We start from the raw sequence: 128,896 nt of genomic DNA, 5'->3' as shown, positions 1-128,896 counted from the left end.
TTTAATTAAGCGACCATAAGAATTTATTGCAACCCTTAAACGTTTAACTGCCCTTCATAAACAATTAAGTTTTTTTTTTAATTATTATTATTATTATAAAGGCACAATTTAAAATTCTACCTTTCCAGTAAGCACTTTAATGCTTCATTCTGTTTCTTTCTTTTTTTGAATGTTTTTATTGTTGGTTAATCAGCTCTGGGGAAGTGCAGTTTATCTAATCTTAAATGTCATTATTCTAGCAGACAAAATGTAATTAAAAAGAAAGAAAAACACCACACCCCTTACCCTATCAGCCAGCATATCAAAGCAACATGTTCACTGATAATGGTGTCCGGGTGTAATTTGGCTCTTATGAGCAATATTAGGAAAACCTTGCTGACACGAGACACACTTTAAATCTTGGCCACTAAGTGTTATGTATGTCTGCAGCTCAGGAGGTCTGCCATGGGGAACACCTGGTCCACACACAAATTGCCACAGAGGAACTGGGAAGTCAAACAGCCCCCCCTCATAAAGGTTCAAATAAACTGCCCCTTCCCCCTCCAAACCACTCTACAGGTGGAAGGGACTGACCTGGGAGTGATGGAGGAATGTGCAGGGACACTCTGCCTTTTACACGTTAAGCACATGAGGAAATGGTTTCTTTACATCACACCACTGAGCCCATGAGACTACAAGGGCTACAGCAGAACGTGCTGGAAGAAACTGTGATACGAACTATTATATATGTATTTCAAAATATAAAAAAATAAGGTTATCATGCACAATGGACACTTCTCACCAGCAAAAACTAGCCATTCTTGTTTCTTTATTTTCTTTTATTTAACTTTCTAATCCTGCCTCTCGCACCACATGCCACCCTGTCCTTCCTGTGCCCAAGTTACTGCACAATACCACCTGACACCTTTTTTAGGTTGTGTTCAAGGCTCTGCTGTTTCTCAGAAAGGGTGTCCGCACTGCCCTCTGCCCTCTCCCCTCTCCCCTGTGACTTTTTAGGACTGCCAAAAAGTGTTGTATGGGACAAGCAATGTATCATAATGAAATTTCATAATTAACTGACATCTAAATGTAATTTTATGAATATATTATTCACAGAGGCAGGTGCAGGTGATTCTGTATGTAAAGACTTAAAGTTACAGGTTGTTATAAAAGAGAATAATAACTTGTATATGTGCATTTCACAGCTTGGGTCATGTGTGTTAACATAAAGGAGCTGAACAACAAAGTGATAAAGTTTCAGAATAAATGGAAAACTGAGAAAGAAGACATAATAAACACTTGATTTATTTGCTCTGATCTTTTATTAAATCCAAATGTGAATCTTTTTCTTTAGAAAAACTTGAATCTGAAACAGACATTTCAGATCTAAAAAAACTGTTAATTGTTAACTTGATATTTTCAAACTGTCTACTTGTATAGAGAGATGCAGGAGCTCTATGTATGTGTTGAACAGGTGAGCTGAGTGACACAGGCAATCAGTCCAGGGTAGACATTTTCAAGATGGTATTTACACTTTTATTAACCTCAGTACAGCGTATTGCAGCAAAGCATGAAATGTCTTTTCAGTATCATCTTGTGTCTGTGCGTGTGAGAGAGAGGCAATACATTAGCTGACATTTTGGGGTAGAATTTAAGCTTTCTCATCCCAGATGAGGTAAGGGTCCATGTCCTTAATGTGCAAGACAAATTAAGCTCTTGTGGGTTTAAGTAATGTCTGTGAAAACAAAACAAAAGCAAAGCAATAAATATGTATATGCATTTGTTTATCCACGCACCTCTCTAGTAATCAGCAACTTCTGTTTCTGTTTCAGTCACATATTCCACAACACATTTCACCTTAAAAGTTCATTTATGCCCAATAATTAAACCCCACAACTGACATACCGTTTTGCATTTTCCGTGTATAACTGTTTACAGATCATCTAATGTCCCACTGTTTTTCACCCCCCTATTGAATCTTCTTTGATACTACTACTACCTGTGTGAAACCGCAGCCCCCCCACGTCGACCACATCTGAAAAGATCTACGGTTCCCTCTAGCGGACAGTATGGCACACTGCAACATCACGATTATTACCATTTTAATTCAGTAGTGAATGCCCAAGGTGGTAATATTTTCAGAGTCCATCTCTTGGCTCATTAATTTGTCTAATTAACCCTAAAAGAGCCAGCGGGGTTTATTTTAAACCAAAAGGGTTAAAACATTTCAGAACTTTTAGGACTTTGTCAAGCAACTAGTTAACAACAAAAAAACACAATTTGCTATGATTTTTGTTAGGGTGGAGGACTGAAAAAATTATCTCTCTTGTGTGTCCATTTTGATCACTAGGAAAAAAACAATACCAGATACCAAAACATTACAATTTAAGCTCTAACTTTTGAATGCTCTGTGCTATCATCTAGGTTCCAATTGCATATGAAAGAGGGGATTCTTATCTTGGTTTATGAACATCAACTGGACACTAAATATGTATTTATACACTACATGTCCAAGAGTAATTGGACACCTCTTCTGATTAGTAGATTCGGCTCTTTCAGCCACAGACATTGCTGGTAGGTGTATAAAATCAAACACACAACCTCATAGGCAAATGCCAGAAGGGCCAGACCATTTTTTAGTTTGGTGAGCTGGTAGATTCCCAGGTGGACTTCCCCTGCAGGACCTCCTCCCCCCCGGACTGCACTTCATCAGCACAGTCCCCCCCACAGGGTCCAGGTCACTTTTCTTTTGTCCCAGTCCATCCCTGCACAACCATGCACTCTCTTTACACAAACACTGGTAGTAGAATGGGCCGTACTGAATTGCTCATGGGATGCCACCTTTCCAACAAGTCAGTTCATCTAAAGCTGCCCCAGTCATCTGTAAGTGCTGTTATTGTGAAATGGAAATGTCTAGGAGCAACAACAGCTCAGCCATGAAGTGGAAGGCCACAAGAGCTCACAGAACAGGACCTGCTGACAACGTGCTCTGAAGTCTGGGTAACTAATTTTGATGAGAAGAAAACATGACTTCAAACAGGCTACGCTGTGTTTGTCTACCCTTCTGGGGGGACGGGACAGTAAGGTGTGAATATGGTTTATGGATCTCAGTCAGGTATACGAAATCTGATGTGTAAGGAATCCACGTGACCATAGTAAATCAATACGATTTTAAATTAAATAATATTAAAAAACAGGTAACGGAGATATGGAGGATCCCCAGACTCAGTGAAGGTTCTGAGCCCAGAGCAAACCTAGGTGGAGACTTCATTTATAGGTTGAGACTTTGAAAGTGATCAAAGAAAAAAAGTATGCAAAACTAACAGATTATATTGAATAATCAACAATATAGCTAATGTAACCTTGTGGACGACTCACAGAAACAACAGGACGGCAGGGAAATCAAATGTTTTGAGAAGTGAGTGTCTGCTACAGACTTCTCAAGAAAATACATACAGGCCCTGTATGAGCCAAAATGAAGTCATTTGGGTAAGTTCAGTATAGTTGCTGATCAAAACAAGAAATTCTTACAATGGTGTGTGAGCCTGAAGGGGTGTTTATGAATGGATTCAGATGTAGTTTTAGAGAGGGTACCTAGAATACTCCACCCCTGTGATTGAAGCAGACGGAGCAGTTGGGGACGACAACCGATAATCGACTTGAGTACTGACCATACTCAGAGCTAAATAAATACGAAACACCAACCAATACACCTGTGTCAGCATTTTTAAGACTTTTCAAATTCACCTATCTGTATTACATTTCCGACTGTCAGGCCACTGTCCCCTCTGCACCCCTGAACTGCCTCAAAAAGTTAAAAAATAATCCAGCACTGCATGTGTGAGCTATTGCACAGTTTAACCCCCCCATCATCTGCCCATGACCCTCTCCCACTCAAACACATCCTCTTTCCAAAATCATTGAAGGACTTTGATCATATTTGGCTGCTGTCTCTTATTTTGGGCTCGTTCAGGATTAAGTTCAAGCGGTTGGAGATTTATAGATTTGGACGAGAGGGTTTTATCTGAGTGTGTTTTGGTGTCATGACGATAAAGAAGGAATCATATTTTTTTAATTACAAGCTACTACAAGGCAGACATGGAACAATTGAATAGTAAGACAACACACACACCATCCCAAGTGCAGAAACGTTTGGTCACCTTTGGTCCCTGTTATGTCGCCTGCACGGCTCCTATCCCCTGCTCGACAATCATTCACTTCATATTTGCTCTTTAATTCCACTATCAAAGTAATCGATGCACACGCAGAGAACAGCAGGGACACATTGCGTCAGCCAAGAGAGAGAGAGCAATTCTGCTGATTTCTGAAGAGTTTAATGACACCAAGATAAACTTACAACATTTCGTAAAAAGCTAAGAAACAAGAATATAGGGACCGCTTGAAGAAACAAAGACAATAACCCTGCTCAAACAGGTAAATCCACACGTAAACCGTCACTCCCCCATTTCAATAATGACAATAATAATAATGCAATACTGAACAATACTGAAACTACCCAAGTTGTTACAAATTGTTAATGCTGGCATTGCTTTAGGAGTTTGTTTTAAGGCTTTTTATTGGCAAAGAAAACATCTTTTCCACCTGCTGAGGAGATAGGGAAGGCGATATAAAGAAAACCAGTGAAGTACAAGACTAATAAGCCCTTCATTCCTTGTGTAATGTTGTTGTTGTTGTGTGTGTGTGTGTGTTCAGGTTTAAAATAAGGCCTTGTGTATTTACTAATCCCACTCCTGGCTAAGATTCCTGTCTATCCTGAAAAAGATCCAGTTGTATGTTCGTTTCTACTGCCTGAGAATCTGTCTTTTCTGCTGTTTTAATTGATTGCAGACCCTGGCACTGGCCTATCTGCGCCAGATTTGCAATTATTACATCTGTCTTCAGCAGCATGTGGAGTTCGTGCAGAAGATATTCTTAGGAATCGACCAGACTGCCATTCTCCTTTCTTTCTGTGCTCTTATGCCATGTCGTTGCCGTCAGTACTGACTCTGAAAACAGCAACATTGCCACACTATACCGTAAACCAAAAGGCTCTCTTCCCAACATTGGTATCTCAAAGAATGTAGGATTATCCACAAAGGGTTTTGGGTGCTGCAAAACATGTTGTATTCTATCCAAAAGTAACCTTTTTTATACTTGCCAAATTAATATATATATATATATCTGACCTTGGCCCTCAACTACCGCTGTCTCAACCTCACTGCACCAAGTTACCTTCAGACCCTCGTCTCTCCATACATCCCCTCCAGACCACTGCGCTCTTCCAATGCCAGAAGACTAACTCTGCCTCCTCTCCACTCTCCTTCCTCCAGAGCCGCTACTTCTCATCCCCGGCCCCTAAATGGTGAAACGACCTTCTCACCGAAGTCAAAACAGCAGAGTCCTTGACCTCCTTACAGCGCTTAATAAAGACACATCTTTTCAGACAGTACTTGTAATATTAGTCCTTTTAATCCCCGTTAGATAGCACTTCACAGCATTTTATCATGCTTCTTGCGTTACTAATATTATTAGCACTTTTGAAGTTGTAAAATGTATTATATTTTGAATTGCTAAATTTGAATTTATAATGTTTGATGCCTTGTACTTAACTGTATTCTTACACTTTGTATGGCACTTATGTTGTAAGTCGGCCTGGAAAAGGGCATCTGCCAAGAAAGTAAAATAATAATAATATAAAAGTTGCTTTTTAAAATATTATTTATAACATTTATGTATTACTTAACTTTTTGACATTTTTAGTATTGAAAACAATGTAGACAACCTCTATATGAGCCCCTCATAACTCTGAAAGTATACCTCAGTCTTAAAATATAAACCACAGAGGACATTCAGTTCCTTTTCTTTAATATTTCCTGCACATAGTGAGAGTGGAGCCAAAATACAACAAGTCCTGTGTTTTTCAAATGCCCCCCTAATTTTCCACCCCTCTAAACAGTCCTCAGAAATCTTCCAGGTCCCCCACAGCAGTTCAGTGCCTGTAGTTTAAGAATATGCATGCGTCTTCTGCAAAAAACGAGAGGTCAAACTACAAGATACTGGCATGTTTGTCCTGTAGTTGTATAAGCTCTCTGTGGAGGCTGGTGCTCTTAATATAACAGGAGACCCTATTCGTGTTCTACACAAGGGGTAAGATGATAAAACGATAAAACTCCCGTTTGGCCAACGTATGGCCAAGGATCGATCGATAAACAGAACTTGCTTAAGGTCAGAAAACATATCTGGGCAGGGGATTAAAATGATACTGCTTAATAAATGGTGGAAAATGTGTCACAAAGGGCAATGGATTGTGTTAGAACATATTCCAGAAGGGAAATAAATAAGATGCAGCTGCATTTTCATGAAAGGCTGTTTACAAAAAGAAAACATAAGCCTCACCAAAACGAAGCACTGCTGAACGAAGAAAGGTATTTCCATCGATTCTAAACGCAGACTCCTGGAGTTCTGGGGAGGAAATTAATAAGCTGAAGGGAATGACAGACCCCAAAGTCACTCTTGGCTGCCCTTGACATACTCGCAATTGTAGAAGAATGATCTAAACACGGTGTATCATTGGTGCCGGGTTTCAGCCCGGGTTAGTCATGTTTGACAGCTGTGCTTTACCGTTTGACCTCCTGGCCCCGTTTATTTCTTCCTTGGTTTCTTTTTATCTTGAGAGCAGGAGAAACAGGAATCAGATGTTACCTTTGCCAAACACAAGTATCTGGACTAAAAAAAAAAAAGATTATCATTGTCGTTCTTGCTCATGTGCACGAGACACAGCAGCAGCAGTTTGTGTTGTCTGGACTTTCTTTCTGTGCGTGTTTGTTTATTAGAAGCTATCATGCTACTGCTGTCGTGTAGAAGTTTATGTATGTGTTCTACCAGGCCCTACCTGGACTGAGATGTTGAGGAAACAAAGTGTTACAATTTATCCACCGATGTCGAAATCATGACGATAATATCAAACTGTCTTTACAGGCAGAACTACTATTTATATTGTAACAACTTACGAGAATTCTGCGATTATACAAGTTTTTATTTTATTTTATGCATGTGGTATAATTAAAAGCAAGCCATTAATTGCTTACCACCAGAGACACGTCTAAAACTACTCCCCAGGTTTCCATTAGATTTTCAATGCTTCCAGATATAATGTTGGCTGTGGCCACTCTTTCACATAGCCATTCTGCCAGAAAGCATGTTATAGTTGGGTTTTTTGATTTGGATTTCAATCAATGGGTTTTTGTTGTTGTTTTGGCACAAGTGGTTTCTTTGAGTACCCTAGGCCAAGAAAATGTGAAAAAAGTGTGACTATTGCAACACAGCCCTGTTCTTGAGAGGTAAGACCCAAGGAATAGTGGGTTTTGTGGCAAAAAGCTTTGAATGTTTTTATCCAGATTAGCAATATCCTTCAGGCAAGCACAGAACACCCCACATTGCATATCAGGACTGTGGTCAGTAACTATAGCCCACATTCACGCTAGTTCTGCTCCAGTGGTTGTTAATTTTAATTGCGATAGATTTTGCTTCCTCTCTCAAGAGTATGTGATTGTCACAGTGTGCCAAATTGAACTGAAGGTATATAAAAGAGAGAGAATATGTTCAATTGTATGTATGGAGGGATTTAATGACTACACCACACACTGCTTTTTATAAAAAGGTCAATGTCCCCGATTGTGTAAAGGTTTAATATTGCCTGGAGTTAGGGGGGTATTTCAAGTTAATTTGGAATTTGGAGTACAACATCGATTGCTTCCTTCCATCCAAACAGTTTTTCCACCCTGGCCCTACAGTCTCCTTGCATATACTTGCATTCGATCCAAGCAATCAGTTCAATTATCTAATAATTTGCTTAATTAGACCTTAACAAGACTTTTTCGGGAATGAAAAAATAAAGTTAAAAATAAAGTTACCAAAATGAGCAACTCATTAAGCAATCTGTAAATTGTATTACAGTTTCATCTAAATGAGTTGCAGCAGAAACATGAGCAAACGCAGGATCCCAAGGATGAAACTGTCCTGTGTTAAGCCACAACAGATTTCACAATGAAGCACAACACCCAGTGGGTATTTCGTCAGTCCTCTATGTTCCTTATCCTGGCAAAAGAACACAGATCACTTCTCTCCGTCTCCAGCATAATAACATAAGGATGTTCGCTTTCCTCTTGCACTGAATTATAATCGTTTTCTTCTCAGAAAAGTTCTGGTAATTGCAAATCTGTTATTCTTAATGTACTGCCAGGATCCTCTTACCTGTACAGATACGACTGCACCGTAATTCCAGATACTTATGTCTCTCCCAAATAAATCTCTGCAGCAAAGTGTCATATTTCCCTCTGTAGAAAAGTAAACTGTGAAGTCTCAAGTACCAAATTTGTATTGAAAAGGGATATGTTATTCTTTGTTTGTTTTGCATCAAGGAGTGCTCCTGTTACACACAGATTGTGCTTTATCTCCTGAAAACAAGCTCAAACTACTTGAATTTAGTGTCAAAAGATTAATAATTGTATGCTTTTTGTCATTCAGATGTTTTAATCAGAAACAGCAATTTCAGACATACTCAAGTCCGCTTTCTGAAGATAGGAAGTCAAGTTTGCCTATTCTTCCCTTGGAAGCCACATGTCAACCGATGTTCTCACAGGTGCCGCAGATACGTCTTTTCCATTGACAGATCGCTGTTACAAAACGTCCAGATTGTAAATATTTAAGGTAGAAACATGTGTGCAGCCTTGAAGGGTCAGAATCACTAAGGTGAGTGATTGCACTATTACTGCAAGGAGTCACACTGAATCCCTCCCCTCCCCAGACCGCCAGGGTTGGATACTACTAGGTTTTCACAAGGGAAAGGTTTGAATTCTTAAAAAGAATTTGCCAGGACTGTGCAGCTATTCAGTCACGCAGTGCATTTTTTTTCTCACCTTTCTCATCAGCCAGATAAGTTCCTGAGTATTTGCTCCAGCTGTCCTCTGCTCATCCCAGTGGACAGCTCTGAGGCTCAACTGGCAACTCAGGCCTCTCTCACCACTATTTCTCATTACAAATCAATCAGAGTCAGGTGCCCCAATTTTTCTTTTCAGTTTATTAGTTGCTTAACCTTTTGCTTAACCTCTTAATGTTGCTGGTGCCATAATGTAAAAAAGAATGCTTGAGGTGGATTGTATGGGTGCCATGATCCTTTCTTGCTGGAAACTAAACAAATCAATAAGATATTGCAGAATACTCAAGGTCTAATTTGTCAGATTCATAAATCAATGCTGTTTTTATGCTGTAATATTGAATATCATTCCTCACATCAACTCAGTTCTGAGGGAAATCCTTTAAAAATGTACGGTAAAGTGATCTGCAGCAATTCAATTAATTTTTACAACTGCACTGACTGTTCCTCGAGGTCCGGGATGATCAGTGTGACATCAGGGCTGCCTGGTACTGACACTGCCAACCACTGAATGCCAACTCGCATTGTGTAGCCAGCGTAGATGACACACTGGAAAGGATTCCAGGCGCTGGGGTGTGGGAGACAACAAAAATCACATAGAGCCGTTCTAGAATGACTTATAATGACTTAATCCTAATGTAAATCTGATCAGTAAAGCACATTTTAAAGGTGGACATTTTGGGTAAACTGAGTAATAATTGATGGTCAGTTTTTAACATTTGAGACTGAAGTTAATTTAGGCTACACTCATAAGAATTTCTGAACAGCTGCATCAGAAATTGATTTTAATCTTTCTGAACACACATTGAAGTAAAGTGATCTATTCCAAGAGTCTGATTTTATAATGCTACTATTGTATTATTCAAAAGATATGTCACACAATTGTGGGATTTTATTTAATTCAGTCAAGCCAGTGGTGAAATGCTGTCTTTCTTCTTTGCTTTGAATTTAATTCATGGAAATTAGGGTCATACAATTTCCAAACAAAATGGATATTTTTGTGTCTCGTTTTGATTTACATTGGCACCTGTCCCCGAGCTTCTGTTTTAAAGGCTTTATGTAACGTTCCAGAATCCAGGAGTCAAGGCAACTTTATTTATTTGTGCCAGAGCAAAGAGAGAGAGAAGGAGAGAGATATATAAATGGGGAGAAGCAGCATTCTGCTCCACTGCCTGTGTGCATAGCGTATTTCCTGTCTGCTTGTCCATCTGCCCCTCCTCAGCTACAGCCACGATGAACACAGTGGGTGTGGTGCTGGTCCTGTCTCTGTCTCTCTGTGCCCGAGCTGCAGGTCTGCACCTGACCGCTGGGGTCCCAAATGTGCGCCACCTGCCCTGCGACTCCACGGACGCAGAGGAAGCTGCCCAGGTGGCCGTCGACCACATCAACACCCAGCACCACCATGGATACAAATACACCCTGAACCAGATAGATGATATCAAAGTGCTTAACAGAGTGAGTACCACCATGAGGAAAGCCCAGTGCATCCTACACTGGCCAGCTGGTCGGTCTGAGGGCATCCTATGCCTTGGGGTTTCTCTAGCAGTGCTCGCCGGCTTGGCATTGTCTGCAGCACTTGTTCTGTGTAAATTCACTTCAGATTCCAAGCCTAACCTTAACCTTAGAGGGGCTTATATAATCTTCTGATATAATTAGTGAATACTACTACATTGTTATAAGTTTGTTTCAATATGCCTCATAGTTTTTGGAGCTCATTTTTTTTAATTAATAATAATAAAAGATATATTATTATAATAGTCATGACTCCCACTCACTGTAGTGCCCATGTGCTGTAGTGCATGCCCGGAAACAGAACAGTGCAAAATATGACACTTCCTGTTAAGTACTGAAAGAATCTTCAACTTTCTTTGCTAATTCACCTCTTTTGTTATGTTATGTTGTTGTTGTTATAAAAAAATAGAGCAATATTGGTTGCAAAACAATAAGGAGTAGATCGGGAAAGCATGATCAATTGATCAACTGAAAATCTTTTCTGTTTTCTGATTTTTTAAACATTTTTTGTTGTTTTAAAACCTATTGGAAACAAAAACCAAAGAAACAAAACAACAACAACAACAACAAATGAACAGTACCTGTTACAACATTGACTGTTCATATAATTTATATCTTTTATTTTTCGCTCACTCAGCTTTCCCCACTAATTTCTCAATTTCTTCTTCAGTTGCCTTTTGGAGAAACCTACATTTTGGAAGTGGACTTACTGGAGACGAAATGCCACGTTTTGGACCCAACGCCAGCAGAGAACTGCACTGTCCGATCCTTACCTGAAACGGTCAGACCTTGGCATTTTACTGTTGTTAGAGATGGGTTAGCTAGAAGTGAGAAGAAAACTAATTTATCTAGAGAGGTGACATTTCATACAAGTTTACTGGTAGAAATGGTTTAATCAAAGTTACCAGTCTTTAGGTTTTGGGAAACAGAATTGTGCACCCAGCAGCTAAGCGAATATCAGAGCAACAGTCTGTCTATGTCAGTGCCATTCCTGAGCGCGAGAGCTTCAGCTGAGCTGTTAAAGGTGTTAAAGGTGTCAGTGTTACAGTGAACTCCACTGCTGTGCAGACTAAGGGAGACCATGATTTCAAAAGCCGTCACTTCAAAAGCATTTCTTTTTGCAGGCAATACCAGTTATATATATATATATATATATATATATAAGGCTTCCTGGCTCTTTAATGTGAAATGTGGTTTATGAATTCAAATGGTTTGTGCAGTTTCTAACATTAAAATAAGAAAAGCATGGCAAAAGACCTGAAACATTATAAGTCATGGATCCTTCCTTTGACTTTTTTTCTTTCTAGAAAGTTGAGGGAGACTGTGATGTGGCCTTAACGAAAGTTGATGGAGTGTTTACCGTGTCATCCTTCAGATGTAAAACCAGTCCAGGTCCGTATTTTACAGAAAAGCCACTTCCTGAATAGAATGCATGTGCACCAGATACCTCAGTGACTGGCCGTGTTATTGTGCTCAGACTCGGCAGAAGACGTGGCAAAGATTTGTGTCGGCTGCCCGCACCTGATCCCTCTCAACGACAGCGTCGGTCAGCAGGCCATCACCAAGTCGCTCCACAAGTTTAACGTAGAGTTGCCCGAGCCGGAAGAGTTCGCACTACTGGAGGTGTCAAGGGTGGCGGGACAGGTACACTGCACCCATGTATTATATATATAATCCCCCCCCCCCCATTCACCATATGTAAAATAAATACTGTAGCGATCAGGGATTGTGTAAGTGGAGGGACTGCAGTGTGTGTGTTAAGAGGTGGGATGGTGCAGTTCGTGTTTGTTATTATTGTTAGTTAGCGGGGAGTCAACCCCACGCAGGAACAGGATGCGCTCGGTAATTTTGGGAGCCAGTCATGGGGTGCAATGGCATAAATAGTAGTGTCCCCAGTGAGTGAGAAGTAGATAAGAAATAGGGTAGAGACCATACTTTGTCTGAAAGCTGTTTGTTCTAAGAAATATACTTGTTGCAGGAAACATAACTCTCTCTTGCTATTCGTTTTTTTGGTCTGGTGAAACCTAAAATGCTACAATAGATACATTTTAACTAAATTTGAAATGCATTTTTAATGAGGATATATATTTATATAGTTTTTCCAAATAATATATTCATATACAGTATTCTTTTTAATTACTTTGTATCTTTCATTGAGAAAAAATGCTGTTGAGACTCATATTATTGAAACAAATGTTCCAGTTCTCCACTTTGATACCCACGTACTTTGTCGAGTACGCCATTGTGGAGACGAACTGCACCAGCCTCGCTGCCGAGGATCACCATGACCACTGCGTCCCCCTGGCTCCGTCTGAGGCTGTGAGTACAAACCACACTACACAGCTCCGCATCACCCTTAACCATCACACACGGGCAACAATGCCAGGGCGCCATCTACTGGACACATGCTGACAGGCATTGCTATTTGTGTTTCAGGAAAGGAAAGACATTTTATCCTCAGATGTCATTATTATTTTATGAGGATACAGAAATAACTGAAGAATAGGTATTATAACCGGTAATTGTAAAAACAGACAGGATTTCATTGATCCATGACATTCAAAGGACTTATATCACAAAACACGCTTAATTACAGGCCCCTCGCAACACAAAATATTATGTTATACATATACATACACACATGGTACATTTTTAACCCAGCCTTCCTTAAAACCTTTGGGGTTTAATCAACAGCCTGACCTGAGACTGTAAACTTACTTCTAATTCCTGCAGTGCTCCTTTTTCAGTTGTGTAATCAAAAAAGCCACAACAAAGTAATGCAGTGCTTTACCTGGCCCCTCTAAATCCATCCTGTTTCTCTGTTTCCAGCGCCACGGCTTCTGCAAGGCCAGCCTGCGCCCAGGGGATCATTTGGATAATGTAACCGTGGACTGTGACATCTTTCCTGCACAGGTATCCAGTTCTCTTGCAGGATTACACAAACACAAAAACAAAACAAATACACCAATACATCAGATGTGGTGGAAATGTGTCAGCCAGACAGGATCAGCTGGATTACTGTTGAAAAATGAATCCACCTCTATGGTTTAAGCAGCTATTATCATTTCATTATTTCCGCTGGAAATACATGAGCTATAATTTCTTTCCAATAATTTTTTTTTTTTAAGAAAATTGAAAATGATTAAATATCTTAGTCAATTCCTGTAACTATACTGTATGTTAAATACAAATACTTTAATTAAGGCTACAATATTCTATAAATGTTTGCAGCCTTTAGTTTTCATCTGTTTGCCAGCCACCAAAAGTCCGGAATAACTATAAATACATTATAAAAGCAGCATTAAATTCGAGTCCAGTGCCGGACAATAATAATTAGCAGCCGCTGCATGTTTCTCAGCATTTAAACCCCAGACCTTAACATAATCATCCAAACCAACTGCACTAAGAACACTGACCATATTCTATTACATGCATCACTAAAGATACAAGCCCCTAAAAGTAAAAATCACACAAAAAACATCAACAAAAGGGAAAACAAAAACAAAGAATGCATTCTAGTTGCATTTTCTAGTTGGTAAAACCACTACACTTTGCAATCCAGAAACAATCTCTCCCGGCCTGGCGCGCACACACACAAGACAGCTGTCATTTCTATCAGATTCAGCCCCACCCCTTCCCTCCTGTGTTCCAGGGCCCGGCGCTCCCGATTATGGCAAATGACACCGAGCCCGCTCATCCCCACACTGTGCACTATCATATCCGGGGTAGCGCTGGGCACCACCATCACCCAGCCCACCATGACTTCAAAACCCACGGCCTGGGCTTTCTGCACGACCCCGCCACCACGGCCCTGCTCTCCTCCGAGTCTGCAGAGGCTGTGCCGCCAGTGAAAGTGAAGAGACAGGTGATGGACCAAGTGGTGGAGTCGCCGTCAAATGCTCCCTCTGCTCCCTCCGAGGCGCCGGCAGTTGTTGATGCTGGAGTTGGAGTCTCCTTGGCACCTCCTGTGGTTGCCTTACCATTCCGCCTCTGCCCCGGGCAGATTCGGCATTTCTAAAGGGTGACTTCTCTTAACACCCCCATACCCAATATTTTTGGTCATAGTTCTTTTGTTCTTGTTTTTCTCCATGTGATTAGTGCATCATCAGGGTCATTAGATGTATTTATGAGACAATCCATGCTCAGCACTGAAAGGCAGAAGGAAAAAAATGAGAGATGGTGGTAAGCCTTTAATCAGGATTTCCCTCCAAGCTATGTCTGTTGGCATTCATAGTGCTTAACAGAGATAAATAAAGACAAATTTAGTGTCTCTGCAATTTTAGTCTATTCTGTTTTTGTGTTAATAGCATACATCATGTAGACCACATTACATACTTTACATTTCAAGAGAGATAATCCCTACTATAAATATTGAGGGAAAACATTTCAAAGATGTGAAGAATTGAACAAAAGGGAGAACATAACAGAGCACAGAGAGACTTGTTTGGCAATTATTATCCTGTACCAGGCAAACTATATACATAGGTCTTTGTTAACAGGAAAGGTCTCCTTCCTGTGACTCTCTGAAAATATAACCACATTGAAGTCACTGTAGCACAAACACACGCTATCATCTACAAAAGTAAGATTAAACAACAAACACACAAAAAGCAACGGACCCTCAGAGTTAGATCCCAAAGGTAATGATTTATGCTATTTATAGCATACTAGGGAGACAAAACATGAAGAAATAAGATCCCCTAATCTAAAGAAATCATAGATTAAACAACAAACACACGCACAAAAAATACCACAGACCCTCAGAGTTAGATCCCAAAGGTAATGATTTACACTATTTACAGCATACAAGGGAGACATGAGGACAACAGCCCCCCACCCAGTCAAGGCCTGACCTTCTATTCTCATGCTGTTGACAGAATAATGAATGTGTGTCTGGGGTTGATTTGCTTTGGCAGCAGTGTGAACTCTGACTTGCGTTCATGCCTGTGTACTTAATTCTGACAGGCAGGAGGATTTTTTCTTCTTCCCTGTTGAGACCCAGAGAGTTGTGTCAGCAAAGACAGTTCTTTGCCTGTCGTCTCGGTTCCCTGTCCAGCCTAGAGCAGGTCTGCGGCATCCACCATGAAGAAGTCTGTGCTCCTGGCTGCACTGCTCCAGACAATCAACGCTACGCTATTTATCCCTCTGCCCCCCTTACCACCCCTACCCCCCGTGTTCCACCCACCTCTGCCAAGACCGTGAGAATACGGGTTGGCAGTGTATGCTTTGCAAAAGAACAATTATTAATCCCAATCACCAATAATAATAAGGAAAATAATCAAACCACACAAAAAGGGAAATGAAAAGAACAAATTTCAAAATATCAAAATATCTGTGATAATGAAATAATACGTGCACACATCTAAAATAAACAAGTGAAAAAAATAACCCATAATAGATAAATTAATGTACACTCCCCCAACTGAACCGATGGTCATAGCCGTACATCTCTCTGTATTTTACAATGAGCCACCGCTCTCTCTATAGTGCTGGGCTCTGTTGGGACCTGCACACTCCCTCAACTATTGGGGCCACAGGCAGTTCAACTGGCTCTGGTTCCTCTATCCCAGTTTCTTCCCCACCACCTGCCTCTAGGTCCGGAGGAAGAGGAGCAGGTCCAGGCAAAGGTCCAGGCAAAGTAAGGGGAGCACGCAGGGGAAAGGCCCACCATGCCGGCTCTGGGGGCATGGCTTCCCTCGGCCCTATACTGTGATTAGCCATTGGAGGAACGTTTCCCTCATCCACCTCCCCCCAGGCCCGGGAATACCTTAGATGACGCTGATGAATCGTGTGTACAGGACCCTCCCTAGCCTCCAGGCGAAGCTGGTTCACCGGGCCCCCGCCCCACAAACATGACACCACCACAAAAGGGTCATTAACCCAGTGCGGAGCTATCTTGCCCTGGGCCCTGCTTCGGAATTTATGAATAAAACCCCTATCTCCTGGCAAAAAGGGGGTACTCACCGCTCCCTGGTTGCGGCAGCACCCATCCTGCTCTTGCTGCTGTCCAGCTTTCTTAGCCGCACTCAGATATGCAGTGCTTAACTGCCGATGATGGCCGGCTACCCACCCCTCCAATGTTTGCGGATCCATAGATGGTAATGCCCCCATTGCCCCATTCGCTTTTCTATTTAATGTTTGTTATGTAAGAGCAGGACCACTACCTACCAATCGCAGGGCAATGGGGCCTGCAGAAGGTTGAATCAGACCCTGCTCTCCCTGCTGGGGGCCTTGGGGGAGGCCTGACCGGCTCCCCGAGTTGATCTTTGCCAACAATAATGTAGTCCACGAGGCGACCAGCTATTCGCCTTTCTATTTAATGTTTGGTTGGCTTCGTCCAGCGGGGCTCAACACAGGGTAGATATCTCCCGTCTTCTACCCGGATGCTTCTATTAGCCGCCCTTTGCTCCTGGACTTCTGTAGGTTTCGGCTGACCCAGTTCTTCCTTCAATAGGTGGCCCAATTGTTGCACCTGCTGCCTGAGGTTCTCTCACAGTTCAGCCTTTAGCGCGGCCCTCCACTCATTCAGACTTAAGGGAGGCTTCTGCTCTGCAGCGGCAGAGGCCCCGGCTTGAGCTGCCACCTCTTCTGTCGCACTTCTTTCTTCACCTGATTGAACGTCATCCCTGACTAGTAGAAATGGTTTAATAAAAGTTACCAGTCTTTAGGTTTTGGGAATCCGAATTGTGCACCCAGCCACTATCAATTGCTTACTTAGAGCCCCTCTGGGGTCCTAGAGCCAGACCTATTTTCTTTACATGGAGGAAGGTAGCCTGGTCTGATGAATCACGAGTTCAAGGTGTTGACTTGGTCTCCAAATTCCCCAGATCTCAATCCAATCGAGCATCTGTGGGATGTGCTGGACAAACAAGTCCAATCCATGGAGGCCCCACCTCGCAATTTACAGGACTTAAAGGATCTGCTGCTAACGTCTTGGTGCCAGATACCATAGCACACCTTCAGAGGTCTAGTGGAGTCCATGCCTCGATGGGTCAGGGCAGTTTTGGTGGCAAAAGGGGGACCTACACAATATTAGGCAGGTGGTCATAATGTTATGGCTGATCAGTGTATTTGTTTCCAGTAGTTGAGGCAGGGAAGGGTCCAAGAACATCAATGTGAAGATGGTCCACTGGTGCTCCTGCCTGGTACAGCTGAAGAGGAGCTCTTCTTGTTGGACTGGCAGCCTTGCATGCTCTGCATTGTCGGCACTTTTTTATAAAGAGGCGGACATCCCCTTCAAATCCCATTCCAATGGTAACGCTGTACAGTACAGTACAGTTTCTTACCCTTTCCAAGATGGCTGGACTGTGGAGGATCATGGCAGGACTGCATGACCTCTTTCTGTAGTGACTCAGGCACAAGCAGTCATAGAGTTTATTCTTGTGGCACCTTCCCAGCGGTAGTACAACATCCCCCAATGTCGTTCCACCTGAGACCAACACAGCCAGTACTTTCTAACTGGTGGGCTTTCAAGGGAGACTTGTTTTTGTGCTGATAACATTGCAGCATCTTTCCATTTGTGTGACACAGGGAGGTTGGGGTCCTCTTTTCCCTCACTAGCTCCTGGATGCTGAACTGCTGAATCCAATTGCTTGTTAGCACTTCAAAATCTATATGTGGCTCCCTGATCCCATTCTGGCCCTGTGTAGTTGCATTGCTTTAATTTGCAGCAGAATGACTGCTGGGCTGGGGGTCTGTGTTTGTGCCTGTCCCAGTCCATCTTACAGCCGGCCCACTGATAATGTAATTTCTGGCAGTGCGTACATCCTCCACATGGTAGAGTACAGGGATCCGTTCCTGTTTGGTAGCAATCACAGGAAGAGACTTGATCCTTCCATGAGAGTGCATCAGCATTTGCATGTCGGACTCCAGATCTGTTCTCAATTAATCTACCGATTAATCGACTAATGCATTGATTAACCGATCAAATATTTTAATCGACTGACAGCCCTAATATATAATATATATATTATATATACAGTATATAACTGCACCAGCCTCGCTGCCAAGGATCACCACAACCACTGTGTCCCACTGCGTCTTAGGCTGCGAGTACAAACCACACTACACAGCTCCGCATCACCCCAAACCACACGGGCAACAACGCCAGGGCGTCATCTACTGGACACATGCTGACAGGCATTGCTATTTGTGTTTTATGAAAGGGAAGACATTTTATCCTCAGACATCATTATTATTTAATGAGGACACAGAAATAAGTGGATTTAGTCTTGATTTCATGACATTTAAAAGACTTGCATGCCAACCACATGTCACATAATAAACTTAATTACAGGCCACCCCCAACAAAAAATTGTATGGTACACAATACACACACGGTATTTGTCTCTTTTCCTGTTAACAAACAGAAGCAAAACACACAGAAGCAAAATACCACAGACCTTCAGAGTTAGATCCCAAAGGTAATGATTTACGCTATTTACAGCACACTAGGGAGACATGAGGACAAGGCACACATGCACCCATCAAACTCTACAGTGTCGCTGATGGCAAACATGACTTTCCACACCGCTAGTCAGTAATGCAAAATGCAGCTACCTTGGACTGTCAGGACTGAAACAGCCCTCCCACCTAGTCAAGACCTGACCATCTATCCTAATGCTGTTGACAGAAAAGTGAATGTGTGTGTGTGTGGGGGGTGGGGTTGATTTGCTTTGGCAGCAGTGTGAACTCTGACTTGCGTTCATGCCTGTGTACTTAATTCTGACAGGCAGAGGGTTTTTTCCTTCTTCCCTGGTGAGACCCAGAGAGTTCTTTGCCTGTCGTCTCGGTTCCCTGTCCAGCCTAGAGCAGGTCTGCGGCATCCACCATGAAGAAGTCTGTGCTCCTGGCTGCACTGCTCCAGACAATCAACGCTACGCTATTTATCCCTCTGCCCCCCTTACCACCCCTACCCCCCGTGTTCCACCGACCTCTGCCAAGACCTTCCACCATAGCCTGCGATTCGCCCGAGGTGGAGGAAGCTGCTCGGGCAGCACTGGAGCTCATCAACGCCGAGCACCACCACGGGTACAAATATGCACTCAATACAATCAGAGACAACAGTGTGCTCAGAGAGGTGGGTAGAGTGGGCTTCTTAACAGGAGACTAACAAAGTATTAAATTAATTAACTAAGACACGTGCTTGTGTGGGGTCTGGGACAGGTCTCTGGAAACTTCAAGACTGCTACTTTTTTGGCGTTTGTGTTCAGTAAATAGCAGTCCTGTTGCCAACTCCCTTGCAGATTCCTCCTGGAGAATCCCATTATAAATTGTTCCTGGAATTACTGGAGACCCGGTGCCATGTAGTGAATCCCACACCAGCAGAGAAATGTGATGTCAGGCTTTTAGAAGAAACGGTGAGACCTTATAAGTTGATTTCTTTTATCCAATTCTGTCCTACTATCAGTTTTGCTGGATACTCAAATACTGTAAATAATCTCTCATTTTTTTCTTTTTATCACTTCTTCAAAACATGAAGTCTCTGTGAATGCTCAGTTGCAGTTATTGCTGCAGTACTGCTGGCTAGAACTGGGCTATCATGTTTCAAGACTACAAGAGCTTCAGTATAAAAGGATCCTAGCTTCATAATATTGTCACAGACTCAAGAGAACCTTGCTATTGTAGCTTCTTATAGATAAACAGATGTGTCACACTCTTCTGGACAGCTTCCCTACTAATTAATGCTTTGTCTTTTGCAGGTAGACTCTGACTGAAGGAGAAAATCCCCCAAAAGAATGACTTGGGCTGTCATTAGATTTTTGTCAATAGATAAATCTGGTTTAAAGGCAAATAATGAATGTATGTCCATAATGTGCTCTCTGTCTTCGCCCTCCTAGAGAGTTGAAGCCAGCTGTGCAGTGATGTTGCATAAGGCAAAGGGGGTATTTCATTTAAGGGGCTACAAGTGTACATCTGCTCCAGGTAATCATTTCATTTTTTAAATTTTGTAATGTCGTTTTCCTAGCCTAAGAGTCATAAACATTAAATAGACTCATATAGACATTATAGACATTAAACATATATTTTTATATTATACATATATAATTAGATTTTATTTTTTAACAATGATTTATGCCAACATAAACAATGGGTAAATGCTTTTTGTTAAAAATTATAAATGACAAGCAAGCAAGCAACATATTATTTAAAAATATTATTATTGTTATTAATAATAATAATTAATTACCAGAATTGAAAGCATCTGAAGATTATTTGCATGTGACAGATTCTCCAGAAAATGTGGTCAGGGTGTGTCCAGATTGTCCTTTCTTACTCCCTCTCAATGACGCCAAGGGACTGGAGAGTGTGAAAATATCCCTTGAAAAGTTCAACAGAGATTCAAATGAAACTGCACATTTCAAACTGATGGAAGTAGGCCGAATCTCGGCTCAGGTAAATTTGTTTAAAACAAAAAGAATTGTAATGCTTCATTGCACAAGCAATTATAATTGCTTATAAATATATATTAGATATATTTTGTATAAATATATATATAATTATAAATATATAAAGGAAATAATAATCATCATAATAATAGAATATTAAATTAGAATTAAAAAATAAAATTTAAAGAGAATCCACATTTTCCTTTTATTGTGCTTTTCTTGTCTGCTGATTTTGTGTGTGTGTGTGTCTAGGACAGAACAGCGTAGGTAAGAATTTGAATGGTGCTCTTGTGAAGAACTATCCGGGACTGTTTCCGAGACAGTACTTGCACACGTGGTAGTGCACTGGAACACAATACACTGCTTTTTATTTTGAAACATTTTGCATTTCTTCCAGGACATGTTTATAGCCCACTCTTACTTTGCTGAATTTGCCATTGTGGAGACTGACTGCACAGACCAGGTGAAGCCCGAGGATGAAGAGAAATGTGTTGCCCTCAATGAGAGCCAGGCTGTAAGTGCACTGATTCTACTGTAGCACAAAGATATGCTCAGCTATAAGAGAAACCTGTTCAGTACACTGCCAAACGCTTACACTTTATATATGTATACAGAAGAGTTAATTCATTTAGATTTCTTTTACACAGTTTTTTGGCCAGAAATCACAATGCAAGTAGCAATATGTTGATAGATGTTTGATTTATATAATATATTGATTGTATATACACTCACCTAAAGGATTATTAGGAACACCTGTTCAATTTCTCATTAATGCAATTATCTAACCAACCAATCACATGGCAGTTGCTTCAATGCATTTAGGGGTGTGGTCCTGGTCAAGACAATCTCCTGAACTCCAAACTGAATGTCTGAATGGGAAAGAAAGGTGATTTAAGCAATTTTGAGCGTGGCATGGTTGTTGGTGCCAGACGGGCTGGTCTGAGTATTTCACAATCTGCTCAGTTACTGGGATTTTCACGCACAACCATTTCTAGGGTTTACAAAGAATGGTGTGAAAAGGGAAAAACATCCAGTATGCGGCAGTCCTGTGGGCGAAAATGCCTTGTTGATGCTAGAGGTCAGAGGAGAATGGGCCGACTGATTCAAGCTGATAGAAGAGCAACTTTGACTGAAATAACCACTCGTTACAACCGAGGTATGCAGCAAAGCATTTGTGAAGCCACAACACGTACAACCTTGAGGCGGATGGGCTACAACAGCAGAAGACCCCACCGGGTACCACTCATCTCCACTACAAATAGGAAAAAGAGGCTACAATTTGCACAAGCTTACCAAAATTGGACAGTTGAAGACTGGAAAAATGTTGCCTGGTCTGATGAGTCTCGATTTCTGTTGAGACATTCAGATGGTAGAGTCAGAATTTGGCGTAAACAGAATGAGAACATGGATCCATCATGCCTTGTTACCACTGTGCAGGCTGGTGGTGGTGGTGTAATGGTGTGGGGGATATTTTCTTGGCACACTTTAGGCCCCTTAGTGCCAATTGGGCATCGTTTAAATGCCACGGCCTACCTGAGCATTGTTTCTGACCATGTCCATCCCTTTATGACCACCATGTACCCATCCTCTGATGGCTACTTCCAGCAGGATAATGCACCATGTCACAAAGGTCGAATCATTTCAAATTGGTTTCTTGAACATGACAATGAGTTCACTGTACTAAACTGGCCCCCACAGTCACCAGATCTCAACCCAATAGAGCATCTTTGGGATGTGGTGGAACGGGAGCTTCGTGCCCTGGATGTGCATCCCACAAATCTCCATCAACTGCAAGATGCTATCCTATCAATATGGACCAACATTTCTAAAGAATGCTTTCAGCACCTTGTTGAATCAATGCCACGTAGAATTAAGGCAGTTCTGAAGGCGAAAGGGGGTCAAACACAGTATTAGTATGGTGTTCCTAATAATCCTTTAGGTGAGTGTATATTAATGATACAATAAACATATTAATATATTGTATAAATATCAAATATATATATAACATACATTTTCTTTCCAGCATCATGGGTTCTGCAAGTCCACAGTTCTGGTTAAGAATGGCAATCCTGAAGATGAAAAAGATGTCACTGTTAACTGTGATGTCTATGATGTGCAGGTACAAAATATGTTGCATACTTATGGCTGTACTGGATTCTTCTTATATGGGAATACAAAAATGTGAGACCTATTCTACAGGAACTGTTTTAAGATGCAGTATCTGTCTGGTGCCGTTGTTATTGTTGTTTATTTCACTGGGTCATATACAAAGTGCAGGTCAGGTGAGCCGTGCTGTGTTTGTAAATGCTCATGTTGCCTGTCTGCCTGTGTGTTACAGAACACATCATCAGGGGACCACATGGATCTGCACCATGAAGGCAAACCCCATCCCCATGGCAAGCACCACCCCCTGGGCTTCAAGTTACCACACGCAGTACACCCATGTCCGCACCCAGGCCCACACCCACACCCGCACCCAGGCCCACACCCACACCCGCACCCAGGCCCACACCCACACCCACACCAGCACCCTCACCCATGCCCACACCCCCACCCCCACCCACATCCACGCCCAGGCCCACACCCCCACCCCCACCCGCACCCCACACATTGGCCTCACCCACACCCCACACATTGGCCTCACCCACACCCCACACATTGGACTCCTCACCACATGCCAATGGGCCCCCCCTTCCTCCATCATCCCCCACCCCCTCCTCATGGACCACCTCACCACCCACCCCAAGGACACCCCCCACAACATCCCCAAGGACCCCCCCACCATGCTCAAGAGCTCCCCAGCCTGGCACCGGACAGCCCACTGCTACATCACTCTCCACCATTCCCAAGTACCTGCCCGGGCAAGACTCGCCACCCATGACATCCTGCTGCCCGAGCTCTGAATGCCAGGCCGTGGCTGCAGCACTGTGGGGAGGTGGCCTTTCTGGGAAAAACCTTGCACACTTGAATTAAATGTACTTTTCTTGTCCTCATATCGCTGTAACATGCAGACAAATAAATTAAAATTATTTTTCATAATTCATATTTATGGTCTTGTGGAGCTTGCCTTTTCAGTATTTCAGTTTACTTTATCTATTATTATTATTATTTGAAGATCTACTATACTATACTCACCGGAAGTTAACCTTTGCCTTCCAAACCTGTTTTCAATATGAACCAATCTAAATCCAATATCTAAACCAATCAAGAGCAGAGTTGAAAAAATGTAATAACATTCAGAGATTACAGACATATAGGCAGACATTACAATTTTATAGTTATCATAGTAATGCATAAGCTCAATTGTTTTTAATAAGAAAATTAGTCTTACATTTGCCACTTACTTCACATGCCACCAATTAAGAGTAAAGAAACGTCAGAAAAAACTGATTAACAAATAATGCTTTATAAGCAGAAAAATAAAGAATCCTGATGCAATTAAACCCCAGGAAATTTGGAAATTAGTTTGTCATTTGTATGCTCATTCAAAGACACTCTACAGTCCATACTGATCTGAGAGCACGGAATAGATTGCATTTATTATTTCAATAGATTTATAATATTAAAATGTTATTAAAAAGCCCTTGAATTAAAGGGAGACAACAGTAGATTATAATTTTTGTGACATGTGGTGCATCTCAAGAAAACTGGGATTAAATCGCAAATGTACATGCACCACAGCTGTCCCACTCCCTCCCCTTACTCCCCCTAAAGTAAGGTCAACAATACATGTGTTGAGCCAATGGTTTTGCGTAAGAGAAAGACAGATTTTCACCACAAACACACTAGCTCTCCGCACAGCTGCAATGACTCAGTCAGATCACAGTCGGTTTAAAATAGGATGTTTCTTCATGGCTGCATGTCTCATACAATATGAATGTATCGCTACACAACACAAACTCTAAAGTCAGGATAGTTTAATCTAAAATCTCTTTGTGGGAATATACATTTATTTGACTTTTTTTAATGGAGCTTGTTTACTAATCTCTCGGCTTTGAGGACAGGGATCAAGGCTGTGGGCCTTTTGGGATTTTTTTTACTTTTCAACCAACATTCATTCAGTTTGCTTATATAAGCTCTGCGTGCTTCCTCTGTCAGGATGAAGCGGTGTGTGTGTTTGTGGCTGTTAGCCCAGCTGCTGTGTGGCTGCGTGAGCGGCTCACGTGCCTCTCCCGTGCACCCCGGCTCCTGTGAGGACCCCCACGCCCTGGCAGCTGCAGACTTGGCCCTGGGCAAGATCAACACTGACCGCAGCGAGGGCTTCGTCTTCAGCTTGAACCGCCTGAATAATGTCAACCACCAGCAGCACGTAAGTAAGGGGTGCCCCCCCCAAAACCCCCTGCCTCACACCTCCTCACAATATTACTCTGTAATGGTCTTATCTGGCAAAGACATGTTCTGTACTTTTGCTTGCGTGTTTTTTTCACTCAGTTGTAACAGATTAACCAAACATCAGCAGTGGGTGACCCAACACTCATTGCACAACAGTTGATGGTTACTTCAGATTGCCACTGATATAGGAGCTTGTATATAAACCATTGCAAAGCTACAGTGAGGGAAAAAAGTATTTGATCCCCTGCTGACTTTGTACGTTTGCCCACTGACAAAGAAATGATCAGTCTATAATTTTAATGGTAGGTGTATTTTAAAAGTGAGAGACAGAATAACAACAACAAAATCCAGAAAAACGGATTTCAAAAAAGTTATAAATTGATTTGCATGTTAATGAGGGAAATAAGTATTTGATCCCCTATCAATCAGCAAGATTTCTGGCTCCCAGGTGTCTTTCATACAGGTAACGAGCTGAGATTAGGAGCACTCTCTTAAAGGGAGTGCTCCTAATCTCAGGTCGTTACCTGTATAAAAGACACCTGTCCACAGAAGCAATCAATCAATCAGATTCCAAACTCTCCACCATGGCCAAGACCAAAGAGCTGTCCAAGGATGTCAGGGACAAGATTGTAGACCTACACAAGGCTGGAATGGGCTACAAGACCATCGCCAAGCAGCTTGGTGAGAAGGTGACAACAGTTGGTGCGATTATTCGCAAATGGAAGAAACACAAAATAACTGTCAGTCTCCCTCGGTCTGGGGCTCCATGCAAGATCTCACCTCGTGGAGTTTCAATGATCATGAGAACGGTGAGGAATCAGCCCAGAACTACACGGGAGGATCTTGTTAATGATCTCAAGGCAACTGGGACCATATTCACCAAGAAAACAATTGGTAACACAGTACGCCGTGGAGGACTGAAATCCTGCAGCGCCCGCAAGGTCCCCCTGCTCAAGAAAGCACATGTACAGGCCCGTCTGAAGTTTGCCAATGAACATCTGAATGATTCAGAGGAGAACTGGGTGAAAGTGTTGTGGTCAGATGAGACCAAAAACAAGCTCTTTGGCATCATCTCAACTCGCTCTGTTTGGAGGAGGAGGAATGACCCCAAGAATACCATCCCCACCGTCAAACAGGGAGGTGGAAACATTATGCTTTGGGGGTGTTTTTCTGCTAAGGGGACAGGACAACTGCACCGCATCAAAGGGACGATGGACGGGGCGGCCATGTACCATCAAATCTTGGGTGAGAACCTCCTTCCCTCAGCCAGGGCATTGAAAATGGGTCGTGGATGGGTATTCCAGCATGACAATGACCCAAAACACACAGCCAAGGAAACAAAGGAGTGTCTCAAGAAGAAGCACATTAAGGTCCTGGAGTGGCCTATTTTGGTTACAGCTGAGCTAATTTAGGATTACGAGGGGTGGACACTTATTCAAACAAGCTACTTCACCTATTGCTATTGATCACCAGTGACCTTCCAGAACCAGACACAATCTCCTGAACCCTCCCATATTCAGAATACACCTGAGCAATCCACCACCCTGCTCTCTGCTCTACAACATGTGAACTGTTATCACCAGTACTGCACTGCACATTAGAGGAAGGACAGGTCAAAAGCAGACTGAGTTTATTATTGAATTCTTCTTGCTCAATGTTAAAACACCAGGGTTTTGTTGACAAGGGATTCAGAGAAACAAAACCTTAAGGGAAATGGGCTGGGAAGAGGATGTCTGAAGTAAAACCCTCATCTCTGTCACTCTGTTAGGGCACCACAGGAATGGTCTTTTACTTGACTATGGATGTTCTGGAGACCAGCTGTCACATTCTCAGCAAGAGGGACTGGAAGAGCTGTGCAATCAGACAGACACATGACACACCCGTAGGTGGTTTTTCAATTCAGAATTATATTTTTTTCTGGGTGGGGGTTGAATAGCAAACATAATCATGTGAAATAATAATAATAAAAAAACTTACCTTGTAATTTTGTGGATAATGTACCATTATAATCTATAGACTTTAGGGGCATTTATCATCATTAGAAGGAAGAAAGCCTTCAACTAAACCTCAGGAGTAAAACAATTTTGTGAATGTTTCTGGGACAGCTGAACTCTTCCTCCATTTTCTTAACAGGTCTATGGGCAATGTAAGGCCACAATCTACATTAACAAAGTTCAAAGAATCGTCCAACTATACAACTACGACTGTGTCCTCAGACCAGGTACTGAACAGTGTTTTAATGGTACCATTAATTAATTGACACTGGTTTTCTTTCTTCCTATGGGGAAGGAGTGTTCTACCTCTTCTCCTAATGACACTGAGGGGTGCAAAGGCATGCATACAGATAAACACTAAAACAGAGAGAAGTGCTTTGATAACAGAAAACAGCCCACATTAACAGCTCATTAATTCTTTGTCAGCCCCCAAGTCCAGAATTCAGAAGATATGTCCCGACTGTCCCTCTCAGGTCTCTACTGAGGATGACAACATCCTGAGAACAGCTAATATGGCCTTGGAGAAATATAACAGAGAGAGTGGAAATTCCAACTATTTTGCTCTTCTGAACATAACTAGAGCTTCTTCACAGGTGAGTTGGCTGGAACATGTTATTGGAAAGAAGTGCATGAATTAGTGGGGCATCATTTGGGTACATAAAGGATTGAAAATCTGACTGTGTTGTTTGTGTGCATTTTTCTTCCTTTTTTATGGTTTCATTCACATTCTATTGTTTTTTTGGTATTGTTTTTTCCACCCCTCCACCATCTGCTTCTAGTGGGATTTCGGTGAATTCTACTTTGTGGAATTCATCATTCAGGAAACGGTGTGCTCCAATGGCACTGACATCATCCACGTTGCCGAATGTGAACTGATGAGCTGCGAGTTTGCAGTAAGTTGTCATCGCCTTGGCTGTAGACACACTGAAGGGAAATAAGACCCCTGCAGCATCCTAACACACACTGTATAAAACTATGCCATTGAGTATGTTGATAAGGCCTTTACCACCCTCCTAAACCATTGTAATACTCTGTTCAAGTATTACATGGAATAATATTTGTCTAAGGGTCTATATTAAACTAAAGGGGGGCAGCGTGTTGAAGCAGTTCAAGTTGGGAGTCTAACATTTAGAAAGACATAACCAGGCAATTTCTACTGCCACATGACTTTGTATTATCAAGTAGATTCCAGGCAGTGGACATATTATTGTATTGACATAGCTCTCAGACTACTATAGTGCTTTGAACTGATTTGATTTTGGATCGGTGATGAGTCTTAACCCTTAACCTAACCCTTTGTCTTACTCAATCGCTTGTTCTCAAACTAACAGAAGAACAGTACCAGTAGTTTCTAATCAGTGAATATAGTGTCCTATGCAGCATTGTTTAAAGAAAGCAGCCCTGTGAATGGCTACCAAGGCCTGTGTTTGCATTACTTAACTGTGTTGCAACACTTTACAGTCCAGTTGATGGGGAGACCCTATTGCTTTTGTTTTGCTTCCAGCACAAAGGTCACTGCAAAGGATCACAAGCCCGTTCACAGGGTAAAGAGTATGTCACGGTCTCCTGCGACATCTTCGAAACCAAGGTTAGAAATCTGTAGACTTTCAGAATACAAGTTCTATTATGTCCTTAGAAATAAACTTAGGGATATCTGTGGCAAATTGATGCACCCTGCTTATTTGCAAAACATTATCACATGAAGACCTTTGTGAGTGATTGTGTATAAATGTACAACATGCAACACACATAAAAAATATATATGTACTTCAAGGAAAATCTCCTGTATACTGTCCTTTCACTAGAAGTGTGAGTGCTAGTGTACAAAGGCTGATTTGGAAAATTATTGTGAGGACAGCTGCTTAAATTGCGAATCTACAATCCCCCTCAGACAGACTATGTTTAAAATTGACAGGGGCATTTTTTTAGCATATGCTAGATATATTATGTTGCTTCCTGGAAACATTAATTAATACCCCTAACTGATAACCTGCTTTAAAAAAAATATCCCACTTAGGCTTCATAGTCACTGTACAAAACACAAGCACGTTCTTTTTATTTTAATTTTGAAGAGCTCCGAAAAGCAGAAAAAGCAGCACTTGCTGGAGACGGGCCACAGTCACGGGGGACGCCTGGGACACCGGCATCGACACACTCACCTTCATCCCCACGAACACCACCACGACCATACCCCTGCTGCACCCACCTCCCCAACTCCCGAGCGCCCGCTGGGGACAGTGCAGTACCTCCCTGCTCTGAAGCAGCTCTTCACCTTGCCCTCCTTCCACGATGAGTACCCCACTTCCTTCCCCGCCCAGCCCGTGCCCCTGCCCATCTTCCCAGACCAGCCAGAGAGGGAGCAGCCTGCCAATCCCACTGGCATCCTGGTTGTTCCCGAGACAGTGCCGGAGACTGGTGAGGAGGATCCAGTCTTCTTGCCCTTTCCCAGCACCCTCTCTATGAGGTGTCCAGGAAAGCCCAAAAATGTGCATCCCCTGCTGCAGGAGCTCTTTGGAGAGGACCCACTCTTCCACCACCCCATCGACATAGTAGGGTGACCGTCTTCCAGCATGAACTGCAGGAGAACTGAATCACTTCGGTCCTCTACTAACCTAAGTGTTTCTCTCTCTCCCCCACAATGCAATGCGGAATCACCTGTACTAGTAGAATGCAGGGAATAAAGCATTTTGGAAGTTGACTGCAATTTGTGTCAAGATCATTTTTTAATTTTTGTAGTATTCAAAATAAATGAAAACTAATGAAAACAAGTGCCTGGAGCATAAGCATAGTAGATTAAATATAGTGGATTAAATATTACAAAATATTTATAGGTACAAACATGTAGGTGGACACATGCGAAAGATATGACCATGTGCAGACTGCCAGGAGGGTCAAGGTGAAAGAAAGAACAAACAACAAACTACCTCCCTATCTCAACCACCCACTTCCCTTTTAATCTCTACTCTTGTCCAGTATACATTAAACTAACTAAATTAATTAAACAGTTAGTATTTCGTTATTTCACCATTTATGTCCATCACTTACATTCACCTCAGCAGTTTACTGAAAGTTACCAGTCTTGCTCAGTGAGATTGACTTGTAACAGAAGCAAAATTTGCATTTCAGTCATTACAGAGCTGCGATTTCTTTCTTGCCACTTTATTCTTACCAAAGGATGTTGAGGTACTCTTAAAAACATGTTAGCAAAAACCTTTTCAAAGGGTTTTGGATTGTCTTGTTTTAAACAGTTAGTATATGCTTATTTGTACATCTTAAGTGTTTTGCTGCATCAGGCCAGTATTACTGTAAACATTAAAGGAAATTGTTGTCAAGCAGGATTAAAGACCAGCCACAGTCTTTTGTTCTTGGATTTTCAATGATTGGATCAAGTAAACATGCAAGTAAATGGTCAGACAGACTACATTTTCAGAATTTACAACTGAAGAGGTTGTTCATCCTGACCAGAATGCAGAAAATTCATTTTGGTTATGTAGGATTTTGCACACTGCTAGAAAGTGCTAGTTTAACATAGCTGCGTTTCACGTGTAGTCACATGCAATGTATATCGTAGGAGGAACACTTCCCAGAAAACATTTGGCATGAGGGTTAAGATGCCTATAAATCAAAATAATAATACCCGCACACCTACATATATGCTGCAAAAAATGATTTATTGCAACAGATTCAGCACCTAAATCAGCTGAAGTAAAATATTGTTTGGAACAGTGTGTGGGTATTATTATTAGATTATTATTATTATTATTTACACAGCACTTTATACGATTTGGATGTGCATATGGTTTCTGATCTAAAAAAATATATGTATCCCATTATTAACCCTAACAACAGCTGCAACACCATATGCCAACACTTAAATTGGAAGAAATGCCAAATCCACAATTCTGTTTGAATTATCCCAGGGGAAATGCAACCTCCAGTCTTACAGAAGTTAAACCTTTCTGGAACAACTAACCCTTATCCACAAATAAATTCCAATCACCTTTGTGTGAAACTAAAGAATGTAATATTGCAAGGTGCGTGTTCTGCCATTTAGTTGACATTGCTCAATGGAAGGCTTCTTCACCTGGAATACTTATTGTCCGTATTTCATTCTTGTTTTTTAAATTATTAAACCGCACAGCTGAGTCAATACATCAGCAATCACGTTTAACTTTCTTGGATACATTCCCACAATGATCTTTAAGTGATAGGGGACAGGAGTCAGAGGTTTATGGTCGACCGGGCTTGAGTATGGCTAGTCAGGCCAACACAATGCAAGTGCAAACAGATCTTCCGCAAATAAACGAGATCTACCATGAAGGTCTTATTTGCAGATTTCTCATCAGTGCCGAGCAAAGTCCGGGTCATGCTGGGAGCCACAGGGGTTACTAGATAACGCACCGTATAAATATGGTCCGGTATTGCTCCATCTTGTAAGCAGTGGACTACTGGACCTGTGCTGAGCTGTGAGAGGATGAAGCAGTATGTGTGCTTGCTGCTGTGCGCCCAGCTGCTGAGTGGCTGGGTGAGAGCCGAGACCGCCGCCCCCGCCGCGGAGCAGCCCGGATCCTGCGAGGACCCCCATGCCCTGGCGGCTGCGGAGTTAGCCCTGCGCAAGATCAACTCTGACCGCAAAGAGGGCTTCGTCTTCAGCCTGAACCGCCTGTTCGACGTGCACCAGAGAGCAGAGGTGAGTGTGATACCGTTTGATAGGGAGTGATGGTCGGTTTCGTGTAGAACAGATTCCCGCAGTTCTGCACAGAGCTGCACAATTTCAGAGATCCCATTGGTGGGGCAGCGCAGATCTGTGCAGAACTGCGGAAATCTGCGCTACGAGACCAATGTTTTTCGGCATCTTACACAACCAAAGCGAAACACCCGTACAGGGCTAAATTAATTGTACTGACGTGTATGCTATTTATGACAATACGTTTGTATAGCAAAACACAATCGGTTTAGTTGCTGTATACTGGCTATATTTTCTGGGTGATCAGAAATTAACAGTGTGTAATTTTGGATAAACGCCGACTAATAAATCCCAGAATAACACGTCGCTGCGAAATAAAAAAAAGTATTTTTAAAAAATGTTTTAAAGAAAATCTATAATTATAGTCGTAGTAGTATTATATTAATCAATTCACTGTACTTTTGTAAAAGTTAAGTACCTATAGTTACAGAGCTCTGGAAAAAATTGAGACCACTTAACATTGATTTCTGAACTTGGTATGGTCTCTTAATTTTTTCCAGAGCTGTATGTATCTGCTTTCCTTATTATTATTATTATTATTATTATTATTATTATTATTATTATTATTATTATTATTATTATTATTAGTAGTAGTAGTAGTAGTAGTAATAGTAGTAGTAGTAGTAGTAGTTTTGTTTTTGGTGTTTGGTGGGCAAGTTACTTGGGTGTGGTAAGGTGGCACGCACTGGCTTCATCTCAACCCCCTGCTTTGCCCTATCCATATAGTAAGTGGTGTGGCCAGTGATGTGCAATTGGCTTAGCTCTGGGATTGTGCCAGACTGTTTAGTGGAGAAGAAAAGTGGCTTAGTACAAAGTGACTCCTTTGTATGCATCTTACACCTAGCAAGCCATTTAACCTTACTCTCAAAAAAGATGTATAACCAAGGTCACTAGAGTTGGATTCTTCTACATAGTGCTCAGTCATAAGGATCTCTATCTTCTAGCAAAGCCAGCATCATTCTTCTCAATGACAGACACCAATCCTTGTGTTTTCAGGAGGACGGAGGCATTTTGTATAACCTGGTCATAGATGTTCTGGAAACAGACTGCCATGTTTTCAGCAGGAGAGACTGGAAGAGCTGCGAAGTCAAACAATTGCATGACTCCCCAGTAAGCATTTTTGGTTTTAAGTATTAAAATACATTTTATGTGGGCATAATTCTTACCATGTTAACAGATTTCTAGGAAACTTAAATCTTCTTTATTCCAGTTTCTGTTATAAGATTTGTAAATGTATGTTTGGAAAATGCTTGATTTATATAATTGATCTAATTTATCTTGTCATATCAACTTTAGGATTTGCTGCATATATTGTAAGTGCCTACACTGCAAACACAAAATCTGAGCCTGGCTTTTGTTCACAGATCTATGGGCACTGCGATGCATCCATATACATCAATAAGGTTCGCAGAGCTGTTGATCTCCATAGCTACAACTGTACTGTCAGGCCAGGTATGGATTATTTTTTGTTTTTGAATTTCAGGTGTCCCACAGTTATACAACTGCATTTACTTCACTTTGCCAGTTTCCAATGGTTTGGTTTAATGTTTAACCACACCTCTCTATGATTTTCTACAATTGCACTTTACTTTACCAAGCTCTACTGTATATGCTCTATGATTTCGTTGCATCATATTGCAGTCGTTTATTTCAGTGTCTTTGTTCTCAGTGGATCCTGCCAGTATCACAAGAAGATGTCCAGATTGTCCAACTAGAACCCAATTGAAGGATCCTGAAACTCTTAAACTTACTGAGTTCCTTGTTGAGAAGTACAACAATGAAAGTGCGCATTCAAAATACTTTGCATTACTCACTGTAACAAAATCAAGAATGCAGGTTAGTTGATTTTCATCTACTCCATTTTCAGGAACGTAGCAAGCATTTAATGTACCAATAAAATGATTGCAGAATCAGTTAAGGAAATCCTCCTCCTGGAAATAAATAAATACATAAATAAAAAGCATTATTCCATATTCAGTACACTAGTAATAATGTTGCACCAATATGAAGTACATGTTTAAGAAGCACACAACGGTGTTATGCGGTTCAAAGTGTACTTGGTTTGCATTCCCCAACCTGCAACATATCTTGTGCTGCAGTGCATGGTTGCTTGTCTGGCTTGGTTTTATTAATTCAAATGTATTAATTGCACAAATGTATAAATATATTAATGAATTGCAAGGGAGAACTTTCTTTTGCATATTGGCTCTCAAACACTTGGAATAATTTCCCCAACACTCTAAGAAGATCATTTGATTGTCTCTTGCTATCAGGTATTAAACATTATCTGGCATTTACTTCAAACATCATGCCATTGCTTTGTAAGTAGTGCCAATTAATTAATTGAATGTTTATTGTTATGTTTTATTGTTAGTATTTTCTTTTTACATTCGTTAAACCTAGGTATAGGTCCAGCTTTCCTGTCTTATTAATGCCTTGTGAAGAGCTAGACTTTTTGTCTGCTCAAGACAGGTCATTGGGAACTGGGAACCAAAAAACAATCTGGTACAGAGAGTTCAATATCGTGGTTTGGTTTTGGCTTATTATGTACCATTAATCAAACACTCAGTGTAAAAATATAAAAATATATATATAAGTGCACTAATCTTTCATATTGTTGCTGTTTTCCATAGTGGGTTGTTGGTCCATCCCGCTTTGTGGAGTTCACCATCCAGGAGACTGTATGCCCCAAGGACACACCTACACCTGAGCTTCCCCACTGTAAACTGCTGGACTGTGAGTTTGCTGTAAGTAAATAAATAGTATATATGCAACTTTCATACACTCACATACTGTTATTTTAAGAGGCTGTGGGTAGGGAGAAACATTTTGCTTTCATCATATATTTTTTGTACAGCACACAGTAAAGTTGCAACAAGTGTACAAGGCTATTTTCAAAGGTTTTTTACCACATTTCTCATGAAGTTACTTTCAACACTTAAAGACGCACAACTAGAATGGGAAAATGTAAGCATGCAAAATATGCATAAAACTGTTGTGTTCATTTGGGCAAGAAACTAGTCTGATGGTGTTGAATTAATCAATGTTTCAAACAGCACAAAGGATACTGTAAGGGATCGAAAATTGAAGACCCAGACCAGGTGCACATCCAAGTCTCTTGTGAAATCTACGAACCAGAGGTAAGAAATCTCCTTCATTCCAATATATATTATAAAACCATTACATATCTGAGTATTGTATGACTAATTGATCAAAATTAATTAAATAACTGAGGAATGCAAGTCAGAAGCCACCTTGGCTCTGCAGGAGGTATGATGAAGCTCACTGTCGTGAGTAGTGCCCATCAGTGTGCTGCGTGTTGGTGCTGTGAGCAGCGTGTGTGTGTGTGCTGCGTGTTGGTGTTCTGAGCAGCCTGTGTGTGTGTGCTATGTGTTCCAGGCATCCCAGGCTGAGAAGAAGAAGCACTTGAAGGCCAAAGACGACGGTGCCCACGAGGAGCACAGCCATCACCATGGCAACGACACTGCCCATGTCCACGGGCACGAGAGCCACGAGCATCACGAACACCAGCACCCCCACCTGCATGAGCACGAGCATCACCATGGCAAAGACCCTGCCCATACCCACGGCCAGGAGGGGCACGAGAGCCACGAGCATCACGGACACAAGCATGGGCATCACCATGGCAAAGGTCATGCCCACGGCCAGGAGGGGCACGAGGGCCACGTGCACCACCATCAGCACGGCACAGACGCTGCCCACACCCACAGCCATGCCCCAGCTGCTGCTGCCAGGCCCTTGGGCTCTGTGCATGTCCTCCCCCCAGAGGCGCACCCATCAGACCCCGCCCTGGACCATGAGCACGAAACCTCACACACCTGCCCCGGCAAGAAGAAGCACAACTTTGTTTAGAGCCCCTCTTAGCTTAATGTTTACACTTTTAAGTTTCACGCCTCAGAAACTCATCTTGGAAAAGGTACATCGATGTTAAGATTTCCTTGTACAAACAACTATTCCCTCTACTAATTATTACCTTACCAAATGTAGATGTTCTCAAACCAGATCTTGGGCATTGTTTTTTGTGTTCCTGGTGAGTTGTAAATCACTTAATTGAAATCTCAGTTGCTTAAGTGGATATTTTTTATCATATTTAGATGTTACAAAATTGGAGAATGTTCAGTTAAGGATCTGATTAAGCCATTTGCAGCTCAGCTGGAACTAAAGAAGGAAATCTCCAGGTATATAGGACAGGAATATCACATCCCCTTGAAAAAAAGCATATCTGTCTGAGATTCTGAAAGAACAGAGTGTTCTTAAAATGTTTTTTACTAGAGGACCTCTAGTTAGATATTTTACCTCTTGTCAAGCAATGGGGGGGACAATAAAATTTCATTGAAAAATATAATTATGTGTCCTGACTTACTTCAAATATTATAAAATGTATTTTCATTCATTGATTCATTCAACTCAAAAAGAATAGTTTCAGGTCAAGCTACAGATTTTTTCTGTAATCAAAATACCTGAAATGGCAACTTGGATACTTCAAACGAAAGGGTATGCGATATATAAAATATTATGAAATGGGTCAATAGAATCAGTTTAAATCCACAAACAAAATACATTTATGGAAACTGTTGTAAACATTAATGAACATCCAATTAACTAGTTGTATATAACAACAAGTATTTCTATTTCCCTCTCATACGCATTCCTGTATAAATCTCCCGCATTTAACAAAACATGTTCAAGCCAAAATGATGTTATTGGTACAGTGGACAAGAGCAATATATTACCAAAGGTAGGTGCATAAAATGTTATTCAAGCAAAAGTTAAAAAATGCCCATCTAGCATATTTCTTGACAATATTAAATACATCTTAAATATTGTTCATTTGGAACCATGGTTTCCCTGGTCTATATACATGTGCAAGAGTGGCAGGTTATGCTTTGCGATCGAATCAAAATGAGTTTGTACAATTTGGAAAGAAAGAATGCAGATGAATCTGGCCAGTCCTGAGCTGTGTAACAAGTCGCAGGCACCTACAGAGTTGGTACAAATGACAAAGGGGGGACTTCATGGGAGTACAGCAAAGTACATTTAAATCAAAGAAAAAAGGGAGAAAGTATTATTACCATTATTATTATTATTTAAAGTGCAATGGTAAAACTTACATTAAATAATCTACTTACTGTATAGTGCAACAATCTGATTTAGTTCATTTATGTAAATCATCATCATCAACCTTGATGCATCCACCGCTGGATGAAGGCCTCCCCAAGATGCTTCCACTTGCTTCATTCCCCAGCGTCTCTTTTCCAGGTCACACCACTGTCAAAGCTTATGATTTAATCTTCCCATTTCCAGGTGGTCTTCTTGGTCTTTACCTTCTACATAGGCCACCAATTAAGCAGAGCATGGCTTTTGCTTTGGTTTTGAACTTACCTGAAATTACAGCTATCAAAGCGGAATTTATGACAAATATGACACATTGATTTAACAGTACATGTCTGAAATACATCTTTCCACGCTTCCTCCATTGTAATATCTACATATTGGACGCATTTTACAATAATAGCCACCAACTTCAGGACAGGTGACCGCTTGGTGCTGTGATGTTATAACATTATAAAACAGTGTGTGTAAATTCACAAAAATCTTAGTGTTGCCTTTATATATCTATAATATACAGATTATATAGTTGAATATGGTATCGGGTAACAGTGCAGGAAATGTTTGTCAGAACAAGCTTTGCAAATAAATAATTGAAGAAACTAGCTAGTACTTTTTCCCCTTTCAATCTCAAGTTTCAAATAAAATACAATTTAAAAAGGAAACAGAGTAACTCTCGCTCAACGTGCTGCTTTGCTGGACCACACACATAACAACAGCTGATGCTCAGGAACAGGAGGAGATGACTTGCCATAAACAATGTAATAAACGCGGAAGTCTTCAGCCCTGACCAATAGAAAACTTTAAAATGTTTCGAATGTGGGCGTGTTTATAGATTGACAACACAACGAACCAATAGAAAAATCAAGATTTCAAGCCTTTTTAACAGTACCATTTTTTTAACCTATGGGAGGGCAGTTTGCGCTAAAACCTCCCCTTGACAGCAACATGATGTAAACAACTGGAAGTTTCAGTTTGCTCTGTCCGGCTGACGATTGACCGCTTTGTATTAGAAACAGTTTATTGTTGTTGTTTTTTAACGCAAACTGGAATATCTGTTTTAGAACGTGAGTTTGGGAGATTAAAGAAAACGAAACAAATCGTATTCCATCGTCATTCCACTCCCTATAGCGGGTAATCACAAGACGACTACACATGTGATACAGATCTACCCAAAACGCCAGGCACGGATTACCCTGATTGAAAAACATGCCTTTTGTCTTGTTTCTGTGACTGTTTGATAACCCGCCTGGCAACACATCGCAGCTGAAGTTGAAATGGTTCACGTATACAACTGCCACCCCTTCGCCTCGCAGCAGATCGTGCCCACGGAGCAGGAGCCCGGGCTGTTCTGCTGCGGGGGGGATGCCCTGTTTGTGGTGTCTGCGGGAGGATGCAAGATCGAGGCCTTTCTGATCGCCGAGGAAGGCTGTAGACTGATCTGCAGGATTGCCACCATGGGGAATGTGCAGAGCATCGCTCACAGCCAAATAGGTACCTGCCACTGGCCTCTGTCCGCTGGCCTCCTGCTGCAGCTCTTTATTCATTTATTGATTTATTTACTTAACGTCAGTTCACTTTGGCATTGTATCCTTCCAGCCAAAGTGCAAACCAGATACGAGAATATGTAGTGCAGCTGATGGATACTTATTAATTTTATTCAATATAAGTAACCTTAATTATCCAAATGGGGGTGTTTTTATTCATCAGAAACGTCAATCAGTGGATGTATGACTGTACATTTGCATTACTACTATATTATTATTATTATTATTATTATTATTATATGTGTTGATCTATGTATATGTAAATATGTAGTCTGTAGTCAAATTAAAAGAGTAAAATCTCAGAATGGTAAATGGAGTATAAGGTTTAGAGATAGTGTTCCGCCCCCATAGTTCAGTTACTCAACACGCTGTGCCATCTCTTTCACCCAGGGGACTACGTGGTGACGATCGAGGAGAAGAACAATGCCACCTATCTGCGGGTCTACACTAACTGGCGCTACCAGTCAGCCGAGAAGACCAGGGTGGGGGTCCGGCTCCTGGGGCACCTGCTGCGGGGCTCCTCGTTCCGGGCCGCCCCGAAGGAGCAGATGGAGATCATCGAGATGCCGCTGTTCGAGCCGCCGCTGTGTGTGTCGTGCTGCGGCGTCAGTGGGGACCTCCTGGTGGGCTGCACCCAGAGCTCGGTCATCTTCACCCTGAAGAGACGGGTCCTGAGCGAGCAGCAGTACGCCCTTGATTTTGAGCGCTTCCTCATCCTCCACACAGACGGCTGGACCCCGACGCAGGTGGCTTTCTGCGCAGGCTACGTGGCCCTGCAGAGGGATTTGGACGTGTTGGTGGTCAGGTTGGACCGCTTGGAACCATGCCCTTCCAGCCAGCACCAGCACACCCTGGCCTTGGAGGATGTGGTCATCGCCTGTAAGGAGGAAGGCCAGCCAGGTAGCATTCAAATTTACCACAACTTTTAGCTCATGATGCTGAAGTTTTATATGTACATGGGCTACTGGCCCTGTGTGAGAAGTGTGTGTGCTGTTGAGATTAAGAAGTGCTGTTTTTCAGCCCGGTATTGTTGCCTAGGTGTGAGGAGAGAGGGCAATTCTGCAGTGGCTCCTGCCCAGGATCCCGAGGATTTTTACGTGTTCCCCAAACTCCAGGAGCTGCTCGGGGAGGAGGCCCGAGACTGCGGGATCTCGGTCACCCTGGAGCAGACAGGCATAGAGCGGGAGCCCAGGGAGGAGCTTGGCATCTCATACGTTCTGTACAGGTAGGACAGTGTAAAACAGTCCACACCTGACCCACAGACCTGCTAGTCATACACTGCTGAATTTGTCAACAGTAGATTTGTTTTGTATTCAATCAAGCAGAAATCAAGGTCTGGTGATTCATGATCTCAGTGACGTTGGGACCAATTTGACACTTGATAGGGCTGTTCATATTGTACTATATTTTATCCACCAGGCGATTCGCTCCTGACTTTTTCCAAGGCTGCAGTGTGGAGGAGACCTGCCTGCATTCCCTTCAGCTTCTCCCTGTTTTCACAGCATCCAGTGAGTACTGTTTGGAGAGGTCAGGCAGTTCTGATTTCCCCCAATATTTCACCCAGCAGACTGACTGAGTGTCTATAGGATTTGTCATGGTTCTTTCTGGTGCTCTTCTGTGGCAGGTAACCAGGAGGTGTCTTGTGAGGAGAAGCAGAGAGAGCCAGTCAGCATCTTCTGTTATTTCTCCTTGCCCAGCATGGGCTACATCTACAGCCTTAAAAACACAGTGGAGCTGGTCTCTACCTACCAGTACCCTGAGAAAGCACAGCAGGCCGTGCTGAGCAACCACTTCCTGCACATTATCACCAGGTAACTCCACACTGGATCCCGGTGCCTTGTCTGCAGAGTGTCAGAGCACGTTGCAGTAGTCACAGTTCAGGACCAACAGAAGATAGATCCCTGCCATATTAAAATAACCCCCTCTCCTCCCTCAGAAACGCGTTGATGTGTTTCACAGTCCGGGTGAGTGCCGTGGTGGCCCGTGCCGAGGACCCCTACATCGATACGACCATTAAGGTAAGTACAGGCATGGTTTTATTTATACACTGGGGGTTTGCAAATACGTTTCCAACTTGGGCTGAGGCAAGCAGAGAGAAACGAATTCTGCCTGCAGGGCATCGATAATGGGGAAAACAGATTAAGTTAATTGATCGTCTTGTGATTTCTCCTCCCAGGCTTGCCCTCCCTCTACAATGGAGGTCTGTGCTCTCAGAATACAGCTCTTCATAGGTCTGAAAGCCCTGTGTCACGTGAGAAACCACGTGTTCTTGCTGACTGCAGCCGACTTGGAAAGCGAGGAGGACACGGCAAGAGCCACAAAGAGGGCACAGTACGTATCGAGCGAAAGAGGCCACGGGCTGAAAGCAGTCAGACACCGCAAAGCTTAGAGCTAGGAAAAACATGATTAGGTTTGGGAATGTCCATAAAAAATTGATGTCATTCTTTTTATGAAGCTTTATCTTTATTTTCTGTTAAATCTTTTTAAGTGCATGGATTGTCTGCACAAAACCTCCAGGTCCATTGCATTTTGGGATTTGCTTTTCCTAGGCCTTTGCATTTTAGATCAAATTGAACCCCTTCTGTGAAGCAGTTTAAACTGATTGTGTGGAGCTAACATATTGTGGAAAACTAAACACACAGGCCTTCCACTTCAAATCTAGAAATGCATTGCAACCTGGATTACAATTTGAAGTCAACCTTCTCCATGGACTTAAAACCTCATCAGCTTCCTGCTTCCTCTTACTGTCTGCGCTGTGATATAAAGGGTACATGACATCAAGGTGAAAACAAGCTGTTCAATTCCCCAGAACCAGTACAGTATAGAAACCCCTAAGCTCTCATTCATGTGAGAGGAACAGACATGTCCTCACTGAGCTTTTAAAGTTAAAAGTTACAAGTTTTTCCTGGGGGGAGGTCCCTGTGGCAGGGGGTACTGGGTTTGAGTCTGGTGGAAAATAATCTTAATTCTGTACATTGTAATGTTTTTTAGTTTTTCTCGAGTGTGGATTTTGATTCAATGTCACAGAATGGAACGGTGGATACATGAACTTTGTGCCACTTTGTTGTAGAGAATTGAAAGATCAGAAAACCCTAGCAGGGATTTTCCTAGCGGTAGGTCTAGAGCGGTCATCCACACCAGGATTAGAGCGCTTCCTGTCAAGATCATTACTGTAAGTTCCAGCCTCTCTCGGCTCCTCTGTCCTGTGCTTTGCTGCGGATTTCATTAAAAGCCTCTGCACTCTAACACATAACCCTGCTTCTGGTAATGACTTCCTTATGTGCACTGTGGCTTGCCAATCAAATTGTAGTTTGTCCTAATTATTAATTAATGAAAGATTTCCCCTAATAAGAAAAAAACAAGAAACCCTTATGAAAGTTTGCCGTGCTAATTTGTTTGGTCATTTGAGATTTACCGGTGTTTATTACCCTATATTTTTTGCTTAATTCGGTCAAAGAAAAGATAAATGTAGAAGTTAATCTCTCCAATGGTCTATGCAAGTATTTTACCTTGCTGTGGTTTGCTATGGTTTGTATCCTGGTTTTGCTATACCTCTCCATTCTTTACAGTGACTTCACTTGGTTTGCTTAACCATGCTAAATTCCAGGAAACTTTTATAAGGGTATCCAGTAATTGTGGTTCCTGTGTGATTTGTCAATAAGTTGTATTCTTAATAAATTGAAAAGCCCCTGCAGGGCTCCCATCGCAAAACTTGCCTGCCATAAAAAAAAAAATGTTTATAGGACCAAGGGAGGGTGAGAGGTATGGAAAATCAGTGTACTTTTGGAGCATCTTTGTTGTTGTTCCCAGCTTGTCATATGAGAGATAATTGGATTATACTTTATAATAAGACTAGTTTCTTAATATGATAAAATATAGAAGGTAGTCAAACAAACTACCAAAGTTTTCCTTGAAACCACGCCATCGTCCTAACATACAAAAATGACCATGGAAATGCCTTCTGTGAGACTGTTTTGGGGGGGCAAATATGGAACCAATCAAATAATTGTAGTACTGTTTAGCAATAGTAGCAATCATGTGAGATGCATACTAATTGTAATATCAAATTCTTTCTTTCATTTTAACTTTTTGCATTACCCATTTCAGTATTCCTACCTGCTGACAGAGTAGTTAAAGTAGCAGTTCCCCAGGGGTGGGGGAAAGAAAGATTGTGATAAATACTTGAATTACCCAACTGGATCGAATGACATTGCAAAGCATATACAATATACACTCACCTAAAGGATTATTAGGAACACCTGTTCAATTTCTCATTAATGCAATTATCTAACCAACCAATCACATGGCAGTTGCTTCAATGCATTTAGGGGTGTGGTCCTGGTCAAGACAATCTCCTGAACTCCAAACTGAATGTCTGAATGGGAAAGAAAGGTGATTTAAGCAATTTTGAGCGTGGCATGGTTGTTGGTGCCAGACGGGCCGGTCTGAGTATTTCACAATCTGCTCAGTTACTGGGATTTTCACGCACAACCATTTCTAGGGTTTACAAAGAATGGTGTGAAAAGGGAAAAACATCCAGTATGCGGCAGTCCTGTGGGCGAAAATGCCTTGTTGATGCTAGAGGTCAGAGGAGAATGGGCCGACTGATTCAAGCTGATAGAAGAGCAACTTTGACTGAAATAACCACTCGTTACAACCGAGGTATGCAGCAAAGCATTTGTGAAGCCACAACACGTACAACCTTGAGGCGGATGGGCTACAACAGCAGAAGACCCCACCGGGTACCACTCATCTCCACTACAAATAGGAAAAAGAGGCTACAATTTGCACAAGCTCACCAAAATTGGACAGTTGAAGACTGGAAAAATGTTGCCTGGTCTGATGAGTCTCGATTTCTGTTGAGACATTCAGATGGTAGAGTCAGAATTTGGCGTAAACAGAATGAGAACATGGATCCATCATGCCTTGTTACCACTGTGCAGGCTGGTGGTGGTGGTGTAATGGTGTGGGGGATGTTTTCTTGGCACACTTTAGGCCCCTTAGTGCCAATTGGGCATCGTTTAAATGCCACGGCCTACCTGAGCATTGTTTCTGACCATGTCCATCCCTTTATGACCACCATGTACCCATCCTCTGATGGCTACTTCCAGCAGGATAATGCACCATGTCACAAAGGTCGAATCATTTCAAATTGGTTTCTTGAACATGACAATGAGTTCACTGTACTAAACTGGCCCCCACAGTCACCAGATCTCAACCCAATAGAGCATCTTTGGGATGTGGTGGAACGGGAGCTTCGTGCCCTGGATGTGCATCCCACAAATCTCCAACAACTGCAAGATGCTATCCTATCAATATGGGCCAACATTTCTAAAGAATGCTTTCAGCACCTTGTTGAATCAATGCCACATAGAATTAAGGCAGTTCTGAAGGCGAAAGGGGGTCAAACACAGTATTAGTATGGTGTTCCTAATAATCCTTTAGGTGAGTGTAGGTTTTGAAGTTGGGTGTGATGTTGTTAGTTATATGTTTGCCAGACACATCATGTCTCTGCCAATGTAGTCTTCAGTGATTTTGAGCAGGTCTGTAGTGGAGAGATGTGAACTGTGAATCTTAAAAACAATCTTGCAATAATCATAAACATTTAACACACTGAATAGATAGGTGGAAAGTTAGATAGACAGATAGATATATAAATAGACATTTTACAGTAAGTAGTATTCTACATACCTCTCTCCAGTGCGGTAGTTAAAGTAAACTGACTACAGTGCAAGACTAACACCCTGCTCTCTGTGCTCTGTGCTCGGTCGTCCCTCAGGTCCAAAAAGGCAGCGACTCCAAAGCAGACGGAACCAGCGGATGGCGGTCACGGCTGGAACCTCTACGTCGTCAACACTGTGTCCACCATCCAGCTCTACAGAGAAATGGTACGGACTCTCAGAATATGAACCTGAAAGAGAGCTGGTGGGAAAAGCCACAAGCGTAAATGTCTCTGTACGGAATGAGTACAGAGAGACAACGCTACAAAGCTTGGACATGAACCCCAAGCACAGAACGGAGCACACACTAACACACATGGCCTGATGCAGATGTTTGTGCAGAATGAAGGTATCAATATCATGGGCACAGCACTGAGGTGCCCATTTTCATATGGGCAGCCTGTATTTGTTCCGTTCCGTAGGAATCTCCACTTCCAAGTTGATAGTGATAGCTCAGGAGCAGTGGGAGGGAGCGTCAACCGTGGTGGGGTTAGCCAAGGCGGAGATGGGCAGCCGTGACGGTGTGCTCTGTGCCCCGCTGCAGGTGGAGTACAGCAAGAAGTATGAGTCGTCCAGCCCCCGCTCCCACAGCTGCAAACACCTGCTGAGCGAGGCGCACCTGCTGCTCAGGGCCACATTGCAGGAGCCCGAGGAGAGGGGCCCTGCCGAACAGGACGAGCTGCAGGACGCCTTTCTGGACAGTTGTGCCCAGATGGCAGACTGCTACAGCAGGTGAGCACTCACTGTACCCATCCCAGATACGATCAAATCCCATCCCACCCCAGTTTCCTGCTGATAGGCTGACTGCAGTGCCGGTGATGTTGCCTGTTCTGTGTTTAGGAGCGATGAGAGGGATTGTCACCTTGCCCTCCCCTACTACAAGATGTCTTCCCTGTTGGTGACTGAGATCATCAACCGGAACGTGGCCTTCGGGGGCGGCACAGAAACCTTCGGGAAAGGTTTCCTGTTCTTCCTGAAGCACTCCCTGTACGAGGAGACCATGGAAGAGCTGAGTCAGGTAAACAAATCGCACCTAGAGGACTTAAAAATACATTAAACACACACGTGGTTTGTTAGCACGAGTGCAGAATTGTATCTGCCTGTTGACCGCCACAAAATGGCCATAAAATCGGTCAATGCAGGAAGTCAATGCACATTGCCCAGCTTGTGTGTGGGAGAGCGACCCAAGCACGGTCAGTGACTTTTGAATCCGGGCTTTGCTCTTCTTTTCTCAACAGGAGACTGCAGACAAAGTGCTGGACATCTTCAGCACTGTGGAGCCCTCCCAGCTGCCCCATGTGGTGTGCAGCCCCTTCATGAAGAACGCCACCAGCGCGGCCGCCTACTCCCATCTGCAGCACCTGGAGGCCTCGCTGCCCGCTGTCATCGTCACCCTGTGCAAGGCAGCCGTCGCCCTGAAGATGGGCGACCTGGCGCTGTACCGGCAGGAGATGGATCGCCACGCAGAGGTACAGAGGCAGGAGATTCTGAGCAGGGCATTGGATATATTACACCCATGGTCTAACACTATTTAATGTTATTTGAATAGCCCCCAAAATGGCCTCCCCAAAAAGAGCATTAAAAGCCAAGCAAAAAAAGCAGCTTGACAAGAGGCATCATGTAGAACAGATGCTGTAATTGCGGCCGGTGTCTCCACAGATGCTGCAGGTGTATGGCTTCCTGGAGGAACCCAGGCTGCTGCTGCATCGGCAGGGGAAGGCGGCAGTGCCCACAGCCCTGGCACAGCACCTGAGCGACATGCAGGATGGCCTGCTGGTGGCCGCCATGGTGGCGCTGCACGAGAACAGCAAGTTGAAGCTGGAGGAGGCGGACTCGTTCTTTCAGGTGAGAGGAGTGGAGCGTCGCGGAAAAGCCACTGAAATGTCACGGCTGTGAAATGTGCCGCAACGTCATGAATTTGGGAGGGTGTCCGAGAGGAAGGCTGGCTAATGTGTGTGTGTCTTGTTCAGGAGCTGTGTAGAGAGGGCAGCAGCCAGGCAGAGAGTGGGCCTCAGCTCCTGGTGGACTTCTGGGAAGCTCTGCTGGTGGCCTCTTCGCAGGGTGCCGTGATCCAGGAGCTGCTGTTCCGCCTGGCCTCGGTGTACATTGACCGCATCGCCAGGAGGGAGAGGTCCGGCATAAAGCCACTAAAGACGGCTGAGGACCTGGTGGGTTAAACGCACACCTTTGACTTTGGACTTTCTAGTGGTGTTTCTCATAGTGTTCAGCTTCACAGAGAACAATGACTTTTATTTTAATAGATCAATTCCTGCTCTCACTACGGGCTGCTCTTCCCCTGGGTGAACGTCATCACCCCCCCCCAGTTCAACCTCACCCACGACTACCAGGAGGACCTCCAGAAACTACAGGTGAGACAGGTTCTGGATCCTGTTGTTTGGAAGCAGGCCGCTGTCTTTAAAGGTCTGTTCTGTGCATAGTCAGGCCCCAATTGCATCGCATATACAGTGAGGGAAAAAAGTATTTGATCCCCTGCTGATTTTGTACGTTTGCCCACTGACAAAGAAATGATCAGTCTATAATTTTAATGGTAGGTGTATTTTAACAGTGAGAGACAGAATAACAACAAACAAATCCAGAAAAACGCATTTCAAAAAAGTTATACATTGATTTGCATGTTAATGAGGGAAATAAGTATTTGATCCCCTATGAATCAGCAAGATTTTTGGCTCCCAGGTGTCTTTTATACAGGTAACAAGCTGAGATTAGGAGCACTCTCTTAAAGGGAGTGCTCCTAATCTCAGTTTGTTACCTGTATAAAAGACACCCGTCCACAGAAGCAATCAATCAATCAGATTCCAAACTCTCCACCATGGCCAAGACCAAAGAGCTGTCCAAGGATGTCAGGGACAAGATTGTAGACCTACACAAGGCTGGAATGGGCTACAAGACCATCGCCAAGCAGCTTGGTGAGAAGGTGACAACAGTTGGTGCGATTATTCGCAAATGGAAGAAACACAAAATAACTGTCAGTCTCCCTCGGTCTGGGGCTCCATGCAAGATCTCACCTCGTGGAGTTTCAATGATCATGAGAACGGTAAGGAATCAGCCCAGAACTACATGGGAGGATCTTGTTAATGATCTCAAGGCAGCTGGGACCATAGTCACCAAGAAAACAATTGGTAACACACTACGCCGTGAAGGACTGAAATCCTGCAGCGCCCGCAAGGTCCCCCTGCTCAAGAAAGCACATGTACAGGCCCGTCTGAAGTTTGCCAATTAACATCTGAATGATTCAGAGGAGAACTGGGTGAAAGTGTTGTGGTCAGATGAGACCAAAATCGAGCTCTTTGGGATCAACTCAACTCGCCGTGTTTGGAGGAGGAGGAATGACCCCAAGAACACCATCCCCACCGTCAAACATGGAGGTGGAAACATTATGCTTTGGGGGTGTTTTTCTGCTAAGGGGACAGGACAACTGCACCGCATCAAAGGGACGATGGACAGGGCCATGTACCGTCAAATCTTGGGTGAGAACCTCCTTCCCTCAGCCAGGGCATTGAAAATGGGTCGTGGATGGGTATTCCAGCATGACAATGACCTAAAACACACAGCCAAGGCAACAAAGGAGTGGCTCAAGAAGAAGCACATTAAGGTCCTGGAGTGGCCTAGCCAGTCTCCAGACCTTAATCCCATAGAAAATCTGTGGAGGGAGCTGAAGGTTCGAGTTGCCAAACGTCAACCTCGAAACCTTAATGACTTGGAGAGGATCTGCAAAGAGGAGTGGGACAAAATCCCTCCTGAGATGTGTGCAAACCTGGTGGCCAACTACAAGAAACGTCTAACCTCTGTAATTGCCAACAAGGGTTTTGCCACCAAGTACTAAGTCGAAGGGGTCAAATACTTATTTCCCTCATTAACATGCAAATCATTTTTTAACTTTTTTGAAATGTGTTTTTCTGGATTTTTTTGTTGTTATTCTGTCTCTCACTGTTAAAATACACCTACCATTAAAATTATAGACTGATCATTTCTTTGTCAGTGAGCAAATGTACAAAATCAACAGGGGATCAAATACTTTTTTCCCTCACTGTACAGTACAGTATTTTCCTCAACTTGGGCTAAACAAAAACCTGCTCTCCTTCTCCCACCGTCTCCCAGGCCCTGCTGTGCGGCCCCTCCCTGGACGTGTCCTCCATCTTCCCCCTGCTGGAGCAGCTGTCAGACAGCGATGGCGTCGGGCTCGGTGTGCACGTGCTCTGTGCCACCAAGCTGGGCCAACACGAGCGCTGCATCGACAGCCTGCTGGACCGCTGCCCTGAGGCCATAGTGCCCTACGCCAACCACGAGCTGCTGCAGGACAGGATGGTGCGTCCAACAAACCACACAATCAACTACACATTTGCCCGGCTGAACACACACACACACACACACACACACACACACACACACACACACACACACGCACGCACACATCTATATTACTATTTTACTTTTCACAATGAACAATTGTTACATCAGTAGGTTTCCTACCCTAGTTTATGCCCCCAAAACAGCCGTTGTCAACACTGGATCCAGTTAAGTGATCAAAGAAATAAACCTAACCTTAACAAACGCCTATGTTTACAGAAAACTCTAACCCTGACCAAATTGCAACCCTAATTTAACAAAATACCACTAAATTTCTCACAATAATACTCTTAACCACATAAACACTATTGAACAGGAAGAGTTCAGGTTAGGTACATAACTGTTATTAATTTTAGTATTTTTTTCCCCGCACTTCTCTTCTAGGTACTTTGGTGGCAAAAGCTTTTACCTGAATTATGCAAGAGAACAAAATCTACTGGCACTGACAATACTGTGTTGTTGTCATCACTGAAAGGTTAGATTATTTTATGTATTTAAAATACTGTCCAATGTTGGAATGTGGACAAACATTGCATGTTTAGCAACCTGTGTGAACAGAACTTTGACCAACATTGAGGGATTTTACTAAGTTGTGAAATCTGAACTGTTTGTCTTTTTCCCCTGAGTGCAGAAACATTGGTGGTGGTTGCCATGGAGCTCAGCCCACTGGAATTCCTGAAGCTGTTGCCGGACGACGGGACGGCAGCGTTCTTCCTTCCTCATCTTCTCCATTGCGCTCAGAAGAGCATCACGGCCTGAGGGACGCCAAGGACAAGCTCTTATGGAAAGGGGACCCAAATTTCCCCAAAATGTACACTTTTGGACAGAACCACTAAATGTAGGCCACAATTATGACTAAGAATGTTGGACAAAAGTTCAGCTTTCTTACTCTTCATCACTACAGTTCTACTATGTATTTATTATGTTTTATTTATTCATCTTTTTACACTTTTTTGTTACAAAAATAATAAGCAAACAAAAAAAACATTTCTGTAGCACAGTTCCAGCTTCATGGTTCTCTTACCCTCAGCCTGTGTTGGGTTCATGGACTGAATATACAGAACCAAAGAATCGAATTGTACATTTCACACATTGGATTCATGTACTTTTATTACTTGGCCACAAGTGGGCACTGTAGGAATAATGAAAACTATACATTGGGGGAAAATGTTACACAGCAGGCTTCTGGTTGTGTTTATTTCACCACAGGCTTTTAGTTTATGCTTTTATAGAGTTTCCTGCTCCATGTCAAAGTTGGGGAGCCCATACTTCACTTATCCCATACTGTGAATTTTTCTTACCTTTAACTTTTAAGTTCAGTATTAATAACACGTGCAGCTTTTGTTTCCATTTTATTTTTGTGACCACTAAGTGGTCCTGTAGGTACACCATAAGTCTGCTAATACAACATAATATACAATAAAATAAAAAGCTCTAAATGATAATACAAAGGTAAAATGCCATTGTCTGTTATTGGTTACAAGGCACAACTTGTGGGAGCTGGTGCTGAGGATATGACTTGATTTCATGAGGGTGCATCTCATCTGTTCACTGCATCGCAGAATTGGTCTTCCTGCATTCAAATCGCAGGGGAAGTATTTATAGACTTTGATCCGTAGGCTCTGGAACGTCTGCAAAGTATAGCAGGAAAAGTCCGCATCCAGTAAGGAGCAATTTCAATCCTAAAAGTTTTTTTTTTTTTTAAAGCAGTTTACTAAGAAATCCATTTTGCAATTAAAATAAGTATGACAAGTGAAATAGATTTCTAATCACAAAATAGAATGAAAAAAATATTTAAGATCCAGGACAGAACAGAATGCTCAGCATGAGACCAAATCAACACTGGGGATTTCTTTTCATGTGGTTGGTTTAGTTTTCTGATCCTCTAGTTCTTCTATCCTTTGAAGTGCTCTTTGAAAAAGTCCTTCACTGCACTCAGAGGGCCCTTTGACTCTGTGAAGGCAAACAAAATCAGTGTGAGATGGTTTCAATACGTTTATCCCCTCCTTCCCTCCACCCCATCCCTTTCTCCCCTCGGCTCACTCTCTTTCTCCAGCACAGTGTAGGTGGTCTCCATGCCCGCGTGGATGTGGTCGGTGACGTGGCAGTGGATCAGCCAGGTACCCGGGTACTCCGCCTTCATCTCCACTGTCTGGAAGGTGGCCGGGAAGAGGTCAAACACGTCTGCGCGGTGAGCCCCGCTCAGCTGGACACACGGGAAAGGAAAAGGTTTAATTGCACCTCGCCTCCTAAATACACTAACAGCTAGGATTCTGGGTTATTCACAATTTCACAGATTAAATAAATAAATAAATTCTTGTTGTTCCTCACTTTGTTCCGGAACCCTACCGAGAGCCAGTAAAGTCAGTAGGATACAATACAATGTGTGGAAAGAAAAAAAATTCAAATAAAAATGGAAGCTAACCAAAGATTCTCTTTCCGGGATTATGATGAATCATTGCCCAGGGACATAGAGCAGCTCTCTTTAGTTGTCACACTTTACTACCTTGAGTTTAAGGGTGTTGTAGTAAAGACTTAACAATACGCCAGCTATGAAGAAAAACAATCTGTCAGATGAGAAGCTACCGGTACGCACTCCCCAGCTTGTTATATTTAGAAACCTAGAGCAAGTCAGCAGCACCTGAATGACAGACGTGTTCAGAATGAGAATACAGTCGTTCTCAGCTGGAATGAAGGGAAGGAGATGCTGAAGGACTCTCGGGGTGCGCCCCTGATCAAGATGGGGTCAGAGTGCGGCCGTACCTTGTAGTCGAAGCTGTGTCCATGGAAGTGGGCCGAGTGCATGTCCACCTCGTTCCCCATGCCCATCAGGTACCAGTACACCTTGTCCCCCACGTACATCGTCAGCCCCTCCAGGTTTCCGAATATCAGGCCGTTGATACCTGCACACAGAAGTGATCACTCAGTCTCTGACATGAGGCATGACCTGTGGGAGGGGTAAGGAGGAGGATTCTGGACATGCCAGGCTCTGTGCTGCATTAGTGTGAATTTTCAGTTACTTGGTTGGGGGTCATCATTATTAATATTAATATTCTAATGCCTCACGGCTGCTCACGCACCATGCATCTTATTGCTTTCAATGAACTCCTCGTCGTCCTTGCAGATCACATTCTTCACATAGGTTTTGATGTTTTCGTCCAGGTACCAGGATTCGTTCTCATCAAACACCAGAAACAGGAGGGCAAACTCCTCTATTTCCTTCCTCAGCCCAATCTTCTTCAGCAAGTTTTTCTTGCAGATGACGATGGGTCCAATCAACCCGCTGTATAAATCCTGAGGAAGGAGGAGACAGGGGTGTTACGCCCAGTGCAGTGCGGTCGGCATGCAGGCACTAAAGAGACCTACATTTTTGTCCTCAGCTACCATCCACAAGATGGAATAAAGAGTTTAAAGACTTCTAACAAACTAGAAAATGTACGGTATGTCACAAAACTGAATACATTCTATTTGTTTATTCTGGAATAACAATAAAAGAAAAAGGAAAGATAGTCTTAACTGAAATAGGTTTGTAATTTGTGTTTAATGTGCCAAAAATGTGTAATGTGCCAGTGTTGTGATAAGGCCACAATGAAATTATACAGGACATCAAAAGTTTTACCTTGATAGCATCCACTGTGGAGAAGTAGGCCCCAATAGAGCATTCTTCCTCACCTTCCCCAGGGCCTCCATTCTTGGGAATAAACCAAGTGTATGTCTGGGTCTCGCCTGCAAGGAGACAGTCAGTCAGGCTACAGTTTTGTGGACACCACTCTTATTCTCGTTCTCTGAGCAGTGAAGCGATATTACCTGGGGCGGTTTCCACAATGTCAGGGCTTTCAGTCTTCACTCCATGTGCATGAATAGAGTAGGGCCTCCCCGCCAGGTTTTTAAAAACGATTTTTAGTTTATTTCCAACTTCAGCGCGGATCATGGGTCCTATGGAGGGGAAAAATAGATTTTATTTTGGAACTCATTTTGCAAAGTTTTAGAGACCGGAGGCTCAACACCAAACAAATTACAGAATAAGAAGGAATTAATTGCTTATCGACCTCACTTTTTTGCGATTCCAATTCCAGAACGCTTTTAAAACCAGTTCTGAAAAATGTCAAGTTACTTTATGTAAGAGCTGATTTCCCCAAAAGCTTTTCTTGCATCGCCACACTGGTAAACACATTCAGTGCCAACCCTTTGATATCATTCGGGCCCTTTCACTCCAGTACGTACCAAGGATTCCCAGGTGTTCCTCCTCTTCTGCTCTCTGCTTGGGTGTAGTGAAGCTCTCATCAGTGAACTCCCTATAAACCACCTTCTTGTACTTGGAGCCGATGAACCGCTCCCCTTTCTCTATGAAGACGTTGCCAGGGCTGAAGACCAGATGAAGGAAGAAGAAGAGTTTTAAAAATGAGGAAAATGAGGAACTGCGATGCGAATCTACCCCAGTCTTTTTAAAATCGCTTAATTGACTGATGTCATTTTCAAATGGGTTTCAAAGGAAGATGTTTCAATGGTTGTGGATGGTTGAGCCATTATCTGGAGCAGTGGTTCCCAACAATGGGGTCATGACCAAATCTGGGGTCACAGCATAAAGAAATGGGATCACAAGGTCAGGGTGATTTTTGTTTAATGATTTTTTCCCCCCGTTATATGTTTAGATATCAACTTAAAAATATGAAATGAATTACCTTAAATGGAAAATATAAACCACATTAATGTTCACAGGAATGGGATATCTATGATAAAGACATGTCAAAGCATTCTTGGGGGTCAGAGACAAATTTGACTGTTTAAATGGGGTCTCAGTGAATATAAAGATGGGATCTAGAATTAAACAGGCTCCAGCTACATTCCAGCCACAGGACAACCAAGGTGGAAAAAAATGTCCTGCTCTGTGTACCTTTCCTCATGAAATTTGTGCCTCTCATCCTCCCAGGTGCGGTTGGGAGAGTAGTCCCATTCCACCTCCACGGCTGCGATGTAGTATTTCTTGTCTGTGAAGGTGAGCAGTTTCGTGTTGGAGTCCCACCAGTGACATTTCTCAACGGTATACTTTGCCTTCATGCCGCCCCTGAAGTGGTCCGTGGTCCTGCAGACGACCTCCATCTCCCCTGTGCACAGGCAAGCCCACGTTAGAACGTGTCAAGTCAGGTGATCAATTTCTCCAGACATGCACTGCACCCTGGAGAAAACTGAGCAGCGGGGGCAGGCCAGACTTTACATTACAAGGGAAACCTGCCCGAAACCTTACCCATGGCGTCAGGCTCCATGATGACGGTCTGGGACACATGTGGGAAGAGGTTAACCACGTCTCTCCGGGTCCCCTTGGTAGTGAAGGTGTTGCCTTTGAAATAAATTCCATGGATGTCTGCTTCCGAGCCAAGGCCTGAGAGGTGCCAAGACACCTTGTCTCCTTTACACATCTTCAGGCCCTGCAGATTCCCATACATGTACCCATTGATGGCTGGAAGAACCAAAGCAAAACATATTGAGAACATCTGAGATTTTGACCTCCTTCTCCTCCTCCTTAGAACAACCAATCAGTGCAAACGCTGCACTAGTCCAAGAGGCCAGTCTTGCTTGTTTCGTTTGTTTGTTGAAACCCTCCAGGACCCTCCCCTGGGGAGTCAGCATCCACAGCATGACTGAGAAGCTTCCTCCACACAACACCCAGAATCCTCTATCCTGAAAGGTGCATGCTGTTCTCAATCCTGAACATAGGTTAGGTTTTAGACCATTTTGGATTTTGTGTTTTTCTGTTGTGTTACTACTCGCTGCACTCTGTCAATGTTGGTAGCCAGAAATCAGTATTCTACAAAGAGACTGCACAAGTGATAACAGGTTTAGTATATCCATGGTTTGATTTTAATTCTAAAATGATCTGATATCTATTCACATGTTGTTAGTTTTTTTTAATCCATCTTCCTACACTGGATGGCTTTATGAGCATGAGAATGGTTATAGGCCAGTGTGGTACAAATCTAAAGAGGCTGCCTACACTTCAGTGCAATGGGGTGTTTTTCTCAGTTAGGGTGGTGCTCACAGTGCATTTTGTTGGACTCCTCAAAGTCCTCATCCTCCTTGTCCACATCCTCCTTGTCCACAGTTCTGGGAGCTCTTGCAAACATCTGGATGTTTTCGTTCAGGTACCAACTCAGGTTCTCATCAAAAACAGTCACCAGCAGATGGAATTCTTTTGCTACATTTTTCTGAAAGATTTCAAAAAGCAAAAATAAGTAAAGAAATAATTCCTCCAATGTTCTTTTTCAAATACACAAGGACCCGATTCAAAGCAAACTGTGTGGAACATTACCAGATGGACGATGTTCACTAGAGCGCAACGCATTCATTACTGCATCTGTGCAGAGCTGGGTGTGTCCCAGTTAACAATTGCTTACAAAGCCAATGGTGTTGTGCAACAGACCCAGTTGAGCCTCTGTGCAGCTTCCTACCTGTTTCCCAGCTTTCAGGGTCTGTTGCCTACACACCAGCAGGGGCCCGACCAGTCCAGAGCTGGTGTCTTTCACCGCATCAGTTGCAGAGAAGTACAGGCGAGTGATGCAGTCGGGGTCATCAGCAGTGGGCCCACCCTCTGGGGGAACAATCCACTCGTAGGTGAAGTTGGAGCCGGGCAGCACGTGGGAGGCAGCAGATGGGGGCATTTGCCCTGGAGGATAAACAGTTATTGACCAACGTTTACTTACCACACAGTCACAAAACCACAGCCCTTCTTTACTGCAGTTCACAATGTATTCAGCTTCCCCTTAGGTTAGACATCTTAATTAATTAATGTATATGTTTTGTGCCCAACAGAACGATCTTTAAACCTGATATAAAGGCCTTTCTTCCCCCTATCCTGTCTTTTATTAATGTGAGTTTATGTATTAAAAAGTGATTGCATAATTTATGAAAACGTGAGTATCTAATGTGGCATACTGGTTAGGGCTCTGGAGCAGAGGGTCGTGGCTTTAGGTGGGGCACACTGCTGTGGTTCCCTTGAGCAAAGGTACTTTACCTAGATGGCTCCAGTTAAAACCCAGCTGTGTAAATGTGTAACTGTGTTAAAATAATGTGATATTGTAACAATTGTATGTCACCCTGGATAAGGGTGTCTAAGAATTATAATAATAATAAAATGCTACTTTTCTCAGAAGCCCTGATGTTTCATTTGCCCTCTGCTTGGAGAAATATTTTACAGTAAACCTCAAACCCTCTAACCTCCGAAGTAGAAAGCTCCCTCGTTGGCTTTGGTGTAATGCAGCCCGTGTGGCTGCATGCTGTAAGGACGGGACGCGTTGTTCCAAAAAGTCACCCGGATGATATCTCCGACCTCTGACCTCATTACAGGACCTGGGAGAGAGCCCACAGGTCATTGCTCCCCCCTGCTGTTGGTGTTTGCTCTGGCTCTAATCTAGGAATTATAGGTAAGTTTGTCTAAAGCTGTTCTTTCTTTATTGACATTTAAATAAAGCAGAATAAAACACAGTCAGTAAATTTGTGCTGACATGGTCCACTGAGCAATCATTAAGTAACATAGAAACTGAAAATTACCACCAACGTTTTTTTTTTAAATGTTACAATACATGCAGAACTGAAACACAAAGGCTTAGTGGAGCAGTTGCACTTAAAAATGCATCACTGTATGTTATTTTAAAATGTTTTTGTTAGACTAAATTAGAAGACAGATTGCCAAATATACAGCAACACCATGCTTTTTCTTACCCAGAATTCCTAAGTGCTCTTCCTCAGCTGTCCTCTCCTTGCGTTTGGTGAAGGTTTTGTCTGTGTACTCGACGTAAACGGCCTTCTTGTATTTCCCTCCAATTCTGTGGGCACCAGTTTCAAAAAATGGCTCTGAATCCCTAATGGCACAAGGTCAGAGAGAGAGAGAGTCACATGTTCAAAATGGAGTCCAGTCAGTTCTCTGGTTGGAATTTGTATTATTCTGGACACGTTTAAGGTGAACACTACCCAGGGTTTTCTCAAATACTGTGCTAAGGTGAAAGGTGTTCACCTATACACCTCAGCTCTGACTTACACCAGAACCAGGAACACTGAGAGGTAGTTGTCTTCAGCCTGGTGTTACATACAACCCACAGTTTAGAGTCACAAAGAAGAGGCTGTGCTGTTCTACCTGTCAGATATTAAGGCTTCCCCTGAGAACTGGTTGATCTGTGTCGGCCCATAATCCCAGATGACTTCTTCAGCAGCGATGTAGTATTCCCGGACTTCACCCCGAGGCCTGGGCCAGTGAACATTGGGGAAACAGTTCTTCACTTCAAAAAATGCCTGCATCCCAGCTAGAATAAAAAATGGATGATAAAGAGCTTTGTGAACTGCAGACAATTTATTTTTAAATGCCTGGCTTTCATACCACAGTTCATAATGACATGGGGAAGATGACAATTTAGACATGCATACAAATTGCACCTCATTTAAGTCTAAGCTTATCTTGGCAGTCTATACAGTACCTTCCTCGTGGTCGTTGACCTGGCAGCCCAGCAGCCATTTCCCAGGGTTCACGGAAATCATCTCGACATTGACAAAGGTCGCCGGGAAGAGGCTTATGGTGTCCACGTGGTGCTTCCTGTCCGTCAGGATCTGCCCGTGGAAATAGGCAGAGTGGATGTCCACCTCATTCCCCATCCCGAACAGGTGCCAGGCCACCTTGTCTCCCACACACATCATCAGCCCCGGCAAATTCCCATATACGTAACCATTGATCGCTAGAGCCAAGCACAGTAGCATCAAGATAATCATTAGTGATATCATTATTATTCATAATACTAATCATTATGACAATATTGTACAATTTGGTAACACTGCCCCTGCACCCATTCTGACATCTTTGTTTCTGAAATGTTCACGCTCAATGCAAACAATTAAATCAATCAGTAGTTGGGCACTTCAGGCCCACAATTTTCAGTGTCTTCATTACTGGCCAGATGTAAACTACCTGTGAGCCGCATGTCATTCAACTGACTCTTCAAAGCTCTCATCTCACCGTGCATTTTGTTGCTCTCCTGAAACTCTTCATCTTCTTTGTCTACTTTCTTAGGGGCACTGCAGTAGGTCTTGATGTTGTCGTCCAGGTACCAGCTCAGGTTTTCATCAGAAACTGTGAACATCAGTGCGTAGAGGTAGCTGGCAGCTTTGTCGCCGAACACATCGAGTGTGCCTGAAAGGAGGAGGCAGAACGCAGAGGAAGAATGCTGAGTAGGCCTGAGTACTGCCTACATCCTGTACACACTGGGATGAATTTAGCGCCACTCTTTGGGTTAGGGGTCAAGTTTTAGTAACGGTGTGTGTTAGGGTCAGGGGATGTGGGTAAACCTGTATGACTCAGTTTCTGCTACCTTTCTTGCAGATGATGAGGGGGCCGATGAGTCCAGAGGACACATCCTTTGGTGCGTCTATGTGTGAGTGGTAGATCCGCGTCAGGCAGGGTGTGTCATCCTCGGTGGGGGCGTGGGATCCAGAGAGCTCCCACACGTAGGTGTAGTTTTTGCTAGGATAGACATGGTCATCATCTTTCTCCTCCTTCTGCGTACCATCTGGGTAAAACGCACCTGAGGAGAAGAAAATTCCCTCAATTAGTTATTTCAGTACATGCAACCAGCTGGAGACTGGGTACCTGCAGGCTTCCCACACTTGTCATTTAAAGCAGGGTCTCAAACTCAATTCCTGGAGGGCCATGTGTATGCTGTTTTTTGTTCCGAGTCCTCAATTAATATTAATTATTCAATTGGACATTTAAAACATATATTTTTATGTATTTTACAGTTGAATGTCTAAAACTGCATTTGATTTGAGGTACACAGTTGCTTATAAAATATCCTGGGGCATGGATAAGTGTTTAAATGTATCTAGCTAATTAAACATTTAGACCAATTACGTCATTGAGGACTGTTGGAAAGAAAACCAGCATACATGCGGCCCTCCAGGAACTGAGTTTGAGACCCCTGATTTAAAGGGTAGAAAACAACAGCACAAAAAGAGTAGTCATGGATAGGTCATGATGAAGGACCAATTTTGCCAATGGAAAAGGTTTGTCAAATAAAAATGGGTTTGGAGCACATTGTATAATCGTTTGTGTTGAATTCAGCTCTTTACCTTCATTGGCCTTTGTGTACTTCATGCCATGGGAGTGGATGGTATAAGGCCTGGAAGCCATGTTCTTCAGGTGAATAGTAATAGTGTCTCCCTCTTCCGCAGCGATGACAGGCCCCAGGTAGCCCAGCCACTTTTCCTTTTCCAATTCCTGTGTGAAGGAGCCGTCTGTGTACTGGTAGTACACTGCCTTCTTGTACACACTTCCTATGCGCATCTCTCCTCGCTGGAGGAAGGTAGCAGCGTGCCTTTAACATATCAAGTTTATCAAATATCAAATTTAAAATGTGCCCATTTGCCTCTGCATCCATTCCCACCTTGAAGTTACAGCTCACAGCATGAAGGTGATTACATGAAGATGGTGCAGTCAGTATTTTTCAACATCACTTAAATGTCATAGAAACAAAACCAAGAAGATACATACACATAACTATTGACTAATCAGTTTCTAAATATGCATCTGTGAAAAACAGTAGCAGAACAAACATCTCAAAATACACGATATTGGAATATATTCAAACACTGTAAGAGTTCAGCTTATTTTGTGTTTTCTAGTCCAAAGAGATCTTAGTAATTCTTGCATTTGAATTAAGTTCAATAACATCATAATAACCAATAACATTTAGGTAAACTGCCTCTTTAATTGTAAAGACAGCAGGTCCGTGATTAACAATCTTACATCACAGTGATTGTACTGTACCTTTAAACTGATACTGTTGAAGTCTTACCATTAATAAATAAATAAATAAATACATACATCCATACATAAATAAATAAATACATTTAAAAAAGTGTATTTTATGCATAAAATATATGTGGAGTAGCAGTAAAATTCAAATCCCAGGTGGGGGACACTGATGTTGTACCCTTGAGAAAGCTACCTCGATTGCTCCAGGAAATGCCCAGTTGCATAAATGGGTACATTGATATTAAAAATTATATATTATAAAATTATAAAAAAGTTATATATTGTAACAATTGTAAATCACCCTGGATTAGGGCGTCTGCTAAGAAATATAATGAACTGAAGAAGCGTGGGCAACCTCATGTACATGTAATCCACAATCGCTCTTCTTTGACGTTAATCAGAATCTGTGGAATTAAACATTAAGTAACTGAAACAAATTGAACAATTATCAATTTCATGTTCTGCTATTACGCTTGTCTGGGGTCTTAAAATATGACGACTATGTTAAAATAAATAATAATCGAAATTATAATAACATAATATTACATAATCTGTGTAATGCTGTTAAAACATCATTACTAATAATGATGGAAGAACAGCAAAACAGAAGAAAGTAAAATGGTCAACTTACTTGTCATCCGTCAGGGATTTGTTCAAAACTAAATTCATTTTGCTGGGAGCATAGTCCCACTGCACCTCTTTGATGCCAATGAAATATTGCCTCGGTGCTCCGGAGACCGCGGCCGCAAGATAAAATAAGAAAAAGAGGAGATTTTGAAAGTTGTTCATTGTAAATTATAATTCGTAGTAATAGCAGCAGTATTTTGTGCACAGAAGTTGGAGCTGCACAGACCAAAGAGTTGACCTCTGTAGCATTTATAGTCTTGCTAGTGACCACTATTTGTTTTAACCACGACGTTGCACAAAAACGCAGCCAGGGCTTTGGACAGCACTGCTATCACAGTAAACCAGCTGCCCACACGTCCCTTATCAGCTGCTCATATTCTCTGACTTTGCTCTATTATGAAGGAATAGCCCACAAAGACTACAAGAGTAACTAAAGTGCATATGCTTTGTAAATTGTATTCCACCTGATCGGATTTGGGCAGCAGAACTGTTCTTTTCATTGTGTTTCTACCACAGACTCACTGATGAGATTGCTGAGGTTAGCATATTGATTAGAAATATTATAATTGCAGACAATTGCCTGCAAATTAACTCAGTCTTACCACACCGTCTGTTTGACATACTCTGATTGGAAGAGGTGACATGTTATTAACTCATACACAAATAAAGGTTCAGATTCAAAATAAAATAATAATGATAATACAGATATTTTTTTTAAGATAGAAGTGAACTTGCGCAAAAAAAAACACATAATCGCAGTAGAGGATCAGTAAACATTGCATAACTTTGAAAAGTACAGGACTGTTCAGACACCAAATCTGGGAATGTTGAAAGATCTTTCCGTAAATCAGGAGATGCGGTATTACTAGAATAACAACTGCGCCCCCCCGACACACACAGCAAAGACCAAACTGCAGCCTCCATCTAGAACACTGCATTTCAAGACAAACAGCACCGTGGCCATCGAATAATGCAAAATAAAAACGATGGTATTTGAAGACTCTGTATAGGAAGTTGAAGAAAGTGTTTTGTGATAATTATATAATGTTTTATATTAATACTAGCATTAGAAGTAGTTTGTATACAGACTGAGCAGATTAGATTTAGCAGGACAAGTAAAGGGTCAACAAGGTTAATTTGTTAGAAACTCCTGTCAGTAATGAAAGATTACACAGTGCCGATATAGCCTACAGATGTCTGCTGTGAATTTGTTTATGACTTAATCGTTTCTCCAGATAGGCAGAAATTGTTTCTGTTAATGGGCAATTGACACTAGGTAAATGACGACCGTGGGGTCGCATCTTCCTAGTGCACATCAAAGACAGACATCTGCTTTTTGTATCCATCACCTCTTCATGGGAGGACAGATCGTAAAAAGGACCCGGACCTGTATCTTCTGATTGGATGAACGGCCATAAGATGTTACGTCATTTTCCTATAAAGTTGTACTCATGTTTGTAAACATTAAGTCTCACTGAAGGAATTATTCCTGACGTGGGGCTTCCGAGCGGCTCGATTAAAGTTCTATTTGCTTTATCTCCGCGACTTCTCCACTTATTTCCCACACGGTTCTACAACTTGGCGTCACGAACAGGATCTGAACTTGCCTCCACTCCTGGGACCAAAATATGTGTGAGTAGCTTTAAAAATGACCACCCTGTATATTTAGATTTGATCTCGGGATTGTGTGAGGCTCTCAGATTGTAATTTAAAGAGAACCTGTGGAGAGGCAGAGGTAAAACAAATAGAAAGGTTGACTGTACAGTGGAGGTCCACAGTAGGGTGAACTCCAGGTAAGACAGATCTGCGGGGAGAGATACCAAGGGAACCGAAAGGTACGACGAGGCCTACTGAGCCCCAAGTTAAGCAAGGAAACCCTTGTAAGCTGAGACAGTGGCAGTCAAAGCCAGACGGAACCTGAGGTACATAAAGTCCAGCGATATAGCCCCATCGTTGGCAAGATAGGATTGGCATAAAGGCGTTAAAATACGTGTCTGTATGTGAATTCCTACAAGTTTAAAATGTTAAACTTAAAATTATAAGAGAAGTTTAAAAATGTTAAACTTAAAATGGTAAAGACAAGATAAAAAAAACGACAAAGTTTCTATAATTCTTTGTCTGAATAATAAGAATTTAGAGAAGAAATTGATCATAATAGATCAAGAAAACACCAAAGTAGTGTAATTCAAAGATTATTTTACATCTGATTTTTAATAATAACAATATAATAAATAAATAAATGCTAAGGGCTGTTTGAGACACTGCAGGGTCAACAAAACACGCCACTAATCTAATATATGAATTATCTTTGGATTTCAATCCATATGTGCTTTGTGTGTTTATGTATATATATAGTCTGAAGGTTATGTAAGGTAAATGTCTGTTTTGTATGCTTTGTATTTTTTATATTGTGCATAGTCCAGAATAATACTGAGAAGGGAAGTAACCAATAATTTCAGAATCATATTTACAATTACGCAGTTATTGATGTTTTAACAACAGATTAATAAGGATTTAGACATTTAACTGTATGTGAGTGCATAAAGCATCAGAAATAAGAAATGAATAATAGAATGTATTATAAGAATAATGTTAAAGTAATACAAAATATACACTAAATACATAGATTAATAATAATAATAATAATAATAATAATAATAAAGTAAATAAATAGTAATGGTGTCCTCTAAGACTCAGAAGGACAAGAATTTGTTTGTTAAAAAATCATATTATGGACAAATTCTGTAAAGTCAAATTAAAGGAAAACTAAAGGCTGGAATCCACAGGAGCAGCACTCTGGTGCAGCCCTGAGTGACAGCCTGATGTAAAACCCATAGCAGGAGAATGTAAACAGTATAGTGACATATTATAGTCTTATTTTAGAAAATATTTGGTTATTGGTGCATAGCATAAAATACCTGAAATAAAAGTTAAAATTAGACCTTGGATTTAAGATGAGTGAATTAGTCAAAGGGTAAGAATTTTAAGGATACTATAGAAATATAAATTATGAGCATTGAATAAGTGAGCTAAAATTAGTATTGCATAATTTTGAAGGAGAAAATAAAACATAAAAATACTATTAGAATGAGTTTTACGAACCAGAAATAAAAAATTAAATGTTGAAAATTGAATTAGAGCTAATATTTGAAATGGGAATCTGAGGAAACAGTGAAATTTGGTGAAGATATGAATACATAGATAACCAGATACTCCAGGAAATTAAAGGTGTGGTCATTTGGTAGCTGTGAGTTCCACAATGAAGAGTTTTTGAAATCCCCAGATATAAGATCCCTAAATACAAGGTGTGGGTAAGAAATGAACTATTGATCAGTTCAATCTGGCTTTGGGAACAGTTCTTCTGAACATGTACCGGTGTAGACTGGACTTCAATAGGAGGAAGTGACACAATAAAGACATATATGAGCCGACAGTCTTAGTGCCCAAGCAGGCTCATTCATTGACTGAACACATTTTTTGAAAATTTGTTTTCCTGAGGTATCTGGGAATCATTATTGAAATCAATTAAAATGCTTATTTTCTAAAAATATATTTTATTAGGAAAATATCTTAATTTATTAACTCAAATAATGGAGCGAAATATGTGTATAAATAGTAATAATACATATCAATAAATATAACTTGAATTGTCTAGTAAGAAATTAGGAAAAGGAGAAAGAACAGCTGTTAGGATACAGAGTGATGTTTTAAAAGGGTCTGAGTGATGTTGATGAAGTTTTGAGGACGTTGACAAGGGGTTTAAGAGTTGATGAGGCTTGGGAAGCTGTAAAAAGGGAGTTTGGTATGTGTGAAAGAAATGTGCTGCCACTTTCAGCACAAGAGTTTTGATGGCGATTGAATGGAATATGAGGGAAAATAAGGAAGTTACTTAAGGTATAACTTAATGTAAAATAAATAAATCATTGAATGAGATATAGTTTAAAATCTAAAGTCATGAAACTGTATGGAAATCCTGCTTTCCCAAACAGAAATACCCTATTAATCAGGAAGGGATTCACCCCCGCCCCAAACAAAACAAAACAAAAAGGGGGGGGGGGGGGGGGGGGGCAGTGAAAGTGTCTGTGAGGTCAGCTCCCCACTGAGAGAGATAAGATAAGAGGGCTGTGTTGTAACTAAATACAAATGTACTAGTACAAACCAAGCAACATTGTCAACAGACAGTAATGTCCTGGGAAATCGAGAATAGTTACATTACTAATGCTAATAATACTGATGTTGATACAGATGAATAGAAAAATAACTACTATTATCTGTCTTCACAGGAACCAGCAACAATGAATTTCCCTCACATTTAGTCCACAGGTTCCCTACTCACATGCCATGACACATCAGTGCATAGTCTCCCCTCTCACACTGGCCTCCGCTCTAAGTGCTGCGGCCCATAATCCGTCCTCATGGCCACTGATGCCAGTGTGTGTGGACGGACAGGAGGGAGGGGGATGGTGGAAACATACGATGCTTACCATATTATTGTGAAAGTGATAAACTAACTTACTCTGCTGATTCCAATTGACAAACAGGAGGGTGGCGATGTCCAGGAATAGACGGACAGATTATTAACAATGCATTTCTGATTGATTTCAGGTGCTGAAAATAACATAAAATTATCTTTCAGGAAAAGTTGGAGAAAGGCCTGAAGAAACAATATGGAAATAGATTGGAAAGAAACATGAATAGTCATACAGCTCCAACCTCTTTTAAATCTAAGTGCAATTGAAGGATACAGAGTCTGGTTGGACTATGGGCATTTCATTAACTATCCTTTCCATAGTTTATTAGAGTGACTACTGGATTGAAAGAATTGTGCTGTTTGGATGTGTGACTGAAATGTGAAATAATATGTGATGTTCCAAAGTGATGTAAGTGGATACACACTGAATAATGCTACTATGGTGTATTGTATTATTGTATATGGGAATTGAGTGAAAAACTAGTTCTAAAAAATGTATTTGATAACAAAGCCAATGCTTTGTAATGAACAAATAATACATATTTGCTCTAGTTAAAAAAGGTTTTATTGCATAATAAGTCTATTGGGCGATAGAATTGGCTTTAGAGCAGTGCCAATTTGGTTCTAACTTTTGGGAAATATAATGATAATGTTTATGCAAAGATGTGTACAGCAGTCATTACAAGGTTTAGTAGAATAAGGATGGAATTATACAAGGAATTATATAATCTATTCTTAAAGATGAAGGTTTATTCAAAGTAAATTTATATATTGAGACAATTAATGTCCATTAAGGGGTAAAATACAAATCAAGACACTGGCAATGTTGGAAGGAAATATTAGATAAATAAATAATAATGAAAATAGGAATAATAGGAGTTGTTCCTAATGAAACTATGGAAATAATTTCAAATGATGGTTCATTTGTAAAGAATGAATTGGGAAAAAGATTGATAACTGCCATCATTTACCTAACAACTATTAACTATGTTGTTGAAAGAGCTGCTGTAATAATTATTAAAATAGTCTTAGATATTTAAGTTAGATAAAAAGCAAAGAGATAAGCACATTGTTTTGAAAGTTTAACAGCTCCACACAAAAGAGTAGTTACATTAGGAAGTAAAGTTGATTCAGTAACACAGGAGATATGATGCTGCTGACGACAGCTGAGTGCTGTACTGAAATAATCTGTGATAAATTGGGATCAAGATTATTATTTTGAATTGTCCCTTTACTGGAAACCTTATAGATTGTGGGAATGTCAACTACTGTCCATGTGATAGAGATGCCTTTTATAAAGAGGATCTCTGATGTTGTGCGAACCACACATTGTGTCTTCAGATGACTGATTTATTCCACATGGCAGATATGCACATTATGAATCGTGTCCTGAAGGAACCGATGTCTGACCCGTAGTGGCAGAGGTGCATATGGAGAAGACGCTGGTGTTCTCGTTGAGACACAGTAGGCCGAGGGCGCGGCTTTAAAGACAGCCTCATGGCATCTTGAACTTATTTCAGAGACGGTTCTACAGTATTCATGCGATAAACTCTGTCCTGTTATTTTGCTGACACTGCTGCGTTTGTGTGTGAACTTTATTGGGACCCAGGCTTCACCAGCCGTCACCCCCTGGGTAAAAGTCCAGGGCCGTTTTTTGGTCCCAGTCCGCCCCTCTGGAAGCATCCATCATTGTGAAATATGAAGTAAACAGATCCATTCAGGATGGACATTGCCAAGACCGGGGAGAACAAACACGGGGGGGTGGGCCTCATTAAACCCTTCAGTCTGGGACAGGCATTGAAACCAGCAGTGAGTGGATTTGGCATCATAAAGGAGGCGCGTGTAAAGACAAACAGTTCTACACTGGTGCACAGACAATGGGGGTAAAGTGGCAGTACTGCAGTACAGTACTTTTCCAAATTATTGGAAAACTGCTAATGTCATACCAATCCACAAGAAAGGGGACAAAACTGAGCCAGGAAATTACAGACCAATCAGTCTCACCTGCACCTGTAAAATGATGGAAAAAATGATTAGACAGAAAATAGAGGAGCATCTTAATGAAACTCGTATTCTTGGTGACAGTCAACATGGGTTTAGACGAGGCAGATCATGTCTTACTAATTTATTCAATATTTTTGCAGCTGTAGATCAGGTGAAAGCATATGATCTGATATACTTAGATTTTCAAAAAGCTTTTGATAAGGTTCCACACCAAAGACTGATTCTCAAATTGGAAGCTGTAGGCATTCAGGGTAATGTCAGTAGATGGATTATGAACTGGTTGATGTAAAGGAAACAGAGGGTGTCGATTAGAGGAGTCGCTTCTAACTGGAGTGAGGTTGTTAGTGGAGGTCCACAGGGATCAGTACAACGGCCTGAGCTGTTGCTAATATATATTAATGATCTGGACTCCGGGATAGTTAGCACACTTTGCAGATGATACTAAAATAGGACACACTTCAAGAAAGATATCGCTAGAGGCAGTTCAGAGGCGATCAACCAGACTTATTCCAGGTCTGAAGGGAATGTCCTACTGAGAGACTGAGGAACTGAACCTTTTCACCCTGGAACAGAGGAGACTACGTGGGGACTTGATTCAAGTCTTCAAAATCATGAAAAGCATCGACCACATCAAACCAGAGGAGCTTTTCCAGATCAGCAGGGACACACGCACCCGGGGACACAAATGGAAATTGGGCTTCAGGGCATTCAAGACAGTAAACAGGAGATACTTCTTCACACAGAGAGGCGTCACAATCTGAACAAACTCCCCAGCGATGTGGCTGAAGCTGAAAATTTGGGAACATTCAAACATAGACTGGTAGGATCCTTCGATCACTTAGTTATTAATGGTCGAATGGCCTCCTCTTGTTTGAAAACTTTCTTATGTTCTTATGTATATCAGTGCACAAATAGCCCAGACTTTCAAACCAGAGTATGACAGAATCATTTTTTGTAATGCATCACTTACTTCAATCAGTGTCTTCCTATACCCCACCCTCCCAATAATCAAATAAGCATATCAAATAAGTATGGGGGGCCAAACAGGCCATAATACATTGGTTTGTGTGTGTACTTGTACATTCTATGGCTGCGTCCCAAATCTCACACTTTTTCCCTTGTTCCCTACCCTTGGGGGGTGGAAGTACTACATTGGCCATCTTAAGGGGTGTCTCAGTCCCTTAGGGAACAACTGAAGGGAGCCTAATCGAGCTGTTTGTCCCTTCAATGCTCCCTTGGACAAAGTGTACAAAAGAGTACACTTATGCGGAAGTGTTTAGCGCTGAAGTCCCAGAACTCTTGGAGTTCTTGGCAGAGAAAAGTAAATTATGAAAATATGGCAGCGGCGGGTGTATATAAATGTAATGTAAATGCTAGCTAGACAGTTGTAGAAATTGTATCAAGGAAATTATAATAGATAGATAATATAAAATTATGATATAATCATGATTTAAATATATTATTAGAAAGTTCAGCCAAGAAACGTTTCAGCACCTATCAATTAATTAAGTAATATCCTATAAAACTAGGAGGTGATATTAACGAACAATGTATTTCAAAATTATTATTATTATTATTATTATTATTATTATTATTATTATTATTATTATTATTATTATTGTTATTATTTTAATTAAATACAGATCCAGATGAGAAAAGACTGCATAAGTACTTTTTCGGTCAAAGGCAAAGGCGTTGAATGCTGACGTTGAAGTGTGTCCCATTGAACGCTTTTAGCAATCCAGGATGTAAGACCTCATATTGTATACACTTGTGTAAATTGGAATTTGTGAAATGTATTATGCTTTGAATTGCACTGTATTATGTAAATTGGAATTTGTAATGTTTTATGCCTTGAACTGCACTGTATTTTTGTATATTGTATTTTGTACTTTGTATTGCGCTTATATTTTGTAAGTCGCCTGGATAAGGGCATCTGCTAATAAATAGATAATAATAATAATAATAATAATAGCTTCACCCTACACCCTACACCCTCGCTCACTCAAGTGCACACTCTGTGACGTCAGCACAACATCACGTGAAGCGTACACTTGTCGAAAGGTGTAGGGAGCAAGTGTGCAATTTGGGACGCAGCCTGTATCGGTTTGTGTGTGTACCATATCGGTTGTTCACATGACCCAAGTGGGTGGGGGAGGACCAGGGATGAAGGGAAATCAAGGCGGAAGCAGCAGTGCAAGCTTTGCCCTCAAGCATCACATTACTGAATGACTTAACCATGTCATCTGAGCAAGATATTACACGCAAACCAATCTAGTAAACACACACCAATATAGTACTGTGGGGGAAAAATATTAACATCCTATCTTGCCTTTGTCCTTGGTGTGCTGTTACTCCTAACTTGGTTATCACCAGCTCACATTCCTTTCTAACAACGTATTATGTGCAAATTACCTTCCAATGCAACTGGCAATGTAAAGGTTAATGATTATTATTCGTGAGTATTGATTATTATATTGATGAGATGGGAATGCTTAGTTTAGAAATCCAATGAAATCACTGATAGTTATTAGAAATGACCATTCTGACACTGATTATAATATGTTAAGGCCCCTTGAGGGTATGTCCCAGAGGGGGTATAAAAGCTTTGTTCTATCTTAAAACCTTTAGGGAACAGTGTCATGCTGGCCTAAAATCCTTTGAGTTCTGTGTTGCGCTGTTCCTCCCGTGCACTTAATCAATTCTGATTAGAACTCCCAACTCCAGAACTTTATTCCATCACAGTACAAACCAATATAGTATGCACAAGTACACACACAAACCAATATAGTACACACACAAACGTTTGTATTATGGCCTGTCTGGCCCCCCATAAATAAGTGTATAACTCATGTGTTCCTTGGAAACATCTCCATTTCTATGACAGCCATGGACAAATACCAGACATTTTAATCCATTCAAGAGAGGGTTTGGCACATTGTTTATTTAGTAGATAATGAAGTCATGTATATAATTAAGGTATGGATTATACCAAAGACCTCCAATGGCACAGATAAGGACAGCTAGTGTTTAACTGTCTCTGTCCTGATATCTGCAGAGACAAAACACTAGTATTCCCAAAGTAGGGACCACAGTTCAAAAGGAGACAAAAAGGCATAGGATGAAAGGTTTACAAAAATATTTATTAAATGCAGACAGCAAAAAATAATTTTTGAAATCCTTCACAAAACAAACAATACCTTAGATTTAAAAAATAATTTATAATATATGTTTTTAAACAAAATATTACCAAAAAATGAAAACCAGCTTATTGGCTAAATATAACCTTCCATATTAGCATCTGCTCACAGAAGTTTCAGAAAAAAACATAAAATTCTCTGCTTGTACTGCAATAATTTACATTCCAAATGCTCTTCTTTTTACTTTTTTAGATACTCGTAAATACAAACAGATAAAATATACATATATATAACACTTTAACATATTTGTACAGAACATTTCTACAGGTATATAGCCTACCGCATTCAAAACTTTCAAATACTGCTCTTGCATACCTCTCTGACTTTGTTTTGTCTCAATGTGATCAAATTGACTTAGAAATACAATACAATACATATTACAGTCAGCACCATTACATGTCAGTGATTTCCATAAATTAGGATTAAATCAATTCCTATCACAATGCATGTATTCTTCACTCCAGACACTCTGTATACAAAGGCCAACCCTCAATTTCAGAAGTAAGCTGACTATCCCTGTATAGCTATAAGTTTTGTTTTTGGATTTGCATGTTCAGATTGTCAGTACTGTGGAGGGCTGTAAAGCAGACTTTATTTTTGGTTCCAGTACAAATAGCCGAATCACTGCCGCAACCCAACCACACAGAGCACTTGTGTGTGCTGAGTATCACACTATTCCACAGCAGCTGGATTTTCCTCTCCCTGGGCCCATACGTTCGTTTTAAAGGGCTGTGCAATAGCAGACATACACAGACAGCCCTGTGCTTGAGCCTCCAGTTGTCCCCGCAAGCTCTGCAGTAAGCGAGGACGCCTCTCTGGTCAAGAACAGTGGCATCGTGTTCGCCTGCTCCTATTCAATCCTCTCTACAGAACCTGAGCTAGAATACAGCTCCCATAAAAAACACAACGACGGCAAAATATACTAATTTAAATGAGAGAGAGTAATAACGACAACAAAGATGCAGCATATTTGGAATTGTAATGTTTGTTTTTGTGGCAGAGAATAAGAAATGTAACAAAATTGTTCTTTCCAGTGTAATTGAACGCTGACAGCCCCACTATACCCCCTCAACCTCTCACAGCCCGCTCCACGGGATGTGTTCAGGCCTTGTTCATGGCATACTCCTGGCTGCTGCAGCACGGCCCGCAGATTGCCCCCACCAGCCCGTTGATGACCTGCAGGGCACAGATGAAGGCCTCGATAGCGCTGAGCCCCAGTAGCATGCTGAACAGCACCACGTTCCACAGGACCACGTTATGGGGCTCCAGGCATTTGTCGTTCCAGGTGGAAGGGTCTAATAAATACCTGTCATGAAGACACACAACACAACTTAACAGGGCCATTCACACCAAATATTCTCTCCATCTTTCGCCTGCTGCCTCTTGAAACAAACTTAACCAGGACCTTGAGAAAAATCGACAGTTTTGCATCAACTTCATTCTGACAGAACGCTTAGAAACTCACAGAAGATATAATGAGCTACTCTGTGCTTGGATGCTACACATGCTATTATAAATGTAAGACTTTAAATGTTATAAAGTTATGCAGTATACTTACTCTCCACCATTATTTAAATGGTAATCCCAGCTTTGTGCATTTTTGCACAATGGCCCTTGCATTAGGCCCAGCACAGAAACAATGAAGCAGTATGCAGATCCAGCCAGTCCAATCAAAGCCGCTAGAATTGATCCCAGCATCTGAACAGGGACACAGAAAAGGATAGGTTGTTAAGTCAAGCGTCAGGTAATTAAAAAAATGGGAACAGATCCCCGTCATTGATTGGAAATGATCCCCAACGGCACCACCATCTCCTCTGTTGTTGGAAAGGAATAAAGAATAACTCCATCTTCACTGTTTTTCCCACAGTCATGGACACAGTAAGACTTCCTGTTGTCTTCAGAAACTACAATTACTATCAAGAAGTAAGACCTTGAAAAGCTAACATTCAGTTGACTCAGGAATGACTCTAGTTGCCACAGGGAAGAATCCAGCGTTTTCTGTTGTTTAATGCCGTGTTTCACTATCCAGGAAGGTGACACAATACAACCTAAAACCTTGAAAGATCATACAGCAGGCTTTTGATATCCAACATCATCCAACATATCCTCACCGCGCAGCTCTCTCCACATCGCTCATAGCCACAGCACCCACAGCAGTCCCCCATAGAGATGAACACAGCAGCTGGCAAGAACATCTGGAAAACCGAAGACAGCACAGTCTCAGGCTCAACCTTATTTACTGAATAAATTCTAAGTGCTAAAAACAGAAGCCTTTCCCTTAAATAGCTTATTGAACAGTGCAACGTGTTGAGGGACATTGTGCAACACTTTTTTAAACTCCAGGGAAAACTAGCTAGAACAGATGCGTTTTTGTGCAGCCGCAGCTGTGGTGGTGATGTTTAAAGGTGTCACCAGGGGGCAGTAAAAGGCCATACAGGTTCCTTTGACAGTAACCCATGTTTCCCTCCAAAACTGGATATTTTGTAAACTAAATATATAATTACACCTCCTCCAGACAAATGCCTCCAACCACTTTAAAATCAACAAATCAAAGTCTGCCTATTGATAAAATTAATGAAATTATATTAGGTACCTGTTTTTCAGAATATAATAAATTGTTCCTTACATCCATCCACAAACAATTCTTTACAGTTTACATTTACAGATATTTATATTAATGACTATACTTATACTTGTAAAATTATACCATCATCATACACTTTTTAGGTCCTTTTTAAGCTTTTCCCTCTTTAAGCTTCCCAAAGGCCATGAATTAATGTACACAGCAGATTTATAAGAGATGCATAGACAAATATCACCTTTGATTTGTATTATTTCAGAAGGTGCTCATAATAACTTAAGTCCTTGTTACAATCATGTGAGCCAGTATACATTTCAAATAAGTTTAAAATGTTCTTAAAAGGTTTAAAGACAAATAATTGTAAAACTAAATTAAAACTGCTATGATCAAATAAAGATTTTCTTTTAGGGCTAGAGTTTTGCTTCTTGGCCATTTTTAAAAATGAAAACAATATCCAATATAGCATTATTGTTCATGAAATGCTGACTGATTAAAGCATGAACATGCTCAGAGCTTTTTGAACCTAGTTTTTTTCATCGCTTTTATAAAGAGATATGAGAAAACATTTCAGTCAATATAAAATCATAAATTGATTTATTTAAATCCACCCAAACACATTTGAAGAACTGAAAAACAAAACGCAATCACTCACCAGTATTCCTCCTCCAACTATCCCTTCAAAGTACCAGACATACTTTGACAAATATTCAGAGTATGTCAACTCTCCATTTGGGAAAAAAAGTAAAATATTAGCAACTATACAGCAGAGCGCCAAAGGTATCAAGGTATAACCAAGACACCTGGCACAACTGCGGGAGCACATGCTGGAAAGGTGAAGATGAAAACTTGCGGCGGGACGGGCAAAAAATCCAGTCCTTTGGGGACAAGCAAGAAGACAGAAACTGAGATTCTCACTGCAGGGGTGTTGCTATTTAAGCGCTCCTGTATGAGCTGAGTTTTCTACAGGGGTGAGGTTTTAAAGGGTGCTAGCAAGTTTCAATAAATACTCCAGCTGTTTATAGAGGCTGCCAGGCTCTCTTGAGTTCACACTGGTGACCAACCCAGAGGGGAGGGGATGTTATGCATACAGAAATAATGACGAACCTCCTAGGCATTGTTTTGAAAGCAGAATAAACATGCAACTGTGTTTAGTAATCCCATTTCCAGGGTTTCTTTTTTTAAAGGTACAGGTGCAACTTTTTCACGGCGTCCACAAGGGCAGGGGGTGTTATGAAACTCTGGATGCAGCTTGTTTAGGGTCCTTTGTGTTTGAGAAACATGGTACAAAAGCTATTGAAGAATGTGTGAGTGTTAAATCTTAGCTATCAGTGGGCACACTGTCAATTCTGATATATATATATATTTTAATTAAGTCTGAGTATCTACAAAAAGGTATGAGGAATTCCTGAAAAACCTGTCCATGGGGTTGTGTTAAAACAAACTGTCTTGAAGAGGTAACCCACTTTTGTTTTAGATAAGGATTGCTTGTGGAAGTTATTCACATCAAGCAGACCAATGAGATTATTTCACATTCAATAAAAAAAGTTTATTTACTGCTTGTCCTACAGAGAGACATTGTAGGTTTAGGGTTTCGTACCTACAGTTCACTGTATAAACAGGAGATGGCAATATATGTTTATGCAGTTTTAGAATGAAAATTTCAATCTATGCATTGAATTGTGCTTTACACTACTACACTACACTACATTCCAATCCATAGTAAAGCCTGACAGTGTCTGCAGTATGTAGAATTTGACCATGACCCCTGTGACCTGGTCTTTGTATGCTTTACAGATGGTACAGAGTACAATCCTAAAATACAAGCATTACACATTTACCAAAATCAGAAGTCTTTCCATTATCTTAGCAAACAGGCTGCTCTCCTAGTCTTAAACATAACAAAATGCAGTTGCTTCTGCAAGGTTGACTCCTGTCCTGGACACAGAATGACTTCTTGACCTAATAATAAACTCAGGGTGATCAAAAGCAGAAGTATGTGATCATTGTTTCTGTTAAAATTGGTTTGTTTCTAATATGGAATTGTTTTTACCACATTTTGAATATAAATGTATGTTGAATGGTGGTCTGAATTCAGACTTAGGGAGACATACCAGGGGACTGCCCTGTGTGCCCTAGCTCTCCGAAGGCCTTTGTAAAAAAACAAAAAAAAACAAAAAAAAAACCTGTTGATTCCTGACTCCAGATTCTGACTGCATTTGTGGAAGAACATAGTTCTACCCACTGAAATAAGAATAGAAGATCGTTAGCTTCATGCAGTTTCAGAAAGAAATACAGATAAAGATTTCATTTAAGTGCAGTTGATTGGAAAGAGACTCCATACAAAAAACAGATACACTGAACAAAAGACGGTTCACAGCACAAGCTGTACAGATCCTTCTTAGCAACGACATGACTTGCAAACTGCACGAAAGCACTGTGCAGAACTGCTGTTAACACATTCCAGTTAAACGGCTACATGTGATGATAATCTTGTGGCAGGTGTGAGATGCTGTCCTGTGTTGAAATAAAACCAAAAGCAATACAAGTTCCTCTTTCACAGTAACATCGTTTACATAAGCAACCAGAACCCAATAAGGTGTTTCCCCTCCATCTAAATAAAGGATACAGTTTATACTGAAATGACATTAAAAATGTTACACACCGTTAACACAAAAGCTTTATATAATACACAGTTTAAATACGTAAATGTGTAGCTGTCTTGTTCTTTATTACTTTTCAGCATACCTCTGTCTATCCTACATTTGGGCTGTCATAAAAAAACTATTTATATATAATTATTCAATAACAGGTGTTTAAATGTGGTTTTTTGTTTAGTCTTGTTTTTGCTCACAGTCTTGGCCACCAAATTTCATGTCCATCCTCATGATGTTTCTTGTCAGGACTGTGCAAGGTTATAAATAAATAGTTTCCAAACAACAGTAAACAGAGGGATTTGTATTTACTTAAGGAGTACTGAAGTATTTCTTAAAAATTCCTGAGTGTTGATAAGAGACAAGTTTACAAGAAGCACTGAAAGGAAATGATGCCATGGAAAAAGTCACTCTCACTTTCTAAGAGAACAAGGACGACTGAAACTAAATGGGTGGTTTTGGGTTGCTAGTTGTCATTCTATCAAATCAAATACCTTTTTATTTAATTATTTTTTGACAATTGTGCATCTCTGAGGGCTAATAAGAGTCATTTTCATTCTGCCAGGTGGACACTCATCGAAACATACTGAAATTATAACATTTCCAGTGTGTAGTCCAGTCCAGTCTTTGATCTCCCCGAAACGTGGCCAAAGGAGAATTGAACTCTGAACAAACTAAACTCAAACTATCTGATAACGGTTTCTTTTTTGTGCTTTTTATCCTGATAAATATCTCGTTTACTTTCAGCTTTTCAAGGTTTGTGTGTCGGAAAGCACTGGATCCCAATAATGTATGCTGAATCTTCTCTGAATGGTATTGAACTACAATTAACATCAGGGATGAAAAAAAATATAATACACTTGGCTTGCGGATGTCAATATTTTATTCAAAATAATGCATGATTTCAGTTTCAGTTTTCAGAAAAATAATGTTCATGATTGTTGTACAAGATAGTTGTGTACATGTGTCATTCATATAATGTGGTATTTAAAAGAGATTTAGAAAAAATAAAATAAAAATCACTAGCATATTAATACATCTGTTTGGTTGACTAGAAGAATCTGGATTCCATCCATCCACCCCATTAACAATTACTGCTTCATCCAGTACAAAGTCACAGGAGGATTTGGATTCTAAACCTTTAATTCTCGCCTTCTCATGATTATATTAAAAATAATAATAACAGATGAACAGCAGTTTAAAATGTGTAATTAAAAAAATATATATGATTATTAAACAAATATGGTAGAAATGCTCATCATTGATTTTCTTCAAAGTGCAAAAATGAGAAAGTACCCCGAATAGGGTAATTTGGTATTAATACTATTTGGCTGTTGTAGTGGTATGTGCATATATATGTATAAAAGCACAAACTATGTAATAGTTTGATTAAAATGTAAAAATATGAAATTATACTACAGACCATGTAATAACACCTGTATTAAATTTGAAAAAGAAAACAAAATCTGTAAGATAAAATCAAAGATTCAGATTGGCGCCCTAATACCCCACAGCACAGCCATCAGCCCTGGGGTCTGAGCCGGCCCACAGCACCCTGTGTGCGCGGTTAGTCTCTTCACATGGCCGCTCCCAGCAGTTGCCTTCAGCGATGACCTGCCCACGGCCGAACTCTGACCTGGCGTGACCGGACAGGGGCCACAGCACTTGGTGCCCCCGGCTCTGCAAGTCCCCCACCACGTGCTGCCCCACGCCCTCCTCCACCAACACCTGCCATGTCCCTGCAGCCCAAAAAAATACCCCATTTCACTCCCTTAGGAACAGGGCTTACCGAATTCTGCTTACTCACTGGCATTACAACAGGATATGCTAGTCATTGTATGTAAAATGATTAATGAGATGGTGGGTGCTGTGAGTCTCAGCTCTTGAATCCCTTTCAAATTGAGAAATTGAACATTACTTTATAAATATTGTAAGACTGCTGTGCTACTCAGTCCGAAAGTACCCTGTTTTACACTCCCTGAAAAACCCAAGATGTGCGGACATGAGAAAAAAGACTCAAACATCTACTTCTCTGGGTTTGCTACATGGAAGCAACCAGAACGGCTTTGCCACAAAGACAAATCAGGGGGTTATCTCATAATTAATACACAGTGTGTCCCTCACTTGTATAACTTTGCTGCTTGACTACAAACATATACTTGATACAAACATGTACTGGAGGGCCTATAATGAGGGCTGAAATTCTTCAGAGGCCGGCACACTCATTCCAGCTGGGTTTGTGTTTCATTCTGCACAGTGATCAGGTGTTCAGCCCGTGACGCTAGTACTTCATGATGTATCGGTGTTGCTATTGACTTACCAGGTGGGTTGTACTGAACACAAATGCGAGGTGCGTCTAGGGCTTCCTGTGGATTCATTCCAAATTCCATCATATTGAGCAAGACCTGAGGAAATCACAAAAATAAAACCAGTTTTTTTCTACTACATCTATTTCACTGGCACTGTTGTTCCATGAAATTTCGGGCCAAACAATATTCTGACAAAAAGTTCCATGATTCCTGATGAGTAGATTTTCAGTCAATGGCAAAGCAAATCTAGGATATATATAATAATAATACATAAAAAAGTAATCATAATAAAGGTAGTATAAGCTACAAACCAAGTAAGGAAATTACATTCCATTGGGTGCTAATAAGATTTAAAACAGGAAATATGAAGACCTGGAGAAAGTCCAGTTATTACATTCATTAATTCAACTGATATCATCCGAATTGCACCATCATGATTCATTCTTTCTAGTTTTTTTTTTTAATTACCTCATGAGTACAAGGGTTTCTAACCTCCATAACAGTTATTAATGGGGGAAGTTGTGGTGAGGGAGGGGGTTACACTGACAGGGAGAATGACTTCAAATAGATTTTGAATCCTTTTCTGTAAATCATTTATGTTTTTGTTTCTTATCTACAGCTACGCCACAGATGCAACAGGGAAGGATGGTAGGGGCTTGGTAGAGGACATGCGGGATCTCAGAAGACTAGATTTCACAAAAACAATGTTTTCTCGCCTCACAGCCAACTGCCATTCTCTCTTGTTGGCCAAGTCCCTGCTGTGATTGTTGTACCTGCACGTGGCCCTGCGGCTGCATAAAGGCCCCCATGACCCCGAACGAGCACAGCAGCCCCCCTGTCTCGATGTCAGTCACTAGGGCCGGGATTATGGTGTGGTAGGGCCGCTTCCCTGGAGCTACACAGTTTCCATGGTCAGGGTCCAGAGAGAATCCGGCCCCCCTGTTCTATAACGACAATGATAAAAACAGAGATGCTTGTGGCTGACCAGAACTGGTGTGCTCAGTGACCAAGGAGTTAAATGTGTATCGCTCATAGTCATTCTTTCCACAGGAAACCAGTCAACAAAGCAGAGCTCCAGAGAGAATCATTTTTTGTTTTCTTTTGTTTAACAATACGCCTATTTTCCTGAGTGGGCCCCGTTTCACTGGAAATGCACTTTCACACTGTGAAGAAAATCCACCTAAAACTGTTACTTGCTCTTAAATTCTACATAAAATCTATCAATGTAATACAATGTATCTGATATCTACTAGAAACCTACCCTCTGGAATATTTTTTAATTTTTTAAGAGGTCAACTGTGATCATCAGCTTTCACTGAGAGTTCAGGGTGTGGGATACATGCATGCAGAAAACGATCAACAGTAATTCAAGAATTTATCTTTTTAAGCCAAGGGCAGTGCTTCCCTGTCTTTCCTCTTAAACAATGACCAAGTTGTGTGGGACCCTCAATCTGCACAGCTCTGGCTACAACCCTGTCATATCTGTGACCCTGTCTGACAACAAACATGTTGAAAACATTTCTAGCCTGAAAACACTGAATTAAATTAATGAAAAATAAATCTGTTAGCTTAACTGATTTTATTACCTGTGTTAAACTTGAAAAAGAAAACTAAAATCTTACTGATAAAAAGACTCAGACTATTACAGATAATAATCTGATGACAATACTGTCATAATCCTCCCATATTTGTTTTCATACGTACAACCTACGTGAACCAATATTCCAGTTCTGACTGACTGTAAAGCTTGTCTTGTGATTGGGCCTTGTGATTGCTACCCCAGTCTCACAGGCTGTATGTGCTCTGCCAACTGTATTGTTAAGGACATGCACAGCTTACTTGGAGAGTAAATCCACAGCCCTCTGGCACCAGGCCGGTTCCAAAGCCTCTGTAATTACTGTTAATGAATGAGCAGGCATTCCCCTCCTTGTCTACCACAGAGAAGTAGACAGTGTCTCCTCCAGCTGACATCCCATGCTTGCAGTGTTGAATTGCTCTGGGGGCGCAAATAGATTTACAGATCAAAGACATCAATGACCTCACATGCTTCTTCAAGCATTGTGTAATGTTTTAGTTTTTAGGTTATGTAGTTTCCTTCTGTGCTTTTTGTGTGTGTACACAACATACTAAAGGTCAGGTATGGAGGCAACCTAATACAGCAGGACAACGATGGGCTTCACAGGGTGACAACCATTACAAAACAAAAAAAAACACATTGTGAGCATTATTTATAGCAGCTTATGAAGAATATCACTTTTTATTTGACTTTGTCACAGCTACAGGATAAGAAAACTCTTGACAATGTTCACACTAGCAACCTGAAAAGTTTAAAGTCTGCTGAAACTTATGACTCTCATTAATGGCTAAATCAATATATCCTACATATTATACAACCCAAACAGGCAGGCTTATGATGCTTTTTTTAGACAGAGATTACAGCAAAGGTGAGTCAACACTGCTATCTTAAGCAAACACAGAGTGCCTAGCACTAACAGCCACCTCAGTGAGGTGGAGACCGTGGCCACAGTGATGCGCCCAGTAATAGAATTTTACTGTTCTCAAACAAAGAGGCGGTTATTCAGACGTAATGCCAGGTTTCCACTTACTCAACACCATGCTGACAAAAGCAATTAATCCTTTTTTATTTTATCGACTTACGAAATAAGAGCTTACTTCTGCATGTCGATAAGCTCTGAACGCTGCTGGCAGTACTCCCTTGACAAAAGGGCTTCCACCGGCACCTTCACCTTCTCAGGGTCGGCGCAATAGCGGAACGTGTCCGAAAAACTGAGCTTTAGAGCCTCTGCCAAGACGTGGAGGTAGTCAGCGCTGTTGTGGCCCATCTCTGTTAAGCAGCGATAAACCAAAATTGGGTCAAACGATTAATCTCAAATGAGTTCAAGAGGTTCAAGTGAGAAAGCCGTAAAGTGCAGTGAGGCCTGCTTCTGCTTTGCTTTTTATAAAGACTTCTATGAGGAGGAAAAGTAAACAGGTGATTGTCAGTACATTGTGCAAACAGTGTTGTCCAAAATTCATTGAATGATACAATAACCTTATAAAAACCATTATAGACCTGACTTTAAATGACTGAATTGTAAATAAACATAGAACAGAGAGCACAGTCAGCGGCCTTTAATGTACGCATTTGCTAACATAGATTATGATGTTTATCATACATTTCACTTCCCCTGAAACGATATGACTCCCAGCACAAATGAGTTAAACTGTAGGGCACTGTTTGACGAGGCACCTGAGAAAATAGAAGTTTAAGTGTATACACAAAAGCTGGTGTCACTAATCAGTATTTGTTCTATGTGGTGATTGTTTTTTTTCATGTAGCTTTTGGCAGAATGGAACATGGTAGTTTAGACAAGGTGAAGTGAACTCTACCTTTGACTGAGAAGTTTTCTAATATATTCAGAGCAATCAGGGCCGCTATTCCTTGGCCATTCGGAGGGATTTCCCAGAGTCTCACACCCTGAAAAAACACCAGCAGCAAAGCAGAAACTGCACATTGTGATCAGTTGAGTCAACCACATATTCACCATCAACAAACAAACAACAAATTTCTTTGGCCTGCAGCAGGGTTTGAATACGAGTGTGTGTCATTTGCTAAAAATATATTTCAAGCTGTGATAATGTTGACAAAACTGAATGCTATCAAAACATGGAAAACCTCAACAGAACACGTCACAGTCTTTTGTTGCTCTCTGTAACTTTGAAATCTACACTCCCTAAACTCCCTGATGCAGTTTTCTTTAACCTTGGGAAGAAATGACGTGAGTCACACTTTTTCTTTGGATATTACTTAGGGTTTCGAAGCTCAGGGAATACATTCTTATTTAACAGACTACTACTGGGGCCAGAACTGATGGAAAAATAAAAAAGTTTCTCTTTCCTCTAGACTCAAAACATCAGAGAGCCAACAAGACACCGTGTGCCTTGAGTGGCCATGATCCACAACATCACACTCCTTGCTTACTTTGTAATCTGTGTAAATAGGTGTAACCCTGGCACTGCCGTGGCTCCTGAGATCCTCCAGACACAAGATTCCGCTGTTATCAAGGACAATATCCACGATAGCCTCCGCTATCCTCCCTTCGTAAAACCCTCGCTTCCCATGCTGAGCGATCTCCTGCAGCAGCACACCGGTGCGTTGTGGAGAGGAAAAAAAAGAAGACAGAAAAGTGATCATACAAGATGCAGTGCATGTGTGTAAAATAATAATTCAGTAAAGGAAAAGTGCTTGTGATACTATCTCTCCATGGGCAGTGGTGCTGTATAGGTGTGTGAACGCCGGACACAAAGGGGAGAGAGAGAGTCTCGAATTCCGGTAGTGTCCGGGCTTTATTAACGGTCAGGGTACTAGCAGTTCTCCTCTCTGGTTAGCTGCCTCCGTCGGGGAGGGAGAGGGATTAAATAGAGAGGGCACAGCTGCCGCTGACGTCACAATCGCTTCGGTGCTCATTGTCTGCAGCCTGTTAGCAAGGGAGCGACAATATAGCTGCGGCACATGCGCACCTCATCAGCGGACGTCAGCAGCAGCCGTGCCGTGACAGACAGCGGCCTGTCACAAGGTGATAACAGTTTCCAAGTTACCTAAATCTAAAGAGTTATTGAAAAACAATCAGAATGTAAGTACAGGTTTCCTACCTTTGACTTAATCCTTATCTGGATTCAACCTAATCCTTTTCCAAGTCCACAATTAAATCTAGTCCCCAAATATGACTTAAAATAATATTTCAAAAGCAATGTACTACTGCCAAATGTTCTAATTTTGAAATCTCCTTCTTCCTGTTTGAGATTTTCAACCTAAACTGTAAATTATATTCAGAATATTTATTCTGAAAAGTTTATGCTGAAAGGAGAGATGTGAAACCATAAACAACTGTATTAAATCCACAGGTTACCTTTCCAATGTTAAGGCCCAAGAACAGCCTTAGCCCTAACTCTAGATACAGTGAGGGAAAAAATTATTTGATCCAAAGAAATTATCAGTCTATAATTTTAATGGTAGGTGTATTTTAACAATGAGAGACAGAATAACAACAAAAAAATCCAGAAAAACGCATTTCAAAAAAGTTATACATTGATTTGCATGTTAATGAGGGACATAAGTATTTGATCCCCTATCAATCAGCAAGATTTCTGGCTCCCAGGTGTCTTTTATACAGGTAACGAGCTGAGATTAGGAGCACTCTCTTAAAGGGAGTGCTCCTAATCTCAGCTCATTACCTGTATAAAAGACACCTGTCCACAGAAGCAATCAATCAATCAGATTCCAAACTCTCCACCATGGCCAAGACCAAAGAGCTGTCCAAGGATGTCAGGGACAAGATTGTAGACCTACACAAGGCTGGAATGGGCTACAAGACCATCGCCAAGCAGCTTGGTGAGAAGGTGACAACAGTTGGTGCGATTATTCGCAAATGGAAGAAACACAAAATAACTGTCAGTCTCCCTCGGTCTGGGGCTCCATGCAAGATCTCACCTCGTGGAGTTTCAATGATCATGAGAACGGTGAGGAATCAGCCCAGAACTACACGGGAGGATCTTGTTAATGATCTCAAGGCAGCTGGGACCATAGTCACCAAGAAAACAATTGGTAACACACTACGCCGTGAAGGACTGAAATCCTGCAGCGCCTGCAAGGTCCCCCTGCTCAAGAAAGCACATGTACAGACCCGTCTGAAGTTTGCCAACATCTGAATGATTCAGAGGAGAACTGGGTGAAAGTGTTGTGGTCAGATGAGACCAAAATCGAGCTCTTTGCCATCAACTCAACTCGCCGTGTTTTGAGGAGGAGGAATGACCCCAAGAACACCATCCCCACCGTCAAACATGGAGGTGGAAACATTATGCTTTGGGGGTGTTTTTCTGCTAAGGGGACAGGACAACTGCACCGCATCAAAGGGACGATGGACGGGGCGGCCATGTACCATCAAATCTTGAGTTAGAACCTCCTTCCCTCAGCCAGGGCATTGAAAATGGGTCGTGGGTGGGTATTCCAGCATGACAATGACCCAAAACACACAGCCAAGGCAACAAAGGAGTGGCTCAAGAAGAAGCACATTAAGGTCCTGGAGTGGCCTAGCCAGTCTCCAGACCTTAATCCCATAGAAAATCTGTGGAGGGAGCTGAAGGTTCGAGTTGCCAAACGTCAACCTCGAAACCTTAATGACTTGGAGAGAATCTGCAAAGAGGAGTGGGACAAAATCCCTCCTGAGATGTGTGCAAACCTGGTGGCCAACTACAAGAAACGTCTGACCTCTGTGATTGCTAACAAGGGTTTTGCCACCAAGTACTAAGTCGAAGGCGTCAAATACTTATTTCCCTCATTAACATGCAAATCAATTTATAACTTTTTTGAAATGCGTTTTTCTGGATTTTTTTGTTGTTATTCTGTCTCTCACTGTTAAAATACACCTACCATTAAAATTATAGACTGATCATTTCTTTGTCAGTGGGCAAACGTACAAACTCAGCAGGGGATCAAATACTTTTTTCCCTCACTGTAACACCAAAAAATCCTGAACGGAAGCCTACATTACCCTGAATAATTAGTTTTTCTGTTAAACTCCCCTTTCAATGATTTTGACATTTGTTTATATGAGCACCAGATCAGTGCAGCAAAAGCTCCAGAGACCCCAGATCCAGCCTCTAGCTGCTTTCACACTGTTGAACCCAGGGTGACCAGGGGTCAAATCAAGCACTTTCACATTGTAATTTTCAACCTGAGATGAAACTCTGAGGCTGAGATGAACTCATCTTTGGTTCAAATATGTTCATGTGAATCATAACCCATGTACTGTAGGCAAGGCAAATGTAAATGCAGGGCTGAAATCAGGGGTGAGTCACCCCGGGGCCACCCCACATCCAGTCAACCCGGGATTAGATGGTGCAGTGTGAAAACAGCTGCTGACTGGCTGACTCAGACCACAAAATGCTTACAGCCAATTAATCTTACAGCAAAGTGTTCGTAACAACGGAAAGCAAACTTCATTGACATTTGTAACCAAAGAATGTCACAGTACTTTTAACACTGGAAACAAACGTATCAACTAAGTTGTTACCAGAGTTATCCCAGTGTGTCACGTTACTGATTTAAAACTGTCAAGATGCCTTTTTTCCAAGCCCTGTATTACTGCTGTGAGTCAGGAGCAATCAGAAGACTGGGCACTCCCGTGTATTACACCAAACCCAGATACCTCATGCCCAGCCCTAGATGGGTATGCAAGATGGTAGTACATTAATTACCATTATTAATTATGATTACTGGTAACGTCACCCTAATTTGTCAATGAGCACAGACCTATGACACACAGGAGAGGCAGTTGTTAAGCAATAAATACAGAGAAAGACTTACAGTAAACAACTGCAGAAGCTCACAAAAACTAAACCAGCTTTGTTCAAGTGCTACAAGTTAAGGAATGGGGCTTGCAAAAAAACACAGGTTGTGATTCAAAACCCAAAAGTAAAAGAGAAAACTAAAAAGCAACAAAAAGACCAACAACAGCTGTACACAAACTGTACACGAATTTTGAGAGGGGAATTGAACTCTCCAGTATAAACACTGTGTTTTGTAAAAGCTAAAGCAGTTCATTAGTTCTATTAAACATCCTGTAACACAGAAAGACTGCTGCCAGCTGGTAACTGACCAAATTGATTTCCTGCCTTTAAACCGCTCCTGCAATGAGGGGAAAATGAAAACTAACCTGCACTTTCCCTCAGCATGTTGAGACTCTAGGTATAATTGATTTCATATCCATTCACAATTGTGTTGGCCTCTCTCTTGTAAAACGTGACAGTATGAGTTAATTATTCCCTATAGTAACATCATCATTGTGATACTGGAATGATAGAATGAACAAATATACAGCTAAACGTATACCAAGAAAAGGGAAATAATGCCAGGCATATCTGCATCCATTGTGTGATTTTCATGGAGTAAGCTGTAACACACTTATAGGCTCATAAGACTTATAGATCAGTGGTTCTCAAACATTTTTGACCCAGGGACCCCGATGCCTCCCAGATTGTGGCTGAAGACCCCCACCTACCAAAGGATGACTGTAGAAACTTGCGAGAGTGGGAGATGGGGAGTGGCGTTGACAGTAAAAATTGTGAGGGGGGGGCATTTTGCCATGGGCCCCTTACAACGCTCTCACAAGCCCCAGTTTGAGAACGGCTGTTATGTATCATAAGTCTTAGCCTACATGCTAACAGTCTCTATGAATTGAATACCAATGAAAGAAACAGCTCATAAGATAGTGGCCAAAAAAGTTAATCTCTCTAATTAGTTTTTGACAATCATAAAATGTTTTATAGACTAGGATGTTAGAAGAATAATTGAAATTAACTCCAATATTTAAAAAAAAAAGGTTTTACCATTTTGCAAACAAACAAAAAAACATCAGTAAAAGTAAAAAAGGAAGGGGAAAACAGGAACCAGTTAATAATATAATATTGTCATATAATAACTAACAGATGTGATTGAGGTTATGTTGTATTATGCGTTCATAATCACATGTAATGCAAACAAAGAACAAAGCATGTTCTCAATCAGCTTGAATTGATTACCTTGAGCGTCTGACCCAAAGCCACATTTGTGAACACCTCCCCATGTTTTGGCGGCCGGTTCTTTATCAGGAAATTCCCCCCAAGCTTCATTCCCGAATTTTCCAAGGCCGCTGCCCCTTTGGCCCAGTGATAAGCCGTGATGTCAGCGACAGGGAAACCCCCCTCGGCCAGGTCGATGGCAGGCTGCAGAATGTCACGCAGGGAGAGCTGCAGCACAAACAGGGGTTAATTACCTCAGACACACAGCCAGATGCTTTGGAAGGAGCCAATGCCGAAACGTAGATGGAATGTATGTTTAAGTTAATTAATTAAATAAAGAATAAAGAAACAAATACATAAATAAAAGACAGTCATATGAGGTTCAGTGTTTTCAGGTGAACAGTTCAATTACCAAAATATGTTTTTCAGGAGGAATGCAAGACTCTCGGGGGCTGAGGAGAAGAACGATTTTTGTGTCATAGAACTGATTCAGGAGCCGTGCATTGTTCGGTCAGTGAAGCTGCAGTGAGGCTACAAAGGATAAAACAATATAACGTGACCTCCAAGCTATTAGAGCAAAAACTGCAACATTCCATGCGTGCCCAGGTTATAGAAAGTCTAAAAATAAATGCTAAGAAAGAAAAAAGCACTGCTAAAAGTATGGTATTTTTCAGTAGCTCAGAGGAGATGGGAGTTAAAAAACAAACAAAAAAACAAACAAATACTTGCAACCCCTAGCGAGCGGGAAATCCTGTGTGGAGCGATAAATATAAAGGCCTACTAAATATCCATAAATGGTTGGGTCAAGGCTCAATAAGAATTCCACTCCATTGTGTGTTCTAAACTGGGAGTTTTGGCACTGGAGATTGGGAAGGGGCTTCCTGAATGCCGTTCAACACATTCTCTGGATAATAATATCTTCTGGTCCCATTGTCATTAGTAACAGTAGAACCAAAGTCAGCGCACTCACAGTTACTTCATGACTGCGTACATCTTTTCCACTCTTACTCGAAGGAAAATGACGCGACTGTGAGAGCAAGAGCAGGACTGCAGTCACCAGATACAATGATAACTTTCCCTGCAAAAAATGCCTAGATAATAAGGATTTAGCGGATCTGGTACGCATACTGGTGGAGCACATGCTTATCTCACCAGGTTCTGTCCTAGTTAAAATCATCCCTAACAAAAAGACTCCAATACATACAGATTCATTAAAACTGCTCAAATGTATCTGAGGTTAAGTACGGTGTACCACAAGGATCAGTTTTTGGCCGTATCCTTTTTTCATTTCAGAAAACTGGATAATGACAATTTTAGCAGACACATTGCTAGACAGATTTGCTACCAGGCTACTGCTACTCTGTTAACATGAATCTGTGTTAATATGAGTTTATTGTCGAGTTCCTCCCGATGAGCTCCACTACGTACCTTCTTGCTGCCGAACTGTTCAACGGTGTCACACCAGCCTGCCACCGTGCCAGGCACTGTGACGTTCAGGGCGTGGAAGGGTGGGATGGGTTCTGACTCGCTAAATCCCAGTCTGTGAATCGCAGCCAGGGTCAGGTCGCGAGAGGATCGGCCACTGCAGGGAGAGAGCAAACCGCACGGCATTGTGGTCATCAGCGAGACACACATGGTGGCAGTGCTGTGGATTACACAGTGGAATAAGCACGCTTGCCAATGACATTTAGACATTTAGCAAACAATGATTTCATTATTTATTTTTCTATTTATAAAATACATACTATCTCTATCTTTACACACATCTATATTTGCAACTACAAATCTCTTCAGGCACACCAGTGACTTCAGTCAATCTATCAGAGACTGATATCGGATATCCATATTTTGTGTAGCTGTGGCGGTGTGTTTATTTTACACAGTGAAAACATTTCCCAGCAATAAAGACTCCCTGACACCGAGATGAGTGATCAGCCAATCTGTTTTCACAACTATGTCTGTTTTTTACCACAGACTACAAATCAGTTTTTGTTTAAAGTGACACATTAATCTTTATAAGACCTGCATTGGTTTAGGGTTTAACCAGCAAGGACCATAAAATCATCTTCAACTATCTACCAACTCTTCTGAGCCTCTGGCACTTTTAAAATAACACACCGTACAGGCTAAAGCAGTTTTGCTGAGTTTAGTGCAGTGTTCCTGTAAGGAAAATGGTGTTACAATTTCTACACCGATTTTAAGTATTACGTGATATAAGCGAGGTATTAGAAAATCTGTTATAAACCTTGTTCATTTAGGCTGGGAATGTGTAACTATTAGCATACCCAATCCATTCTGGCACTGGCAGAAATATAATATGAATGACCACTGTTTTGATCACTTTCGTCTGGGACAGACTTCGATTACAATGCAAACGTCATTCTAGTTTGGGAAGTCGATTTACAAGATGAACTGAAAGGCTGTACCCTGTGTAATCTCATCATGTAAATTACCGTCATTATGATCAAGGTATGCAAATGAAAGCAATAGATGCTGTTGAGAGGGTGTGCTCTCGTGCTCTCCCAGTATGTTCAGGTAGACAGGCTTATTTGTACGACTGTAAACCGTTGGCTCTTTTGTGGTCTAATGTAATTGTTACTATATCTGCTTCCTGGAATCAATAAATGTCAAGCCCAGTCATGCTGATCTGAGATGGTTTTAAAATGTAACATATTCACCATAAAGCCAAGGACACACCAGACACCAGATGCTTCACCTTGCGTCAATTTTTAAAATAACGGATATCTATGGACCCAGACCCACCAGCGTGTCTCGTCGCGTATTCGGGCGTCACGTCACGTCACGTCACGTCAAGATTGCAGAGCAATTTTTGATGCGACGTTTGAGAGATGCGTGGCAGTCCAATTATAGTGGTGACATCACTCAGAATGTTGTACATTATGGCACATTATGGTACGAATGATTATTAAACTAAGGTAAATGTTCTTTATTTTAAGACCAGTAAAATTACAACTTTTTTATTTTACAAATCCAAGTAAGGCACTTACTTTCTTTTTCACAGTGCAGTGAAGAGCATTTATTCAATACAATGAAAAAAGTGGACTGAGCACCGCTACACCAGTATATTCAGTATTTAATTAAACAATACCTCATCTCACTGTGCTAATCTGCCATGGCACAGATCAGTGTTGAAACAGGTCTTATACCCTTCACAAAGTGCAAATGCTGCAAGCTTGCATTTCCTATGCAAGGGATTCCCTGACTTCATTAGCAAAACGAAACACCAGCCACTTGCAATCAACGATTGCAAGATACAAAGCTGCCTAGCACATATTGTTAGTAGCCTACGTTGTTAATAAAATATGTATTAATAATAAAACAAATGTATTGAAACAATTCAGAATATGCTAGTGCATTTTCTTTTATATATTTGAATGGGGAAAAAAATTGCTTGTAATACATTGTGGATGTGTTAATTTAAAGTCAATTTCCCAACCCTGTACCTCCACCTCCTCCTCATCTGTTGATGATTCAGTGGGATTTTTGTTTTTACTTTTAACCGTAAAATACAGTTCTATAATTGTATTGTTGTTCGTGCAAAGTGGAATCTCTGCCTTTTGACCCTCGGAGATGCATTGGAGTGTCCCGGGCTTTAGACAATCAGATTTTCTTCACATTCCTCATGAAATCTCCTGAGGGCCTCAGAGACGCAGGGAGCATAGTAGCCCCTCAGCTGCTTCTGTATGACCTGTATTATTTACATCATTAAGCTTTTTTTCAATAAACATCACATATCAAGCAAGTTCTCTCATTCCTGACCTTCCTGACCTTGTCTGGGGATTCAAGTGGGGATTGGCTCTATATATGTGGCCTGACCAAAATAAGATGTCGGGAGATGCCCGGTATGAGAATAATTTCTCATTTCCCCACCTGCCGTTCAGGCCGTGCACCTGTTTGGTTTTGGAGTCATAGAACAGGCAGAAACAGTCCCCCCCGGCCCCGGTGCTGCAGGGCTCCGTCACGGCCAGAGCAGCCGCCACCGCCACCGCCGCGTCGGCAGCGTTACCGCCCTTCTTCAAAACATCTGCGAGAGAGAAGCCCCACCCACAAATACACACATCAAACAAAGAAAGAATGAATGTTGGAATAATAAACGTTCGCTTCCGAAAAGCAACTGACACAAAACTGTAACAGAAAGCATTAAAGTGTGTTGGAGAGACGGATTCTACTGAATGTAGTTGCAAATAAGAGGGAGTCATTAAACCCATTGTACAACTTCGGTTTCCGGTAGCTGTTTGTGTTTAGTGTAATTACGTAATCAGTATCCTAGCAAAATCATGATGATAATGAAAATAAAAAAATAAATAACTCTAATTTACTACTCAAAGTGGTGGTATTACAAATACAATTCTTCAAAGAGTATTGTGAAGTATTCAGCCCCCAGTTCGGTTTTCAGGGTGTGACGGTTTAATAACCAGAAACAAGGCCTTTGTTACAGGAAAGCAGAACATTTCCCAAAACAAATTATCTCAGGAAATCCTTTGCTACTTAACTTTTAGCAACGCAAAATATCCTGCAATTATTTAGCTCAGCCAAGCGGTTGATCCTTGTTGGATTTGGGGAATTAGTAAAAACTACACACTTTAGCATAGGGATCTATGCAGCCTCCCCCACTGCACAGCACATTGGGCCCGGTCAGGTTTATGAAGCGTGGGTTCTTGTGCAGACCAGCCCTGGGGGGTTTTGTAATCATTACCTAATTGTGTGTCAGTTCTACACAGAGGAACATAAGGAGGAGAAGTTTTCCCGCTTGACGAATCTTATTTACATCCCTGGTTAAGTCAGCGAATCCATACAGTCTAGTCAGAGATATTCTTTTTATAGCCAAGCATTACAACAACCAGTTGCCTTATTTGTGTGTATGGCAGACCATGCAATATATCCAAACACTGCAGACCTAATGGAAGTAAACTGGCAGGTCTTTTTTTTTTCTTTTAGCTCTTTCCCAAGAACATATTTATTAGATTGATATAATGATGGGATTGTTGCAGACATGTAGACTTACCCAGGCCAATGCTAGACGCTAATGGCTGGCTGCTGGCCACACAGCCATTCAGGCACACAACAGGAGAGCGGCGTGAGGAAAAGCTCAGCTCTGACGACATGGCGTCCTAAACACAACACAACACAACACAACAAAAAAGCAAATAAGTCTTTAAGTCAACCTCAATGTTCTACTTTATTTCATGGTTGTATTTCTCTCTTTCACTTTATTTCATGGTTGCATTGTTTAATAATAATAATAATAATAATAATAATAATAATAATAAGTGTTTTTATTATTATTATTAATAATAATATTGTTATTATTATTATTATTATTAATAATAATAATAATAATATTATGCTTAGACCAAGAAAATGTCACTCAAAACCTCATGATTGCTTTAGTGCAGTTAAATGACAGGTTATTATGGATCAGGTAGACGAGCTAGAAAATATACAAGACCCTGAGATACACAATCAGTGCACAATTACACAATAGGAAAGATCTGTTTTGAAACCATACTTTTATTTACAGGTAGCTAAAGACGTCGTTTTATCAAAGGTCTCGTTTCCACATAGCCTACATGAAAGCCTCTTGTAGTTTAATGTAACCCGTTCAAATTTGAGAAAATCAGCAATAAAAAAAAACCGCTCAGTCAAACTGTATTTGATTCATTTGCAAGAATATAAGCCGTGAAAAATCAAACCTCTGTATTTGTTTCTGGTGTCTCAGACCTGTCACATGACTCAGACCGCCGGGCATGCTGGGATTGATCCGGACTCCAGTTCAAAGCCAGTGTGCCAGTGCAGCACCTCCCCTGTATGACCCCTGTGTTACCAGCATGCAGGGTGCAATGAACAGGCACCATTGTGCTTGCACAACTATATAATCAATACTGGCACGTTAGAATAAAACCTTAAACAAGTACAGCAGAGCAACTGCCTGAGAACAAGTAGAAATGTTCTGTACTGTGGGCACAAAACAGTGTATTATTCTTAGTCTGTTCAAAACTCACATTTAAATTCGTTCTAATAATAAACAGTAACATTGTAATACTTATTTAAAGATGTTCTATTTAAATACGTATTACAACTGTTACAATGGTACTGTTTATTATTAGAAATTTGTATTAATAATAATAACATCAAAGCATTTTCATGTAGGCATTAGTTGACATATGGTATCTTGTCCACAAAATTGTCAACTAAACCTAGTTATTTTGAGCCACAAATACACACTATGCATAAATACAGTATAAAATACCCTGAACCTGTAATTTGGTCAGTGTGTGTGTGTGTGTGTGTGTGTGTGTGTGTGTGTTCCTCTTTATTTATTATGTCTCTCAATAATCACTAAGTGGCCATCCTCTCCACACAACATTTATTTTATCAGGACAGTGATATAGTACAATTTTTCTTTAGGGAGGCAAAAAGTTGTGTATTAACCCAGGCGCCAAAGCAGTGATAAATGTTCATCTCCTAATGGAACCAGACAAGCCCTGGACATCAACAACAACAACCACAATTGGATAAGTGATGCAGGACTGAATTACAACCCAGACTGGAATTGAATTTGGGATCTGTGATTGGGATTGACTTTGTAGGTCAAAGGCTCTCATAGCAACCATATAGAGCTTAACAGTTTGGGAAATTGAAATCACAACGTCCTGTAGCTAGAGCCATGAAAATAATTGACCACTAGGAGCCTAGCCTGACTCTCGTGCATCAAGAAAAATGTAAATGCTTCCAAAAAGAGCCACATATTACAGGTAATTAATTTAATGTGCATAGAGGGAGGCGTATCAGGGGGGAGGTGAGTTTCAGCGTTCAATAACCCAGAGCTGATGAGGTTATCTGTAAAATTGCATGACAGTAACTGAGCCAAAGTAGTAGAATATTAACTGGAACAGATGGTTGTCATAGCACAAGAAACTGCTGTAAACTTAATTTAAGGTGGGTTTCAATGACATCATGAGAATCGGCATATATATAGGCTACCTCTCCAAAGCTTGGTGATCTTACATTTTGGAACTGTTACATCAATCTCCTGCCTGTGGATCTGTCAGGTGGAAAGAGTCCGAAGACCTTTTGGTGTTTGCCGTTGTGGTTTTGTTTTTCTCTTGAACCATGTGCTCTGGAAGTTTTGCTAAATGTCTTGGCATCACACTCATCCCTCTAGCTGTTCTTTGCGTCCTTGCAAACATTTTGCTGTTTTTTCCAGGAGGCAAAACAGTGTCAAATAATGACTACATCTCCGAAGAGGTGTGGTATTTCGGAGGTATACTTGGGTCAGGACTTCTGGTGAGTAAAATAGGATCCCACCTATATGAGGAAACAAAGTAATATTAATTGGTTTTTAACTGTGCAGGGGTATAACCTACTGTCAAACTAATATATACATATTTTGTATTTATTTATATTTTTTAAGTATTAGAAACCTAAACAGTTTGCTCAGAGTAGGTTACATTGTACAATCAATAAGGTGTACACATTTTGTATTATTATTAATTATGTATTCATCTATTTATTTATTTATTTATTTATTTATCGGTAGATGCCCTTATCCAGGGTGACTTACAGTTTACACAAGCATTGCAAAAGTGCAGTAATACAATTCAATTCAAATTAAGCATTAATTCAAACTACAATTTAATTTACAACTTATTAATTACCAGTTGCATATATTTGTCAAGTTATTTTTTTTTATCTGCCTACATTTCCATTTTATTCTATTCCCTTATACCATACTTCTCTAACAACAGTCCTTGCTGCTAAAGCTTATGTATGATGTATCACAAAGCAGAACAATTACGACGTCTAATTTAATTTGAAGAAAGCTTACTCTTTACTTTTTATTTTAAAGCTACGTTAGAATAGGACTAAATGAACAGGAAGATACAGTGAATTGCTTAAATGATCACCAGGCAGTTGAGGTTTTTGAAGGGTGCTGGAGTGAGATGTAAGGGGGAGGGTAAAAAACAGATGGGAATCTTTCTTACATTGTAATTTTCCATTTTAATTGCAGAGCCGGTAAGGTAGTTAGTTGCCATTTTAATTTTCTGTATAGGGGACTGTCATTGCATCAGATCAGAAGTGAGCATGTGAGGAACAGCTCTAGTGCAAACTGTCTCTGTCTAGTTCTTGACCTAGAAAAGTTACAATTAAGACTTTTACCAGACTGTCAAAAATGCTAAGAGGTTCATCCCTTCCCTAAAAAAACCTTACTGGATTATTAAAAAGCTGCTTAAGGGGTTGAAAACAAAAGTTCCATTATTTCTATCTCCTGTTAGAGTCCATCTACTATTCGTTTTTTGTATATTTTAAATGTGGAAAAACAAATACTTTCTTATTTTCAAAACCTATGCTGTCTCTCCATTGATTTACATTTTTGAAGTCCTCCATTTACCTGAATAAACAAAAGGCATGTAGACAACCTAATAATTAGCCACAGTGCCATAAATTGTCAGGGGTGGTGGTTGGAAATTAGTTGCCCTTTCTTATGCTGATCGCCTCAACGTTTCTGCCCAGATGATCTTCCCAGCTCTGGTGTTCCTGGGACTGAAGAACAACGACTGCTGTGGTTGCTGTGGGAATGAGAACTGCGGCAAGCGCTTTGCGGTAAGAATGGCGGCGAGAGGCCGAGAGGCACAGAGCGAGAGGAAGCAGCCACAGTTCTGCTGATCCACAGAATCAGGACATTTCAGTCTTACGTTAAACCGGGCACATGACAGGATAAACATCACCTTCTCCTTTGAAGGGCCACTGTGGAGTAGTGGTTAGGAGGCCTGACCTGTAGAGCTCAGAGGTCTTTGCTCCTTGACTGTGCACTTGGTCAAACCAGACTTGATCTCTCAGCTGCCTTGATGCTTCAGAAGCAGGTGGAGGACTCAAGAACATAAGGAATTTAAACTAGCCAGGGAAATGCACGGAAACACTGGCTGTAGTAAGAGTCAGGCACGCACAGCAGGACACTGAGAAATTAAAATAAACCACTAAAACTTCAATCCACAATTGAATATCTGATAGGCAGGAATACGTATGGGCTTATTCTGCGGGGAGAAATGATTGTCCTCAGTGTTTCACACTCAGTTTCCTGTTCCTCTGCAGATGTTCACCTCCATTATATTTGCTGCTGTGGGAGTGGTGGGAGCAGGGTACTCCTTCATTGTGTCTGCAGTGGCCATCAACCACGGCCCCAAGTGCAAAACCACTGATGGAAATTGGACATACCCCTTTAACAATGGGTAAGTAACATTGCCATTATCCTATCATTAAACACCAAGATGCCGCGGAGTGTTGGAACAACGTTTGCACTCGATTGTTCCATACAAATGAAATACCTAAACAGTCCTGGTCTCCGTAGATAACAGAGTATAGAACTTCCAAGCCATCGATTACATCCTATGGCCTATTTATTATACACCTACAGTATTTAAATGCTACAGTGGACATAAGTTATATAAAATCGTAACTATTTTAAAAAGTTTTTTTTTCCTTCACCTGCATTAATCTCACTGGTCCCCTTTGGCCGTCTTTCCTGCAGTGACTATCTGTCCAGCCATTCCTTGTGGAATGCGTGTGCAGAGCCGCAGGACGTGGTGCCCTGGAACCTGACGCTGTTCTCGCTGCTGCTGATCATGAGTGGCATGGAGGCCGTGCTGTGTGCCGTGCAGGGCCTGAACGGGCTGGTGGGCACGCTCTGCGGCAACTGCGGCTGCTGCGGCTGCTGTGGGGTGAGGGGCACCGGGCAACGCTCTCTGCAGCACACGCACTCACAGACACAGACATACAGACAGACAGATAGATGGATAGATAGAGAAAAAAAAAATATATATATATATATATATAACTAACAACTGCAATACTCATACTGTCACCCTTGTAGTCAGTCATATAAACAATTTTACCACACACGTTGTTGGATAACTGTTAGTGAACTGGAATCATTACCATTTGGCAATCTGAGTATTTAATCATCATTAGGTCTATTTATTAAGAACTATGTCCACTCAGCCGTGTCACAGGAAAAGCCTGTTTGAGCATGAAAGGGCACAGGAAATGTGTGTCATGTTTGACTTGCTTAAAAAAAAAAAAACAGACTTTAGATTTGATTTCAGTTATTTATTTATCTCTTGTGTGAAAGCAATTTTACAAGCAAACCAGGATGAGAGAGAGTCATTGAGCCGCCTGTGCGTTTCATATCTCAGCTCTGTGGCACACCTTCTGTATAGCTTGTTCACCTACCACTCAGTTTTATTAGTATTTCTTAATTCTGCCTGCTGTTACATCATCACTTAAAGATTGTATTAATGACTTGTTATTATTACTATTATTTTCATAAAGGGTGACGGAACTGTCTGAGAGGAGCTTATTTTCTAAAAGAAGACTTTCCCTGGAGGAGCCCAAAGAATTGATTATGGCTGTTTCTTTTTTTTTTTTTTCTGCACACAAATGTATAAAGATTGTATAGTTTTAATCTGCTATTCTAAAAAATGTAACATCTTTGGCCTTTGTTGGTAGACCAGGCTCTTATGATGAGGAAGGATTCAGTTGGGCGTTAATGTATTTTGAATGTATTTATTTGATGACTGACTGAAATGTCTTAATTTTCTTTTGCAATATCTTGAGAACAAAAATGCATTACTCTGGCCTGCTAGCACACTAAAGATACACCCATAAGATAGATCAGCTCCTATTCTTCTATTGTGTGTTTCTTCTTCATAACACTGTCAAGTCATTTAAAAATAGTTATACCAATCAGTTAACAACACACTGGATTTAGTGTTGTCATTCTTGCATTATATTATTTAGAAAAAAAACTGGTAGAGGCTTTGTAGTTCTGAGTTCAAGTCTGCTATAGTTTATTTCTTAAGAATATATATGTATGTAAACATTTATACATATATACACAAACATATAATATGAATAGGCATGTATATGTATAAACATATTCATATACTGTATGGGTGCAAATAATGCATTGTAACAAATAAAATTTAACATTTTTCAAAAATGCTTTGTGTTTGAGTCAATTAATGAAACCAAAAAAAAAATTTGAATCCTTGACCAGTACTTGTGTGTATGTCCAGGACATTTCAAGGGCCAGGTAGCAGAATTCAAGGCTGTGATAACAGTTTAAATGATAGGCTCTCCAATAAGTAACAAGCACCTCCATAGAAACCAAAATATTACGCTGTAACACACAAATGTTGCGAGCGCACACTCACTCACGCACACACAAACTAAAAGGAAAGATAATCTGTTTAACTAATGGACCTGTACAAACACAATACAGCTGAAGTAAACAGAACCGATGGGAGCAGATGAAAACCCTGCACAGACTTTAATCTGGGCTCTGAACCACAAGGGCAAATTGAAGTTTATTATTATAGTTTATTTATTATTATTATTATTATTATTATTATTATTATTATTATTATTAAACGCAGGTGTCAAGGCGTGATAGAGAATGTGTTTTGAACAGTGCACAAAATGTACTGGAGCTCATCTTTTTCCACTGGCTGTTCTCAGTATGGTGGCTAACTTGCTGTTGTATTTTCCCAATGGAGAGACCAAATACGCCGCGGAAGGGCAGCTGACCGGTTACGTGTGGTTTTCTGGAGGAACTGTGGGCACTGGGCTCCTGGTAAGTGCCATGAAGTGTAATTGCCCAATGTCATTGAACATATAGAGAATAAGGAAAGTATCCTGACCACTCACAACATAGGTACAACATACGTTTTTTTTTTTATCATTATTATTATTCTGAAGCAGGAACCTTTTCCTCATTATTATCATAGTTATAGTGCTAATAAAAAGAATAACCAGTAACGTTGCAAATAAAATAATTTATCCAGATGTTTTTTTTCCCAGGAAGTGTGTTTTACTGTGTGGCCAAGGTAATAAACAGTTACAGCTATTGCTGTGCTTCACAGTGCCAGTGTCTGTGTTTCAGGTGGCCGTGCCTGCTGTGGTGCTGTCCGGGATGAAGGGAAGGTGCTGCAAAGTGTGCTGTGGACACCTGGACTGTGCCAAAGGCTGCCCCGTGAGTCCCAGACTCTTAGTCAGTCCACCTGTCTTCCCACAAGAGTTCACAGATACCATGACACAGATTTTATAACTGACTTTGACAAGCACAGAGTGAATTTAAACACCAGGGCAGCAGTGTGGAGTAGCGGTTAGGACTCTGGACTCCTGCATGGAGGGTTGTGGGTTTAGTCCCAGGTGGGTGAGTCCCAGTATTCAATATCTTATGGTTCTCACATAGTACGTTTAAGAAATAGTTCCCCCCAGGGGCAAATTTGTTGGTACCCTTACATCTCATTGAAATAATGCTTCATTCCTCCTGAAAAGTGAGGAAATTAAAAGCGATTGCATCATGTATACTTGCATGCCTTTGGTATGTCATAGAATAAAGCAAAGAAGCTGTGAAAAGAGATTAATTATTGTTCATTCTACAAAGATATTCTAAAATGGCCTGGACACATTTGTTAGTACCTCTTGAAAAGATAATAAATAATTGGATTATAGCGATATTCCAAACTATTTGTTTTCTTTAATTAGTATCACATATGTCTCCAATCTTGTAATCAGTCATTCAGCCTATTTAAGTGGAGGAAAGTAGTCACTGTGCCGTTAGGTATCATTGTGTGCACCACACTGAACATGGACCAGAGAAAGCAATGGAGAGAGTTGTCTGAGGAGATCAGAAAGAAAATAATAGACAAGCATGGTAAAGGTAAAGGCTACAGGACTATCTCCAAGCAGCTTAATGTTCCTGTGACAGCAGTTGCAAATATTATTAAGAAGTTCAAGGTCCATGGAACTGTAGCCAACCTCCCTGGGCACGGCCTCAAGAGGAACATCAACCCCAGATTGAACAGAAGGATAGTGCAAATGGTTATTTCACAGGAAATTGTCTATTCTTGTTTTGTTGTGGAGGGGTACCAACAAATTTGAGCATGTCTGTAGATAGATACAGACAGATAGATAGAGCTAAAGCACTTCTGTAACTTTCTTGAGGACCTCTTATTTTAACACATTGGCCTCATATACTGAATATTTGTGATAAATAGGGTGTTTTTGCAACAACCAAACGGGCACATTAGAGATTTAAAAGGAAGACATAAAGACAGACATATTCTGGTACTATTAAGCTGAGGAAATCTGGACAGGCCTGAGTGAAGCTATGTCTTCCAGATGATGAGGTCTGTGCTGCTCCCCCTGTTTGGGATGACTGGGTCCCTGTACTGCTTCATCGTGTCGGCCCTGGCACTCACCAAGGGGCCGTACTGCCGCACTGCCAGCGGCTGGGGATACCCTTTCACCAACAGCTCGGGCAGGTACTGTACCACACAGCAGGTGAGGTGGGGTTCTGCTGCAGGGTGGTGCCAGCCATGGTAGTTAATGAGAGTAACACGGCAGGTTTTACGGTAGTCGTTTCAGGCGGTGCAGATTTGTTGCATTTCGCTATCTCTCCGCCTAAATGCGACCTCGTATCGGTTTGTGCTTCCTGTTTTTATCCTTGTTCCATTTGTACACTTTAGCCGTGCCATTGCTGGGAAAGGAATCTTGCTTTTGGATGTAGAACAGTACAACAGAACCGGAGAAAGGTTTCAAAAACAAGAGGCCTATCGTGTATCATGCTCCCGGACACTTTACTTTGGACTCTTTCCAGGGTGGAGTGGACAACGCCAAGATCAGGGTCCAGTAGGACAGGATGTGGGGGAAATATGTAGAAAACTGAGTAAAGTGTTCCACTAAAATATATGTTTGAAAAGGGAAAAAAGGGAAATAATACTGGATGTATTAGGTGATACTGCTTGGTCTGCTCAGATTAACACAGCTGCTCAATAGTATACATCACTGCAGGAGCCTTATCAACACAGTCTTAGTTTAATGTTGTGTTTCTGAGGCAGACATTGAAACACGGCAGCTAAACTCAAGCAGTGCTATATATGGAAATATCAAAAGGCCGTTCCAAATGTCCTTTCACCAACCGATAAGGATCTTATCCTCCCTTTTAAGGACATCCTTTCTTTGTTATGACTGGAACACTGATTGTGACTGTGAAGTTGGTGGCGGCTGGACGGGATTCTCTACAAGTTTTGTGAGCTCAGAAATAACTTACACAAAGAAGAAAAACATATCAAGTTGATTTCAACCAGTTCCGAGGAATGGAATAAGCAAGCTGATACATAAGCCAGAGGTGTGAATACAGTATAAAACGGGTTTGGTCGTGTCATTAGTGCTTTCCATTCAGCTTCACCTTGAATTAAGAATACATACATTACTCACCGACACGTTTGGCCAGTGTGGTGAGTTCAGGCTGCTGATCGCCTATTTATGTAGCTTTATTAGTTCTTGTCTTGGTGTGTCTTTTATGTGTCTGTTGCCCAGTTACCTGTTTAACCGCACGGTGTGGAGCCGCTGTGACGAGCCGGCCCACGTGGTGCTGTGGAACACGGCCCTGTTCTCCCTGCTGCTCGGCCTGGCGGGCATGGAGTTCATCCTCTGCTTCTTCCAGCTGCTCAACACTCTGCTGGTGAGGCTCTGCGAAGACTGTAATTACTGCGCCCAGGTGGGTAGAGAAGAGTCGGCAACACTTCCCAAGAATGGGTGTCGTGTGTGCACAGATAACACCAGCACATGATTCACATGTTTGTGTGTATTCATGTGATATTTGTAATCCATTAAGAACTTGCGCTCATTGTTGTGATCATTTTAACCTGGTGAGGTGGTGAAAACGCACTGGCACGGGGCTCTGTAGAACTAGGGTGGGGAATTCCTGCAGCTGAGATGGTTTCTTTCCTACTTTCTCATTTCTTCCTTTCTGTTTTTGTTCTTGTTTTGTAGAGTGTCAGCCCTGCATGAAGACCTCAGACGGCCTGAGCGCTCTCAAATTGAAAAGAGCTCAGTGGCTTATTGAAGTCACTACAGTGAAATATCCCACACGTCTGGACACAACATCCATGTCTCTTTCCGTGTGAGTGTGGCTTAAAGTGCCACAAGCCAACCACGCCACGCCACTATAGAGAGGACATGACAGGAATTATATATATTATTATATCTTGGATCTGTACAAACTGAGTAATACAGATCAGTACATGTGCAATGTTTAAAATGTATTTGTTCTTGTAAATGTAGTGCAACAAACATTTCACACAGACCGTTATTCTAAAATCTTGTTCAATGCACAGGTTTTACAAGTCCTGTTTTAGGGTGGTTTAAGCGCGACACCATGTGGATAAAACGTGAAACTGCACATACGTGTGTTTTCTGCTTTTGTTTTGTTTTTGTGCGTCTGTTGAACATTTTAACAGGCCAGAAATGTATTTTGTTTGATTCATTCTTCTGAAAAATATTTTGTATGTGTCATTACATTTTTTTAAATCCCAGATTCTATATTGTTTGTGTTCATTAATAAAGGAATGCACTCTTTTGAATTGTGCTATAGACTGTGTAACAACAGATAGGTCCTGGAAGATGGATTTCTTCTTCTGTTAACAAACCTCTCAGTACAGCTCTCCCACAGAGACATCTCTTCCAGGCCCGGTGCTGAGTGCAATACAACTCAGATGGCTGTGAGTCCTGTTGGAGTGACAGCTGGGACCTCTGTGAAGTTGGCACCCCATGTGTTCAGAATATAAATAAAAATATATGCATTCGTTTGTGCTGCATTTGTGCTTGTTTGTTAGGGTATGTGTGCTCAACATCAGAACTCAGATGAGGTTCATGATGTATTGATGTGTTACTCCTGTGCTATTCATATGTTAATTAATGAGGAATCACAGCACCTAATTATAAAGTGTAACTGAATTGTCTTAATTTAACAGTTGACTAGTCTAATGCAAGTTATTTGTATATAAATAAGACTGAAGTCTATTATAGAAAAATGTTGAAGTGTTACCAACAATTCTGATGGTTTAGAATAGTTTAATATTGTTTTATTCAACTGGCACACGGACAGAACTGTGGGGGGTGCAGCAAAGTTTCTAAGGGCAGTGAGTGGCCTGTTGAGCAATATGGTAAATGTAATCCTGATTTTACACACTTTAAAAGCATGCTTGCTATTTTATTAAATAATTGAATATTTCCAGCTATAGTAATATGATTACACTCAATAGAAAATATTTCTATTTTTATATATTTAGTTTTTTAAACTAAGTGTGTTTGCACAGGGAGGAAAAATAAGATGGCATGCCAATATTGATTGATTAATCAGTCTGGTCTTTTTTCAACAATAGAATTTTTAAAAAATTACGATTTGCTTGAAGTCCTATAAAAAACTAAATTGTCAGATTGCTATTTCATGAGATACATTCAGTTTGTGTATTTTAGGATGCGCACAACCGACACAGATTGCTTGCCTGAACATTTTATTTTTAGAGCCTGGTAGTCTAGTTTAATATTGAGAACATCTTGGGGCAACAGTCATCATATGGTTTGTGCTGCTTTATAGAATATATATATTGACTCCTTGCGACAGTCATCAGAACAGGTGCACTAATTAAGGCTAGGATTAAATCTAAATTTCGACCGCACTCATGATAGGAACCTGCACACTATGTATTATGAACAATAATATGTTATATATGCTGTACAAATTGATTGCTCTGAGAGAATCTGACTAAGTCTAGTCCTCAGGTGCCAAATATGACATAACCCCGATTATCTGTTCATTTTGGTTGTTATATAGTGAGCAGAAGTTACAGATCTGGAGTAGTTGCAATACAATGGAGCAAAACGGTTAACAATAAAAACAACTAGATCAAATGTAATATAACTAAGCGTTCAATTATACTTAGTTCTACTAAAGTCTTGATAATTTCCCAGTTTGCATAGACTTGTGTTAGTTTAAACAACATACGGCCTGCGCTGAGGGGTCATTTGCGAAAAACAAAATCAAAGTTAGGAAAGTTAGAAAACTACAGTAATGGAGACGCGCGTGTAGTCCCGGTGCTGTCCACTAGGCGGCACAATAGTGTTGCTGCTGCAGCAGCCCGGCCGCGTCTCGATCAATAAGCGCATCCCGCCAGGCCGGAGCTGCAGCTGCGATTGCGCCGCCATTGCGCGCCGGCATCAACTTGAAGATTTCCTCAAAGAGCCTGTGCAGCAGCAGCGTTGTGCACAATGAAGCTCAACTTCAGTCAAGAGACTGCGCTCTCGGACAGGACACACACATCTGAACATGAACATCGATTTTATATGTGATCAGTCGTTTCAATGATATTGGAAAACCCTAATCACCGGTGACTCTGTGTAACACGGTGATGCCAGTTTTGTGCCCTGAGGTTTCCAGCTGCTGTGAACCCAACGCCAATGTGACAAATGAGACAGAAGTGTTGTTGGAGAAACTGCGATGAATACAGCCGCCTGGTGCATTGCCAGCGCTGCCAGGACAAGGTAAAGCAATCCCGGGCTAAAACACTAACTACAAATGGATGCCGCCGCACACCATGTTATAGATGTGTGATTCATGTATTTAGCTCCACTTATTTTACTTGATTACGTTTGTGTGCAGGTTATGCAGGAAAAACACTGCATTTGTTTTGTCAGTTAGAATCGGTGAGCTACAGATAGACTGCGACTGTACATTTCACTGGCACTTTAATACTGCAATAAAAACCAGCAATGCAAATCCCATTTCTTATTTTATTAAAGCTTAAGTGTCTCAGCATATATTTTCTGGAACAGCTCGACACGTAAGAGTTAATAAAATAAGTATATAGGGAGTGGATTTCTCTTTTCTCTGGGCTGGGGTCTTGTAATAAAAAATGAAATGATAGTTTGTGTGATTAATATGAACGTTATCGACATGGTATTAATTGAGAGAAAAGCAAGCCAAAGTGGTCACTGCTGTCATTTTATTAGGATTCAAAATGTTCTGGCCGCCTGAAGTGTATTTGGTCCAATGCGGCCGAGACCTCAGTGAGTTTGACAGCCCTGGTTTAAAGGATGCGAAGTGCGGCTGCAGTGAAGGACTGTGGAGGGTCCGGCTGCGTGTGGTAAGAATACTATGCTTTTGATACATGTTTGTATCTAAAATGAAATACAACCATCTTCATTTGAAAACGATTTCTAACAGAAATGTGTTCATTTATTTGTTAATAAGCCTGACCCGGACAACGTGGGTGGTCAATAGTTCCAATAGTTCCAGAATTCTGTTCTGTTGTGACGTCAGTGATTAGAACCGGCGCATAGAATGCAGCGACGCGCTGCCATTTTGTGGGTTTGAGAGTTTGGAGACGGTTGGTGATTTGGAGAGAGAGAGACTTATTTGTGCGAGTGATCTATATACATATATAGGCGTTCGTTTGTCTTTATTGACTTTCGGAGGGTGAAGGAGAGTTTTACTGCCACACAGAGTCGCTACTCTTGAAGGCGTCTGTGTTTGGCAGAGAGGAGGGAGGCCGTTAGGCCTCAGTGGCCCGGGGAGGCCGAGCAGAGCCCAAGCCCGGACACCGGCCTGTAGCAAATACATCTGCTTGATTGTACATTTGCTTGGTTCTGTTTCATTATTGGACACGCATAGTGCACCCTGATTTCAAGATGCACTGTGTTCATTACAAATTCTCTTCCAAACTGACCTATGACATGGTCAAGTTTGAAGGCCTGCACATCACGCTGAGCGATTTAAAGCGCCAGATCATGGTTCGCGAAAAGCTCAAGACAAAGCGTTGTGGCCTGCAGGTCAGCAATGCTCAGACTGAAGAAGGTGAGGCTTTATCATCGTGTACTGGATTGTCTGTCTGCTGTTTCCTGGCTCCTGCTTACACTAAGAATGATCATTTCACACTTGATTCAGTTACCGACCACCCTGGTCCTTTTCAGCTCGTCTGTCCTGGGCATCCATATTGTTTGTCCAGCCTCGTCCAAAAAGCGATATTCCTCTCAATACATAATGTTTCCTAAAGGAACCACTCAGGACTTGACAGTCATCTAGGTTTAAACACCGGTTAGTGTTTGAGTGAAATTGAACAGTTGCAACTAAACTATTTGTGATTCGATAAACCACTCTCAAATGAAGATATTGTAATTATCACACGTGATGTTTCTTTGTGAATCTATGCTGTAGAACGGCATATCGGCACATTAACAAATACTAAGCGTCTCCTTTCATTTCTGTTCTCAGAGTACACTGATGATGGGGCCCTTATTCCCAGAAACTCATCAGTCATTGTCAGGCGAGTTCCCGTTTGGGGAGTCAAGGCCACTAGGAACACCTGTGTCCTGTAAGTGTGATTCTCTTTCCAAGGCTGTATGATCTTCTCCATTTGCATTGATGTCAGGCATTTCTCTTATTCAATCTTACCAAGTTTCCTGATTATTATTTATTTCTTAGCAGACACCTTTACCCAGGACAACTCTGATTTGTCAAAGTGCTTTACAAACAGTCCTGTCCTGCTCTCGCCCCAGGGTTTAAATCAGTCTGGAAAACAGCATTCATAAGATCCTCACAATGCACTTTTAGTACATTTTTAGACCCTGGTGTGATTTAGCTGTAGCTGGCTCTGGTAAGAAGTTAATGTTTTTTTCTTTTTAATTTGCTTCCCAGTGATCACTCCAAACCTTCAAGTGGACCGTCAAGACCAGTACGTAAAAAACACTCACCGTTTGGAATGAACTATAGTTTAGTAACTATAAGTATGCACGTATGATGCACTTTATACAGTGTCTGTGTGTGTATATATAGACAGATGGATAGATTAGCCTCTGAAAGTGGAGGAAATATAGTCAATCTGTTACTGAGGTGGGAGGCATATTGGAAATTGGCTTTATAGATGATTTTTGTCCATTAATATGAAAATGCATACATAATAATACATTTGAGTTAATTGCCAATTAATTTAAGGATTATTATTACACAGGGTTTTTAAATGTTTCTTATCAAAGCATTTAACCTGAATGTCTTTTTAATTTTCCACAGTCTGATGATTCTCAAACCTCTGTCACTCTGGCCCAGCTTTGCAAGGTAGGCCTATATGATCTTTTTAGTGTGTTTATTTTGTTTGTTATTCTTGATTTATGTAGACTCGTTTATTATGGTGTTACTAAAGATCAATTTTCAAATACAAAAAGAGTTCCTGGTAATTTGTCATTTCAAAGACTTGTCAGTCATTAATTTGATCAGACTTGTCCAGCGGAGGTTCTCAAGAGCTGGTTTTACTTAAAAATAGATTGAATCACAATTGGATGTAGTCTCCCAGGACAGACCGCATTGTGAGGAATTCCAGCGCTCTCATAAACTCGGTTCCTGTTTGAACTATTATATACAGCTCTGCATGACCAGGGTTGGGCAGCTCTGATTAGTAGTTATGAATTATACAATATTCCGACCAACATGGTGGCTTGACCTGTATTCTGTCGTGTAATGAGCTCAAATTGACACTTCCATGACAAGCTTTTCTTTTGACATAGGGACATTTTACCACCAATCATATAGCAGGCTCTCAAATACCTTCTACCTGTACACAAATGTATTAAAATAATTAGAGTCTCATCCTAACTGAAAACAATTATTGCCCATTGTACAGACTGTCGATCTGACTGAAGCAAACGCGTCAGAGGAAGACAAGATCAGTGCCATGATGTTTCAGTCTACGCACCAGTACGATCCTATCTAGTAAGTGTTTCTCCGCATCTTGAAGCAGTTTTGTTTTCGTTTTTTCAATTATCAAAGCATTTTAATTGTGTCTCGAAGTAGTGAACTCATTGTAAACCTTGTGTGTTTGACTAGTTACGTGAAGGAGGGAACACCCCCCCCCAACTACACATGCTTCCGCTGTGGAGTAAAGGGACACTACATCAAAAACTGCCCAACCATCGAGGTAGGTAGAAATAGTGGACTGCATTTGTGAATCTGTTGCTAAAAAATGGGTCTCCGTATGGATAGGATAGGCTTGTCCAGTGAATACAATCAGCTCCTCGATCACAGTGTCCAGGGAGTGTCGGATTTCTCTCTCGCTCTATAGCGCAGTACGCTATGGCAGATGTTCTCAAAAACACACCTTGCAGATGCGTGGGGCACTGCTGTGTCTCTCTGGTTGTTTTCCCGTCGACACTTTGTCAGGGGTGTTTATTTTTGGTGCATTTCCAGGACCCAGACTTCAAGCCTCTCCCCAGGATAAGGAAGTGCGCTGGCATTCCCCGCAGCTTCCTGGTGGAGGTGGCGGACTCCAGCGTGAAGGGAGCCATGCTCACCAGCACGGGCTCGTACGCCATTCCCTCCATTGCCATGTAAGTGCAGTTCAAGAGCCCCAAGTCTCCTTCAGCTGCCTGAGCACATTTTGTTACATATTTTAAGAGATATGTTGGTCTTGAGGAAACCAAGCTTATATAAGAACTTACTGTTTAATCCACAAACTTGTCTTTTGTCATGGAAGATGAAACAGTTAGGATTCCCCATCTTGTGGCTTTCCAGCATTATAATTGGTTAATTAATTAGTTAAACGGAATCAGTTCAAGCTGTGTTAATTGAATCCACAATCACACTGAAGCATCTTGGTTTTCCTTGTCTGCTGGTCTTCTCAGGGAGGCGTATGCCAATGGAAAGAAGGAGAAGCACCCCTTCCTTGTGCAGGAGCAGTCGTCGCCGCCCACGGAGGGGGACCCGGTGCCGGCAGAGCTGCTGTGCCTGCTCTGTGAAGAGCTGCTGGTGGACGCCGTGGTCATCCCCTGCTGTGGGACCAATTACTGCGACGAGTGTAAGTGCAGCTGGGGCAGCAACGCCAGGGCAGCAGAGTCATCCACACAGTGCTCGGTGTCTTTGAGGATTTCTGTCTCCTGTGATTCCCAAGAACCGAAGAAAACGAAATGTTTGCAGATGTATTTGAAGCTGATAATACTCAGCAGCAGGAGTGCCATAGCTGATTGACAGTGATCGTACTGTGTATCGTTTCTGTTTGTAATACTGGAAACTCGTCTCCTGTACAGGCATCAGGACATGTCTACTAGACTCGGACGAGCACGAGTGTCCGACCTGCCACAAGCTCGGAGTTTCACCCGATTCCCTGGAAGCGAACCAGTTCCTTCGCAAGGTAGGACTCTTCTTGGTATCCTGTACTGCGTGGGCAATTATAGCTGGGTTGTTATTCACTCCTGTTTTCGACAAGAAACTGTGTGTTATCCCTCCTTAAATCCAGCACCTCCAACCTACTGGAGAAACATTGAAAAGGCAGCATGTTTCAGGGCTGAATATTGCCAAACATTCCCAGAGAATGGCAGAATTATGGCTTTTCAAATAGTTTACACACTCGAGGTGTATAAACTGTCCTTCAACAGGAACAAGCCATTTTCATTGTTACTAGTTTTTTCTTTATAAAAGTTTATGTTGTTGTTCGATCAAGTATATCAAAGTCTCATGTGAGGCTCAGGTTTAGGAATGGAAAATCACTGTGGTTTGGTTACTGGGTGCCTCTCACCCATGTTTTCATCGCTGAATTAGGAATTGAACGCCTGCTTTCTTTTCAGATTGTCAGTAACGGGCCTGCGGTGATGCCGACGCAGCCAGGGCCGGAGGTGCAGCGCCCGGCCAGCCCGCCTGCCTCCGGGCAGCAGGACCCCCAGGTGGCCGATGTCGCCCGGGGACGCAACCGCAGCGCCCGCTCCAGATCGCGCTCCCGTGGCGAGCGCCGGTCCCGCTCCAGGTCCCCTCGGGGTCACAGGGGCCACGACAGCAGCAGAACACCAGCTCCGCCCCCACAGTCTGAAGGAGGCCGGAAATACATGGGTCGATACACAGAGCCCCTCGCCTGGGATGCCAAGGCGTTTAACGGCCGTCCTGTGGAGCAGAGAGACCCTATCGAGAGGGATCGGTACAGGCGGGAGAGGGAGCGGTTCGACAAAGACTTTAGGAACCACAACACCCCTCGAGGCAACAGAGAGCCCTTCACCGCAAAACGGTTCGCACCAACCAGGCCTTGGGACAGCTCACCGTACGGCCGTGGGTGGAGAGAGGGATACCGCCCATCTTTTATTCCCCCCAATTAATAAATTCCTTCAGAGTTGGAAACATCTACTGCATTGTTGTGGATTCTTACAAGACGAAACTTGTACAAGTGGTAAAGATGTCTGACGGTGTACCTAGTTACTGACGAGTCACAGATGCACAAAAGATCAGCATGTTTTGCACATCGTGTTTGTTCTCCAAGGACAGTTTAATTCCTCCGAACTGAAAGTAACATTAGCCAATGAGGTTATTCTTCTTCTTATTATTATTATTATTATTTTTATTTCTTGGCAGATGCCCTTATCCAGGGTGACTTACAACATAAGTGCAATAGAAAGTGCAAGAATACAGTTTAGTACAAGGCATCAAACATTACATATTCAAATTTACATTATGCAAAGCAATTCAAAGTGAAAAACATTGAACAATTTCCAATTTACACAGGTAAGTACAGAAAGTGAGGTCATACATCCTGGAAAGTAAAAGCTAAGTGCTGTCAAGATGTTAGGTCACAGTCAAGGGCTACGGGAAAGGGAGCAAGGGGGAAATCAATCAATAATACAAGTATTAGTAACGCAAGAAGCATGATAAAATGCTGTGAAGTGCTATCTAACAGGGATTAAAAGGACTAATATTACAAGTACTGTTGGAAAAGATGTGTCTTGAGTAAGCGCCGGAAGGAGGTCAAGGACTCTGCAGTTTTGACTTCAATGGGAAGGTCGTTCCACCATTTAGCGGCCAGGGATGAGAAGGAGTGGCTCTGGAGGAAGGGGAGTGGAGAGGAGGCAGAGATAGTCTTCTAGCTAATCCACACTCTGTGAATTACGCATCACTGGAACAGGGCATTGTGAAATGTACAAACGCGCTAATAATGTACCTAGGTATCCTGTCAAATTCAATACATTTGTCTTGCACAGATAATAGCCCTTGCTAAAATCCCCAGAGCCACGGGCATAATTTACATGGGAGACGGTGGGGTCGAGTTCAGTCCACCCCCCCAATAATCTGTGTGACGGTAACTTTTAATTAAGGGGCAGTTTTTGCAGAACTGAGGAAATCTGTGGTACAAGAGTGCAACCTTCTGATAAGCAAGGTCCAGAGGCACATTTTAAATTGTTGAGATCCAACTCTCACTTACAGAGTAAATATATACTGTATGTGTGAATTTGACCGTGTAAAAATCATATAGTGGTCTGGTGGCCTTTCCCTTCCTGCTTAACTTGTTCTGAGCGCTGTGACCTCTTCCAGTACAGAGCAATCTCACCATGTTCTTCTCTTCACACATTTTGCCTTCGTAAATGTAGTGCAACATTATCCTTACAAACATTTCACACAGAGCATTGTTATTAAACCTTGCTTTATGCACAGATTTTACAAATCCTGTTTTAGGGTGGTTTAAGACACCTTGTGGATAACACATGAAACTGCACACACGTGTGTTTTCTGCTTTTGTTTTGTTTTTGTGCGTCTGTTGACAATTTGAACAGGCCAGAAATGTATTTTCTTTGCTTCATTCTTCTCATATTTTGTATGTGTCATTACATTTTTTTAGTCCCAGATTCTCTGTTGTTTGTGTTCATTAATAAAGGAATGCACTCTTTTGAATTGTGCTATAGACTGTGTAACAACAGATAGGTCCTGGAAGATGGATTTCTTCTTCTGTTAACAAACCTCTCAGTACAGCTCTCCCACAGAGACATCTCTTCCAGGCCCGGTGCTGAGTGCAATACAACTCAGATGGCTGTGAGTCCTGTTGGAGTGACAGCTGGGACCTCTGTGAAGTTGGCACCCCATGTGTTCAGAATATAAATAAAAATATATTCATTCGTTTGTGCTGCATTTGTGCTTGATTGTTAGGGTATGTGTGCTCAACATCAGAACTCAGATGAGGTTCATGATGTATTGATGTGTTACTCCTGTGCTATTCATATGTTAATTCATGAGGAATCACACCACCTTATCACCTGATCACAGTACCATTTACATGTTGCCACATACAGAGACAGGAGAGTACAGGTGAGAGGCAGACCGTAGTACAGGAAAGTGAACAGAACTGCTGTGTTACAGTAGGTCGTAACCGCAGAAAAGGGCGCGCACAACCCCTAGAGACACCCCAAGAGCTAGAAATGCCCAACAGGTTAAAACTGCTGGACACCGAGTTGGACAGTGACAGCTCATAGGGTGATGGGATGGCAGTTGAGCACCAGAGCACCATGGTGCTCACTCCCCCCAGAACAGGGAGGTAGCTATAGTAAGAGACTCGATTCTTAGAGGCGAAGATCACACTGTGTTCTAGTGATACGGAGACCCGCATGGTATCTTGCCTGCCTGGTGCTCAGGTTGCAGATCTCCCTAAACTAGTAGACAGGCTACTGGCCAAAGCTAGTACAAATGAACAAGATGTGGCAAATGTTCTAAATGAGTATTTCACAGAGGTTTTTACAAAAGAAAAAACGGATAACATGCCACAGGTTAACAATCAGTCCAGTCAAACCCTAAGAGAGATCAGGATAAATGAGGAGGAGGTACTGAAGGGACTAGCAGAATAAAAACATACAAATCACCTGGGCCAGATGGTATATTGCCAACAGTACTTAAAGAAATGAGGGAAATTATTTATAGGACACTAACTCAAATATTCCAAAAGACACTTAGAACAGGGGATGTGCCAACTGACTGGAAGACAGCAAATGTCATACCAATCCACAAGAAAGGGGACAAAACTGAGGCAGGAAATTACAGACCAATCAGTCACACCTGCATCACCTGTAAAATGTTGAAAAAAATGATTAGACAGAAAATAGAGGAGCATCTTAATGAAACCCATATTCTTGGAGATAGTCAACATGGGTTTAGACAAGGCAGATCATGTCTTACTAATTTATTAGAATTTTTTGAACATGCAACGGAAGCTGTAGATCATGTGAAAGCATTTGATATGATATACGTAGATTTTCAAAAAGCTTTTGATAAGGTTCCACACCAAAGACTGATCCTCAAATTGGAAGCTGTAGGCATTCAGGGTAATGTAAGTAGATGGATTATGAACTGGTTGATGTAAAGGAAACAGAGGGTGTCGATTAGAGGAGTCGCTTCTAACTGGAGTGAGGTTGTTAGTGGAGGTCCACAGGGATCAGTACTACGGCCTGTGCTGTTTCTAATCTATATTAATGATCTGGACTCCGGGATAGTTAGCAAACTTGTCAAATTTGCACATGGTACTAAATTAGGTGGCTCAGCAGATACAGTCTCTGCAGCACAGGCTATTCAAAGGGACTTGGATAATATTCAGTTGTGGGCCGACACCTGGCAGATGAAATTCAATGTGGACAAGTGCAAGGTATTACATGCAGGTAACAACAATGTCCACTATAATTGCACTATGGGAGGAATAGAACTAGATGAATTAATGCATGAGAAAGACCTAGGAGTCTACGTGGACTCCTCACTTTCTCCATCCAAACAATGTGGGGAAGCAATAAAAAAGGCAAACAAAATGTTAGGGTATATTGTCAAAAGTGTAGAATTGAGAACAAGGGCAGTGATGTTCAGACTGTACAATGCACTAGTTAGAGCTCATCTGGATACTGTGGACAGTTCTGGGCTCCACACTTCAAGAAAGATATCGCTGCTCTAGAGGCAGTTCAGAGGAGAGCAACCAGACTTATTCCAGGTCTGAAGGGAATGTCCTACTGAGAGACTGAGGAACTGAACCTTTTCACCCTGGAACAGAGGAGACAACGTGCAGGGGCGTGTTTGTCCATTTTGGGGCCCCAATCAAAGCTCAGTTTAGGGGCCCCTCCACCTCTACCTGTCATGACACAAGCTTTTAATCACAAACAATAAGGTTACAGACAAAAGATTGTCATCAACAAGTTCTCTTTTGGAAATCATACAGGAAATACTTAAGCTATGTTAAAATCAAATAGCACTATAATAAATCATAAATAACAGATGAAGTACGTATTAGCTACATAAATAAAACCTGATCACTTACCGTCAAGTTTGATTTAGATCGAATGCTTCTAAATGTCCTACAATTCCAAAACAGCCTTTAATTAAATTGTACAGTTATAGCCACGGCAGTTGTAGTCTTTTCAACTGTTTAATCTCACCCCTTTTTATCGATAACTCTGGCTACATAGTGGTACCTAATCAGGATTCCTATAGAAACTACAGAACTACAGGCATCACTCTGTTGGCTTGTTTCCATGGAGTGTGTTCACGTTGTGCAGACTTTAGTAATTCTGCAAGGAATCAGACCATTTCGTCAATGCTCAGACTGTCGTCTGATTCGTGTGACTTCAGAGCTATGAGTACACACACACCTATTAGCATAACAATACTAAATACTGAAACAAAAATTGCCCGCAATGATAAAAAATGAATGAAAAAATGCCCTAATATATTTTCTGGTATAATAGGCTATGAGGATTCTAAATTAAAATGAAACTTCATTCTCACAGCCCTACTCAATGATTGGCAACAGGGAGATTTGAACGCGGGTCTCCTGCACCACAGTGCCAAGACCTCACCACAGCACCAAGCAGAGAACCATCTATACTGCTACATTAAAAATAAAAGGTGGTATTAAAAATACACAATTTGTATCTGAAAAAATAAGTAATTTCTTGTAAGTTATACTTCAGTTTGTGATATAACTCTGGTACAAGGCATCAGGGGGCCCCCTAGCCCCTTGGGACCCCACGCAATTGCGTGGTTTGCGTGTTGGGAAACCAAGCCACTGACTATGTGGGGACTTGATCTAGGTCTTCAAAATCATGAAAGGCATCGACCACATCAATTCAGAGGATCCAGATCAGCAGGGACGCACGCACCTTGGCGACACAAATGGAAATTGAGCTTCAAGGCATTCAAGACAGAAATGGATCACTTGAATCACTCAGTTATTAATGGACACCAAGCGAGCATGATGGGTCGAATGGCCTCCTCTCGTTTGTAAACTTTCTTATGTTCTTATGTTCTTATTATAAAGTGTGATTGAATTGTCTTAATTTAACTGTTAGACTAGTGTAATGCAAGTTATTTGTATATATAAATAAGACTGAAGTCTATTATTGACAAATTATGAAGTGTTACCAACAATTCTGATGGTTTAGAATAGTTTAATATTGTTTTATTCAACTGGCACACGGACAGAACTGTGGGGGGTGCAGCAAAGTTTCTAAGGGCAGTGAGTGGCCTGTTGAGCAGTATGGTAAATGTAATCCTGATTTTACACACTTTTAAAGATTGCTTGTTATTTTCTTAAATTATTGAATATTACCAGCTATAGTAATATGATTACACCCACTAGAAAATATTCATATTTATATATTTTGAGTTTTTTAGACTAATGCCTCGGTTCCACTTAAGCGCCTGTGCTGTGCCGTGCCATGCCGTGCCGGACGCGTCCAGGGTTGGCAGATGCTACTCATTTCCACCCATCTCCAAACATTTCCTCCAATTTTCATAATACCCTTATTAGAGAGGAATTGCATACACAGTATTGCCGTACTAGTGTATATGGTCTTAAATATTAACTTGATAGAATACTGCAAATTTTAACTAATGTAACTGCAATAAAAGTCTGTCTTACTGATGAATGTTTCTGTCCCAGGAAGTGTAACAGTCTTGGCTGCTGACCAGGTGCATTTAATAGTCTATTATGCCATCTTGAGGAGGTGTGCATTTCAGTATCAATTTAAATTGACATGCAATGTGAAAGGTCGAGAAGTCATGATGCTTAAAGCCAAGGGTGGATTGCACATACATTGTATTTTAAAGTATGTGCATTTATCCTGTTTTAATTATATTTTGAAATTAGAAGACTGATTCAACAGGTGTTTATTTCCTTTTCATAATGCAGCCACTTGCTGAGAAAAATGTGAACCAGTAACATTTATGAAGAAAAGCAAACCTTGAATATAACTAGTTCACTTGTTTAAACATTTGAAAAACTATAGTGAGGGGGAAGAAAACACACTCATATTAAAATCCCACATAGATCTTGTGGAATGATTGGAGGGATGCTATGGATACAAAAAACAGTGAAATAGTGATTATTATTTGGGTGTGTTTTCACTGAACTGAGGAATTAACATGGACATGCAGGCTGATATTGTGATGATTTGTGTCAGCCTATACACTCCTTTAATAGTAGAGTGAATACATATACAGTGAGGGAAAAAAGTATTTGATCCCCTGCTGATTTTGTACGTTTGCCCACTGACAAAGAAATGATCAGTCTATAATTTTAATGGTAGGTGTATTTTAACAGTGAGAGACAGAATATCAGCAAAAAAATCCAGAAAAACGCATTTCAAAAAGTTATTAATTGATTTGCATGTTAATGAGGGAAATAAGTATTTGATCCCCTATCAATCAGCAAGATTTCTGGCTCCCAGGTGTCTTTTATACAGGTAACGAGCTGAGATTAGGAGCACTCTCTTAAAGGGAGTGCTCCTAATCTCGGCTCGTTACCTGTATAAAAGACACCTTCAATCAGATTCCAAACTCCCCACCATGGCCAAGACCAAAGAGCTGTCCAAGGATGTCAGTGACAAGATTGTAGACCTACACAAGGCTGGAATGGGCTACAAGGTCCCCCTGCTCAAGAAAGCACATGTCCAGGCCCGTCTGAAGTTTGCCAACATCTGAATGATTCAGAGGAGAACTGGGTGAAAGTGTTGTGGTCAGATGAGACCAAAATCAAGCTCTTTGGCATCATCTGAACTCGCTCTGTTTGGAGGAGGAGGAATGACCCCAAGAACACCATCCCCACCGTCAAACAGGGAGGTGGAAACATTATGCTTTGGGGGTGTTTTTCTGCTAAGGGGACAGGACAACTGCACCGCATCAAAGGGACAATGGACGGGGCCATGTACAATCAAATCTTGGGTGAGAACCGCCTTCCCTCAGCCAGGGCATTGAAAATGGGTCGTGGGTGGGGATTCCAGCATGACAATGACCCAAAACACACAGCCAAGGCAACAAAGGAGTGGCTCAAGAAGAAACACATTAAGGTCCTGGAGTGGCCTAGCCAGTCTCCAGACCTTAATCCCATAGAAAATCTGTGGAGGGAGCTGAAGGTTCGAGTTGCCAAACTTCAGCCTCGAAACCTTAATGACTTGGAGAGGATCTGCAAAGAGGAGTGGGACAAAATCCCTCCTGAGATGTGTGCAAACCTGGTGGCCAACTACAAGAAACGTCTGACCTCTTTGATTGCCAGCAAGGGTTTTGCCATCAAGTACTAAGTCGAAGGGGTCAAATACTTATTTCCCTCATTAACATACAAATCAATTTATAACTTCTTTTAAATGCATATTTCTGGATTTTTTTGTTGTTTGTTTTGTCTCTCACTGTTAAAATATACCTAGCATTTAAATTATAGACTGATCATTTCTTTGTCAGTGGCCAAACGTACAAAATCAGCAGGGGATCAAATACTTTTTTCCCCCACTGTACATATATATATAAATTAAATGTGTATTCGCCCCAAAATGTATAATTTTACTATTAAATATAGATATAGTGTCAGAATTATTTGGTGAAGCAAGAGACACATTCTGCAAATAGCACCTACTGTAGTGATACAGTAAAGTTGTGTTTATTTGTGGATGTTGGCAAATACTGTTTGTTATGGTTAATAACTGACTTATACTGTGTTTTATAATGCAAACTCTGGAATTGTTTTATTTTGCTGTTTAGTGTAAATACAACAAAGCGTAACTGTCGAAATACACACAAATGCGATGCAGCAACTTGCACACACAACTGAAGAGAGCGCAGCCACTGTTGCCAGGTCCTCTCCCTGATTTCCCGCAAACTGCTCCTAAAAATCCCCTAAATCAGATCATTTCCCCCACGTTTCGGGTGGGGGTGGGGGTGGGGGTGCTGATGAAGTGAGGGTCGGGGGGGGGACTGGGTTGGGGGTACTGGTGGAGTGAACTCTTAATGAGAGCACGGAGGGCAATTTACAATGAGGAACATAATCCTCCGTTTCTTACTCTTGCCCCCTGTTTCATATCCTTCTCCCACCATGCGGATTGTCCTGCACACCATTCACAAAACCCCACCCTGAAACACCGGCCAGCTGTCATACAATATTAACACCATCGGCTGCTACGATCCCATTATTATCCTTCAGTTTATTTGAACTAGTCAGGCGCTGCACCGGTCCTGTGCTCATATACTCGGATATGAACTGTAAGCCGTCATTGTCTCTGTAGGTGATTTGAGTCCATGCTGCTAATAACCCTGTAATTTCTTGGCACTGGAGATGCAATCTTGCGACGCAGTGTCTGTGCTGTGCTGTGTCTGTAGTGCGGCGCATGTCGCTGCTGAAAGCGCACTGTTTGCTCAGCGGCTGGCGGCGCTCACGCACGTCTGGCAGCAGACAGTTAACCGGCACAAAACGGTGGAAACGGGGCATAAGTGCGTTTGCATGAGGAGGAAAAATAAGATAGCATGCTAATATTGATTGATTGATCTGACTGAAGCCTTCTTTCAATAATCACATTTAAAATAAATGACGATTAGTAAAACTAAATTGTCAGATTTGTATTTCATGAGATACATTCAGTTTGTGTATTTTAGGATGCGCACAACCGACACTGATTGCTTGCCTGAACATTTTATTTTTAGAGCCTGGTAGTCTAGTTTAATATTGAGAACATCTTGGGGCAACAGTCATCATATGGATTGTGCTGCTTTATAGAATATATATATATATACACTCACCTAAAGGATTATTAGGAACACCATACTAATACTGTGTTTGACCCCCTTTCGCCTTCAGAACTGCCTTAATTCTACGTGGCATTGATTCAACAAGGTGCTGAAAGCATTCTTTAGAAATGTTGGCCCATATTGATAGGATAGCATCTTGCAGTTGATGGAGATTTGTGGGATGCAAATCCAGGGCACGAAGCTCCCGTTCCACCACATCCCAAAGATGCTCTATTGGGTTGAGATCTGGTGACTGTGGGGGCCAGTTTAGTACAGTGAACTCATTGTCATGTTCAAGAAACCAATTTGAAATGATTCGACCTTTGTGACATGGTGCATTATCCTGCTGGAAGTAGCCATCAGAGGATGGGTACATGGTGGTCATAAAGGGATGGACATGGTCAGAAACAATGCTCAGGTAGGCCGTGGCATTTAAACGATGCCCAATTGGCACTAAGGGGCCTAAAGTGTGCCAAGAAAACATCCCCCACACCATTACACCACCACCACCAGCCTGCACAGTGGTAACAAGGCATGATGGATCCATGTTCTCATTCTGTTTACGCCAAATTCTGACTCTACCATCTGAATGTCTCAACAGAAATCGAGACTCATCAGACCAGGCAACATTTTTCCAGTCTTCAACTGTCCAATTTTGGTGAGCTTGTGCAAATTGTAGCCTCTTTTTCCTATTTGTAGTGGAGATGAGTGGTACCCGGTGGGGTCTTCTGCTGTTGTAGCCCATCCGCCTCAAGGTTGTACGTGTTGTGGCTTCACAAATGCTTTGCTGCATACCTCGGTTGTAACGAGTGGTTATTTCAGTCAAAGTTGCTCTTCTATCAGCTTGAATCAGTCGGCCCATTCTCCTCTGACCTCTAGCATCAACAAGGCATTTTCGCCCACAGGACTGCCGCATACTGGATGTTTTTCCCTTTTCACACCATTCTCTGTAAACCCTAGAAATGGTTGTGCGTGAAAATCCCAGTAACTGAGCAGATTGTGAAATACTCAGACCGGCCCGTCTGGCACCAACAACCATGCCACGCTCAAAATTGCTTAAATCACCTTTCTTTCCCATTCAGACATTCAGTTTGGAGTTCAGGAGATTGTCTTGACCAGGACCACACCCCTAAATGCATTGAAGCAACTGCCATGTGATTGGTTGGTTAGATAATTGCATTAATGAGAAATTGAACAGGTGTTCCTAATAATCCTTTAGGTGAGTGTATATATATATATATATATATTAGGATGCAACGATACAGATAGCAGTATCGGGTATCGGGCGATACTGTGCTCATGTACTGGTACTCGTACTCATAGAAATGTTCCGATACCACTCACTGATACCACTTCACGACCGGAGCGCGTCTTTTCCTCACGCACTTCTTCAGCAATATGCAGATTCAGTTACACATTACACACCGTCTGTCTCTTTTAATTAGATTGAATATTCCTTGATGTCTAAATGATCTCGTTGCAAAGCCACGTCTCTGGATCAATGCCTTGATCAGTCAGCTGTTTGATCATGATGCTAACTTTTGTATTAGTGTAGGCACTGTTGAGCTGAAAAGCGCGTTTTCTGCATTGATACGCAGCTGTAAGACGGAGCATTTCAAAGCGCTTTCGTTTTATGCTATTTTTAGAACTGGTTATTTAAGTTTAAATTGTGGTTATATTGTACAAGTCTGCTTAGATATGTGCATACTGATTTATACACCAGTTTACACAGTTAATTTGATTTGATTTGATTTTGTTCTTGTTTATAGCCTTTATCGCAGGTGAGGTAGCTCGTCTCTGTCCTCTGATGGGACAGATGTGTGTCGCTGCAGGACAGACAGGCTGGCTGGTGTGGCGTTTAGACGGCTGTGTCTTCAGCATCGATACAGGACTGAGGAGCCCCTCTCTTCAGCCAGCTGCCCGGGCACACGGAGTAAAGACACTGCCGGACTAATGAACGCACAGCCCTGTGAACAGCGTTTCTGCATTGATGTACGCAGCTGCAAGAGACAGGCGGATCCATTTCACAGCACTTCACGTTGTATAAAGTAAACAGTAAAATAGGTATTTCATATTTCGATGTAATAAAATATGTATAAACGGTTTTATGTTGTAATATATAACTCGTCAATAATTGTGCTATAGCCCTATTTTAACCCCCCCTGCTCCCCGTCTCTCTCTCTCTCGAATAGTTAATATAATAATTATAATAATAATAATAATAATAATAATAATAATAATAATATTACTCCCTCCTCCCAGTCTCTCTCCCGACTAATTTTTATTATCGTTATTATTTCATAATAAATATTTACAAAATACCATTAACTAAGAAGTAAAAATAAATGCAGCATGTACAACAACCAAAACAACAATCAAAACTTTAATTGAGTGACCACAAACTACAAATATTGCCCTGGTGTCCTGCACATGATGTGTTCATGCTGGTTCATATGTGAGCTCACAGCGGATCATACTGAGATGACTGTATTGATCAACAGAACCCGCCTCTCACCTTTCCAAAAAGGCCCCGTCCTTAGAGACGCACTAATGTATGATGAGTATTTCAGTCGCTCTGTTACAGTAGGCTTTGTGCTGTACTGCTATTCAGCGAGTTACATATTTAATTGAAATGTGGAGACAGTGCCAGTGTGGAGGCTGTGTTCGTTTACACAGAAAGTATTATGTTCATTTTTGGATGTCAGAAATAGCCTGCTAGAAAACATTTTATTTAATACTCAGATAGTACTAATATTGTATGTTGTTTAAACCAGAGTGCATCTCACAAATAAAAAGTTTCTCCAAATGCATTGCACTTTGATGGTAATTGTATTTTTTCATGGGATAAATACTGCCTTATTAAGTACTTGCTATCGGTATTCGGTATCGACAATACCCAAATGTAAGTACTCGTACTCGGTATGAAAAAAGTGGTATCGGTGCATCCCTATATATATATATACACCGATCAGCCATAACATTATGAGCACTGACAGGTGAAGTGAATAACACTGATCATCTCGTTATCATGGCACCTGTCAGTGGGTGGAATATATTAGGCAGCAAGTGAACATTTTGTCCTCAAAGTTGATGAGTTAGAAGCAGGAAAACTGGGCGTAAGGATCTGAGCGACTTTGACAAGGGCCACATTGTGCTGGCTAGACGACTAGGTCAGAGCATCTCCAAAACTGCAGCTCTTGTGGGGTGTTCCCGGACTGCAGTGGTCAGTACCTATCAAAAGTGCTCCAAGGAAGGAAAAGCGGTGAACCGGCCACAGGGTCAGGGGCGGCCAAGGCTCATTGATGCATGTGGGGAGTGAAGGCTGGCCCGTGTGGTCCGATCCAGCAGACGAGCTACTGTAGCTCAAATTGCTGAAAAAGCGAATGCTGGTTCCAGGGGATAAAATGTACTTCTCTGGCCACTAGCCACTGTGTCTGGTAGAAGGAAAAACTTACCAGCCACTTGGTATTTTTACCAGCCAAAGGCAAACATCACCAAAAATGCAGGAGCGTGCGTAAATGTGGTGAACATGTTAAAACGTGGCATTTATTCAGGTAATTAATCACCATAACAAAAGCTAATCGCACACCCGTATACACTAGATAGGTGTGTATGAGGGGAAAGGATCTGGACAGAGAAAACATGCTCCCACACAGTTTATACTTGCAAGTGTTATAAGGTATTTGGTGGGTCCCCTCTCCACCTGCTGTCCTGCTCAGTCGCCCATGGCTCTCTGCCGAATGACCATTTCCCTGGGCTTAAATCCTAAATAGAGAAGTGGGGGGCAGGAAAAAGCGACCAATGAGAAAGCGTGCAGGTTAGTCCACGTGAGAATGTGCTAAGGCAGCTTGCGCTTGGCAACAAAAGCAATTAATTAATTAAACCAGTAATCACCCAAATACCAAATTAAACAAAAATAAAAACAATAAGGAAGTAAAAAAAGAACATACTTCAATAATAAACACAGTGCGCAAACAATCATTAAGTGAAAAAAATGATAATAAGTAAATCAATAATAAGTGATCAATTAATGCTAATGGCCAGTCACGCCCCACCCTTGACACTAATACTTTTAGCCTAGAGAGCTTAACCCGTGTCGGCTACATGTACATCATTGCTCTTCATACTCCTCTTCCTCTTCAGTGCTACTCCCTTCTCTGCATGTCATTACATGGATTTCATTGGATTGGCTAGATATTCATAGAGTCGCGCTCTGTGTGTGTGGTTGGGTAAAAATATATAATTTCTAGGAATGAAGACAGACAGAAACGTCCTTTCCATTGGTCAATACCGCACGCCAGCAAAGACGCATGTTTTCCGGTCACAAGAGGGAAATACAAAATGTATAAGACCTATCTATCTAGCTCATTTATACAGTCTATGGACTAAAAGATTGACTTTTCCTGTCCAAACCACCCTCACACTGCGCTCTGCGCTCGGAAACACTACTGTGCGCTCCAGTTCAGCGAATACAGAATAAAGAGCAATAGCGGCTGTGTGTGTGTTCAAGTGTTTGTTGCTCCTCTTTCCTTCTCTGTCATATAATAATTCTGGAACACTTTGATCCAGGTAATTCAAAAGACAGTAATTATGAGGATGAAAAGTAATTAAGTCATTATTTCTCCACATCCTTAAGCACCTTACTTCTGCTTCATTGCTCTCCATGAAATATGTCCTCCTGGACCGAAGACTGTCCAGATGCCATATATTTTCAAGAAACATGACATTTGCCAAATCAACTAACATACCAACACTACAACGTCAACAAATTAATTCGTATTTTGAAACATACCGACAAATACTCTCTCAGAAACTAGAAGTTGAGCTCCACTACACTTGTTGGTAAAATTGACAGATTTACCCGCCACTGGCTAAATCTACCCGCATTTTATTGACTGGCTGGTTCTGATAGAAAGGTGTCAGAACACACAGTGCATCGCAGTTTGTTGCGTATGGGGCTGCGCAGCCGCAGACCAGTCAGGGTGCCCATGCTGACCCCTGTCCACTGCCGAAAGCGCCTACAATGGGCACGTGAGCATCACAACTGGACCACGGAGCAATGGAAGAAGGTGGCCTGGTCTGATGAATCACGAGTTCAAGGTGTTGACTTGACCTCCAAATTCCCCAGATCTCAATCCAATCGAGCATCTGTGGGATGTGCTGGACAAACAAGTCCGATCCATGGAGGCCCCACCTCGCAACTTACAGGACTTAAAGGATCTGCTGCTAACGTCTTGGTGCCAGATAGCACAGCACACCTTCAGAGGTCTAGTGGAGTCCATGCCTCGACGGGTCAGGGCTGTTTTGGCGGTAAAAGGGGGACCTACACAATATTTAGCAGGTGGTCAAAATGTTACGGCTGATCGGTATATGTTAAAATGTTAAAAACCTACCCAAACACACACACACACACACACACACACACACACACACACACACACACACACACTGACATTTTCTTTAATTTCATATGTTTAATAAAGCTCTTCTAATGCACATTGTATGGTGTGGTCTCAATTTTTGCTTTTCCCTCTTATTGTTACAACTTACCGCAGCATGTGTTAAATGACCCCAGTAGTGGGGAAGGTTGTAACAAGACATCAATTCATGAAGTCTGTCATATTATTGCAGAAGTTTGAATCACTGCTATTTGAAGTAGACAGATGTGGGTACTTTGTGTCAAAATTTGAGAGATCTAACACAAAATCTCAGCAAGTTATTGGTGCTGAGACAAAATGTGTTACAATCATCCCCGGTCTCCCCTCCTATGTAATCTATGCTGTACAAATTGATTGCTCTGAGAGGGTGGGTCAAATTTAGATTGAATCTGACTAAGTCTAGTCCTCAGGTGCCAAATATGACATAACCCCGATTATCTGTTCATTTTTGTTAGTTGCAAAATAAGCAGATTCACACAACTGGCTTCTCTAATACAGCCTAATAAACGTATATAGTGAGCAGAAGTTACAGATCTGGAGTAGTTGCAATACAATGGAGCAAAACGGTTAACAATAAAAACAACTAGATCAAATGTAATATAACTAAGCGTTCAATTATACTTAGTTCTACTAAAGTCTTGATAATTTCCCAGTTTGCATAGACTTGTGTTAGTTTAAACAACATACGGCCTGCGCTGAGGGGTCATTTGCGAAAAACAAAATCAAAGTTAGGAAAGTTAGAAAACTACAGTAATGGAGACGCGCGTGTAGTCCCGGTGCTGTCCACTAGGCGGCACAATAGTGTTGCTGCTGCAGCAGCCCGGCCGCGTCTCGATCAATAAGCGCATCCCGCCAGGCCGGAGCTGCAGCTGCGATTGCGCCGCCATTGCGCGCCGGCATCAACTTGAAGATTTCCTCAAAGAGCCTGTGCAGCAGCAGCGTTGTGCACAATGAAGCTCAACTTCAGTCAAGAGACTGCGCTCTCGGACAGGACACACACATCTGAACATGAACATCGATTTTATATGTGATCAGTCGTTTCAATGATATTGGAAAACCCTAATCACCGGTGACTCTGTGTAACACGGTGATGCCAGTTTTGTGCCCTGAGGTTTCCAGCTGCTGTGAACCCAACGCCAATGTGACAAATGAGACAGAAGTGTTGTTGGAGAAACTGCGATGAATACAGCCGCCTGGTGCATTGCCAGCGCTGCCAGGACAAGGTAAAGCAATCCCGGGCTAAAACACTAACTACAAATGGATGCCGCCGCACATCATGTTATAGATGTGTGATTCATGTATTTAGCTCCACTTATTTTACTTGATTAAGTTTGTGTGCAGGTTATGCAGGAAAAACACTGCATTTGTTTTGTCAGTTAGAATCGGTGAGCTACAGATAGACTGCGACTGTACATTTCACTGGCACTTTAATACTGCAATAAAAACCAGCAATGCAAATCCCATTTCTTATTTTATTAAAGCTTAAGTGCCTCAGCATATATTTTCTGGAACAGCTCGACACGTAAGAGTTAATAAAATAAGTATATAGGGAGTGGATTTCTCTTTTCTCTGGGCTGGGGTCTTGTAATAAAAAATAAAATGATAGTTTGTGTGATTAATATGAACGTTATCGACATGGTATTAATTGAGAGAAAAGCAAGCCAAAGTGGTCACTGCTGTCATTTTATTAGGATTCAAAATGTTCTGGCCGCCTGAAGTGTATTTGGTCCAATGCGGCCGAGACCTCAGTGAGTTTGACAGCCCTGGTTTAAAGGATGCGAAGTGCGGCTGCAGTGAAGGACTGTGGAGGATCCGGCTGCGTGTGGTAAGAATACTGTGCTTTTGCTACATGTTTGTATCTAAAATGAAATACAACCATCTTCATCTGAAAACGATTTCTAACAGAAATGTGTTCATTTATTTGTTAATAAGCCTGACCCGGACAACGTGGGTGGTCAATAGTTCCAATAGTTCCAGAATTCTGTTCTGTTGTGACGTCAGTGATTAGAACCGGCGCATAGAATGCAGCGACGCGCTGCCATTTTGTGGGTTTGAGAGTTTGGAGACGGTTGGTGATTTGGAGAGAGAGAGACTTATTTGTGCGAGTGATCTATATACATATATAGGCGTTCGTTTGTCTTTATTGACTTTCGGAGGGTGAAGGAGAGTTTTACTGCCACACAGAGTCGCTACTCTTGAAGGCGTCTGTGTTTGGCAGAGAGGAGGGAGGCCGTTAGGCCTCAGTGGCCCGGGGAGGCCGAGCAGAGCCCAAGCCCGGACACCGGCCTGTAGCAAATACATCTGCTTGATTGTACATTTGCTTGGTTCTGTTTCATTATTGGACACGCATAGTGCACCCTGATTTCAAGATGCACTGTGTTCATTACAAATTCTCTTCCAAACTGACCTATGACATGGTCAAGTTTGAAGGCCTGCACATCACGCTGAGCGATTTAAAGCGCCAGATCATGGTTCGCGAAAAGCTCAAGACAAAGCGTTGTGGCCTGCAGGTCAGCAATGCTCAGACTGAAGAAGGTGAGGCTTTATCATCGTGTACTGGATTGTCTGTCTGCTGTTTCCTGGCTCCTGCTTACACTAAGAATGATCATTTCACACTTGATTCAGTTACCGACCACCCTGGTCCTTTTCAGCTCGTCTGTCCTGGGCATCCATATTGTTTGTCCAGTCTCGTCCAAAAAGCGATATTCCTCTCAATACATAATGTTTCCTAAAGGAACCACTCAGGACTTGACAGTCATCTAGGTTTAAACACCGGTTAGTGTTTGAGTGAAATTGAACAGTTGCAACTAAACTATTTGTGATTCGATAAACCACTCTCAAATGAAGATATTGTAATTATCACACGTGATGTTTCTTTGTGAATCTATGCTGTAGAACGGCATATCTGCACATTAACAAATACTAAGCGTCTCCTTTCATTTCTGTTCTCAGAGTACACTGATGATGGGGCCCTTATTCCCAGAAACTCATCAGTCATTGTCAGGCGAGTTCCCGTTTGGGGAGTCAAGGCCACTAGGAACACCTGTGTCCTGTAAGTGTGATTCTCTTTCCAAGGCTGTATGATCTTCTCCATTTGCATTGATGTCAGGCATTTCTCTTATTCAATCTTACCAAGTTTCCTGATTATTATTTATTTCTTAGCAGACACCTTTACCCAGGACAACTCTGATTTGTCAAAGTGCTTTACAAACAGTCCTGTCCTGCTCTCGCCCCAGGGTTTAAATCAGTCTGGAAAACAGCATTCATAAGATCCTCACAATGCACTTTTAGTACATTTTTAGACCCTGGTGTGATTTAGCTGTAGCTGGCTCTGGTAAGAAGTTAATGTTTTTTTCTTTTTAATTTGCTTCCCAGTGATCACTCCAAACCTTCAAGTGGACCGTCAAGACCAGTACGTAAAAAACACTCACCGTTTGGAATGAACTATAGTTTAGTAACTATAAGTATGCACGTATGATGCACTTTATACAGTGTCTGTGTGTGTATATATAGACAGATGGATAGATTAGCCTCTGAAAGTGGAGGAAATATAGTCAATCTGTTACTGAGGTGGGAGGCATATTGGAAATTGGCTTTATAGATGATTTTTGTCCATTAATATGAAAATACATACATAATAATATATTTGAGTTAATTGCCAATTCATTTAAGGATTATTATTACACAGGGTTTTTAAATGTTTCTTATCAAAGCATTTAACCTGAATGTCTTTTTAATTTTCCACAGTCTGATGATTCTCAAACCTCTGTCACTCTGGCCCAGCTTTGCAAGGTAGGCCTATATGATCTTTTTAGTGTGTTTATTTTGTTTGTTATTCTTGATTTATGTAGACTCGTTTATTATGGTGTTACTAAAGATCAATTTTCAAATACAAAAAGAGTTCCTGGTAATTTGTCATTTCAAAGACTTGTCAGTCATTAATTTGATCAGACTTGTCCAGCGGAGGTTCTCAAGAGCTGGTTTTACTTAAAAATAGATTGAATCACAATTGGATGTAGTCTCCCAGGACAGACCGCATTGTGAGGAATTCCAGCGCTCTCATAAACTCGGTTCCTGTTTGAACTATTATATACAGCTCTGCATGACCAGGGTTGGGCAGCTCTGATTAGTAGTTATGAATTATACAATATTCCGACCAACATGGTGGCTTGACCTGTATTCTGTCGTGTAATGAGCTCAAATTGACACTTCCATGACAAGCTTTTCTTTTGACATAGGGACATTTTACCACCTATCATATAGCAGGCTCTCAAATACCTTCTACCTGTACACAAATGTATTAAAATAATTAGAGTCTCATCCTAACTGAAAACAATTATTGCCCATTGTACAGACTGTCGATCTGACTGAAGCAAACGCGTCAGAGGAAGACAAGATCAGTGCCATGATGTTTCAGTCTACGCACCAGTACGATCCTATCTAGTAAGTGTTTCTCCGCATCTTGAAGCAGTTTTGTTTTAGTTTTTTCAATTATCAAAGCATTTTAATTGTGTCTCGAAGTAGTGAACTCATTGTAAACCTTGTGTGTTTGACTAGTTACGTGAAGGAGGGAACACCCCCCCCCAACTACACGTGCTTCCGCTGTGGAGTAAAGGGACACTACATCAAAAACTGCCCGACCATCGAGGTAGGTAGAAATAGTGGACTGCATTTGTGAATCTGTTGCTAAAAAATGGGTCTCCGTATGGATAGGATAGGCTTGTCCAGTGAATACAATCAGCTCCTCGATCACAGTGTCCAGGGAGTGTCGGATTTCTCTCTCGCTCTATAGCGCAGTACGCTATGGCAGATGTTCTCAAAAACACACCTTGCAGATGCGTGGGGCACTGCTGTGTCTCTCTGGTTGTTTTCCCGTCGACACTTTGTCAGGGGTGTTTATTTTTGGTGCATTTCCAGGACCCAGACTTCAAGCCTCTCCCCAGGATAAGGAAGTGCGCTGGCATTCCCCGCAGCTTCCTGGTGGAGGTGGCGGACTCCAGCGTGAAGGGAGCCATGCTCACCAGCACGGGCTCGTACGCCATTCCCTCCATTGCCATGTAAGTGCAGTTCAAGAGCCCCAAGTCTCCTTCAGCTGCCTGAGCACATTTTGTTACATATTTTAAGAGATATGTTGGTCTTGAGGAAACCAAGCTTATATAAGAACTTACTGTTTAATCCACAAACTTGTCTTTTGTCATGGAAGATGAAACAGTTAGGATTCCCCATCTTGTGGCTTTCCAGCATTATAATTGGTTAATTAATTAGTTAAACGGAATCAGTTCAAGCTGTGTTAATTGAATCCACAATCAGACTGAAGCATCTTGGTTTTCCTTGTCTGCTGGTCTTCTCAGGGAGGCGTATGCCAATGGAAAGAAGGAGAAGCACCCCTTCCTTGTGCAGGAGCAGTCGTCGCCGCCCACGGAGGGGGACCCGGTGCCGGCAGAGCTGCTGTGCCTGCTCTGTGAAGAGCTGCTGGTGGACGCCGTGGTCATCCCCTGCTGTGGGACCAATTACTGCGACGAGTGTAAGTGCAGCTGGGGGAGCAACGCCAGGGCAGCAGAGTCATCCACACAGTGCTCGGTGTCTTTGAGGATTTCTGTCTCCTGTGATTCCCAAGAACCGAAGAAAACGAAATGTTTGCAGATGTATTTGAAGCTGATAATACTCAGCAGCAGGAGTGCCATAGCTGATTGACAGTGATCGTACTGTGTATCGTTTCTGTTTGTAATACTGGAAACTCGTCTCCTGTACAGGCATCAGGACATGTCTACTAGACTCGGACGAGCACGAGTGTCCGACCTGCCACAAGCTCGGAGTTTCACCCGATTCCCTGGAAGCGAACCAGTTCCTTCGCAAGGTAGGACTCTTCTTGGTATCCTGTACTGCGTGGGCAATTATAGCTGGGTTGTTATTCACTCCTGTTTT

General features: G+C 41.6%; 8 protein-coding genes and 1 long non-coding RNA gene across 13 annotated transcripts; 6 read left to right on the top strand and 3 right to left on the bottom strand.

The window, feature by feature from the left end:
* The first annotated feature begins 10,065 nt into the window (after positions 1–10,065).
* On the top strand, positions 10,066–14,444 carry LOC136753957 (alpha-2-HS-glycoprotein). The gene is made up of 7 exons (XM_066710336.1): positions 10,066–10,369; positions 11,097–11,207; positions 11,734–11,818; positions 11,904–12,070; positions 12,629–12,745; positions 13,256–13,339; positions 14,079–14,444. Exons 1-7 carry the CDS (start codon positions 10,148–10,150, stop codon positions 14,442–14,444), a joined length of 1,152 nt encoding a protein of 383 aa, XP_066566433.1. The 5' UTR covers positions 10,066–10,147.
* Positions 14,445–19,027: 4,583 nt separating this feature from the next.
* Positions 19,028–23,857, top strand: ahsg1 (alpha-2-HS-glycoprotein 1). The gene is made up of 7 exons (XM_066709575.1): positions 19,028–19,505; positions 19,672–19,785; positions 20,266–20,350; positions 20,655–20,821; positions 21,212–21,328; positions 22,838–22,933; positions 23,153–23,857. Exons 1-7 carry the CDS (start codon positions 19,257–19,259, stop codon positions 23,693–23,695), a joined length of 1,371 nt encoding a protein of 456 aa, XP_066565672.1. The 5' UTR covers positions 19,028–19,256; the 3' UTR covers positions 23,696–23,857.
* Positions 23,858–24,642: 785 nt separating this feature from the next.
* fetub (fetuin B) lies at positions 24,643–36,253 on the top strand. Its single transcript, XM_066710335.1, has 14 exons — positions 24,643–25,123; positions 26,915–27,028; positions 27,280–27,367; positions 27,567–27,733; positions 27,920–28,033; positions 28,645–28,728; positions 29,213–29,689; positions 31,549–31,830; positions 32,884–32,997; positions 33,252–33,339; positions 33,557–33,723; positions 34,521–34,634; positions 34,944–35,027; positions 35,287–36,253. The coding sequence occupies exons 1-14, from the start codon at positions 24,914–24,916 to the stop codon at positions 35,758–35,760; spliced, it is 2,577 nt and encodes an 858-aa protein (XP_066566432.1). The 5' UTR covers positions 24,643–24,913; the 3' UTR covers positions 35,761–36,253.
* A 1,694-nt stretch (positions 36,254–37,947) lies between these two features.
* hps3 (HPS3 biogenesis of lysosomal organelles complex 2 subunit 1) lies at positions 37,948–50,366 on the top strand. Of its 4 annotated transcripts, none has more exons than XM_066709572.1 (18): positions 37,948–38,511; positions 38,955–39,464; positions 39,603–39,789; positions 39,984–40,072; positions 40,189–40,375; positions 40,501–40,582; positions 40,741–40,895; positions 41,635–41,736; positions 44,344–44,452; positions 44,829–45,016; positions 45,125–45,302; positions 45,523–45,753; positions 45,944–46,129; positions 46,255–46,452; positions 46,546–46,653; positions 48,404–48,610; positions 49,037–49,127; positions 49,284–50,366. In XM_066709572.1, exons 1-18 carry the CDS (start codon positions 38,295–38,297, stop codon positions 49,409–49,411), a joined length of 3,153 nt encoding a protein of 1,050 aa, XP_066565669.1. In that variant the 5' UTR covers positions 37,948–38,294; the 3' UTR covers positions 49,412–50,366. The 4 variants fall into 4 exon arrangements, with proteins under 4 accessions (XP_066565669.1, XP_066565668.1, XP_066565671.1 ...); XM_066709571.1 differs by having other exon boundaries at positions 39,585–39,789; XM_066709574.1 differs by lacking the exon at positions 41,635–41,736.
* Positions 49,552–60,289, bottom strand: cp (ceruloplasmin). Its single transcript, XM_066709570.1, has 19 exons — positions 60,076–60,289; positions 58,760–59,004; positions 58,003–58,215; positions 57,651–57,824; positions 57,118–57,372; positions 56,781–56,946; positions 56,369–56,508; positions 55,865–55,996; positions 55,099–55,313; positions 54,690–54,855; positions 53,898–54,110; positions 53,547–53,757; positions 52,877–53,016; positions 52,460–52,588; positions 52,272–52,378; positions 51,733–51,946; positions 51,416–51,555; positions 50,696–50,858; positions 49,552–50,605 (listed from the first exon to the last, which is right to left on the bottom strand). The coding sequence occupies exons 1-19, from the start codon at positions 60,231–60,233 to the stop codon at positions 50,547–50,549; spliced, it is 3,240 nt and encodes a 1,079-aa protein (XP_066565667.1). The 5' UTR covers positions 60,234–60,289; the 3' UTR covers positions 49,552–50,546.
* Positions 60,290–69,668: 9,379 nt separating this feature from the next.
* tm4sf18 (transmembrane 4 L six family member 18) lies at positions 69,669–73,370 on the bottom strand. The gene is made up of 4 exons (XM_066709569.1): positions 72,980–73,370; positions 71,858–71,941; positions 71,305–71,444; positions 69,669–71,052 (listed from the first exon to the last, which is right to left on the bottom strand). The coding sequence occupies exons 1-4, from the start codon at positions 73,148–73,150 to the stop codon at positions 70,848–70,850; spliced, it is 600 nt and encodes a 199-aa protein (XP_066565666.1). The 5' UTR covers positions 73,151–73,370; the 3' UTR covers positions 69,669–70,847.
* A 2,473-nt stretch (positions 73,371–75,843) lies between these two features.
* On the bottom strand, positions 75,844–91,615 carry LOC136753450 (glutathione hydrolase-like YwrD proenzyme). The gene is made up of 12 exons (XM_066709567.1): positions 91,561–91,615; positions 90,873–90,978; positions 89,738–89,891; positions 87,275–87,428; positions 85,868–86,074; positions 81,270–81,422; positions 80,678–80,765; positions 79,961–80,132; positions 79,127–79,283; positions 78,061–78,231; positions 77,299–77,383; positions 75,844–76,717 (listed from the first exon to the last, which is right to left on the bottom strand). The coding sequence occupies exons 2-12, from the start codon at positions 90,970–90,972 to the stop codon at positions 76,479–76,481; spliced, it is 1,680 nt and encodes a 559-aa protein (XP_066565664.1). The 5' UTR covers positions 90,973–90,978; positions 91,561–91,615; the 3' UTR covers positions 75,844–76,478.
* Positions 91,616–92,833: 1,218 nt separating this feature from the next.
* On the top strand, positions 92,834–96,866 carry tm4sf4 (transmembrane 4 L six family member 4). Its single transcript, XM_066709568.1, has 5 exons — positions 92,834–93,154; positions 94,382–94,471; positions 94,961–95,097; positions 95,397–95,586; positions 96,197–96,866. The coding sequence occupies exons 1-5, from the start codon at positions 92,981–92,983 to the stop codon at positions 96,212–96,214; spliced, it is 609 nt and encodes a 202-aa protein (XP_066565665.1). The 5' UTR covers positions 92,834–92,980; the 3' UTR covers positions 96,215–96,866.
* Positions 96,867–99,058: 2,192 nt separating this feature from the next.
* Positions 99,059–101,523, top strand: LOC136753452 (uncharacterized). 2 transcript variants are annotated; one of them, XR_010817432.1, is made up of 3 exons: positions 99,069–100,061; positions 100,253–100,433; positions 100,709–101,523. It is a non-coding gene; the product is annotated as an uncharacterized LOC136753452 (long non-coding RNA). The 2 variants fall into 2 exon arrangements; XR_010817431.1 differs by having other exon boundaries at positions 99,059–100,433.
* Positions 101,524–128,896: the final 27,373 nt, after the last annotated feature.

Source organism: Amia ocellicauda, chromosome 7 (genome assembly GCF_036373705.1).
Source record: "Amia ocellicauda isolate fAmiCal2 chromosome 7, fAmiCal2.hap1, whole genome shotgun sequence".
Lineage (NCBI taxonomy): Eukaryota > Metazoa > Chordata > Actinopteri > Amiiformes > Amiidae > Amia > Amia ocellicauda.
The sequence above is the reverse complement of the archived record's forward strand: the minus strand, read 5'-3'. Positions and strand labels throughout refer to the sequence as shown.

Bases quoted from the DNA above. Each gene is read 5' to 3' on its own strand.
- tm4sf4 (XM_066709568.1), top strand. From the start codon at position 92,981: ATGTGCTCTGGAAGTTTTGCTAAATGTCTTGGCATCACACTCATCCCT. The intron at 93,155-94,381 runs GTGAGTAAAATA...GTTTCTGCCCAG, and splicing joins TACTTGGGTCAGGACTTCTG to ATGATCTTCCCAGCTCTGGT. The intron at 94,472-94,960 runs GTAAGAATGGCG...GTTCCTCTGCAG, and splicing joins ACTGCGGCAAGCGCTTTGCG to ATGTTCACCTCCATTATATT.
- cp (XM_066709570.1), bottom strand. From the start codon at position 60,233: ATGAACAACTTTCAAAATCTCCTCTTTTTCTTATTTTATCTTGCGGCC. The intron at 55,997-56,368 runs GTAAGAAAAAGC...GCTCTCTCCCAG, and splicing joins AGAGCACTTAGGAATTCTGG to GTCCTGTAATGAGGTCAGAG. The intron at 50,606-50,695 runs GTGAGCCGAGGG...TTGCCTTCACAG, and splicing joins CACTGTGCTGGAGAAAGAGA to AGTCAAAGGGCCCTCTGAGT.
- hps3 (XM_066709571.1), top strand. From the start codon at position 38,295: ATGGTTCACGTATACAACTGCCACCCCTTCGCCTCGCAGCAGATCGTG. The intron at 44,453-44,828 runs GTACGGACTCTC...GCCCCGCTGCAG, and splicing joins TCCAGCTCTACAGAGAAATG to GTGGAGTACAGCAAGAAGTA. The intron at 45,754-45,943 runs GTACAGAGGCAG...GTGTCTCCACAG, and splicing joins AGATGGATCGCCACGCAGAG to ATGCTGCAGGTGTATGGCTT.
- ahsg1 (XM_066709575.1), top strand. From the start codon at position 19,257: ATGAAGAAGTCTGTGCTCCTGGCTGCACTGCTCCAGACAATCAACGCT. The intron at 20,351-20,654 runs GTAATCATTTCA...TGCATGTGACAG, and splicing joins CAAGTGTACATCTGCTCCAG to ATTCTCCAGAAAATGTGGTC. The intron at 21,329-22,837 runs GTAAGTGCACTG...TTTTCTTTCCAG, and splicing joins CCCTCAATGAGAGCCAGGCT to CATCATGGGTTCTGCAAGTC.
- tm4sf18 (XM_066709569.1), bottom strand. From the start codon at position 73,150: ATGTGCTCCCGCAGTTGTGCCAGGTGTCTTGGTTATACCTTGATACCT. The intron at 71,445-71,857 runs GTGAGGATATGT...GTCCCTGTTCAG, and splicing joins GATGTGGAGAGAGCTGCGCG to ATGCTGGGATCAATTCTAGC. The intron at 71,053-71,304 runs GTAAGTATACTG...TCTTCATGACAG, and splicing joins CATTTAAATAATGGTGGAGA to GTATTTATTAGACCCTTCCA.
- LOC136753450 (XM_066709567.1), bottom strand. From the start codon at position 90,972: ATGTCGTCAGAGCTGAGCTTTTCCTCACGCCGCTCTCCTGTTGTGTGC. The intron at 87,429-89,737 runs GTGGGGAAATGA...CTCTCCCTGCAG, and splicing joins GTGCACGGCCTGAACGGCAG to TGGCCGATCCTCTCGCGACC. The intron at 80,133-80,677 runs GTAGAGTTCACT...GCTGCTTAACAG, and splicing joins AGAAAACTTCTCAGTCAAAG to AGATGGGCCACAACAGCGCT.
- fetub (XM_066710335.1), top strand. From the start codon at position 24,914: ATGAAGCGGTGTGTGTGTTTGTGGCTGTTAGCCCAGCTGCTGTGTGGC. The intron at 27,368-27,566 runs GTACTGAACAGT...ATTCTTTGTCAG, and splicing joins CGACTGTGTCCTCAGACCAG to CCCCCAAGTCCAGAATTCAG. The intron at 31,831-32,883 runs GTGAGTGTGATA...TTGTGTTTTCAG, and splicing joins ACGTGCACCAGAGAGCAGAG to GAGGACGGAGGCATTTTGTA.
- LOC136753957 (XM_066710336.1), top strand. From the start codon at position 10,148: ATGAACACAGTGGGTGTGGTGCTGGTCCTGTCTCTGTCTCTCTGTGCC. The intron at 11,819-11,903 runs GTCCGTATTTTA...TATTGTGCTCAG, and splicing joins CAGATGTAAAACCAGTCCAG to ACTCGGCAGAAGACGTGGCA. The intron at 12,071-12,628 runs GTACACTGCACC...CAAATGTTCCAG, and splicing joins TGTCAAGGGTGGCGGGACAG to TTCTCCACTTTGATACCCAC.